The 144,179-nt window shown below is 40.7% G+C and overlaps 6 protein-coding genes across 7 annotated transcripts; all 6 read right to left on the bottom strand.

Moving 5' to 3' along the window:
• Nucleotides 1–7,250: 7,250 nt before the first annotated feature.
• Nucleotides 7,251–8,336, bottom strand: LOC311503549 (T-cell ecto-ADP-ribosyltransferase 1-like; the record flags this gene model as incomplete). The annotated part of the gene is made up of 1 exon (XM_084566338.1): nt 7,251–8,336. One exon carries the CDS (start codon nt 8,334–8,336, stop codon nt 7,608–7,610), a length of 729 nt encoding a protein of 242 aa, XP_084422464.1. The 3' UTR covers nt 7,251–7,607.
• A 46,738-nt stretch (nt 8,337–55,074) lies between these two features.
• On the bottom strand, nt 55,075–55,893 carry LOC311494957 (ecto-ADP-ribosyltransferase 4-like; the record flags this gene model as incomplete). Its single annotated transcript, XM_084554240.1, has 1 exon — nt 55,075–55,893. One exon carries the CDS (start codon nt 55,891–55,893, stop codon nt 55,075–55,077), a length of 819 nt encoding a protein of 272 aa, XP_084410366.1.
• A 30,827-nt stretch (nt 55,894–86,720) lies between these two features.
• On the bottom strand, nt 86,721–87,542 carry LOC311494947 (ecto-ADP-ribosyltransferase 4-like; the record flags this gene model as incomplete). Its single annotated transcript, XM_084554229.1, has 1 exon — nt 86,721–87,542. The coding sequence occupies one exon, from the start codon at nt 87,540–87,542 to the stop codon at nt 86,721–86,723; it is 822 nt and encodes a 273-aa protein (XP_084410355.1).
• A 17,393-nt stretch (nt 87,543–104,935) lies between these two features.
• LOC311502441 (erythroblast NAD(P)(+)--arginine ADP-ribosyltransferase-like) lies at nt 104,936–106,721 on the bottom strand. Of its 2 annotated transcripts, XM_084564666.1 has the most exons (3): nt 106,717–106,721; nt 106,423–106,520; nt 104,936–105,980 (listed from the first exon to the last, which is right to left on the bottom strand). In XM_084564666.1, the coding sequence occupies exons 2-3, from the start codon at nt 106,495–106,497 to the stop codon at nt 105,237–105,239; spliced, it is 819 nt and encodes a 272-aa protein (XP_084420792.1). In that variant the 5' UTR covers nt 106,498–106,520; nt 106,717–106,721; the 3' UTR covers nt 104,936–105,236. The 2 variants fall into 2 exon arrangements, with proteins under 2 accessions (XP_084420792.1, XP_084420791.1); XM_084564665.1 differs by lacking the exon at nt 106,717–106,721 and having other exon boundaries at nt 106,423–106,685.
• A 10,822-nt stretch (nt 106,722–117,543) lies between these two features.
• On the bottom strand, nt 117,544–118,496 carry LOC311494938 (T-cell ecto-ADP-ribosyltransferase 1-like; the record flags this gene model as incomplete). Its single annotated transcript, XM_084554218.1, has 1 exon — nt 117,544–118,496. The coding sequence occupies exon 1, from the start codon at nt 118,300–118,302 to the stop codon at nt 117,544–117,546; it is 759 nt and encodes a 252-aa protein (XP_084410344.1). The 5' UTR covers nt 118,303–118,496.
• Nucleotides 118,497–129,727: 11,231 nt separating this feature from the next.
• Nucleotides 129,728–132,449, bottom strand: LOC311503513 (ecto-ADP-ribosyltransferase 4-like). The gene is made up of 3 exons (XM_084566272.1): nt 132,279–132,449; nt 131,995–132,092; nt 129,728–131,267 (listed from the first exon to the last, which is right to left on the bottom strand). The coding sequence occupies exons 2-3, from the start codon at nt 132,067–132,069 to the stop codon at nt 130,428–130,430; spliced, it is 915 nt and encodes a 304-aa protein (XP_084422398.1). The 5' UTR covers nt 132,070–132,092; nt 132,279–132,449; the 3' UTR covers nt 129,728–130,427.
• Nucleotides 132,450–144,179: the final 11,730 nt, after the last annotated feature.

The following is a 144,179-nucleotide window of genomic DNA, read 5'->3' as shown; positions in this document are numbered from 1 at the left end:
CTTAAATGAAACTTTTCCGAGATCTCGCAAAGTTTTTGCGTTATCTCGCAAAATTACATCTTTTTTTTTTCTTAACTTCAATTTCAGTGCCAACATTAAAATATTTAGATGAGATTGGATCTGCAGCTGACTGTATACTTGTATCCTGTTACTGCTATGTATTGTTATAACGCCGGGCCGCACAGTGGTGAGGTGGCTAGCACTGATGCCTCACAGCGAGAAGGTCCTGGGTTTGAACCCAAGGGCTGACTGGTTCCGTTCTGTGTGGAGTTTGCATGTTCTCCCTGTGTCTGTGTGGGTTCTCTCCGGGTACTCCAGCTTCCCCCCACTGTCCAAAGACATGCTCATTAGGTTAACTGGGGATTCTAAAATTGTCTGTAGGTGTGCATGTGAGTGTGAATGGTTGTCTGTCTGTTTCTCTCTCTCTCTCTCTCTCTCTCTCTCTATCGCTCTCTCTCTATATATAGAGAGAGACAGATAGATCGATAGATCGATCGATAGATAGATATATTTTAATCTTTTTTTTAATGTCAGATTTGTACATTTTATGTTTAAGTTGTTGCACCGTAGGCCTTTGAGGAAAGACATAGAATTGACTTTGACTTGGAAGTGTGAGTCCGTTCTGAATAAAAACTGCTGATATACATAAGTTTGAAAATATTACATAGACAGATTCTCTTGGTTGGTATGGCCCACTCACCTTCTTGGAGCTGATTGGAAGCAGCCAGAAAGAGAGCAAACACAGTGGAGCACAAATCAGCATGACACCCTTCATCACTGCAGTTAGGCAGACAGACTCTGGATTTACACACACACGACAAATGTTGTTTAACATCAGAGACAATATACAGGTTCAAATATGTCATTTAAGATTCATCACAACCTTATCAAGTGATGTATTTTTAAATATACTGTGATGTCTCCAACTTCTAACTCAGCTGCATTAGTTTTTATGTTATCTTAGAATACCTTTTGAAAGATGAACTCACCAGTTTTTCAGAAGACAAAGTGTTGCAAACCACTCAGATCAAAAGTTTTGACTCAATAGGCAGTCAGCTTTCTGGGACTCTACATATATACTCATCACATGATCCCCCCCACCCCCACCACACACACGCACACTCTTTGTAAACGTTCACCCAGTCAGGTATGTGTGGTTTTGATGGAAGGCGCTGTTTCCTCTCAAAGGAAATTAGGTTCATCTTCACCAGAAAAATGACACATATGGTATGAAGTTAGGTTGTCTTAAGAAGAAACACCAGCATTTACAATGAAGAAAAGTTGACCATCTTGTGACAATTCAATATTCTGCTGGGAAACATGTGGACCTGGCATTCATGTGGATATTACTTGTATCACCCACCTATAGAGCAATGACACTCCTTGATGGCAGCAGCCATCCCCAGCAGGATGCAGCCTGACACAGACACACAAAAAATAACCTTCAGGAACAACCCCCCCCCCCCCCCCCCCACACACACACACACACACACCCTCAACCCGTAGGACCCAAAGGCCCCCACTAACAACATTCTGTTACCAGACACCACAGGACACCCTCAGAAGGCCCATGTCCATTCTCTGATGAGTTACAAATGGTGTGGAGACACAAGGGAGACCTACACAATACTAGGAAGAATCTGCAGTTTTTGTTGTCTTCATATATCAGTAAAAATAATTCTCAACTATTAACTTTGTCTGCTACTGTCTAAAAAAGCATACAACTGTGAGTTTCTCTAAGCATTCAAGCATCTTGGTCTAAAACAGGCAAACAACACTGTTCATTAACACTTTGACCAAAAGTATGAATAAGAAGCTTCACAAAGCTCATTCTGGATTCACAGTGCCAGTGTAAACTACAACAGGTTAAATCAAATTACAGGACAGTTGTTGAGTTAGGCTGACTGACATTAAAAAATACTGAGTTAACAGAAAACATTCAGGAGTTATTAGTGAACATGTTACTCAGACCACCATAAGTTGCTGAATGTCTGTAACCTACCTATGGGTGCACTCTGCAAATATGGGTTCATCATCTGTGGTTATGTTAAACCCACCCATGAGTGATGTTTGCAGACAGATGGAATCACTAGGTGTTACTTTTGGTGACAAACCCACAGAAAAGCATTACTCAGTTTCATTTGGTTGTTCAGCTGGTTGTGCTGCCTGCAACTTTTCTGCTTTAGCTCTTTCTTAGCACGTGTCAGTCAGCTGGTGAACAGAGTCAACAGAGAGCAAACCAGAGATAAGTGACTCTGGTGAATGTTAGACCTGCTGTACATTTATTAGATGGACACAAAAACTTCATCTATTCAAACCAGAACACCAGCATGTGCTATCCAATGCTTTAGAAAAATACCAGCTTGTACGTACTTCTGCTTGTGGCAAGAATAGTTGTTCTTAAACCACAATGTGAGCTGGAACAGGAAAAGAAATGAACAAGTATGAGGTTAATTCATTTCTCAAGCTTCCTGTGGCTTGAACCCTTACAGCTACCGAGCATAAGGGATCATGAGCACACACAAAAAAATAATGTCTATCAGTGGTTCTATGAAGCACACTTAGTAGGAATAATAAATTTGAACATGATGAATGTGAAAGCTGCTGAAATATTAAATACAGGGACATAGTGTATAGAGGAAGAGGAACGCTTGAGTATAGGGATTACTAAATGTGCTGCAGTTGTGGTTAGACAGAGGACCATGTCTACCAACAACACTTGAGAAGTCAGCTCAGTTGCACAGTGTGAGCTTGGTGATTGTTATAAAAATGTGTAGTAGCCCTCTCTACTGTATATATAGAGTATATATTGATATATTCTATTTGTTTCTTAATTTCTAATTCTAGCAGTCTTTGTGATTGTGAAATTCCTCAAAGAGCATAAATACCATGGGTAGAGCCGGGTGTTACCGTGTTTATAATCTTAAAAGACATTTTATACAGGAGATCTTTGGACTTCCTGTAGGAGGAAAATTGTTCTCTTCAAATATCATGGAAAGCAAAAACACAGGACTCTGGTACAAAAGCAACAGAAAGTGACTGAGTAACTTGATTGAACATTCCTCTCCTTTTCTTTCCACTGACTTGCCAAATCATCTTCTTACAGAAAGTCATACATACCAGGATTGGTGTTTCATCAACATTCCAGCAGATGGTGGCATTGTCTAGTGATTTGGCCAATCTTGAGTCATCTTCAGGTGTTTTCAACACTTTTCAACTTGGTTTCTGTGTGTAGATTCATATTTGTATATGTCTCAGCCCAACCAGCATTTTGATTTAATTTATTTTTTTTATTCTCAGAGGAAGCAACATGATGAGAGGGGTTTGCGTTGGGAGGCCAGCAGGGAGGAAGGGATGAAATGGAAAACAGAGGGAGAGGAGATGTGAGATGGTCTGAATGTTGACAAAAAGTGAAAAAGAGAAAGGCAGTTATCAATTCCTTGTTACACTGGAGTCTTTGCAGAGATGAGAGAAAGAGAGACAGAGCCTGGTATGGAGGTATTAGTATAGTATTGGTATAGAGTCAAGTATGAATGCAAGCGAATGCAAACTGCTGACCCAGCAGAGAATGAGTTTATATAAAACAAGGGAAGAGTGTGTGTACTATGTGTGTGGGTAGGGAGGGTATAGTGTTCAGTGAATCTACTTCAGCATACTCAGCTTTAAATTACAGAGAAAGGGGGGAGTGATTTAGGAGAAGGAATGACTCTGAGGGAAGTTTAAAAAAGGATGGAAGCAGCATGAAGGGAGGGTTAGAGAAATCCAGGAGGAAGCAAGAGCAGCAATGAGAACTGCTCGAAAGAAAAGAAGCAAGACTTTATGAAACAATACTGTATAGCAGGGAAAGGGAAAGTCAGAGGAATGAAATTATGGAGGGAACAAAGGAAGGAGGAAGATGTGGTGAAATGTATAAGGAATGAAGGATGAGAGGAGCAGCAGGAATGAAGGAGAGAATAGAGCAAAGGAGACCGTGATGAAACAAATGTGCCTTGGGAAGGAGATACAAGAAAGGAGATGTAGAAGGGAAAGAAATGGTGGAGCATGGACTCTACCAAAGAAAGAAAAGTTGGGAGAACTGGAAGGAGGGGTAGGAAGTGTGAATGAACAAAATGTGTGGATGATGAGGGGGAGCAAAGAAGCATCAGGGGAATCAACAGACGAGGAGAGGAAGTCAGGGAGGGAAGAGAGAAGAGAGACATGCCTTAAAGTGGAATATTTATCATACTGCTGAGGTTGGAAGGATATTTTACAGATGCAGGGAGGGTGGTGCCATGGTGTAACGCAAACTGTACTGAAGCAACAGAACATGACTGAGTAACTTGATTCCTCTACTTTTCTTTCCACTGACTTGCCAAATCATCTTCTTACAGAAAGTTATACTTGCCAGGATTGGTGTTTCATCAACATTCCAGCAGATGGTGGCATTGTCTAGTGATACTGCTGGCTGTTACTGCAAGGTTAGAAGGATATGTATAATATTATTTACATTGAATGAAAGAGTCTGTGCTTCTGAGCTGGGGGATCCCCTTTTGCTTGTATTTAACCTGAACCTTCATCTTAGGAAGGGTCCCCCTGGAGTGGAAGACATCTTGCATCATCCCTTTCCCTAAGAAGCTACAATCGAGGGAGATGAACAACTACAGACTGGTTGCCCTGGCATATAGCATCATGAAGACCATGGAGTGGCTGCTGCTCCATCACATCAGGGCGCAGGTCTGCCACACTCTAGTCTAGACCCACTGCAGTTTGTGTACCAAGAAAAGGTGGGGGTGGAGGACGCCATACTCTACCTGCTCCATCGGACTCTCACACACCTGGACAAAGGGAATGCTGCTGTGAGGATAATTTTTTGTTTTTTGTTTTTTAACTTTTCCAGTGCATTTAACACCTCCCAGCCCCTGTTACTGGGGGACAAGGTAACAGAGATGGGAGTGGACTCACAACTCACTTCCTGGATAACAGACACTGGGAGACCTCAGTATGTCAGGCTGGCTGGGGAAGTGCACGTCCAGGACTACCATCAGCAGCACTGGAGCACCACAGGGGACTGTCCTATTCACCCTGTACACCTTAGACTTAAAGTACAACACAGAGTCATGTCATATGCAGAAGTTCTCAGATGACACTGCAAATGTGGGGCGTATCAGGGATGGACAAGAGCAGGAGTACAAGAATCTGGTGAACAACTTTTTCTCATGGTGCAGAGCGAACCACCAGCAGCCTGTAACCATCAATGGGGAGTGTGTAGAGGTGGTTCAGACCTGTAAGTATCTGGGTCTACATCTGGATCACAAACTGGACTGGTCAGCTAACATAGACGCAGTATACAAAAAAGGTCCAAGCTGTCTCTATTTCCTCAGGAGGCTAAGGTCGTTTAATATCTGCTGGAAGCTGCTGGATGTGTTCTACCAGACTATTGTTGCCAGTGCCCTCTTCTACACTGTGGTGTGCAGGGGAGGCAGCACTAAGAAAAAGGGCACCTCGCTGCTGGACAAAGTGACACAGAAGGCAGACTCTGTGATAGGGGAGTCTGTTGCATGTTGTTCAAGGACCTTGAACAAACTCTGGTCCATCATGAACAATGTCCATCATTCTCTACATGACACCACAGCCAGGCAGAGAAGCTCGTTCGGTGACAGACTGCTGTCTCTGTCCTGCTCCACGTTGTAAACAAAACAACTTTCAGTCAGACTTAAATCCATAGCTACAATGAAATGTGCTGCAACGTACATCCCAAAATGACTCTACAGCCTTCTTGGAGACAAATATGTGTAATCTTAATCACAATAAATTACAATATACAATTATACATACACTCCCTGTGCCTGCGTGTGTTCTCTCTGGCTTCCTCCCACCGTCCAAAGACATGCTCATTAGGTTAACTGGATTCTAAATTGACCGTATGTGTGAGTGTAAATGGTTGTCTGTCTCTCTGTGTTAGCCCTGTGATAGACTGGTGACCTGTCCAGGGTGTACCCCCACCTCTCGCCCAATGACAGCTGGGATAGGCTCCAGCAGACCCAGTGACCCTTAACAGGAATAAGCGGGTACATAAGATGAATGAATGAATGAATGAATTACTTGAGATGTTTTTTAAGTCTTTTTCACCACATACTGTACACAAATAATGAATTGAATTACATTCCAATAATGTTTCAAAAAATTATTGAATTACTTCTGTAAAACTCAAATGTACCTGTTGCCGACAGACAGACTTCTTTTTCCACAATAATAAGCAATTAACCACATTCTCAACCTCAACACATACACATATCTGCCTCCAGTTGGTTTTAAACACTGCCACAGAAGTAGGGTTGCCAACTCCCTGAAAAACACCTCATTGGCAGGGCAGGCCAACACGATTGCCTTTACCCTTCCCGACGTGGTGAATTGAATTTCAGCCCTTTTTTGTGTGTGTGAAACGATTTTTAACTATTTGACTCAAACCTGAATTGAATTAGATGCATAATTTTGAATGATATGAACACACGGAACACAAATTATTGTTCAACAATTTATTTTTAATACCAACAACAAAATTAACAGAGCAAAATAAATATCTCTCTTAAACACAAACCTGTCCTGCTTAACTTAAAACTGTATAAATTAATAGAAAACAATAGAAAGCAGAACATTCCTCTTGTAACAGTGCAATAAGAAAAGTGCAAACAGAAAGTGTGAGGAAAAGTTGTTGCTTTGTTGTCTTCCGGTATCTTCTTCGCAAGCAACTTTACCTCGACCAATGAGATGAGCGGGATTCCCGCTGTCAGCTCATTGGTCACAGAGCGTCAAGTAATCACCCTCACACACACCAATGGCCTATTTAGTATGACCAGTTAACCTAACATGTCTGTTTTGTTATTGCTTTCTTGTTAATGAATGGAGGTTATCCCTGGAGCTCTACAGGCCCAGGCAGAACATGCAGTGAACTCATAATGTCCAGTTTTTAGTGGATCTGTTTTGGTGACGTGTCAGTAGAATTGTATGGTCATTTTGAATGCTGTAGTGTGTGCTACTGTTGAACTGCTCTGAGTGTACAGCACTGTTTTTCTTATTTAACTAATCCCCACTGATACATGTAGATATTATAGAAACACCCATTAGTGTGTTTTTGCTGTGCTCTTGCACACAGACTGGACATAGCAGACTTTACTTGCTATTAAAGGCTAATTCAGGCTATAAAGTCTTATTCAAAGAACACCCATCATTATAAGACAGCACAAAACATCCATGTCTATCTATGTACTTAATGGATCGTTGGAAAATGGTGTACTTACTACTCAACAAAGAAAACAAAACAGATTTAGCTGTTTAACAAATTTATTGTTTTCATTCAGATACTTTCTAAGCAAAGCATTAATTTCACATACAGTATGAAGGCTGATAAATGCAAGCAGCACATCACAAATAGCTTTTAGGAATTTGTTCAACATGTTGGGAAAGATGGAAAGGGAAGAAATAATCAAACAACACTCAGGGGTAAGTTTAGGGTTTGCAGAGAATGCATTGTAATATTATAATGAGCTCAGATATTAGAAGTATTTGTTGGTTTGCCGCGCACGTTTGTTTCCCAATTTCATTTTCATTTTGTTTCACATGTTAGAGAATCATGAGTAGAAGCCAGCTTTTGGTTTGTCCGTCAAAATAGAGGAATTTCTTGCAGCATAGCAGTTTAGATTGCTCTGCAGTCCTACACTCTCCAAGAAATAGACAACCTTACAGTCAGCTAGATCATCAGTAGGTTTAGTTTTTTTAGTTTTTTTTGTTATTTTGAACATCTCATAGGGAGGGATGAGCACCTCTTGTTCATCTTTGATGCGTGAATAATTTTTCAAGAAACCACCTAAGCAGGTCTTAATTTTAAAGCAGGTCTTGTCACCAAAATGTGTCAAGTTTGCTAATAATGAGGAGGAGGTAAAAGAACCAAAGCGGATTATTTGGTTGACAGAACCAGTAAACACTTTGGATCTGCGGTAAGTATCCTGACAGTCCTGATTGTTATTGAGGATCTGTACAGCAGATGTCAGCCAGAAATGCAAGGAATGGTATGGAAATATGTTATAGTTCTTTCTGCTTGTCCTGACTGCTTTATTGAATTCATCATAAATATTTGGATATTCAGCTGTATAAACAGAAATTGCCAGCATGTGATCCTTAGTTAATGCCTGATCTATTTCGTCTTTATTATTTAGGGAGTTGTTTGCACAATTTTCTGCTTCTTTCCAGGCTATTCCAAATTTGTCTTTGTGCTCTTTGTCAAAGTATTGGTCCTTGACCATTTTTTCCATCATTGCATTGCAGTTGAAGTACATGTCATCCACAGCATCTTCAGCCATGCCCAGTTTGATCTAGAAGAGGAGAAAGAAAAAGAATTAAAAAAAGATGGTGCAATTCATACCATTCTGTAGTGGTGGAAGATGTGAAGTAAAAAGAATAATAATAAAGTTTAACTTTATATTAACGGCAAAAATGTTTTTACTGTATTATGTTTACTCAACCCATGTTGCTCAATTTTATGTAATCAGGAGGTCACAAGAGATTAAAAATGCTGGTGACACCACACGTTCATACTCACTTCCCCTAACTCTCCCCTTAAAACCTTTGCTTTTGAGGGAATCTGAGGGAGGGAGCAACTGGACAGATTTGGACCTGAGTTGCAGAAAGGTTCAGTGATAACATTAAATTGTTTAAAGGAGAATGGATCAACCCACAAAGTGAGGTCATCCACAGTCTGCAATTAAACGATCAACGATGGTAGTATGCTAATTTATTAGCTTATTTAGACTGAAGGACGTGTATTTTGAATCAGTGTGTGACTGACACAAATTCAACAAGTCCTCCAACTTATACGACCACAGTGGTCGTTTGTACATGCTCTGTACATTTTGTACAATGGGTCGTTTTCCTTTCTTGCACTAGCGCTCCTACCGGTAACAGGAGAGTATTGCGGATTGCGGGGATTAATCAGCGACATCGGTATGTCATAGTTGGACGAATTCATAGATATATATACTGACTAGATGTCGCCTTGACTACTGCTTCTCATTGGAACGAATGCGTCAATAGAGACGCCATCTTGCCGCGGGGATCCAACCCCCTTTAATGCATTAGCGTCAATCTAGGCAGAAATTAAATCATCATAAATCGTCCAAATCTCAAATGATTTTTTTAGTTTTTTGGTTTGTTCCAACTGACAGACACGTATTTATGATCGAGTCCAGAGAAATTTGAAGCTTTTGATATTAATCTACTTCAAAAGGTGTAAGTTTATTATTCTTCCACTTCAGTGAACTTAAAATGAACTATCGTTACTTACCTTAGCCTAGCCTACTGCACACAAAATGGCTACAATGGTGTGATATCCATACTTAAAAATACATGTTAATTAAAACATTTGAAATTACTGGTTTATTTTGTACATCAGCAAGCCTGCAATACAATGACCCAGCGTAAAATGGTTACATAACATAAAACAAACATAACGTGCGTACGTAGTGTGAAAACATCTTCCAGTATTTACTACAGCTTATTAAATGATTGGGCTACAGTATATAACATATATAACATCCACATGGAGCACAAAAGTCCGGCATCTTTACAGTTGATCTGAATGCAGAAAACATGCAGATCCTCGCTTCAAGATGGCGGCGGTGTTGACATATGCTTCGATGCCCAAGGCGACATTTAGTCAATATATGGGACGAATTAAGGTAAGTACAGCAAATGTGTTTAATTAACATTTGAGAACAATATAACATGTTGTCAGCTCGTTTTAATGTTGATTCGCCTTCTAGTATACTATCTAGAATTACTACGGGGGATAATTAACGTTATGGATAGATAGATAGATAGATAGATAGTTTCTTTATTAATCCCAAACTGGGAAATTTCTCTGTTGCAGCAGTTATGTACAGGCATTCAACCATACATAAATATAACAAAAGCTAAAATCAACAATAAAAATAAAATAAGTATACACAATATTAACAAGATTATAAGATAAGTGAATAAGTGAATATTAAAGGTGAATATTAAAAAGAAATGTTAAATTAGATTGCAATGAGGTGTACTGAATATAGGTAAGATTAAAAATTTACAGCCATTTACCCAAAACAAACATGTGCAAATGTGCAAGAAAAAAAAAAAAAAAAAGTAAGAGCTAACGTTAAATTAAAACAACTAGCCAAAAGTTATTTTTTTGAAAAGTAAGCTAGCTAGCTAGCTAGCTAGCATGATAACAGCTATGTAAATATGACTTTTAGAAGACGTCAGGACATGCACAGGTGAATATCATGTTTGTAACCATGTTGCTAAAGCTAAATAAAGTTGTTTAAAAAGTGAAAACCTGGAATGGAAAAGGACAGACAGATAAGACAGGTGTCCATTGGTGTCTGTAAGCCGATTTTCATATGTATGCTTTACATCTGCCAAATATATTCAATGGGGGGGGTCCCACGGGGGGGTCCCACACGTCACTTTATGATGATGAAGCAGCAGAATCGGTAGAGTCTGCAGTTCGCCTCATAAGGATTGTTCAGCACACGTTTCAGCTAATCAACGAAATAATTTCGCTCAAACTGTAACAGTCAGAGTATTACATGGAGCAGTACCAGTTTACGCCACACGGCGGCGCCTCCTTTGTTTTCATCGCTTAGTTCAGCAGGTGTCACTCTTGTTGCATCCGTCTCTTTTTTTGACTTCCTCCATCTCCGTTATGTGGACGCTGGTAAAGGCTACAATCCACGAACGTTTTATTATCGGTTATAGTGTTCTGTAATATGCCGTGAGACCTGGCTTTATATGGTTCTGTTTAATAAATGTATTGTGCTGAATTCCCTCCACGTCATCTCCTGCCTTGTTACTTCATGTTGAAGCATACTAGTAGCAAACGTGGCTAAGCTTCTCTCCAACTTCACGTTACAAAGCCAGCAATTATTAAACTTACATCTCACCCATTTCCCAAGTTGAAAACAAGGTTCATGTGACAGAAAAAGTCTCGAACCCAAAAGGCATAAATACATGATATCGCTAACGTGACGATAAAATCTCCCCGCTTCGCCTGTGCAGTACGACCGTACCATACCCGTTGCAGCAACACATTACAAACCAGGCTGAACACTGGATACCACTTCCAGGTCTCATTTGTAGTTTAATTTCGGCGTACTGCACCTTGGATGACTTAGGTTGTACCAGAGCCCGTCTACGGAGAGCCGTGGCACTTCCCATTAGCCCCATTGTATCGATCTTGATTGCAGTTCCATTAGAATTCCACTGGAGGCGCTCGCGGGCGAGTGCAGACTGAATGGGAGTCTATGGAGCTAGACGGCTAAATGTATCTCTTTCTCCTGCTTGTCGTTCAATCAACGTAGATTTTATTGTTGATTCAGCAAGTTCAATATAGATTATAGTCCAAAAGTCGAATGAATGAGTACTTATGTCTTTTCAATTTCTTACAGGTTGGGCCGTTGTTGGCCGGAACACGCTAGCATTCTGCTAATGAATGCTGATTGGTTAGTGACGAACTTGCGACTGATTACGACCAGAGACCTCGTTTGATGGCACCTGAAGCTAAAGCAGAATCAGAAACATTTTCTTAAGGAGGACTTTCTGTCGAAGTTAATTTTTGTGTGCTGTATTTATGTTTTCCTGCGGGCACTTTTATTTTCATATCGTTATATATGTGTTGTAAAAAGTACACGGGTGAAATTGCCGTAAAGCAGCACCTCTGGCAGTATGAAAATATGTGATGTCATCACATTTTTTGAACGGATTTTTAGAACAGATAAATGAACTTAAAAATGCAATTTTCAGCTGAGTGTATTATCTTAGCCCCCCCTTTTGAATGCAACTTTCAAATTACTTGATAAAAAATTATATCCTGAGAAAAGTGGATTCTGGGGGTGAAACCCCATAGGCTCCAATTCATTGTGCACTCGCCTGCGAGCGCCCTCGCATGGACAGAGACGTGTTACTGCAGCCAGTCCAAAAACCGGAAGTAACCAGAGAGTGCCACTTCTCTTCCTATTTGACATTCTCTGGTTGTACTGATTTCTCCGCCTCTGCCATGTTTCAAAACAACGTTAGGGTCTCTCCGATGTTCTTTCCTACGTCCGCTCCACGCTCAACTCAACTTTTTTTTTTTTATACAATAAACATCTCCGTGGCATCATAATCGTGCGACACAACGAATTGATAATGAAATTCGTTGCCAACTCTTTTCATAATCAAATTTTGTTGTAGGACTATAATTATAATAATAATAATACATTTTATTTAAAAGCGCTTTTCAAGATACTCAAAGACACTTTATATAAAAAGGACATCAAAAACAATGTGAAATATAACATCAAAAACACAATAAACTGAGCTAAACATTAAAAGCAATTTTAAAAAGGTGTGTTTTTGTCTGAGATTTGAAGGTAGGAAGGTCGGTACAGTCGCGGATGTGTTTGGGGAGAGAGCTCCAGAGGGAGGGGGCAGCTGCAGAGAAGGCTCTGTCGCCCCAGGTTCGATGCTTGGTCTTGAGTGGTGGAGTAAGGAGGTTTGCGTCACATGAACGGAGGCTGCGGGATGGATTGTGGCGATGGAGCAGGTCAATGAGATAGGAGGGGGCCTGGTTATGGAGGGCTTTGTGTGTGAGGAGGAGGATTTTGAACTGAATACACTGTGGAACTGGGAGCCAGTGGAGTTTCTGGAGGACAGGAGTGATGTGATCACGGGAGCGGGTGTGGGTGAGCACACGTGCAGCAGAATTTTGGATGTACTGAAGTTTATTTAAAGTTTTGGATGGTGTGCCATAGAGGATGCTGTTGCAGTAGTCAATTCTGGAAGTGATGAAGGCGTGAATGAGGGTTTCAGCCGCAGAGAAGGAGAGTGATGGACGGAGTCGGGCAATGTTCTTGAGGTGGAAGAAGGCAGTTCTGGTGATTTGATTGATGTGACGATCAAAGGAGAGGTTACTGTCAAAGATGACTCCGAGGTTGCGGCTGTTGGGGGATGGAGACAGGGTGGAGTTGTCGATGGTGAGGCGGAAACTGTCTGTGGTGTTGTTGAGGGATTTGGGGCCGATAATGATTAGGTCTGATTTGTCACAATTTAGTTTGAGGAAGTTGATCTGCATCCAGGATTTGATGTCAGCGAGGCAATTGGAGAGAGTGGAAAGAGTGGCGGGAGTGATGGAGTTGGTGGAGATATAAAGCTGGACGTCATCAGCATAACAGTGGAAATGGAGACCGTGGTGGCGAATGATGTTGCCAAGGGGGAGCAGGTAAAGTATGAAGAGGAGAGGACCAAGCACCGAACCCTGGGGGACACCTTGGGACAGAGGAACAGTGGAGGAGGTGCAGTTGTTGATGTGGATGCATTGTTGTCGGTCTGAGAGGTATGATTTGAGCCAGGAGAGTGCAGTGCCAGTGATGCCAAGGGAGGACTCAAGGCGGGAGAGGAGAATGGTGTGATTTATGGTGTCGAAAGCTGCAGTGAGGTCCAGGAGGATGAGGATGGTGAGGTGGCCGGAGTCTGCGGAGAGGAGGATGTCATTGGTGACTTTCAGGAGGGCTGTTTCGGTGCTGTGTTGGGAACGGAACAGGTCATTTGAGCAGAGGTGGGCTTTGAGTTGTGTGGCGACAATACGCTCCAGTATTTTGGACAGAAAGGGGAGATTGGAGATGGGCCGGAAGTTCGACAAGATGTCAGGGTTGAGTCCAGGTTTTTTGAGGATGGGGGTGATAGCAGCCAGTTTGAGTGAACGGGGGACTGAGCCAGACCTGAGGGAGGAGTTGATGATTTCTGTGATGAGTGTGGAGATGGCTGGTAAAGAGTCCTTAATGAGGTGAGATGGGATGGGATCCAGAACACATGTAGAGGTTTTCATGCCTATCATAATTTTGGGCAGCTCCCCTGGTGACACGGGGGAGAACTGAGACAGAGGCTGAGAGGTGAGGAGGGGAGGAGCAGGTGAGGGAGTGGGAGTGCAGGCCGTGAGGGCAGGAGAGGAGGACAAGTTGTTGTAAATGGTGTCGATTTTTGTTTGGAGGAATGAGAGAAAGGAGTTGCATTTGTCAGTGGTGAATGAGTTGGAGGTACCCTGCAAACATTTCATCAACCTGGGGGTTGACGGCAGGTCTAAGGGGCGACCTCTACCGTGAAACGAGTTTAAAATAGGTCTAGGTTGCGCCTCGACCACAAACCAACTAGATGAAAAAAATAAATGTATGCAACCAATCGGGTGAGAGCCCTTCTAACCAATCAGAGGCGAAAAGGGCGGGACCTTCTACTTCAAACCTGGCAGCGGAACACGACTGCAGAGAAGGAAGCACGGCACGTACCGAACAGTTTTTTCGGTAAGTTCATTGACATAAAACATTAGAGACGGTTTATACGTGTTCATATCATAGACTGTAGGTTCATATGCAGCTTTCTGTGTTTTAAAAAATGGCACTGACCGACCGTGCGTTATGTGTTTAACTGTCGAGTGGATTTCAAGCTAGCTGCTCACTCGGCTAACATAAACAGGGCTCTGCAGTGTGCTTTCTGTCTAATATTCTGATATTTTTGGACTATTGGAGTTTAGAAATCCAGACATAAATCAGTGAAGCACTTATACGGACCAGCTGACACGGAGGTGTCCAGAAAATGCATTTTTTCCCCAAGATAATTTGAAAATGTTAATTTATCTTCATAAAAAAACAATGGTAGCCTAATCTATTGATTAGCTGTTAAAATGTTAACATTCAACGGATTGTGAATATAAAAATTTGACTCCCAATGCAATGCCTAATTGTCTGCTTTGTTAATCAACAATGCTTTTAATATTTAAAATCATGTAATGTTTTTATTTTATCAATTCAATTCAATTCAAATTCAAAATGGGCTTTATTGGCATGAAAGTTTCTTAAAAAAACAATATTGCCAAAGCAGAGCATTAAAGTACAATACAATAAATCAAAGATATATACATTATGAACATTCTATTAGTTATATACAGTGTGTGTGTGTGTGTGTGCCTCGATCACTCACTGTCCCTCAGGGTGTGGCATGTTAACACATACTGGGCAGCAAGGTGTGCCCGCTCTCCTTCTCCGAGGAGTATTTTTAATTTGGAGAGGTCGTCCAGCTCTTTGAAACCTGGAACCAAAGAGCTGAACTTGTTCCAATAAATTTTTCTAGTGTCATTTAATTTTGTACATTGTAGGAGAAAGTGCATCTCCGTCTCAACCTCACCTGTCGAACAGTGACCACATTTTCTGTTTTCTTTTGGTTGCCATGATTTTTTGTGTCTTCCTGTTTGGATTGCCAGTTTGTGGTCACTGAGCCTGTACTTGGTTAGGATCTGTCTCTGCTTTCTATCTCTGACAGTAGAGAGATATTCTGCTAATTCATAATCTCTTTTAAGGGCAAGATAACATTCCAATCTACTTTGGCTTTTAGTTGTTTCTTCCCAATGGTCCAGATAGCTTTCTTTACATTGTGCTATAATTTGATTTACCCTGATTACTTTTTGTAGAGCAGTGTTGTTGTGAGGCTGGTCAGACTGTGTCTGAGAGGGGGCAGTTAGCCTCAGTACCAACTGACATAGGGGACTCTTCTCTGGGCTCAGCTCTTGGGTTTGGAGGGCTTTGGAGTGGAGGGTGTCTCTGGGGCTGGATTTCAGGTGGTTAAAGAAGTTGAGCGTTCTCTTCTGAATGTTGATTATCAGTGGGTATCTGCCTAATTCTGCTCTACATGCATTTGTTGGTGTGTTTCTGTGTACGTGTAAAATGTATCTGCAGAATTCTGCATGTAGAGATTCTGTTGGATGTTTGTCCCAACGGATAAAGCTCTGATGACTGAGTGGACCCCATACTTCACTACCGTACAGCGCAATGGGCTGGATGACACTATCAAATATTTTAAGCCAGATTTTTATTGGAATATGGACATTATAAAATTTTCTCTTAATTGCATATAGAGCTCTTCGAGCTTTTTCTTTTAGTGCATTCACTGCCATGTTGAAACTCCCTGATGCTGTTATGGTTATACCAAGGTAGGTATAACTCATGCTGTGTTCAATGACATGATTATTGATGGTAAATTGGTGTTTGTTCTCATGACACCTGGGGCGTTTTTGAAAAATCATGACATTTGTTTTCTTCATGTTTACTGCCAGGGCCCAGTTCTGACAGTACTTTTCTACTACGTCCAGCTGTAGCTGTAGTCCTTGTTCAGTAGGAGACAGTAGAACAAGGTCATCAGCATAGAACAGAGACTTCACCTCTCTATCTAGGAGGGAGAGGCCCGGAGCAGCACATTTATCCAACTCAACAGCCAGTTCATTTATATACAGATTAAATAACGTCGGACTTAGGTTGCAACCCTGCCGAACACCTCTTCTCTGGAGGAAGAAATCAGTTAATTTGTCTCCAATTTTAACAGCACACATGTTTTCCGAATACATTGATTTAACCAGATCATACATTTTGCCACCTATGCCACATTTTAAAAGTCTGTAATAGAGCCCTTCATGCCAAATAGAGTCGAAAGCTTTCTTGAAATCAATGAAGCAGGCAAATATTTTTCCATTCTTAGTTTGTTGTACATGTTTGTTGATTAAAGTGTGAAGGGTATATACATGGTCGGTGGTGCGGTGTTTTGGGAGGAAGCCAATCTGACTTTTACTTAAGACTGACTGTTCCTCAAGGAAATCTAGTATTCTTGTATTAAGAATACTACAGAATAGTTTACCCAGACAGCTGCTGACACAGATGCCACGGTAGTTATTAGGGTCTGATTTGTCCCCACTCTTATGAATGGGGGAAATGAGCCCTTTGCACCAGATGTTGGGGAAACATCCTGCCTGTAGTATAAGGTTGAACAAATGTAACACTGCACCCTGCATTTCTGGGGTGCTGCTTTTGAGCATTTCGTTTCTAATGCTGTCTGGACCACAAGCTTTCCTTGGCTTCAGACATTTTATCTGTCTGGTTATTTCTTCCCAAGTCATTTCGAAATCAAGGGGGTTTTGGTTGTCTTTAATTGTTTCTTCTAATTTTTGGAGTTTTTCTTTCATAATACACTGATCTGAATTGATTTGATTGATTGGTATGTCTTTGTATAAATTTTCAAAATGCGATCTCCAGATGTCACCGTTTTGGATGGGTAATGTCTGCTGTTGCTTTGTGTTGAACTTGTTCCACATATCCCAGAATTGATTTTGGTTAATGGCATTCTCAATATCTTCAAGTTTCAATTGGGTATAATTTTGTTTTTTGATCCTAATTGTGTGTTTATATGTGTTTAAAATGTCATTGTATCGAATGCGCAGGGCTGGGTTGTTCGGTTGGCGATGTTTCTCATTTGCTATTTTTCTCAGCTCTTTTCTGATTTCTTTGCATTCCTGATCAAACCATTTGTCGGTATTTTGCCTTTTAACAGGTCTCCGTCTTTGCTTTATGAGGTCAGCCCTAATAGCTGCCTTATGAAATATCATATTGATATCATCAGTGGCCTTGTTTACCCCATCTCTGGTAGGGACATATTGATTTTGAGTATATGTTGATATGTAGTTCATCAGATCAGGGGAGTTTAGAGCCTTGGTGAATTTGTCTCCACTGTCTGGGGCCCATCTGTAAGAAGGATTTAATTTATACAGCTTACTGGGCTTCCTTTTTGTGTCACTAATTTGACCTGACAATTTAAAGAACACATTAATTTGGTTGTGGTCTGAAAGGGGGGATTGCTGTCTGACAGTGAATGCACTGATAGTTGAGGGGTCCATGTCAGTGATTGCGTAGTCTACAACACTAGACCCAAGAGCTGAGGAGTATGTGAACCTCCCCAAAGAGTCCCCTCTGAACCTACCGTTAATTATGTACAGGCCTAAGGCCCGACAGAGATGCACTATCTCCCTGCCACTTTGATTCAATATTGAGTCAAGGTTATTCCGACGGGTGATGTTTGGTGTGGTAAACAGGGGGGCCTGACCAAATACATGGTTGTTGCCCTGTGTGTCAATGATATCAGGTTCAATTCCTGTACGTCCATTCAGATCTCCAGTGAGAAGTACATTTCCCTGGGCCTGGAAATAGGAGATTTCTGAATTTAGGGTGTCAAAAATGTCCTCTTCAAAATAAGGAGAATCCACTGGGGGTATGTAAATTGCACAGAGGTATAGATCCCTATCGGTTATGCCTAGGGTTTGATCTAACCTCAACCAAATGTGCGATTTACCCTGTTTTACTGGTGAGATCTGATTGCAAAGATCTCCTTTATACCACACCAAAATCCCCCCCGATGTTCTGCCCTTGCGTATGTTTTTTAGTTTTATGGAGGGCACCATGACTTCATTATATCCTGGGGGACAGCGAGTGAGCAAATCATCTTGACACCATGTTTCCGTCAATACGATGATATCAACGTCTTTGATAGATTTCAGGAACTCAGGTTCTCCACTCTTCAGCTCAAAGGTCGAGGAGTGGAGACCCTGAATATTCCAACAGCTTATGTGAAAGGAACGCATCAAAAAAGAAAACAATCAAAATGAACCTGCACAGTGAGACAAAAACAAAACAAAACAAAACAAAAAAACCTATCTATATATGTATAATAATAATTTGGAGTAAAACTGTGACCAGGCAACGGGGACGCTGGCTGCTCAAGCCGCTCCGTCTGACCTGTTTTTGTTTGGATTTTTTATTTTTTACTATTTTATTCCCGATTATTTTTCTTAAATTCTTGTATATTCGTTACTTTAGCTGTACAGTTATAGATAGCCTTTTTTGTTTTGATTGTTTGTTTTGTTTTTCCACACTTTTGTTGCGTTTTGTGGGGTCTGTCTCCGGTTCGCGTTTTGGTCGTTTTGGTGATCAACTGTTTTATTTATTTTTTTTCTGCTGGTTGCCATCGGCGAGGCCTATTTCACTGCTGTTGGACTTGCTGTCTGCTTGTGTGGTGGGAGCTGTGTTGGACTCGAGCTTGCTGGTGTCTCTCCTTTTCCATCCTGACGCTGGGCCAAAATAACGTCAGTATCAGGTAGTTTTCGAGTCTAGCGGTTGCTGCTCGTACAACACCTGCTCGGAGACTCCCTGGAATTGGTCATCGCTGCTGCTACCTCAGCTGGCAAAGTGGACACAGGACAACCTGGGCTCAGGTTGTCCCTGCCATCGTGAAGTGCATCTGGGAAGTCTGAAACCACCCATCGCCCCTGCCGCAGAGTTGGAAGTCCTTGTAGCTAGCATCCTGGCTACGCGGCTAAAAACAACCTGCACTTCTTCCACGCTGTCGCCGGCACCACCACTATGTTGAGTTACACCCCCAACCAGCTGATGAATCTCAACAGTTTTTTCACTCCACCATGCACTGCAGTGATTAAGCAACTTGGACTTCTCCGCCGCCCACGCTACATCCATAGAAGTTCCCGCAGAAAGTTTGTCTGCTCACAGACAAGTCCTACCATCCCGGTCCATCCCGGTCCATGCATACGTCATCAGAGCGCTGTCTCCCACCGGATAAGTAGTTTGGGCGTCTCCATGGCAACACCTCTCAGTGAGCTAAATGGGAAACGCGGAGTGGATTTCAGTCTGCTACGGCCAGTGCAAAGACCTGTTGCATCATCAAGTAGCAAAATTGAACTCTTAAATGCACAGTCTATTACAAACAAATCCTGCCTTATTCATGACCATATCCTGGATAAACGTCTGGATTATATGTGCATTACAGAGACCTGGCACCCACCAAATACTTTTTCCTCTTTAAATGAGAGCTGTCCCCAGGGATATAGCTACCTCCAGAAAGCTCGCAGCACAGGACGCGGTGGCGGCCTGTCAGTTATCTATCGCAGCGATCTGGAGCTATCTCTGCAACCATTACCTGAACTGTCTTCATTTGAATGCCTTGCATTTAAATCTAAGTCCCCTTCCCCTGTGCTGTTCCTCCTCATTTACCGACCACCAAAACCAAACCCGTCATTTATCACTGAGATGTCAGATCTTTTCACAACTTTCTGCACATCCTCTGCCGATGTCATAATTTTAGGTGATCTGAACATCCACGTTGACACCCCCTCCTCCCCTTTTGCAGCTGAATTTCTTCAGATACTGGACTGTTTTAATTTAAAACAACTTGTTGATGTCCCCACGCACACCAGGGGACACACCTTGGACCTGGTCATTACAAATTCTGCCCCTCTCACCAACCTGCAGGTGTATGACCTAGGTGTGTCTGATCACAAGGCCATTTCTATGGATCTGCAATCCCCATCCAGCCTCTCCAAGCCTAAGCGGAATATCTGTTTCAGAAACCTAAAAAACATAAACCCAGAACTCTTGGCAGCAGACTTTCAACATCTTTCCACACACTTTTCATCAGCCGATGAAGCAGTGGACTACTACAACAGCCATCTGAGCAGCCTCCTGGACCTCCATGCCCCTGTTAAAACCAGAACAGTCACCTTCACCCGCTCAGCTCCCTGGTTCACAGATGGGCTTCGTAAGATGAAGGCAGCAGGGCGAGTCCTTGAGCGGCGCTTCAAAGCCTCTGGCCTCACTGTCCACAAACAAATGTACCGGGTGCAACAGCAAAAATATGCTCAGTCCCTCAAAGATGCAAGGTCACAGTTTTACTCCGATGCCATCAGAAACAGTCCAGGAAATTCCAAGCAGCTTTTTTCCACCGTAAATCACCTTCTCAAACCACAACCCCCTCCACTTACTGCCACTACAGAAGAGCAGTGCAATAAATTCATGGATTTTTTCACATCAAAAATTGCACATATTCGCTCTGCCCTTTTTGGTCCTCCCACCCAAACTGTTCCTACAGCGTATACTGTCTCACAACCCCTAATCTGCTTTCCTGTGGTTTCATCAGAAGAGGTGCAGAACATCATCAGGAAGATGAAATCCTCGACCTGTCCTCTGGACCCTCTCCCAACCTCCCTGGTGAAAACCCATATCACTGTCCTAACCCCCCTGATCACCGCTATTATAAATCATTCCCTCCAAACTGGTCACGTTCCCCCTGCCTTAAAAAATGCCATAATCAGACCATTACTCAAAAAACCCACTCTTGATCCGGACGTCCTATCCAACTATAGGCCCATTTCTAATCTCCCCTTCATATCGAAAGTACTTGAGAAAGCAGTTGCCACCCACCTTCTGGACCACCTCAAACATAATAACCTTTTTGAAAAATTCCAGTCCGGTTTCCGCTCCGCTCACAGCACAGAGACCGCCCTCGTCAGAGTCACAAACGACCTCCTCATGTCATCTGATGGTGGCTCTCCCTCCCTCCTCATCCTCCTGGATCTTTCTGCTGCTTTTGACACTGTCGACCATGGCATTCTTTTAAACCGGCTCCACCTCACCACTGGACTCAATGACACTGCTCTCAGTTGGTTCAAGTCATACCTCACAAACCGGACAGAATACATCTCCCTGGGTCACTCCAAATCACATCCACACACAGTCACCTGCGGTGTCCCCCAGGGATCAGTCCTTGGCCCCATCCTCTTCATCCTCTACCTCACCCCCCTTGGCCAAATCATCAGCCGTCACAAAATTTCATTCCACTGCTATGCTGATGACACGCAGCTTTATGTAAATGCCACAGCTGCAACCCCATCCTCACTGTCATCCCCATCAAAACTCACCTCCTGCCTGGAGGAGATAAAGTCATGGATGGAGCACAATTTCCTCCAACTAAACAGCTCCAAAACCGAAGCCATACTGATTGGCACCCCTCACCAGACCAAATCATCATCCATAACCAGCATCACCTTCTCTGGCGCCAACATCCCCCTTTCATCAACAGTCACTAATCTTGGTGTAAAAATGGACTCTCAACTCACGTTTGAAGCCCATATAAATCACCTCTGCAAGACCTCCTTCTACCACCTCCGTAACATTTCCAAACTCCGCCCCATTCTCTCCCTCTCAGATGCTGAAAAGCTGGTTCATGCTTTTGTCTCCTCCAGACTGGACTACTGTAACGCACTTCTCATCGGGATTCCTAGCAAGAGTCTGCAGAGGCTTCAGTACATCCAAAACTCTGCAGCTAGGATCCTGATGAGAGTGCGGAAACATGAGCACATTACCCCCATTCTCCACTCACTCCACTGGCTTCCCGTCTCCACCAGGATTGAGTACAAAGTTTCCCTCCTCACTCACCAATGCATCCATGGACACGCACCCCCCTATCTCAAAGAAATCATCAATCCACAAAACACAACACGCTCCCTCCGCTCCACTCAATCAAACCTCCTCCACATACCCAGAACCAGACGGAGGACCATGGGAGATAGGGCCTTCTGTGCTGCTGCCCCACGTCTGTGGAATGCCCTCCCTGACACCTTGAGGGCACCACAATCCACTGACTGTTTTAAAAAAGGTCTTAAGACATTTCTTTTTAGCAAAGCTTTTGGTCCCCTTTAGATGTTTTTTCTTTTTTAAAACCTTTTCTTCTTCTTTTTAACCTGTAGCACTTTGAGATATTTGATGTAAAGTGCTTTATAAATAAAATTTATTATTATTATTATTTATTATTAATTCCATGGAGATGTACTATTTTCAATAATATTGCCATTGTTCTGACTACTACTATTGCTATTACTATTACTAACTAACAAATATATGTCCATGTTGTTTTGTGACTCGTATGGGAATATATCTTAGCTGGACAGAAGCCGGCTGCACAGGGTGTGCAGCATCTCCCTGATGTCTCTCAGCTCATAGGTAGCAGGGGGAGGGGCTGTGACAGCAGGCCGGGCTACAACTGCAGCATAGCTCTGCTGCTGTGGGTGGGGAGGGGGACGTGCTGCTCCATGGCTCTGCTGCCGATGCTGTATAAGGGGTTGTTGGGCAGGGACTGAGGAGGGGGAAAGTGGCCTCAGCTGGTTCTGTTTCCCAGTGGTGAGGCGGTGGGCGTGTGGGTAGTGTGGGGTCTGGGCAGAACTGGTGTGTCTCCTCACCGCAGTGGGGATGATCCGGGGCTGGAGATAGGGGGGAGGAGGTCTTTGATGGTCTCTGAAGCTTCTGGTAGAAGAGAGGGTGGAAGGGCTGCGTCCTAGAGCCGTGTCTTTGAGGGTCTTTGCAAAGATATTCACCTTCTCTCTGTGTAGATGGAGTCCATCGTAGAGGTCCCAGGTGCCAATGGTTGGATGGAGGGCCAGGTGGACGTTGGGTAAGGTGGCACAACCTCTTCTGATCTCCATATTGATGTCATGGATGACGTGAGGAGGAGTGTCTGTCCTAGGCAGCAGGGTGGAGATCACGATGCGGGTGTCAGGGAATTCCTTGGTGGCCTGTTCCGCCATCTTCCTTACTGCCTCAGCAGTGTTCCTTCGGAGGTTGTGCAGGTCGTTTGTTCCTGTGTGGATCACCAGGCATTGAGGGCTCCCGAGGGTCTCCTTTCTCAACAGCTTCATTGCTTAGCCTGTGGTGCTGCAACGTTTAGACAGCACTTTCTTAGAAGGAAAAAGCTTGTTAGTGTCCAGGAATTTCCCGTTTGAGTCAGCCAGCAGGACCACTTGTGGGGCTTGTTCTTCAGGCTGAATGGAGGGCAGCTGGGATGGACAGGGTTGGCTGCTGGGAGCTGGCTGTGTGGGTGTTGGTAGGGTGCAGAGCAGAGATGGTGGGACTGAGACAAGGGAGGGGTTTGGAAGACTAGCAGGGAGAGTCTGTGTCTCTGTCTCTGTAGTTGTCTTTTTGGGGACTGATGAGAGTTGGTCTGTCAGGTGTCGGACTTGCCTGATGAAGTTCCTTTCTCTGTTCTCAGCATCCTCTTTCACTTTGGCTAACTGAGCCCGGAGCACACTGTTCTCCTGTTTTAGTGCCTCTACACTTCCTCTTAGCTCAGATGTCGAGGCCTGGTTTTCACTCTTAAGCTGCTGGAGCTCCTCTTGAAGCTGCTGCACAATGTTGTCTAGGGGGGCAGACAGCCTGGCCTGGGTCAGCTCTTTGAATTCAGCAAAGTCCAGCTCCAGCAGGGCCATACTCTCCTTCAGCTGGTTGGTGGAGCTGGCAGGTGTGGGAGGGGCAGAGATGGACATGGTGGTGGGGTTCTCTGTTGGGCTCTCATCATCTTCACTGTCACAGAGAACATTGTACCTCTTGGTCTCCACCTCAGCTTTGATCAGGGAGAATACTTCTTCAAAGGATTTCAAGTTTGCTTCGTCCCCCTGGACCATCACCTTTCCCTTTGTGTAGTAGGTGATGGTGAGCAGGGGGTCATCCTTGTTCATGTGTTTATCCTTACAAATCTTCAGTCGGCCTCCTGAGCCGATGCCCTCACTGGAGATGTAAGGATATTTCTTGCATAGGCTTTCCTTCCAGGTATATATGGAGTCTGTGAAGAATATGAGGTTGTTCTTCTTCCTCCCTTCTTTGTGTAGAGCATAGTCCGTGAACAAGACTTCTTTGTTCTCCTGAAGTGTCTTTTCCTTAAACTTCTCCCTGGCTGCTGCACTCTTACACAGAGCAGGGTATATAACCTCCCTGCTCTCTGTTCTCTGCTTGGCTGTTTCCATGGCGACCACTTTGTTTGTTTACTAGTGGGCTAACGCTTTACTGTTGCTAGCTTTTTTAGCCTTTAAAAACAGTTATTAATGTTATGGTTTTTGGTTTGTTCTTTTCTTCTCCTCCTTATCTTCATAGAACACCTCTTCTGTTATCTTATTTAGTCTGGTTCCTCCTTAGAAATGTTCTCCACTGTGGCAGGTGGTAGCCCACAGCAGTTGATACACAGTTGCCAGCTAGCTTTTGACAGTCAGCTGGTTGTTTTCATTTAAAAAATATATCCAAAAATGGTATTTTCTTTCTTCTGTTTTGCTGCTAAAGTGCTGCTAAAGTGTTTACCTTTTCTTTAGAGTCCTTTTTGAAGAAAATCTGATGGTCTTGTTTTGCAAAATGTCCAACTGCTCAGGTCCATACTTGAGATGAATTCAGGAGCACATTTTTCATGCAGCTCTCTCTCTCTCTGTCTCTCTGGGACTTTTTGGCCTATGTAAATATAACCAAAAAGCAATTTATGTCTGTTTCATGACTTAACATTCATGTGATGTATGTATAGTATGTACGTAGGTGAATTAGATGGTAAAACAGTGTACAATTTCCCAAGATGTGTTTAAGAATTGTTAAGTAATATACTTCAAATGTTTTTCCAGCTTCACATGACAGAGTGAGGATCTCCACTCCACTGCATTATACAACGTCTGAAAACACCAGAATTGTTTTGTCATTTTGACCTGTTGCCATTTTCTGCAAATACATGTTCTAAATGACAATATTTTTATTTCCAATTTGGGAGAAATTTTGTCAGTAGGTTATAGAATGAAACAAAAGTGTTCATTTTACTCAAACACATAGCTATGAATAGTAAAACCAGAGGAACTGATCATTTTGAAGTGGTCTCTTAACTTTTTCCAGAGCTGTATGTGTAAGAATCATGTTGGCCTCATTAGTTTTTTAGTTTTTCAAAAGTGTTCTGATTATGTTTGTGTAATAAAACTTTAAAGAAATTGCACTTTTGTGTTGTCAAACTTATAATTTCCCCCCAAAGGTAGGTTCTGTTAATACATTGTATTTATATAAATGTGTTAATTTATAGCAAAAACATTTTTTAATATAATTTATTATTCATTAAATGTATTATCTATATGTAAACACTGTAATTGTTTTTACAGTTAATCAGTCAGTTTGAACATTTCGACGTTGAACAAACGTTAAAACGACGTCGAGACCTAGACGCAGCCAGGGGCTTTAAAAGTAATGCTGAAATGAAGGTTGAAAAGACGTCAGATCGCAACGTCAACATCTTCTCTACCTGCATTTGTCAACCTCTTTTTAACTCCACTGCAGAAACAACATCTAAAACTCGACACATACAGCTGTAAAAAAAATATATATCAGAATATTTACACTGGATCGTTTTTAGAAGGTGAAAAATGCGCGTTTAGAAGACATCTGTGTTACAACGTGACGTTGTGGAGACGTTGTTTATGACCGTTAAAAAGACGTCGAGGTTGCAACGCGACGTCGTTTCAATTTGCATTTCAGCATTACTTTTAGACCTCCTGGCGACGTGTACGTTTAGACATCGTTTCAACGTTTATTAGACGTCGAAATGTTTGCAGGGTATTGTCGCTGGGCTTGAGGAGTTTATTTACTGTAGAAAACAGAGCCTTGGGGTTGGTGGAGCCAGAGTGAATGACGTGAGAGTAGTAGGTGGATCGGGCAGTACTGAGAGCATCCTTGTACTGCTGAAGGTAATCTGTATAGGCTTGTAGATGGACAGTTAAACCGGTTTTCTTGTGAAGTCTTTCAAGCTGTCGTTTTTGTGATTTAATTTTGTGTAGTTCAGGAGTGTACCAGGGGGCGGAGTGGGTGAAGGAGACAGTTTTAGTTTTGATGGGGGCTAGCTGGTTGAGACAGGAGGAGAGTGTTACGTTGTAGAATTTGGTGAGGTCGGAGGGATTAATCAAAATTTCGTCCGTAGATTAAACATTCATATGTGATGAATGTTTTAGTTGCTCCTTGTTGCCAAAGACCTTCACAGTTCCCTTAGTGTGCACTTTATTAAGATTAAATATTTGTTGCTCAGGATGTCTCTCCTGACTGAACTGCTTTGAATATATAGCACTGTTACTCTGGTTTAGTTCACTGTTACATGTTAATAGGGTGGTAATAAAACTATGGAAACATCTGTTGGTTAGTTCTCTCCGTTCTTTTCTCATTGGTTTGAAGTGAGCTGGAAAAACATGAAATCAATCAATCAATCATCAATCAAATTTATTTATATGGCACTTTTCATACTTAAAAGCTATACAAAGTGCCTCACAGAGGCTAAAAACAGCAAGGACAAAAACCCAACCCTCCCACCTCCGTAAAAACACAGAGAGACACAGAGACATACAGATACACACACACACACACACACACACACAGGCTCACACCCACTGTACATGCTAGAGAGAGACATGGCCGGGCACCGAGACCTGGAGCAAGGAGAAAGCCACCATTTTACACGACCACACTGAGAGGGCCTCCAGCCCACGACTACAGGGAGCGCCGCCATAGAGACAGCCCTGACCCGGGCAGACAGGAGGCCCCACACCAAGGTGCAGAGTCCTCCAGCCACCCGGGCCAGAGTGAGGTTCTCCGGCAGGCTGTTCCACAATCGGGGGCCATAAGAACTAAAAGCCGCCTCCCCGTGTGTTTTTGATCTGACTTTTGGTATGGTTAAAAGGCCAGTGCTGGAAGACCTCAGGGTCCGCGAGGGTTGATATGGTAAAAGTAAGTCAGATAAATAAGAAGGCCCAAGACTGTTAAGACACTTAAAAAACGAGTAAAAGAACCTTGAAATCAATCCTGAAACACACAGGAAGCCAATGCACTGATTTTAAAACTGGTGTAATGTGCTCCCGCCCTCTGGTCCTTGTCAGCACTCGTGTGGCTGAATTCTGTAGTAGCTGGAGATTATATAATAATAATCTAAAAGAGATAAAAGCATGCATCAGCACCTCCGTGCTGGCCTGAGAGAGAAATAGGCGGACTGTGGCTATATTCTTAAGATGGTAAAAACCAATCTTTGTTATGTTTTTGATATGTGGGATAAAACTAAGCTCGGAGTCAAAAATCACACCCAGGTTTTTTACAGTTTGTGATGGTTTAAAATCTTGTAATTTTGTTAAAAGTTTCTCTCTCTGGCCTTCAGGACCAATGACTAAAACCTCTGTTTTGTCCTGGTTGAGCAGCAGGAAATTCGCTGCCATCCATGACTTGATATCTCAAATGCAGTTAAAAAGGGCATCAATAGGCCCTGTGTCATCAGGAGACACAGCGATGTTCAGTTGTGTAGCATCAGCATAACTATGAAAGCTGATGCTGTGCCTCCTGATGACATCCTCGAGGGGAATCATATAAAGATTAAAAAGGACTGGACCTAAAATTGATCCCTGGGGAACCCCACACTTGATCTCATGGGTTCCTGAGGAACATGTATCCATGCTTACAAAGAAGTGTCAATCTGTGAGGTAAGGGACGAACCAGTTAAAAGCAGTACCAGAAAGGCCGACCAGGTTCTTCAATCTGTTTAATAAAATGTGATGGTCTACTGTATCAAAGGTGGCGGTTAGATCCAGTAGTTCCAAGACTGTGAGTTTATGTTCATCCAAGTTGAACCTGATATCATTCAAAATCTTTAAAAGGGCTGTCTCAGTACTGTGGTTCATTCTAAAACCAGACTGATGCCTCTCTAAAATGCTGTTCGTGTTTAAAAAATAATTTACTTGGTTAAAAACCAGTTTTTCTAAAATTTTACTTAAAAATGGTGAGTTGGATACAGGCCGGTAATTATTAAGAATGTTGGGGTCTAAATTACTGTTCTTCAGAAGGGGCTTCACCACCGCCATTTTAAAGGAGGTGGTGAAGACACGCGTCTGAAGAGAGAAATTCACAATGTTTAAAAGCTGTTCGTCAAGGAATCCAAAAATTTTTTTAAAAAACGGTGTGGGAATTGGATCTAAAAGGCAGGTTGTAGGGTTTACCTGGGAGAAAACTCGACCAAGTGTCCTTGCCAGGGCAAAACTCTCCAGTGTTTCCTCAGGTAAAATCAATGATCCAGGTGTGGCGACAGTTAAAATCTGTTGAGATAAAAGACTGGATCTGATGTCGTCAATTTTACGTCTGAAGTGGTCTGCAGTCCTCACAGAGGGTATCTGTTGCTATTTTACGGGACTTGTTAAAATTACTATTTGTTAAAAGATCAATGGTGGAGAAGAGGAATTTCGGATTGTTTTTATGGTCGGCAATACGTTTTTTACTTGCCTGTTTGATTGCATTATTGTAGGTTTTGAGTTGTGGACGTAACATTTCATAGTGGACTGTTAGTTTTGAGTTTCTCCATCTCCTTTCAGCACTCCTGCAGTCTCTTTTCAATTTCTTTATCTCCTAATTTCTCCACGGGGGTGTAGGTTTTCTCTTAATTGTCTTTGTTAAAAGAGGAGCCACTGAGTCCAGTGTTGACTTCAGATTGTTGTTAAAACTGATACTGATTGATAAAATCACAAGGTGCTAAAATCTGGATAAAATTTGCAGCCACTTCAGAAGTTAGGTAGCGTTTCCTCACCGTTCTCACCGGGGCCTCCTGCTGGTTAAAACTGGTGATGTTAAAAAACACACAGTGGTCAGACACAGCCAAGTCCACAACAGAGGAGACACCCACGGACAGGCCATAGGTTATGACCAGGTCCAGGGTGTGCCCCCTGCTGTGGGTTGGCTGTGTGACATGCTGTTTAAAATCCAAACAGTTTAAGAGGTTTAAAAATTCTCTGGATACTGGGTCCGAGGTGTTGTCTACATGTAGATTAAAATCACCAGTTATTAAAATCCTGTTATAGGTGGTGTGAATGATTGATAAGAATTCAGAGTACTGTAGACCGTTATGCAAAGAATAGGAGGGCTGCTAAAAACAAAGGCATGATGCTCAAATGATGAGTAGCTGTTAAAAGGAACTTCATTTGAGGACATTGTGGTTCTTGTTATGGATGCAGTTCCTCCCCCTTTTTTGCCCCCCCCCCAGTAGAAATAGAAAGTTAAAATTTGGTGGGGAAGCCTCAGTGAGAACAACGGGTGCATCGGTGCTAAGCCATGTCTCTGTAAGGAGAATACTTAAGTTTTTATCTAAAATTAAATAATTTATGATAAAAGATTTGTTTAAAAGAGAGCACATGTTCAGCACAGCCATTTTGATGTCTGTGCTGTACGTGCGCTCATCATGGCATTTTACAGGAATGTTAAAAACACCTTTGGGTCTAAAAACCTTGCTGGGTTTCAACTGTCTATGTGTAGGCCTAATGATGGTTTTGATGGTGTGAATGTCCTGAGATTCTGGTGGGAGAGGGGGCCTAGTGATGGAGAGGAGTATATGGTGTGGGTGTAACGTGTAGTGGGGAAGGGTGGGGGTGAGTGAGGGGCAGAGGGTCTGTGTGCACATGTTTTATCGGTGAGTCAGGAGGTGGCTGAGGGGCAGGACCGAACAGTCAGGTTAACTGATAAAAGCCGTGAACCCTCCTGATTTGGGTGGAGGCCGTCCTGTTTAAAAAGGTGAGGCCTGTTTAAAAAAGCTGCAATATTGTCAACAAACGGGATACTTTTGGTCAGGCAGTACCCCTTCAGCCACAGGTGCAGCTGACGAAGGCGTCTGGTGGTGACGTCACCATACCGAGATGAGGAAAGCGGGCCGGCGATAATTAGCTGCTTCCCCGTGTCCAGCAGGCGATCCACCAGGGAGACGAAATCCTGTTTGAGGCCCTCCGACTGGTGATTTTTGAGGTCGTTGATGCCGGCCTCCAGGACCAGTGTGGAGGCCGAGTTGTGCTGTGCACTCAGCTGGAGGGCAGAGGATGCGACCTGGTTTGGCCACTGTGCAGCGCCGAGTGCCTGACCATGGAGGTCCCGATAACCAGCACAGAGGGTGTGCACCACTCCGCTGGCTGCCTGGAGGTGCGGAGGAGGCGGGGCGGAGCCTGAGGTTGGGGTTTTTGCTCCTAGCCGAGATGGAGGGGAGGGGTCGGGCTGGACGAGTGGACCCCGGATCCTGGACTGGTGAGAGCCATGATCAGCTGGATGGACAGATCCCGGGGGAGAGCTGGACAAAGCACCCACGGGGGGGAAATCCTGCAGGCTTAGGATGTCAAACCTAGTATCCAGTGGCAGATCCCGAGGCGGAGGAGGAGGGGATGGACAAGCCCCAGCGCCCCTGTGCACCACTGACCAGGGTTCCCTCAGTTTGAGAGGAGTCGAGCTCACCGGGGCCTCCACTCCATCCTCCCGGATGAAGCACTGAGACTCCGCGGGACATAGGCAGGAGGTGGAGGGTGCCGATGTCTTGGGCTTGGCCCTCCGGTGGTGCCAGCAGGATTCAGCTAGTGCTGGTGCCGGAGTTCCGGTGGTGATAGAGCCGGTCCACGGCAGGGTGGTGTTGTCCGTGGCAGTCATGCTCCGATCCCTGGATGTTCTCAGGTGGCTGATAAGCTTCGCCTGGGTCGTGGCAACCATGGAGAAATCCATAAGGATTTTGTCCCTCTCCTTGAGGTCAGCCCTCAGACCAGAGACGCTGTCCCTCAGTTTTGTGAGGGTGGGGAGGCAGGACTCGCACACCGCCAGCATACCTGCAGCTGGCGAGGCGATTAGGCGTCTGGTGAGTAGGGCAGATAAGGTTAGCTTCAGGTGCTAAAAACACACAGCTAGCCAAACAGCCGGGGAGCAGGTCCATCAAATCCGGGAGAAAATTAAAATGATCGGTCTGTCCAATCGTTAAAAAAGTTTTAAACAGACTCACTCTGATTTCTAGGTCAGTCTGAACTGATCGGCCCGTAAAAAACAAGATTATTCCCACCGTCAAATGTTTAAGCACAACGAACAGGTGCCGTACGATCCGTCAACGATCCGTCGAGTCGAGTTCTCTTTCTTACATGGATTCGCCACAATGTAGACCCTGGAGACAGGCACATGTTGCACCTCTAAGATGAGTGCTATTACTGTCAGGCCATCCTGATGACAGGTAATAAGTGCTTTGTCACATCCTGAATAAACTGGACATAGCAGACTTGACTTGCTAGTAAAGGTTAATTCAGACCATAAAGGCTTATTCAGAGAACACCCATCATCAGCCATGCAAAGAACTCCTGCTAGACACTAAATAACTGAAATATTTGACCACCAAAGAATACAAAACTAGTTTTATTATTTAAAAAATGTATTAGTTTCACATCCACTATGAAAGTTATTAAATGTAAAAACACATCACAAATGGCCTTTGTCAGGCTTGACTGAGCACTAGAGGGAGCGGCCACCAAGTGGGAACGTTCCAGTTCTAAACTTGGGCCTGGGTCAGGCCAAGCGTCAACATGAACCAACAGACTCAGGGACAGCTTATTCCCCAGAGCTGTGAAAGCAATCGCCGCCCCCCCCCCCCCCCCCCGTAGCAAAACCATCCCCCTACAGAAACCTCACACATGCATCTTCAGATCTCAGCAGTAGGACAATCACACACTCACATCTCATAGACTGGACTTGCACTAAGCTGCACTTTATTTACATTTACCCGAGGCACATTTGCTGCCTGCTTATCCCGGGTTGGGACCGCCACAGTGTACTTGCTGAACACATCAGTCATTACCAAAATGTTGTCCAACCTGTTCCGTAAGGGTTCCAACTACGTAAAGTCGATTGTGACGATCTCGTTCTGCCAAGACGCCAGTACGTGACCCATAGAACTATGGGGCACCGACCCTTGGCAACCTGGCAACGTTTGCATTTCTGGACCCACTGCTTGATATCGGCGGACATCCCTGGCCAGTAACAGCGCTGCTGCATTAATTCAGTGTGTAAGCCTCCGTTAGCTGTGTAAACATAGATTGCCTGCATGTGATCTTTGGTCAGAGCCTCGTCCTCTCTCTCTCTTCACACTGTTTTTGGACACATATTTTTGCTTCTTTCCAGGCATCTGAAAATGTACGTACGTTCCCATGTATGTGGGGTGAAGCTGCTTTTGTCACCGTCTCAAAGTTGGCACATTCACACCTCCAGGACTTGGCTGAAACATGTTAAGTTGATAAAAACAAATTTAAAAAACAACATTAAGAGCTAAGCTAAAGCCTAAATTAAATGTGCATGTGGGAGAAGAAGTGAAATCAGTTGCAAACTGATAACATATAGCACACAAATTAATGATCTAAAGCAGGGATGGGCAACTGGCGGCCGGGGGCCGCACAAGGCCCGCAACCTCACTCGAAGTGGCCCTTAGATTAATTTTTGATAATTATAAAAATGTGTCCTCTGCGGCACCGAATCAATTGTAATGACACAGTTGGCCACTAGATGGCGCCTCTAATGCAGACGCCCCCTCGTACACTCTTCCACCGGTCTTCTCCACCAGTGAAGAGTATGGAAGCCCATTTCCGCCACTTGATGAAAAAAAATATGAGACACTAAGTCATAATTATGAGATAGCTAAGTCATAATTATGAGATACTAAGTCGAAATTATGAGATAGCTAAATCGAAATTATGAGATACTAAGTCATAATTATGAGATACTAAATCGAAATTATGAGATAGCTAAGTCGAAATTATGAGATACTAAGTCGAAATTATGAGATACTAAGTCATAATTATGAGATACTAAATCGAAATTATGAGATAGCTAAGTCATAATTATGAGATACTAAGTCGAAATTATGAGATACTAAGTCATAATTATGAGATACTAAGTCATAATTATGAGATACTAAGTCATAATTATGAGATAGCTAAGTCAAAATTATGAGATACTAAGTCAAAATTATGAGATACTAAGTCAAAATTATGAGATAGCTAAGTCATAATTATGAGATAGCTAAGTCAAAATTATGAGATACACTCTTGCTGTGTCTTAAAGTCATACCACATGTGATGGGGTTTGTGTGAATCGGTCCAGCTCCTGTCATAATAAGTAAGTGGCCTAAGTGATAAATCAGTGGATCACACAATGTTGTTCGGGATTTCTATTATATGTCCTGATGCTTTTTTTTCAGTAGTATAGTAGTATAGGTGGTAGCCGTTGCAGTGCTAACAGAAAGGCTAGCCTAAGTGCTAACCCAGCAGCCACTCGTAATGTCTCCATTCAGAATTTTGATCACAGACTAATTAGGCATAACTTTATTGATAGCTTGCGCTGTAATACTGCATTTTACCTGTGATCTGAGCAATATCTTTGTGACTTGGACCTTAAGACGCGGATTTTGATGCACAAATGAAGGTACTATCGACAGTCATTTAGTCCCTTAATGTCAACTGCTAAGATGCTAATATTTGGTTTCTGAGATGTCTCGCCTTCTTTTAATGTTTAGGTGACTGCTAACATTTTTTTAAGTGAATCCTCTAGTTTTGATTTTTAAAAGCTGACATGTACCAGTGTGAGTTACTAAATCAAATCATTAAGGTGACATCCAAGTCAGGCTAAATAAAGCTTCATGCTAAAGGGAAACTATGCAAGTCTGGTCGCTTTTCCTCTGTTTTGCTAACCCACCGCCTGGCCATGTGCATTTGTTTACAACGAAGCCGGCGAAAAAATCCATCCATGGAGCGGTGAATGACGTTATATAACACATACCATGTTACGACGTGTATATGTGTGTAGTGTTAACTGTCATAAACAAAAGATTGCGGGTTTTGTTAAATGACTACCGTCACCTTCCTTGTACTGTACAGGATGGATGACCTAAGTACATTCCTGAGGGAGAGAAATGTCTCTGAGGAAACAGTGGAAGCCCTGGAGAAACAGAAGGTGGGCTATTTAACTGTAAAGCACCGATTTCAGTCAAACAGCTTAATACTTTTCATGGACATTTCTTGACTAACAACTTTCTAGTAGTTGTTTCCTGAAACTCAACATAACTAGGCTAGATGTTATCAACAGTCACATGACAAGGTCATCTAATCAGGATCACTGTTTTTTAACCAAATGCATTTTCCATATTTAGATTGATGCCAGCACCATACTGCTGATGACTGATGAAGAACTGAAGCAGTATTTGCCATCCTATGGGGATCGCCTAGCAGTCTTTGCATTTTGCAGGCGCAGGGATAACAGCCCCTGCAACACTCGCAAAACAAAACTGTATGAAAGAAACTCTTGTGAAGGAGAAAGTAGCTCACAGGAAGGCCAACCAAGTCAGAGAAGGAATGCTATGAAGACAATAAGAAAAATTGAAATGGGATGGATGCATTATGATAATGAAAAAAAGGTTTTCAAGCAAGTGAGAGCCAAACGAGGAGGGGGAACAAGAAAACTCGACGTTTCAAAGGATGCTCAGAAAAAGGACTTGATACATGAAGCAGCTGGCCTCTTCTTTCCAAATGGGAGAAATAATCTGGGGTCCTTAACAGATTTTGAGTTAGATCTCACAAATTATCAAGAGATCCCACTTGATGAGGTGACCACAGTTGGGAAGTTGTACCAGGAGACAAAACTTCCTCTTCTTCGGTTTTATCTGACCACACAAACAAAAGAACACAATGACAGACCACACAGCCCAGATTTGGCTCCATCTGTGGAAAGACAGGAGATTGAGTCCTCTACTGCACTCGTTAATGTTGCAACATCCCAACCATTAGATACATTTGAAACAGTCAGCCCTGATGTGCTATTTGTTGGAAGTAATATAAGTGATGAAAGTTTGCAGTTTGCACTGTATGAAACAGATGGCAACAGTGAGGATGTTTTTGAGAGTAGCAACATTGTTTTTGTTGGAGACTTTTATGAAAATGAACCACAGAATTTGGATGATACATTGCCACAAGCCACGCCATCTAATGAGAGAGTGAAGAAAATATTGGTTGTTCACAGGGGGCAGGTATTGCGAGAGCTCATTGCTCATTTCAGTGATGATGGACTTACAGAGGCTGACATTAAAATCCAGCTTGTACTGCCAGATGGAAAATCTGAGAAGGCGTATGACGATGGTGGAGTTGTGAGAGACTGTCTCTCAGAATTCTGGACTGAATTTTACGAGCAGTGCACAGTGGGAAGTGCTTTGAAAGTACCTTTCCTGAGACATGATTTTGGACAGCAGCAGTGGGAGAGTGTAGGTCGAATAATTGCTTTTGGATGGGAGAGAGAGAAATATCTTCCTGTGAAGATTGCACCCGTCATATTAGAGCAAGCTGCTTTGGGTTATGTGAAGAGTGATTTGGTGGAGAATTTCCTTAAATACTTGCCTGAATCTGAGCGTACAGTATTTGAATCTTGCCAATCAGATTTTGACACTGTTGATCAGGAAGAATTAATTGAGATCCTTGATAACAACAGCTGCAGGAGGATACCAACAGCCAGCAATGTCACTGAAATTCTCCAAGAACTTGCCCACAAAACGCTTGTCCAAGAGCCTGCGTATGTGATCGAGCAATGGGCAACAGTACTCAGCATGGCTAAACACAGCCTTCAGGAAATCAGCACAGTGTATGAAACACTGAAACCAACTGTGAGAAAGGTTTTGAAGTCCCTCACCTTCCCAGAGGATATGAATGTCCACCAGAAGGACATTCAAAAGCACCTCACTACATACTTAAAGAACACTGATACGCAGCACCTGTGTTTGTTCCTCAGGTTCTGCACTGGTTCTGATCTGTTCTTAGGGAAGAACATCATAGTTGAGTTCACTCAGATTCAAGGTTTCCAAAGAAGACCCGTGGCCCATACATGTGGCTGTGTGCTGGAGCTGTCAGTCCATTATGATAACTACCCAGACTTCAGCTCTGAAATGAACAAGGTGTTGTCCTCCAATGTGTGGGTAATGGACATAATCTAACTCAGTCAAGACAGTATTTGTATATGATCCATATACAACATAAAATGTTTATTTCCTGTTATCAGTGACCATGTGTCCATCTGTAAAACATTACAGTGTTGAAATTGTTGAACAGGTAGCTTTACAGTAAAATGACAATATATTTCTTCTCAGCCGGTCATTTGCTAAGCATAATAACATATAACACAGTAGTGAAGATCAACAATGGCAAACATATTAATTTGACTTATGTTACTTTGCACTTTTGAGAATCTTAACTATCAAGGTCTGCGCAAAAATGTTTTTATCTTGTCTTTGTGGGGTTTTTTTGGAGCCACCTGACAATACTTTTTTTTGTTAAGTTACTTATGAACATTTGGCTGTCTTTAACGACAGTTAAGTTCTAGACCACATGTTTTTGTGCAAATACATGCCTCAAGGAAAGGTCTTCTTCATCTTTTTCTTTGATAATGCTCATATAAAACACATATTCTACTGTTGTCTTATTTTTGGCTGCCGTGGCCAAGTTTTCCCATCAGCAGCAAATGGTTAAAAATGTTTAACTGTCTTTCTTCAAATGTTCTTGTTGATGAATTTGTCACAATTACAATTGTTATCCTGCACTGTGTGGTGATGTTATTTTACTGACAACATTTAGAAAAATGTTATGCTATACTGTACAAAAGATGTAATACACTTTTAACAGATGCAGACAATGCTCTACTTAAAAACTGAACATAACCAAAGAAATAAACAAATGCATTTACGTATTAAAGTGACACATAAGGTGTTTGTGGCCCATAAGCCTACTTTACTCCCTCAGCCCATCATTAATCAGTTGGCGAAGTCTAAGATACAGGTCAGTAATTGCAAACACATCATCAGACATTTCCAGGTTGTGCTCAGCAATCAGTTCCGTACATAAGTGGAACATGTCCTCATCACAAGGATAGTCCTTGAATCTGCAGTCCTCTCGACAAATTTCAGCCTTCATTGGCTCAACTGGCCGCAGGAAATCCTGTGCCCCATAAAGACTGGGGACCACATGCATGATGGAAGGGCGACCATTGGGAGCCCGAGGGTTGTTTGATCTTCTTATCCGATGGTCATTCCAGGCAGTTACAACTGCATCAAGCTCCTCCTGCAAGAGATAGAATAAAAATATTTCTTAGAGAGTAATCAGTGTGTTTGGGCTGTTATCTCATTAGTGAATTAACTATTTACAGTGTTATTTTTTCATGTGACTTTTTTCACTTAATTAGGCTTAAATGTAGGCTAAATGACCTTTGTTTACACACATACACAAACACACACACACACACACTTATTTATTACAGTGACTTTACAACATGTTTGCAAGATTGGGACGCTTGTGTGCGAGTTGGCGAATTGGTTCTAATTTCCGCCAGTAGATGGCAGTAACAGCTTGTTGATGTGGGTGACTGTCGCTGTGATTCCTCCTCGTAGGAAGTATACTCACGACGCGCTCCTCCCCTGATCCTGCTCAAGTAAGTTAGCAATATTTTATAATTTTATTGATACTAAAGATAACTGTTATGTTTTGTGCTTAACAGAGTTTATTCAATTTTGATAATGTTTTATTTCAATTATTTAATTTAGTGGCACATTTTCGAGCATACAGTTAACGGTTCATTTTGGGGGAAAAACGTCTGCTTTATACGTGAGAGTAATGTACGTAAAGAGTCCAAAATAGCGCCGACCGAAGGCTGTTAAATTAGTCTTTGACGCCTACATTATTAAGGCCAAATGGCATTACTGAAATAAGATGCTGCTCTTATGTGTGTTAGGCGGTTTAGAAGTCATGGTAGAGTAGGCTATACTTAGTTCTATAGAGCAAGCTAACGTAAGAGATATGACAAGTACCGGTATCTCCGGTCTTACCCCGGGCTAATGTTAGGTTGAGAAGCGAAAATTCTTTAAATACCAAAAGTTTCAAAAAAATAAACTCTTGATTAAGCATGATTAAAATAATTGTGATCGCATATTTCTTTCCCGACTTTTTTCTCATAAACATATAATAGGAAATCGGATAAAAACTCGTTCTCCCGTTTTTCGATTTACAATTTCCAAACGAGAAACGGGAGACGACTGGCTTCCCGTTTTTGATTGCTTACATCAAACAAAAAACGAATAGCCGCGGCCCGCAAAGTACTCAGCCCTCCATCTCTGTTGCCTGGAAGTTTGTCCATTCTGTTATATTTTGAAATTTCCCGGATGCTCTGTGCGTTTGACTTCCTGTTTGGAGTGATCTTATCTACGTGTATTGATGCGTTGTGTAGGCAGACAGGCTCACATCAGCTGTAACATTACTGTAGGAGGACCGAGGGGAGAAGGAAGGTTATGATGCTGAACCATGTTCTTCAGTATTTATAACTTTCACTCAGTGTTTTGATGTCAATAGTATGATTTAATTTATGGAAGAAAATGAAAAAACAACAGATTTTTTAAAATTAATTAATTTTTTGCTTTGTTTTACAGGCAATGCATCAGTAAGGGCCTTAATTTGGGTCGAGGATTGGCCTGTGTCTTCTCAGGTAGCCCGTCAGATCGTCCAGCTCAGCGCAGGTGAATTTTTTTTGGGTCTACCACTTGACTTTTATGTCCCATAACCCTCAGGATCTTTTAAGAAATTTAAAATGACTGTCTTACTGCGTCCAACCTGCAGCGATGGCACGTTGACCTTTGACCTTGCTTGTGCACCTGAACAATCCTGCCTTGTTCAAAGACAGAAAGTTTTTTTGCATTTGGTATCAGGTCATGACAGTGTGAATGTCTGACAGAAAATGACATGAAAGCCAGATCTTAGCATGAATTTTGACTTTTTAAGGCTGTGGTCTTAAACTTTTGATCAGCTGACGAACAGCCTGTTTGAGTTTAATTGCAATTGTTTAATAAACTGCCTAATTTATGTTTTTGTTGCTTGCTCCTGTATGTTCTTTTTGTATTTTGAAGTTCTACTTATAATCTTATTATGATCCACTACTGTGAAATGCGAATACTTGTAATTTTTCCCACGACCAAGATTTTGGTCAGGAGCGTATACTGTCTTTCGCTTCCATAGAGTCATGCTTTATCCTCTTTGGATGTATATGGGTTTATTTCTATATTAACTGTTCTCCGTATTGGTTATTGAGCAGAGGTTTGTGGGATTGAGGTTTAGACTAACTAAAATTAAAGTAGAATATCTTATTTAAAATTCTGCTGATTAACAGGTGATTTCTGTAATTTTACTGGCTTTTGTATGCAGCTTTTTTGTTTGCTTTTATCTTCTTTTTTTACAGTTGTATTCATAATGAAATGAAATTAAAAAGAATAAACCTAAACCAGAGACGGTCTTGGCTTGTTTTGCGCCCTGGTCGAATTTAATACAAATAACTTGAAAAGAAAAATAGGTGGTACTGTGTCTGCTGATACTGCAAGGAGAAGGAGATGTAGGCCCAATGTAAGAGTAATGTAAATAAGTTTTTCTCATTTTTCATTTAATTTACATTGTTGGAATGACAGATCATTCAGACGTATCATCTGTCAGTCAGGTCATTTTGGAGCTGTTGGATGAACCAAACTGATTTGTAGCCACTCACATGAATCAGTTAGTTAGTAGGCTACCTGACATGGCAAAAGTTCTTTCATCTCTGTCATTCCAGTGAACTGTTGCAGTTTTTCAGGTGGCAAAAGTCCTTTAAGCGCCGTTATGCACACCGTGCGTTTCCTCCAGTGCGCCCCTCTCCTCCCTCTTTACCTTAGCTCCCGGACCTAAACTGTAAGACCTCACCACTGTCTTCGCCCCGTCTCTGATCACTCTTGCCAGGACTTTGATCCGACCGTGGCCCGAGTGTCCCACCTGAGCGCTGTGCCATTCTCACCCCCGGTCCAATTAAGCGGTTGGTGGTGCGATTGATTTTAATTGCATTAGTGGCCTAGGATCCAGACTTTCTCAGCAGCAAGCTGACGTGCTTGCACAAAATACGGTACACCCACTCCACTAAGACGTGGAAATGAGCGGTAGGTTGGCGCCAGTAGCGGTTTTAGGCACGGGCGAACCGGGCAGCCGCCCGGGGCGGCATTTTTTCATGACACAAGAGGGGCGGCACGAGCACTTGGAAAAAAATAAAATAAACAAATAAATCTACGCCGCTACATGGTTTTCTATTATCTGTCATATCTGTGTATAGGGAATTGGCAAATTGGCGCCCCCTGCAGCTACAGGCGCCCCTGCTGCTGAGATGGTGCCGTGCACAGAAGCTGTGCGTGAGAAATAGAAAGGGGAGGGGGGCGCGGGGGACAGTTCACCTCTGGGTCTATCCCAAATTGAACGGACGGGGTGGGGGGGGGGGGGGGGGGGTCCACTGTATAAAAGTTAGTAACACCTTCACTTTCTTCCATGTAACGCACATTTCATTCATAATAATAAATACAGGCCTATAATTCATGCACGTTTTGGTTTTTATGAATTGTGTGAAATGGCCAAATGAAAATAGGTAATTATGTGGTCACCAAGCTGAATTGGTTTAGTCTTGACTTCTGGTCGTGAGTGACAGCGTTGGAGGATGGAAATCTGTTGACTGTCGAGTGTCAAATAAACGCAGAGATGGACAGAGAAAGGAAAGATAAAGGTATGCTATGTTCTCTCTGTATGATTACAGTATCATATGTCATGAATGAAGGGCTAATGTTAACTGGTGCTATACGTTTGTTAGACTTTTTGCTATGATGCTTGCAATGCTTATACAACAGTAATTCGTCTTAACAAACACCAGATCTAATTTCACCATAAGATTGTGCTTTGCAACAAAACTGTTACAAGTTCAGTTATTATTTATTTCCATCACGTTGGGTCCTGTAATTAGTCAACGAAATTTTCATATCTGTAGGTAGTTACAAAGATGAACATTTACCATTTGCTACAACTCTATTTCGTGTCAAAACATAGTTTAACCAACCAAAAGTAAGCCAAGCATATAATTGGAGGCAGTAACCAAGGAGCTAATTGTTCCTCCCTGAAAGATAGATTAATATAGCGTCTAATGACAGACACTTTGAGTGTAAGGACATGGTTATTTAAATTAGCAATTCATGGATGCTCTTTTCTTTAAGTGCGCGGGTGCCGAGGGGGGGGGGGCGGGGGGGGGCGGTCGGAGGTGGTCTCGCCCGGGGCGCAATACAATGTAGAACCGCCACTGGTTGGCGCAAATAAAAGCGATAATATATTATAGAAACAGCTGTTTTTTTGTTTTTGCGCTCACGCGCCCTTACTCAGATGCGTCCCGGGCGCTCGCCAACGTCGCCCATATCAAAAACTGCCTCTGAAAAAGCTTGTTTTCTGTGACTTTATTTAAGTTACTCAAGATGTTCATGTCATGCGTTTTAATTTAATTTAATATAAATTTTCATTACTTTAAGCATGCAGAAGTAATTTTGGACTAAAATAACATTTTTATCTGCCTACAATTTACATGTAGACTTCCATTTAGGTAATGGTTGATTCTGTATTGATTCAGTTACATTGTTTCAATGTAAAATCAACTATATATATATATGTATATATGTATATAAATAAAGGATTCCTGAATCTTTCTGCTCTGCAGGTCAGGATTAATAATTCGTATTTATAGCTGCTTGTTAGTTAAACCAACCAACAGTGTAAAATTGGCAAGCAATAGGTTTTACTAGTATACTGTACCTGTATGGTATTTTGGAAGCAAAACTGGATCAGTGATTTGTCAATGAAGCTGCCAGCAAAATGTCCATCTGCTTTCAGCTGGTCAAAATGGTCCATCCAGAACTGGGTGCATTCGCTTCTCAAGGTGCACCACCAGCGTTCGATTCTCTGATTACCAGTACTTGGACCTAAAGTGACACACTCCGCTCCATTCTCATCTTCATCTTCTCTGTTGCAGAGAAACCTCTGCATCTCTGCAAGGTGCGTGTTTTCAGTACCGTGGTCTATCCTGACTCTTTGTGGGCATCCACTGTTGTCACTCACGGCATCAATAAAATACCCCGCAATAATTCGGGGATCGCTGTTGGTATTGAACGCCTCGAGCCATATCATCTTCCTAGAGAAGCCATCTATGCACCCACTAACACATATGCCGTAAGGCTTCAACTTGTCATATCCGTCCACATGCCAAACATAATTCGGACCACGGCTGACATAAATGCGCCGTCGCAAACGGTTGCGGGCACGGAGATCGACCCCATTTGGGTCCAGCAGTCTCATTATCTGGCGCACGGTTTCCCTGTCAGTTATCAGTCCTGCCATCCAACATTTCTGGTGCATCCAGCGGTACCCGTGCTGTTTGCCTGATGTTTGCAGCTGCTCAGATATAAAGGAGGCCACCTCTGCTTCATCTGCTTTGTGTTTTCTCCGCCATAGCTGGTTCCTCTGCAGCTTCCTCTCCAGCGTCCGAAGGCTTAACCTAATATTGTGTCTTTCTTCCAGTAAGGTTAAAATCTCCCTATTTGTGAATCCACGTCTGAAGTAGTCCTCAATAATGGCATCCATTTTCGTTTTAGCCTAAGTATGACTTTAAGACACAGCAAAAGTGTATCTCATAATTATGACTTAGCTATCTATCTCATAATTATGACTTAGCTATCTCATAATTTCGATTTAGCTATCTCATAATTTCGATTTAGCTATCTCATAATTTCGACTTAGTATCTCATAATTATGACTTAGTATCTCATAATTATGACTTAGTATCTCATAATTATGACTTAGCTATCTCATAATTTCGACTTAGCTATCTCATAATTTCGACTTAGTATCTCATAATTATGACTTAGTATCTCATAATTATGACTTAGCTATCTCATAATTTCGACTTAGTATCTCATAATTTCGATTTAGTATCTCATAATTATGACTTAGTATCTCATAATTTCGATTTAGCTATCTCATAATTTCGATTTAGCTATCTCATAATTTCGACTTAGTATCTCATAATTATGACTTAGTATCTCATAATTTCGACTTAGCTATCTCATAATTTCGATTTAGCTATCTCATAATTTCGACTTAGTATCTCATAATTTCGATTTAGCTATCTCATAATTTCGACTTAGTATCTCATAATTATGACTTAGTATCTCATAATTTCGACTTAGCTATCTCATAATTTTGACTTAGTATCTCATAATTATGACTTAGCTATCTCATAATTATGACTTAGTGTCTCATATTGTTTTTCATCAAGTGGCGGAAATGGGCTTCCATAGAAGAGAGACGTTGAGCCATGGCTAAGAGTGGAGGAGAGAGAAAACTTGATCGAGAAAATCGTGTGTGTGTTTCAGGTGAAATGGGAAGAAGATCATCTGTTCACAGAATTTAAAAGCAAACCTATGTACTAGTCTGCTTAGAGACGTTATCTGCCATGAAAGATTTCAGTTTAAGTTGCCGCTACAACACGTTGCACACAGCTAAATACGAGAAGTATACTGAAGCTGCAAGGGCTGCTATCGTAAATCAAAAGTACGCAAACAACAGTAACTTTTTACCAGTGCCCACTGCTGGTAGTGGTGAGGTAGAGTGGGTATACAGGGAAAATGTTAAACTCTTTCTTAGTGTAAGAATGCACAAATTAGTTCTTGCAATTAATGTTTGTCTGCTGTTCTGCAGCTTTCTGCCATCCTTGAGGTGGATGGTGATTTGTATGTTTTACTTTCATGAGCCCTTTGCACTGAAAAATAAATAACAGTAAGTGGTTATTTTTTGTTTGCTGGAATAAACACTGCATATATATATATTTAAAATGGTAGTTTTATCATATAGAGTTAAGTGTGCGGTCCTATGTGGCCCTCTTGTGGCCCCCTCCATCATTTAAGTTGCCCATCCCTGATCTAAAGGAACAGTCAGCAGTAAGCCAAAGTAATGTTTTAACCACATAGTTTCTTTCAAAGAAAGATGCAAATGTTTTTAAATCCTCTTCAAAATATTCTTAATTCTTAGAAACTGTCTGTAACGGCTTACTGTTTTCACAAAGTGCTGGTGCTGAAACAAAAGTTGCGATAGAGATACAGGCACAGGCAGAACATGCAAGCTCTACTGACTCAACCCCAGGTCCTTCATGCTAAGGCGACACCTCAGTGCTGCTCAGTCCATTCAAGTCAAAATGTCCAGTTTTTATTGGATCTGTTTTTTTGAGGTGTCAGTAGAAGTAATGCTGTAGTGTGTGCTACTGTTGAACTGCTCTGAGTGTATGCCACTGGTTTTTTTATTTAACTAATCCCCACTGATACACCCATGAGTGTGTTTTTGCTGTGCTTTTACACACTGAAAAAATGAAAGGAAAGTGTCATAAAGACACATTCACTGTTTTTTTCTGACTTTTTCTTTCTTTTGTTTTCTTTCGATATGTAATATGAATGAGATAATGACCATGATCCCATATAAATGACTAGGTGGGTATTTTAGTTAGCAATTTTAGTATAACATCAGTAACTTCAGTAACACTGTACAAAATGCCACTATTGCACTTTTCTTGCACTTTTCTTTTCCTTAGTGAGTTTTTACCCTATTAATAAACAAGGTGCATTGTTTGTCTTTTTTGGGAGGCATTGTCAGTATAGCGTGACTAACTAATGTTAAGTCAAACACTGTCGTCTACACTTCTGTTCTTGCTGATGCTCAAGTGGTTTGACCATGGTCGCATCATCGCCCCAAGGTTGTGAAAGTCATTTATCTGATGAAAGCATCTTATTGCCCTGTGAGAAAACACTTTTGTGAATGTTTTCTTAAGCTTATCTTTCTAGATGATCCATCTTCCGTCCTCTACTGTATTCACTCTTTCTTCACTGTTTCTTTGCCTTCCACAGAAGACAGAGAAAAGAGGAACAGAGAAACACCAGATCATCAGACTGGGCATTTTTCGTTCCGTCTCTCACAGTTCTTTCATGCATTGTTTGATCCAAATCTTAAACCAAATTATAGTTGTCACATGGACTGCATAATTTCATATGTTGCAGAATTTTGTGTTTTCACATACATCCACCAATCAGACATAACAATGTGACCTCCTGCCCAATATTGTTTAACTCCAAACAATATGCCAAATCAGCTCTGACCCTTCCAGGCAAGGACTCCACTTACACCCTGACAGTGTGCTGTTGTCCTGGCTGGCACCAAGACTCTAGCAGCAGATTGGTGGTTTATGATCCATGGATCATAAAAATAAGTTATAGGTTGCTCTGTGGGTCAATTTACACTCTCCCCACCTCACCTTAGCATACCCCTATATCTAATTCTAATCCCATGGCAACACAACTTATCTTGCAGAGTATTGATACATTTTGTATCATTTTTGGGGGCACAGACCGGGACCTTTGATCTTCAAATCAATTGAGGAAGATGTGTCTGAGGATGAGGATGATGTTGAGTATGATCCTGAACAAGAAGACACATCTGATAAAGGAGGTATGACACAGATGCTCAAAGAGAGGTCTTTAAATAAAAAAGGTGACATTTCATGGTCATTGATCCCTTATGATACGCAAGGAGCATCAACTAAGGACATCATCAGAATGACCCCGGGGCCTACCAGATGTGCTGTGTCACATGTTCAAGACATGACGACAGCAGTTGAGCTGTTTATACCACCGTAGGTTGAGAGGATCCTGCTTGGGATGACAAACATTGAAGGGAGAACGGTGTTTTGCAATAGCTGGATGGAGATGGAAAAAACACACCTTGATGCTTACACAACTCAACAATAAAGAAATAACGTGAATTCACACAAATTTTCACATCAATGTGCAATACATCTGTGCAATAATTTCTTGTGTACAAACATGTAATAACTTCATATGTGCAAACGTGCAATCTTTTCTCGTGCAATCATTTCATGTGATGTGCAATAACAGTTGACTTATTATTATTTGTGAATGGGATTGTTATATTTTGTAATTTTTTTTATTCTAGTTTTTACATTTCCCTTACCTTTTTATTTATTCCAGTACTTCTATGGCACCTAAGGGGGACCTTAGGTCACCTTAATTTCATTGTACTTGTACAATGACAGAACTTTCATGTGTTCATGTGTGTCAAGGGGGATGAAAGCTGCTTGTCATGTAAATGACAAACTTGCTTCCATTAGAGATGCTTGGGACAAATGGGTAGATGACTTCCCATACACGTACAATCCAGGGCCTCTCTTTACAAAAGCAATTTTGAGCAAAACAAAGTTTAGTTTTGTCAAAAAGAAAGGACTTTTTTAACCTCTGTCTGATCATAAATCTGTACGGGTCAGTTTTGACCTGCAATACAACCTGCAATACAACAGATTAAAAAAAAATAAAAGCAGTTTATATTTGGTGGTATGTTCTAATGTTAGTCTGTTGCAGTCAGAGAACACAATTACACATCGTCTTCTTTGCAACAAAGATAATGAGTGGATTTAAAAATTTGTTTTTAAGATGGAAACGAGTGGTGTATTGTAAGGTAAAAGGTCACAAAATAACTGCTATGCTGCATGGACAGTAACATGGTACGAAATGCCACCACATCACTTTTCTTTTGTTTAACCCTTGTAATGTGTTAGAAAGCTGCCCACGTCTTTTGTGTTAGCAGGTCAAAATTGACCCATGACTTACCCCAGCCCACAATTGTCAAAGCACAATGCTTGTCAACCAGTTATATTTTTTCACCTCGTATCTAACTTAGAACATACCACCAAAAATAAATTACTAGGGGTGGGACTGATTTTAAAAAAAAAATAAAAAATAATAATAATAATTAATTAGAGGCTTTGTGATTAATTAATCTCGATCAATCACATTTTAATCGCATAACAATATTTTCCCCATAAATCAACATTTGTTTTTCATTTAAATGGATTTTTGTGGATGACTGAATCAAATAATAGACACAGACATGAATATTGCAAACTCAGTAAAAAAAAAAAAAAGAAAATACAGTTGAAACCAGATGTTTACATACACTGTTAAAAGACACATAAACATTTTTTCCTCACTGTCTAAAATTAAATAAGACTAAACCTCTCCTGTTTTAGGTCAGTTAGGATTACCAAAATTATTTCTATTTGCTAAATGCCACAATAATTAGAGAGAGAGAATTCTTAGAGAATTTTTTACTACTTTCTTGAAAGTCAGAAGTTTACATACATTTTCTTAGTATTTGGTAGCATTGCCTTTAAACTGTATGACTTGGGTCAAACATTTTGGTTATTCTGGTCCATTCCTCCTGACAGAACTTGTGTAACCGAGTCAGGGTTGTAGGCCGCCTCGCTCGCACATGCCTTTTCGGATCTGCCCACAAATTTCCTATGGGATTGAGATCGGAGCTTTGTGATTCATGAGTTTCATGAGACCACAGGACATGTCTCCAAATATTAAGGTCTTCGTCCCTGTGTGCATTTGCAAACTGTAATCTGGCTTTTTTTATGTTACTTTTGGAGTAATGGCTTCTTCCTCGCTGAGTGGCCTTTCAGCCCGTGTCGGTATAGGACTCGTTTCACTGTGGAGAATGACACTCTCTTACCTGCTTCAGCCATCATCTTGACAAGGTCTTTAGCTTTTGTTTTGGGGTTGATTCGCATGTTTCGGACCAAAACACATTCATCTCTGGGACACAGAACCCGTCTCCTTCCTGAGCAGTATGATGGCTGGACATTCCCATGCTGTCTATACTTGCGTATAATTGTTTGAACAGATGAACGTGACACCTTCAAGCATCTGGAAATTGTACCCAAGGATGAACCAGACTTGTGGAGCTCCACAATTCTCTTCCTGATGGCTGATTTCTTTTGATTTTTTTCATGATGTCAAACAAGGAAGCAGCGTGTTTGAGGTGTAGCCTTAAAATACATCCACAGGTGTGCCTCCAATTAACTCAAATGTTGTCTGTTAACCTATCAGAAGCTTTCAAATCCATGACATCATCACCAGGGCTTTCCTTCATTGTTTAAAGACATAGTAATCTTTGTGTATGTAAACCTCTGACTTTGAAGAGAGTAATAAAAAATTCTCGAAGAAATTATCTCTCTCATTATTGTGGCATTTAGCAAATAGAAATAATTTTGGTAATCCTAACTGACCTAAAACAGGAGAGGTTTAATCTGATTTAACTTCAGACAGTGAGGAAAAAATGTTTATGTGTCTCTTAACCAGTGATGGGAATAACGGCGTTAAAATAAACGGTGTTACTAACGGCGTTATTTTTTTCAGTAACGAGTAATCTAACTAATTACTATTTCCGCCGCTACTGTTACCGTTACTGACACTGAAAGTAAAATGTGGTGCGTTACTTGCATTGTCAGCCAGCTACAAGAGCTGCAAAGGTGTTTTTTTGTTTTGTTATTTTCTCCACTCTGGGTGGGGTGGGGTAGGGTTGGTAGCCGCATAAGTGATGATGATTGGCTAAGGTAGGGTAAGATGGTAAGCCAGTCAGCGGCAGGGCAGTGTTCAGTTGGGGGGGTGTTGTTTACACACCAACGCGCGCAGTATCACACAAGTGATCAGAGATAGTCTGCAGCAATGGCGAGATCGGAGCATTCAGAGGTAAAGTTGCCATTTTCAAGGTGGCAGTATAGGCACTACTTTAACCTCACTGAGGTAAAAGGCAAGAAAGTACACATGAAGTGTACATTACGCTCAGAAAACGTGCCCAGCACTGCTCTTAACCCAGTGTATGTAAACTTCTGGTTTCAGCTGTATCCCTGGACAAAACTAAACAGACCTAAAGTTAAAGTGCCACTATAAGTACTTTTTCCAGAATAGTATTGTCTTTAAATGGTAAAAAATAAAATAAAAATGTTTGAGCTGCCAACACGTCTTGTCCGTACTTGAAACGAGACTGCTAGCGTTAACAGCTCCGGCAGTTTCTGTCCCTACTGCAACATGTTTTGCATTTAGATGACATCGTAGGGTTGAAGTAGCCTGGGTGCCAGCCGAACTTAGTCCCGCCCACAACATTTGAGGTCTGGAAGTTCGGTCTGGCATAGAGAGCCGAAGTCCCGCCCCTTCCGATTGCCTCGATGGGACCTATCTTTCGAAAAAATATGAACGGCAGTCTATGGCGAAAGATAAATTATTTTCTGGTCCCGATCGACTTGTGCCTTGGATTATACATATATTGTTTTTCAGAATAAAAAATGATTTTACATGTCAAGAATGTCACAGTTTGACGCAAGATAGTTAAGTAAAACGCTATGGAAAATACGTAATTAAACGAACTACAAGCTCTCGACATGACCCGATTTATAATGATTTTCACCTCGTTTGATGCTTCTGCCTTCGTCCTGGAAGAAGACGGTAAAGCTCAACAAGGAGACAGCCATAGTTCTCTAGTGACGTACATTGTTCGAGACGAGAGATGTAGTTCACTAAGGGATCTCATACAAAACCTAATGTTGTTCAGCTTATTTACGTCAAATAATTTATCTCTTGACGTGAAAAATTATCTTTTAAATTCACACACATCATATGTGAAATTCATGCCACAATTCCAACTGGACCAAAAAATAATTATGATCTCTCCATTAACTCCCGTTCATATTTTTTCGAAAGATAGGTCCCATGGACCGGAAGTAGAAGGGTGGTACTTCGGCTCGCTATTGCTCCGTTGAGGCGCAATTATGCTCGAACAGGAGCTGTTAGTACCAATCAGATTCTCAGGGCGGGCTTTATACGATGATGGACAGATGATCAACAGTAACGTAATCAACCACGTCACCAAAGAGCGCTTGGGTTGAATTTGTTTACAACAAAGATGGCTGCCGCTGGAGAACTGAGATGTGTAGATTCTGCCATCGAGTCTGTTCTAGAAGATATCGACAGCGCATTAATTTTAAAAGAGGAACAGATAAATGCGATCAAGGCATTTGTTAATCGGAAAGATGTTTTTGCCGTCCGTCCGATGGGATTCGGCAAAAGTTTAATTTATCAGCTGGCTCCGATGGTCGCTAAGAAGATGGGACACACTGCAAACCCAGTGGGGTATGCGTCGCTTAACATACGCCACACACTCTGTTGCTCTGATTGGTTATAGGTCTATCCAATTGAGTGCAGAGGCATTTTATTTCCTGGTTCGGTTGAAACACGCCCCATAATCACAGCCCAATGGAGCGGTATCAGACTCACATTCTGACTAGAATTGAGCATGGCTACGTCAGGCTAGGGTTGAAGTGCTTCTGTGGTATGCAAGCTCTTTTTTTGCACAGTTTTCACAAAACCCCGCTTTCATCAAGGCTTCCATAAGGTAGTTTTTGTTTTTGTTTTTGTTTTTTAAATAAAATTTGCCTTCCCTCAGTCCTAGCAACGTGCTTTCATCCGATTCCTCCATTTTGGAGGAATCGAGCTCTGACCTGTGCATCAGTGTAATCAGTGTACCAGGAAATCATGCACTGACAAAAGTTCCACGTTGTTTGGAATGCAAACTGCTATTAAATGCGTTAATTTTTTGTAATTAATTAACCCCTGTAAATTACATGTGAAGTTTTTTTACTTAATACTATTAACCATAGTGACATCTGTTGTGTTACAGATCAAAACTGACCCGCACATATTTATGTTAATATAGAGGTAAAAAAAAAAAAGAGAAAAAAAAGGATTTTTCACAAAACCAAATTTTATTTTGCTCAAAATTGCAAATGCAAAGATGGGCCCTGGTTTGTACATGTACATGGCAACATCTCTAATGGAAGCAAGTTTGTAATTTGCACTGGGACCAGCTGTCATCTCCCAATAATCAAAGTGGATAATTCTTGACAACACATGAAAGGTCTGAAGTGACATAATAGCACGGAAAATACTCCGGCCTGATACAGCATCCCATAAAATGGCTGAAGTCTGATTACAGGATCTATAACCCCCAGCAAGAAGGAACCGCCCCATGTAAGCATCCAAGTGTGTCTGCCGTTTCCAATCCAGCTGTTGCATGACACCCTTCTCTTTTCACTGTTCTATATCTCAAGCAAGATGTCAACATATGGTGGTATAAGCAGATTAAATGTTGTCTTGATGTCTTGAACACAGCATATCTGGTAGGCCCCGGGGTCATTCTGATGATGTTCTTAGTTGATGCTCTGCCTTGCGTATCATAAGGGATTGATGACCATGTAATGTCACCTTTTTTTGATTTGAAGATCTCTCTGTGCATCTGTGTCATCCCTCCTCTTCATCAAATGTGTCTTCTTCTTCATGATCATACCCATCATCCTCATCCTCAGACACATCTTCCTCAATGTCACTTTGGTTTCTTATTTGAAGACCTCTCGTTGAGCGTCTTGGTCCCCAAAGATGCTCAAATCACATGCGAGAAAACTTCTGTCGCAATTGGATAAGGTACACCAAAGTGGAATGGGGAGGGGATGGGATGAGATGAGGGAGTGTGGTAGGGTGGAGTATGGTGGGGATAGTTTAAATTGAGCCAAATTTGATCCACACAGCAAACTAAAACTTTTTTTATGATGCATGGATGCGTGCAACTACCAGTATTCTTGGTGGGTCACATTTCAATTCAATTCAATTCAATTCAATTTTATTTATATAGCGTCAATCAGGGGTGGAGCAGCAGTTTTAAAAGTGGGGGGTTCTAGGGGTAGCACATGAGGATATGCAAATAATGTTGCATTCAAAATGTACATTATAGCACAACGCTATATAACCCAAGATATTCACAAACAATCACATACCATGGCATTAAGCAATTAATTTATGTTTTATTAGGAACAAGTCTGAGTGACAAGAACACTGTGTTTCCTCCCTCTCCTCTCATGTTCTCCCTTTCTTACTTCCTAACTAATCTTTCATCCTAGCCTTTATCATACTCTATATTATTATTTTATTCCTCTTATTATTTAAGATTTTAATAGTTTTATTGCATTTCATTGTCTTCATTTCTATTATGTTCTAATTTCTGAGAGCAGTAAAAGGGAAGTGTTGGTGTAGGAGATTTTCTTCATTGAAAATAAGATTTTAAGCTCCAAGAAATAGCTTTAAGTTACGTAAATGAACACCTACATGGCATTAATGCAAGAATATGTACTACTATAAAGTTAGAATTAGTGCATTGACAGCTTTCTGTTTCCCTCCTGTCACCTAATTACATAATAATAATAATAATAATAATAATACATTTTATTTATAGGCGCCTTTCACGACACTCAAGGTCACCATACAAATTGTTTAAAATAAAACACAATTCAATACACGAAATAGTTAAAATAAAACACAATTAAAGTACACACAAGCATAATATAGAACATATAGTTACATACAAATGACAGATAGAATGGGAGATAGAAGTGAGACTATGGAATGGAGTAGGCCTGTCTGAATAAATAAGTTTTGAGCTGAGATTTGAAGGTAGTGACTGAGTCTGAATTTTTTAAGTGTTCCGGGAGGGCGTTCCACAGGCAGGGGGCTGAATGGGAGAAAGCTCTGAACCCCATGGTGGTCAAGCGAGCAGGTGGGATGGTGAGTTGTTGTGATGAGGATGACCTAAGAGTGCGGGCAGGAATGTTTATTTGGAGCAGGTTAGTGAGGTAGTGAGGGGCGAGGTTGTTTAATGCCTTGAAGGTGAGAAGTAGGATTTTGTAGATGATATGGAATTTGACAGGAAGCCAGTGGAGTTGCTGCAGGACCGGTGTTATGTGACTTATGGAGGGGGTTCTAGTGATGATTCGTGCGGCGTAGTTTTGAACCAGTTGTAGCTTATGGATGGATTTGTCAGGTAAACCAAATAAAAGGGAGTTACAATAGTCCAGACGGGACATGACCAGGCTATGGCATGACAGCTTGACTTGAAAAATAAGTCAATCTTCTGCTGATTTTTCCTTTTTGGCATTCCTAACAAAAAGAATAATGATAATGTTGAATAATATCAAAATCAGTGGATGGCTCTAGAAAACTGTCAGTTACCATTAACTTTACTGGGCTCGCATTAACTCTGTTTGTCACCTGGCTTGCTTAATATTAGCTGACATGCCACAAAGCAAGACATAGTTTAGTTATTTACAGAGAAAATTCTACATTATTAACTTGTTAAAATACTGTTTCATTCTTGTGCTCTGTTCGCTGTCTGCGGCAGTGACTGGCGTCAGCTTCGTGTTAGCATGTAACTTTTTACTTTCCCGGGCGGCCGGGACTAGTGGGTTTGGTCAAATGGCCGCGATTGGCTGGATGGCTGTCAATCAATCTAACTTGACCAATGAGTTTTCATGTCTGAGGTGCGCTCCATTTCAGTACGCTGGTTCACTGCCATTGCGGGCAAACGGTTTAATACTTTAGGAAAAAGTGAGGGGGATGAAATTACCTTGTTGAAAAAGTGGGTGTGACGCCCATGGCGTCAATAACAATACAAGTCGTCTCAAGACGCTTTACAAAAACCCGGCCTGAAACCCCCAGAGCAAGCCTGAAGGTGAAGGTAAAACTCCCTTTTAACAGGAAGAAACCTTGAGCAGAACCCAGCTCATATGGAGGGACCCATCTGCCTAAGGCCAGCCGGGTACAGACAGAAGAAAGAGAGAAGAGAACAGCAAGATAAACATACATCTGTCATAGATACACATATCTGACTAAAGCGTACATGTGGAATCTTATGATACAAACTGATGATGTTACATGACAGTTTGAAAATGTAAGAGGAATCATAGGCAGGTTGGAGAATTGTTCATTCAGGTAGGAGTGGATAACTGCAGGATTCCATGAAGACTGGGCAGGCTGATGAGACCACGACAGTATAGAGCTCCACAGGAAACACACAACTCCAGGCCAGAGATACTCACAAGAAGATGGAGGGGAGAGGAGGGGAGGGGAGGGGAGGAGAGGGACACACAGCAGTAAACATTCTATACAGTAATAGCACAGAATTGCATGACTAGTAGTAGATAGGAAATTAGAGGGCAAGAGCTCTGTGCCAGAGAAAAGAAAGTGAAGATTGACACGTAACACTTTTTTTAGAGGCTTTCAGAATTTACTAAAATGGTGAAAAATGATTTTGTTGTGTTAAAATAGGTCTTCCTGAGGATATCATGTCAAATTTGACCCTAACACAATATAAAGGTAGTTTTTTACCCTATTAACAAACAAGGTGCATGTTTGTCTTTTTTGGGAGGCATTGTCAGTATAGCGTGACTAACTAGTCAAGTCAAAAACTGTTGTCCACACTTCTGTTCTTGATGATCCGTGTTGGGCAAGTTACTCTTTTAAAAAGTAATTAGTTATAGTTATTAGTTACTTCTCCCAAAAAGTAACTGAGTTAGTAACTGAATTACTTCACTATAAAACTAACTAGTTACCAGGGAAAGTAACTATTGCGTTACTTAGAAAAAAAAAAAGAAAAAAAAAAGTTTAAATACGTCTAAGATTTAGTGTGTTTTTGCTGTGCTCTTGCACACAGACTGGACATAGCAGACCTTACTTGCTAGTAAAGGCTAATTCAGGCTGTAAAGTCTTATTCAAAGAACACCCATCATTATAAGACAGCACAAGACATCCACGTCTACCTATGTACTTCTTGGATCGTTGGAAAATGGTGTACTTACTACTCAACAAAGAAAACAAAACAGATTTAGCTGTTTAACAAATGTATTGTTTTCATTCAGATACTTTCTAAGCAAAGCATTCATTTCACATACAGTATGAAGGCTGATAAATGCAAGCAGCACATCACAAATAGCTTTTTGCTCATATTGATCAACATGTTGGGAAAGATGGAAAGGGAAGAAATAAACAACACTCAGGGGTAAGTTTAGGGTTTGCAGAGAATGCATGGAAATATTGTCATGAGCTCGGATATTAGAAATATTTGTTGGTTTGCTGTGCACGTTTTTTTCCCAATTTAATTTTCATTTTGTTCCACATGTTAGAGAACCATGGGTAGCTGCCAGCTTTCAATTTGTTCCACCAAACAGACAGCTTTGAGCGTTTGGAATTTCTTGCAGCATAGCAGTTTAGATTGCTCTGCAGTCCTACACTCTCCAAGAAATAGACAACCTCACAGTCAGCTAGCTTGCCGGTACCTTTAGTTTTATTAGTTATTTTGAACACCTCATAGGGAGGGATGAGCACCTCTTGTTCAACAGTTTTGAAGTATGAATAATGTTTCAAGTAACCACCTAAGCAGGTCTTAATTTTAAAGCAGGTCTTGCGACCAAAGTGTTTTAAGTTTGGTGATAATGAGGAGGAGGCAAATGTACCAAAGCGGATTATTTGGTTGACAGAGCCAGTAAACACAACACTGTTTCTGCGGTAAGTATTCTGACAGTTCTGATTGTTACTGAGGATCTGTACAGCAGATGTCAGCCAGAAATGTAAGGAGTGGTATCGAAAGGAGGTGCTATAGACCTTTCTGTTTGTCCTGACGGCTTCATTGAATTTCTTATAAAATTCTTGATTATTAGATGTATAAGCACAGATTGCTAACGTGTGATCCTTAGTCAATGCCTGATCTACTTTCTCTCTTGTATTTAGGGCGTTGTTTGCACAAGCGTCTGCTTCTTTCCAAAAATCTTGGAATTGTCCCTTGTTCTCTTTTTTAAAGTATTGGTCCTTGACAGTTTGTGCCATCATTGCGTTGCAGTTGAAGTACATGTCATCCACAGCGTCTTCAACCATTCCCAGTGGGATAGTTTCGCTGGGACTGATCTAGAAGAGGAGAAAGAAAAAGCACTGAAGAAACACCAGGTGCAATTCATACCATTTTGCAGTTTAACTTTAATATTAACGGCAACAATGTTCTCACTATATCAAACGTATACTGTATATGTAATTGGCTCAATATTATATTTATTTATAATTTTTATTGTTTACTCAACCCATATTGCTCTATTTTATGTAAGCAGGAGATTAAGAATGCTGGTGACACCACTACGTGTGCATACTCACTTCCCCTAACTCAAAAGCAGAAGTTTTGACAGAATTTGAGGGAGAGAGCAAAGATTTGAACCTGAGTTGCACAAAGGTTAAGTGCCAACATTAAATAATTTCGACGAGATTAGATCGACCCACTACTGCAGCTGACTGTATACTTGTATCCTGTTAATGCTATGTAGTGATATAACACCTAAGTTATGTTTCATTTGTTTCCTGTCTGCTTCTCTCAATTTAAAGAAACTCAAGCTTAAATAGAATTAACAAATAACACGACACAAAGTGAAGTCATCCACAATCTGCAATTAAATGATGAAGGATGGCAGAATGCTAATTTATTATCTTATTTAGACTGAAGGACCTGTGCCAGAGGAAAAGAAAACTCAAAAAGAGATCTCAAAAAAGTTTCATTTACTTCTCCTAGACAACTATGAGACCCATGTGACTCCAAACTGAGACCAAGACTTATTTCTCCTGTCTCTCACTTTTTTCTCCCGAGCAATAAGATGCACTTAATCTCAATTTAGTCTCCTTTTAAGTTTAAGAAGAGATCTCATCAAGGTGTAATATGATTCTCAAAGTTTCTCAACTTTTGTGTCTCTTTGTCATCTCGGACAGAGAAATCAGAGAGCTCTCTCTATGAACTCAGTCTACTCTCATCCCAGCTTCAGTTCATGCATCTCGTACTAAGCTCAGACAGAGCAAATTAAGAGCTCTCCACAAGCACTCAATAAATTCTCAGACTTTGATAAATGTTTTGGTTGTTTTTAATCCAATATCTTGTTGACCTTATTGTAATCCACACAATATATATTTTTAATTATGTATTACGGTACTCAGAATTAATTGATTGAAAATTCATGATGACAACAGCAATTTATTGGTAACTTTTTCAAAAATTTGAACAAGTGCAATATCAAAATAAAGCCCTGTTTATTTATTTCCTCACACTCCCCCACACTTATTTCACTTAAAAATACCACTACCATTCACATTTGTGAATATATCAGAACAGAAAAGAGAATTCTACACTTTTGACCTTTGTTCTGAAGAGCTTTGGTTTTCACAACTGATAAAAGGAAGGATAACAATATTTTTCAATGGACATCTCAACCTAACAATATTTTTTGGATGAAACATGCTCATAAAAAAATTGCACAAATAGTTAAGTATGAGTCAGTGATAACAGTCTTTCAAGTTTAGAAAATTAAATTTGGCGCAAAACAGTTGTGATCTGTGAACTGATGCAGCCACAACGTCAACATCTCCTTGGACAGTGGTTCCCAAAGTGGGGGGCGCGCTAGGGGGGTCGCAGAGCCATTACAGGGGGAGCGCAGGGCTCGGATCGAATTAGAGGGTGACAATTTTTCGGGACTCCCGCAAGTCACGGTATGCCCGGGGGAGTCCCGCGGTAAGGGAGTCAATTTAGGAGTCTTTCTTATAGGGCCATTAAAAAAAAAGTCTGTGGGTGTGTAACTAGATTTGCAAATGTGTAAAAAAAAAAAAAAAAAATGCGTGCGTGTGTAACCAGTTTTGCAAATGTGTAAAAAAAAATCTGTGTGTGTAACCAGATTTGCAAATGTGTAAAAAAAAATCTGTGTGTGTGTAACTAGTTTTGCAAATGTGTAAAAAATAAATCCGTGTGTGTAACCAGATTTGCAAATGTGTAAAAAAATCTGCAAATACGTACATTGATCTGTATGCGTAGACAGATCTGTAAATATGTAATCTGGTCTCTCCATTGGATGTCTTCTTACACGTGACTTTTGCTACACTTCTGCCGCGGCAGATCCTCAAATGCGTGTGGAGATTTGCAAATGCGTGTGGAGATTTGTCTGTGTGCCTCCGTAGCTATACAGCTACATACCACCAGTGGGCGCTAACATGGTAAATTTGCCATGGGTACTGCATGATGTCTTAGGAGTTGTGCTACTATTGCAGCTCCATGATTTGTCTTCTGATGACATCAATAGTCTCGTTTCTGGTGTTCAGCTGAAGCAGACTGTTTATCTTCATACATTTGAAACATATGTTCAGTGTTGTCAATTTATGGAACAATAAATATGAATGTGTTCTTAAGAAAAGTGTTCTGAGTAGTCATTGATCAAAATTTTTTAAAATTTGATTTACTATACATTTCAAATAATGACAACCATTACTTTTTTATTTGAGACAACCTAAAATAGTTATGCTCCAACCTAAAATAATTAGTTTGCTCCAACCTAAAAATAATTAGATTTCTCCAACCTTTAAATGGTGGTTGCATGGAGTTAGACTTTTCAGGTTAAACTAAATAAAATTATTTGCTTTGAGTTAATGTCAGATATTTTGTGTGATTGATTACCTCAATTTTTTTTTCGCTGATCCAAGGTTTTTATTTTTTCAGTGTAGACCAGCAACTCCTGTGTTCTGCGAGGTAAAATTGATGTTTTTATCAATGGAGTCTGGTGCTGGTGAGAGGATACAGCATACACTTGAAGTAATATTGATTTAATTTGGTGGGGCGCTTTTTAGGTGTCTAAAATAAGTTTTTCTGTGGGGCCATTCCACATCAGGATATAGCTTAGCTTCATGTCAGTCTTTTAGGCATCTCCAAAAAGGAGATGCCTAAAAGAGCGCGAAACCCACCGAGGAAGATGAGTGTCTATGAACCAGACACCGCTTCATCCAGAGATGATCCAGATGGTAATTGGGTTGTTATTTTACTACATGGCTGAGCTATTTTTAAAGTGATTGTTATATTATAATAACCAACATATTTGACAGTCTCTAGTCTCTTATCCCTGGGATTATTGCTATGATTATTAGCAATATATTGGGAGCTTCAGGCACAAACATTGATTGTCAGGAATTCAGAAAAGTGAGAGTAATCCTCACTTGAAACTTTGTACATTTTACTGACAGAATTTTGCTGCTCTATAGCTCAATTTATCACTACATTTGGGGTTGGAAGATTGATCTCAAGTTGTTGATACCTGCAGAGACTGTTGCCACTTGATTGCTGATTTTAGGATTAAATTGTTTCAAATGTATTGACAATTTACTGAACAATTTCAGCAGTCCAGCATAAAAAAGGCAATTTGAGATAAGGTAAGACCAGGTGACAAAAACAGAAGAACATAAAGAACAGAAATAGAGATTAGAAAGATTAATTTTTAGCTGTGCTAAGGTCTAAGAGACTTAGAATTGAGACCAATAAAATATAATAGCATGTTTAAGTAGGGTTATGATTTTTAGACTGTACTGGTTTACTCAAAATCTCCATTATTTGCTGTGTTCATTCTCAGGACTTTTTGTATTTTTGACATTTGAAGATGGATACACAGCAAAGATTTTTAATATCTGTGATATACTAAGCAAAGATGATAAATCCATCGCTTGCTTCAGAGATCTAAAGCCAGGAGAAGTAGTACCTGCAAGATGGTCTGACAACAAGTTCTACAATTCCACAGTGGACTACATTGGAACAGCTGACAAGACAGTGGATGCCAAGAAAGACACAAAGAAGGACATGAAAAAAAGAAATGCAGCTGCTCAGAGATTCTACAACCTCTCATCCCTGCCTCAAGCATTCCAGTCCACCTCTGTACAGCATCACCCAAATATTGTGGACCACAATGTTATCCAGCCTTCAACTGCCTGGCCACAACACTGGCCTCCACCTATCGAGTCATCTCCACCTACCCTGCCACAACACCGGCCTCCACCTATCGAGTCATCTCCACCTACCCAGCCACAACACCGGCCTCCACCTATCGAGTCATATCCACCTACCCAGCCACAACACCGGCCTCCACCTATCGAGTCATCTCCACCTACCCTGCCACAACACCGGCCTCCACCTATCGAGTCATCTCCACCTACCCTGCCACAACACCGGCCTCCACCTATCGAGTCATCTCCACCTACCCAGCCACAACACCGGCCTCCACCTATCGAGTCATCTCCACCTACCCAGCCACAACACTGGCCTCCACCTATCGAGTCATATCCACCTACCCAGCCACAACACCGGCCTCCACCTATCGAGTCATCTCCACCTACCCTGCCACAACACCGGCCTCCACCTATCGAGTCATCTCCACCTACCCTGCCACAACACCGGCCTCCACCTATCGAGTCATCTCCACCTACCCAGCCACAACACCGGCCTCCACCTATCGAGTCATCTCCACCTACCCAGCCACAACACTGGCCTCCACCTATCGAGTCATTTAATACACACAAAAACCCTGCTGTTCTTGGGGACCATAGCCAGGCTAGTACGTCTGAACATGAGAATTCTTCAAGCTCAACTGCATATACTATAATCGTCAAGCGTGATCCAATACCAGGATACGGAGAACCAATTTCCATACTGCCTGAATCAACAGAAGACAGATCAGGTGTTTTCCGCATTTATTTGTACATGTAACCGACCAAATAAGTTTGTATTTTTGTTATTTTTAATTCGCCTAAATAGGACCTATGTTACGTTAACATGCACCGCGGACGTATACTACTGTATATGCGCCTGGGGCATACTGATGTCGCGCTGCTCAAAACAAACGTGGCGGAGAAAATATACTCACCATCGAATTATAAATCTTAAGTATAAGAGGGTTATTTATTTTTTTTATCCTTTTTTTTTTCTCTAATACAAAAACTGGTTGTGTTACTCACTGGTGAGTTTGCTGATCTGCCGCATAAAGAGTGCTAAGCACATAGTTTTTCATATTGCATTCAATTGTTCTTGTAAATAATGAGCATCCTTAACTCTGTGAGCTAGGATGTATTAAAATATTTACACAGAACTTGTGAAAAAGTCCAATTCGTGAGAGGTCTTAATTTTATTTCATTAATAAATTATCAAAATCATTGAACTTCAGAGCATCATTCACTATTCACTAACATTCTAACACACGATTATTAAAATAATGGATAGCTGCATCCCAACTGCAGAGATGTCCTGACACATTTGTCGTGTTGCCTGTGGACGAGTACACTACATGCACATAATATAGCTTACAAACAGGTTTTATTGTCGTCAACACAAACAACAGCCTCTAACCCAAACCAGCGCTCGAGTTCTATATTGGGCCTTTAAGAAGCTGGAACCAGAGATTTTATTCTCACAAAATTTCCCTTGTTTAATTTTAATTGAGAACTAATCAGCTAATAGGTACAGCTGTAGAAAATTAGTTTCAACCTCAACAGTGTTTTTGTTTTTCAACAAAGCTTCAACTACCTACTGCTTAACACGTATCAAGCCATCAACTTTTCCAACTGTTGTGGTAACTGCTGTTAAATTATGCAGTTTGTAATTTGTGCTTTATTTTCTTTCTTTGCAGCGTATATCATGCGCTGTAGCACACTGGATGGATGGACACCAGTTGAAAAAAGTAAGCTCAAAAAAGCCTTCATAAACAAGTGCCGCATGAGGGCCAACAATGTCAATTCTTGAATGTGGCAACATTGATGGACATTTGTTGATGTCATTTGTTTGTTGATTCATGTTTAAGAAAGCCCTGTTTTTACAATGATGATAATGTTGGAGTTTTTGCTGCTGTTCTCAAATGTGATTGATAATTTAGTTCAAGTGCAATTTTTGATAATTTGAAAATGCTAGCACCTGCATACAAACGCTGCATGAGTGCCTGTAAGTTCACTGTAAGACTGTAAGTCAAATATTGCGTGTTGCTCAAAACATTTTCAGAGACACTGTTAAGCTGTTTTAAAAACATCCTCTACAAGAAATCTTAATAAAGAAATATTTGTTCCAGCATTTGTGTCATGTGAATGTGTGCGTGTGTGCATGTTTGTAGGAAAGACACTCACATATTGCTCGTTGTAGTTCCTGTATTGCTCAGTTTCTTCTCCAAAGGAGAAACAAAGGAGCCATTAAAAACACTGAATCGAGATTAGCAAGGTATTTCTCTTAAGTCTCAAGTATGACTCCCTCTAAATATTCTGTCTCACCTATTTCTCCTAGTGAATTTTAGGATATATGCGAGAAACATTTCAGACAAAATCAAAACTAAAATAAAGCTGAGATGAGAATCACAAATTTGTCTCCCGAGCTATAGAAGAGCAATCTTTGAGCAGTAAAATTTTCCTCTGGGGTATTTTGAATCAGTGTGTGACTGACACAAATCAGATTTCATGCAACTTAGAAATTAAATACTTTTTGATTAGATGAGTGCATTGAATAGATATTATCATATACTGTTTTCTGAATAAGAAGTTCATAGATTTCTCCACATCCTAGATTTCCTTAGCTGGAATGGCCCACTCACCGCATCGGAGCCTATGGAAAGAATCCAACAGAAGAGCAAACACAGTGGAGAAACAGCCAGCATGGTACCCTTCATTGCAGCACTTAGGCTTCTGATGGCTTCTGAATTTGTACACATACACACACAAGACAAACACAAAACTTGTTTGACATCAGAGAAAATACACTTACATAGACTGGTTTCTGTCCAACCAATTAAAAGATCAACTTACCAGGTTTTTTGGATTCCAAATCATTGAGCTCAGATAAGAAGTTTTGACCAGACAGACAGGCTTCCAGGATTTATATACTCCTCCACATAACAGTCGAGTCACTCAAATGACTGTGCTGCTAGACTCTTTGCATTTCTATCAGTTGGTCCTCATTGTCCGTAAATGACCTGTTGGTCTAACGGCCTTTTTTTTTTTCTTTCACTTCTTTCCATTCTGACTTTTTATCTTTGTCTCCTGACTGAACTGCTTTGAATATATAGCACTGATACTCTGGTTTAGTTCACTGTTACATGTAAATAGGGTTAGGGTTAAATTGTTCACTCCTGATTAAACAGTCAAATGTGATAAATGTTTTAGTTGCTCCTTGTTGCCAAAGACCTTCAGAGTTCCCTTAGTGTGCACATTATTAAGATTAAATATTTATTGCTCACTCAGAAGGATGTCTCTCCTGACTGAACTGCTTTTACAATATAGCACTGCTACTATGTTACATGTAAACAGGGTGGTAATAAAACTATGGAAACATCTGTTGGTTAGTTCTCTCCGTTCTTTTCTCATTGGTTTGAAGTGAGCTGGAAAAAAATGAAATCAATCAATCAATCATCAATCAAATTTTCTTTATATGGCACTTTTCATACTTAAAAGCAATACAAAGTGCCTCACAGAGGCTAAAATCAGCAAGGACAAAAACCCAACCCTCCCACCCCTGTAAAAACACAGAGAGACACAGAGAGATTCAAATACACACACACACCCACACACACCCACTCACGCATGCACACACCCACACACACACACAGGCTCACACCCACTATACATGCTAGAGAGAGACATGGCCGGGCACCAAGACCTGGATCAAGGAGAAAGCCACCTTTGGGGGCCGACCACACCGAGAGTAGCCTGGCTCCGCCTGCCTACGTACTTCCGCTCATTTACATTCCCTACAGTACTCCGTCTGGAATAGCTTGATCCGCGTACGTTTACTCCGGCCAACTGGTTGGCGAACCAATCAGCGAACAGAGGGCGGGTCTGAGAGCGATTACGTTTCAGTTGCGCGCCGAGTTTGAAATGTTTACACGAACAATGGCGACGGAGACGGATATACTCGAACCCATTCGCTCCGTTGTGGATATGCTTACTGGCATTACAGCACTTTTATTCCAATTTCGCGTCCTGAATTGCAATGGGGGATGGTAGAGTAGCGATTTGTTTACTTGTTGCATTCTTGAAAGTGGAAGTATGAGGCAGCAGAGCCTGAAGGCTCCGGCGCATAACATACGTCATTACCAAACGTTAGTGATTGGTTAAAGGAACTCCAATGATTTTAAACCTCAAACTGTGCCCTCCCACCGGGAAATAAACGTTTGCCAATGTATCTAGACCAGGAGGAGACACTGGGGCTAAAAACTGAGGGACTAAAACTGTAAAATAGGATAAAAATTAACAATATATAAAATGCTTTCAGCTCATAAAATTAAAGCATGTAGTTAAAGCATATAATTAAAATAGTATAGAACAGAGATTAAACATGATCAATAGTCTGATTAAAAGGAATAAAGGAAATCAATGAAATCAATTAAAAGCCTGATTGAAAAGGTGGGTCTTGAGCCTCTTTTTAAAAACATCAACAGTCTCTGCGGCCCTGAGGTTCTCCGGCAGGCTGTTCCACAATCGGGGGCCATAATAACTAAAAGCCGCCTCCCTGTGTGTTTTCGATCTAACTTTTGGTATGGTTAAAAGGCCAGTGCCGGAAGACCTCAGGGTCCGCGAGGGTTGATATGGTAAAAGTAAGTCAGATAAATAAGAAGGCCCAAGACTGTTAAGACACTTAAAAACAAGTAAAAGAACCTTGAAATCAATCCTGAAGCGCACGGGAAGCCAATGCAGCGATTTTAAAACTGCCGTAATGTGCTCCCGCCCTCTGGTCCTTGTCAGCACTCGTGCGGCTGAATTCTGTAGTAGCTGCAGATTAGAGATACTTTTTTTGGGAAGAATAGAGAGCAGGGCATTACAATAATCTGAACGACAAGAGATAAAAGCATGCATCAGCACCGTGCTGGCCTGAGAGAGAAATGGGTGGACTCTGGCTATATTCTTAAGGTGGTAAAAACCAATCTTTGTTATGTTTTTGATATGTGGGATAAAACTAAGCTCAGAGTCAAAAATCACACCCAGGTTTTGTACAGTTTCAGATGGTTTAAAATCTTGTAATTTTGTTAAAAGTTTCTCTGTCTGGCCTTCAGGACCAATGACTAAAACCTCTGTTTTGTCCTGATTGAGCTGCAGGAAATTCGCTGCCATCCATGACTTGATATCTAAAATGAAGTTAAAAAGGGCATCAATAGGCCCTGTGTCATCAGGAGACACAGTGATGTACAGTTGTGTATCGTCAGAATAACTATGAAAGCTGATGCTGTGCCTCCTGATGACATCCCCAAGGGGAATCATATAAAGATTAAAAAGGATTGGACCTAAAATTGACCCCTGGGGAACCCCACACTTGATCTCATGGGTTCCTGAGGAACATGTATCCATGCTTACAAAGAAGTGTCGATCTGTGAGGTAAGAGACGAACCAGTTGAAAGCAGTATCAGAGAGGCCGACCAGGTTCTTCAGTCTGTTTAACAAAATATGATGGTCTACTGTATCAAAGGCGGCGGTTAGATCCAGTAGTACCAAGACTGTGAGTTTATGTCCATCCAAGTTGAACCTGGTATCATTTAAAATCTTTAAAAGGGCTGTCTCAGTACTGTAGTTCGTCCTAAAACCAGACTGATGCCTCTCTAAAATGTTGTTTGTGTTTAAAAGATCATTTACTTGGTTAAAAAACAGTTTTTCTAAAATTGTACTTAAAAATGGTGAGTTGGATACAGGCCGGTAATTATTAAGAATTTTGGGGTCTAAATTGCTCTTCTTCAGAAGGGGCTTCACCTCCGCCATTTTACAGGAGGTGGTGAAGACACCCGTCTGAAGAGAGCAATTCACAATGTTTAAAAGCTGTCCCTCAAGGAGCCCATTAAATGTTTTAAAAAATGGTGTGGGAATTGGATCTAAAAGGCAGGTTGTAGGGTTTAATTGGGAGAAAACTCGACCAAGTGTCCTTGCCAGGGCAAAACTCTCCAGTGTTTCCTCAGGTAAAATCAATGATTCAGGTGTGGCGACAGCTAAAATCTGTTGAGATAAAAGACTGGATCTGATATCATCAGTTTTACCTCTGAAGTGGTCTGCAAAGTCCTCACAGACAGTATCTGTTGTTATATTGTGGGACCTGTTAAAATGACTATTTGTTAAAAGATCTATGGTGGAAAAGAGGAATTTCGGATTGTTTTTGTGGTCGGTGATAAGTTTTTTGAAATGAGAAATTCTTGCCTGTTTGATTGCGTTATTGTAGGTTTTGAGTGTTGACGTAAAGTTTCATAGTGGACTGTTAGTTTGGATTTTCTCCATCTCCTTTCAGCACTCCTGCAGACTCTTTTCAATTTCTTTATCTCCTCATTTTTCCACGGAGGTGTAAGTTTTGTCTTAATTGTCTTTGTTAAAAGAGGAGCCACTGAGTCCAGCGCTGACTTCAGATTGTTGTTAAAAATTGTTAAAACTGTCAACGATAAAATCACAAGGTGCTGGTAAAATCTCTGCAGGAGTGCTCTGTAAAATCTGGATAAAATTTGCAGCCACTTCAGAAGTTCGGTAGCGTTTCCTCACCGTTCTCACCGGGGCCTCCTGCTGGTTAAAACCGGTGATGTTAAAAAATACACAGTAGTGGTCGGACACAGCCAAGTCCACAACAGAGGACACACCCACAGACAGACCATAGGTTATGACCGGGTCCAGGGCTGTTTTAAAACAGTTTAAGATTAGATTAGATTAGATTATACTTTATTTATCCCACAACGGGGAAATTCACCCGTTACAGCAGCAGAAAGTGTAATATACACCACGGAATTTGAAAAATAGAAAGGCAGAAACACAATAACAAGGAAAAATTCAACAATCAACAAAGGAATAAGACACAAATATACAAACAGTACTGGTTATAAAAAGCAGCCTGATGTGGGGAAGTTATAGGAGAGTATTGCGAAGTATAGTAATTATGGTATAAATAAAAAAATATTGTAAGAAACAGTTACAGTGCAATGTAGCATGGTGAAAAACAATTGTAGTTTAAGTAATATAAAATAATATTGCAAAGTAAGTGGTAAAAAATAAATATAAATAACAGTGCAAGGTTTTATACAAGATAAGAAAACTAAATATTGCAGTGACCACAGTGACTATAACAACATGATTTCAGGTAATGCAGGTGTTGTAAAGCCTGATAGTGGTCAGGATGAAGGACTTACGGAACCTCTCCTTCTTACACCGAGGGTGTAACAGTCTGCTGCTGAAGGAGCTAGTCAGGGACCCCACAGTGTCGTGTAGGGGGTGAGAGGTGTTATTCATGATGGATGTCAGCTTAGCTAACATCCTTCTCTCCCCCACTTCCTCTACAGAGTCCAGAGGACAGTCCAGGACAGAGCTGGCTCTCCTGATCAGTCTGCTGAGCCTGCTCCTGTCCCTGTCCGTGCTGCCCCCTCTCCAGCAGACCACAGCGTAGAAGATAGCTGAGGCTACCACAGAGTCATAAAAGGTCTTTAAGAGAGTCCTGCAGACACCGAAGGACTTCAGTCTCCTCAGCAGGTGGAGGCGACTCTGGCCCTTCTTGTAGAGGGCCTGGGTTGTTAACAGACCAGTCCAGTTTATTGTTTAGATGGACACCCAGGAATCTGTAGCTGTCCACCACCTCTATGTCCGATCCTTGGATGTTCATCGGTGTGAAAGGAGATGCTTTCCTCTGGAAGTTAACAATCATCTCCTTAGTCTTGCTGGTGTTAAGCTGAAGCTGATTAAGCTCACTCCAGCTAACAAAGTCCCTGATGACCGTCCTGTTTTCCAGATCGTTCCCCTCTGAAACACAGCCAACGACGACTGTGTCATCGGAGAACTTCTGGATGTGGCAATGTGAGGTGTTGTGGGTGAAGTCCGATGTGTAGAGAGTGAAGAGGAAAGGGGAGAGCACCGTACCCTGAGGGGCACCTGTGCTGCAGAGCACCACGTCAGACACACAGTGCTGAAGCCTCACATACTGTGGTCTGTTGGTGAGGTAGGGTCTGTCTCAAATCGCGTACTTCTGCACTTACAATACCTAATTTGAGTACGTGAGGGCGTTCACACTGAAAATTCCAACGAGACGAAGTGCACTGCAAGTACCCGGATGGTGTACTCATAACGGTCAAAAAGCTGAGTGTGGAACGCTGCACACTTTCCACCCTAAACGGTAGCCATCTTGGCTACGAAGCGGAAGGGGAGGGACTATCAACCCAATTCAAACTTGCGATAGTGGCGGCTGATATCGGCGGCAGTGATTTGGAAGCGGTGGTGGAGCAGTTTTACAGGTCCATACAGATGTAAGTTATAATATGACATTTAATGAAAATGATCTATATTGCTGTTTTACACGTAGTACTATTAAATTGCTGCTCGATATACGCTCGCGGTCAAAATCAAAATACGGCGTTAGTCATTCGTCATTTCCGGTAAGTATAGGCGTAGCACCCGATTTGAGACGATACTACCTTTTTGAAAATTACGCTATACGGACGTAACTGCATAGTGCTCATAGTGCATGATATCGAAGTGTACTGACGAAAGTACGCCATTTGAGACACAGTCGTAGTCTGTAATCCATGCAGTCAGGTGTTGGTCTACTCCCATACTTTCCATCTTCACTCTGAGCAGAGACGGCTGGATGGTGTTAAAAGGTGTTAAGAGGTTTAAAAATTCTCTGGATACTGGGTCCGAGGTGTTGTCTGCGTGTAGATTAAAATCACCAGTTATTAAAATCCTGTTGTAGGTGGTGTGAATGACTAATAAGAATTAAGAGAATTCACTGATAAAAGAGGTGGAGTACTGGGGTGGTCTGTAGACCGTTATGCAGAGAGTAGGAGGGCTGCTAGCCCTGGATGTTTTCAGATGGCTGATAAGCTTCGCCTGGGTCATGGCAACCATGGAGAAATCTGTAAGGATTTTGTCCCTCTCCTTGAGGTCAGCCCAGACCAGAGATGCTCTCCCTCAGTTTTGAGAGGGTGGGGAGGCAGGACTCGCACACCGCCAGCATACCTGCAGCCGGCGAGGTGATTAGGCATCTGGTGAGCAGGGCAGGTGAGGTTAGCTTCAGGTGCTAAAAACACACAGCTAGCCAAACAGTAGGGGAGCAGGTCGGTCAAATCCGGGAGAAAATTAAAATGATCGGTCTGTCCAATAGATTTAATCAGACTCTCTCTGATTTCTCGGTCAGTCTGAACTGATCGGTCCGTAAAAAACAAGATTATTCCCACCGTCAAATGTTTAAGCACAACGAACAGGTGCCGTACAATCCGTCAACGAACCATCGAGTCGAGTTCTCTTTCTTACGTGGATTCGCCACAATGTAGACCCTGGAGACAGGCACATGTTGCACCTCTAAGATGAGTGCTACAACTGTCAGGCCATCCTGATGACGGGTAATAAGTGCTTTGTCACATCCTGAATAAACTGGACATAGCAGACTTGGCTGGCTAGTAAAGGTTAATTCAGACCATAAAGGCTTATTCAGAGAACACCCATCATCAGCCATGCAAAGAACTCCTGCTAAACACTGAATAACTGAAATAGTTGATGTGTTTACTGCTAGTCACCAAAGAAAACAAAACTAGTTTTATTATTTAAAAAATGTATTAGTTTCACATCCACTATGAAAGTTATTAAATGCAAAAACACATCACAAATGGCCTTTAGACATTGTTGTCTAACTAATGTTAAGTCAAACACTGTTGTCTACACTTCTGTTCTTGCTGATGCTCCAGTGGTTTGGCCATGGTCGCATCATCGCCCCAAGGTTGTGAAAGTTATTTATCTGATGAAAGCATCTTATTGCCCTGTGAGAAAACACTTTTGTGAATGTTTTCTTAAGCTTATCTTTCTGGATGATCCATCTTCCGTCCTCTACTGTATTCACTCTTTCTTCACTGTTTCTTTGCCGTCCACAGAAGACAGAGAAAAGAGGAAAAGAGAAACACCAGATCATCAGACTGGGCATTTTTCATTCCTTCTCTCACAGTTCTTTCATGCATTGTTTGATCCAAACCTTAAACCAAGTTAAAGTTTTAGGTTGCTTTGTGGGTCAATTTACACTCTCCCCACCACACCTCACCTTAGCATACTCCTATATCTAATTCTAATCCCATGGAAACACAACTTTTCTTGCATAATATTGATACATTTTGTATCATCTTTGGGGGCACAGACCAGTAGCCTGGATATCAGACTCTCTGACTTCGCAGAGAGTCTGGCCTAGATCCATTGGCAAACGTTTATTTCCTGGTGGGAGGGCACAGTTTGAGGTTTAAAATCATTGGAGTTCCTTTAACCAATCACTAACGTTTGGTAATGACGTATGTTATGCGCCGGAGCCTTCAGGCTCTGCTGCCTCATACTTCCACTTTCAAGAACGCAACAAGTAAACAAATCGCTACTCTACCATCCCCCATTGTAATTCAGGACGCGAAATTGGAATAAAAGTGCTGTAATGCCAGGAAGCATATCCACAACGGAGCGAATGGGTTCGAGTATATCCGTCTCCGTCGCCATTGTTCGTGTAAACATTTCAAACTCGGCGCGCAACTGAAACGTAATCGCTCTCAGACCCGCCCTCTGTTCGCTGATTGGTTCGCCAACCAGTTGGCCGGAGTAAACGTAAGCGGATCAAGCTATTGCGTTACTTTAAAAAAAAAGAAATGTTTAAATAGTCTAAGAATTAGATTTTTTTTCTGAGTGTAATGTACACTTCACGTGTACTTTCTTGCCTTTTACCTCAATGAGGTTAAAGTAGTGCCTATACTTCCACCTTGAAAACGGCAACTTTACCTCTGAATGCTCCGATCTTGCCACTGTTGCAGTCTATCTCTGATTGCTTGTGTGATACTGCTACACCCACGTTTGTGTGTAAACAACACCCGCCCAACAGAACATTGGCATTGTTCAGCAGACGCACCGCGGATGGGGAAAAACTGTTCGCCATGTGAGTGGTCCTATACTCGATGGATTGCAGCCATCTGCCAGAGGAGAGTCTGTTAAATCTGTGTCCAGGTTTAGAGGGATCAGCCACAATCTCAGCTGCACGCTTCAGAGTCCTGGAAGCGCACAGCTTGTCGAGAGTTCCTTAAACCAAGTTAAAGTTTTAGGTTGCTTTGTGGGTCAATTTACACTCTCCCCACCACACCTCACCTTAGCATACTCCTATATCTAATTCTAATCCCATGGAAACACAACTTTTCTTGCATAATATTGATACATTTTGTATCATCTTTGGGGGCACAGACCAGTAGCCAGAGGCTGCAGCATACCGTGTGGTGATGGAGTTGGAGATGATGGACTCAATGATGGCAGTGTAGAAGTGAACCATCATTGTCTTTGGCAGGTTGAATTTCTTCAGCTGCCGCAGGAAGTACATCCTCTGCTGTGCTTTTTTAATTAGGGCACTGATGTTCAGCTCCCATTTGATGTCCTGGGAGATGATGGTGCCCAGGAAACGGAAGGAGTCCACAGTGTTGACTGTAGAATCAGACAGGATAATGGGGTGGAGTGGGGCTGTGTTCTTCCTGTAGTCCATGATCATCTCCACTGTCTGGGAAGCGTCCAGCTCCAGGTTGTGGCGGCTGCACCAAGTCACCAGGCGGTCAATCTCTAGTCTGTAGGTGATCTCATCTCCACCTCAGATGAGCCTGATGAGGGTGGTGTCATCCGCAAATTTCAGGAGCTTGACAGACCCGTGACTGGAGGGGCAGCTGTTTGTGTACAGGGAGAAGAGCAGAGGTGAAAGGACACAGCCTTGAGGGGAACCCGTGCTGATGGTACAGGAGTCTGAGATGTGTGTTCCCAGCCTCATATGCTGCCTCCTGTCAAACAGGAAGTCCGTGATCCACCGATCCACAGCCTTCATTTAAATCACCAGTGTGGGAATACTTTGGTTTCCCGGTGCAACATAACGGTGAAGGCACGCAAGTGGTGGACCGGACAAAGACTGCCGACGATGTTTGGAATATTTTCAAGAGATTTTCATTTTTGTTACTATTTGAAATATTTGTTTGATTTGTTTGCTAATGTGAGAGTATGTTTACCTGGCTCGGAAGCCATGAGAAACGCGCTAAACGTGAAGGTTGGCCGAAGCCAACAGAACAAAAATGCGATGCCGGAGGGATCGAGGTCTAGAAGCAGAGAGAGAGAGTGAGGACCGCGACTGCAAGATCTTAAAGGATCAGCCAAATTGAGACCCGCCCACTAAGGCACCTGCAGAGACAGACAAACAAAACAAGGGGGAAAACACAGAACAGGCCCTATAGCAGCAGGTTGCCATCACAATACAAGATTGAAAATGTTAGTTACTTATAATGAAGTTACCAGTTGCTACCTGACTACCTCAGTTTATCTCTACAAGAAATTGTTCTTTTTCTTTTCCTCTGTATGAACAAAATGAATGAATGGTATGAGAACCCTCCTAATGCACTGGTTTTATGTTTTATTCTATTTTTTACCTTTGTTTTTTACTTTTATAACAGGAGGTGGTTTTCAGTTTTTTCAGTCATTTGGTGTCTGTTCAAAGTAAATGAAACAAGCTAGTCTTATACATGTGTGAGTTTTTGTTGCTTTTTTACCGTTGTACCGAACCGTGACCTCCACACAGAGGTATGTACCGAACTGTGACTTATATATTTATATTTTTAATATTTAGTATTAATAAATGTTTTTAGTATTAATGCATATTTTTTTTAATATTTAGTAGTTTTGATCATGACTGAGGATGATTAAGAGATTTAAGCAAAAAATGTTGAAAAAAAAATGTATCTGATTTTTACAGCAGTCAAAGTTAGTGGCTGTTTTCAGACACATATAATGTACAACTGTTTACCCTCACACACACGTCACGTGATCGGGATATGACAGGAGTATTTTTGTGGGCTCGGGATGGGATGGGAGCGTGTCACCCTCTAGAGTCTAGATGGAATGAATGGATCAATAAAGGACACTGCTAGCGATGAGATGGAGAAGTTTTTGACCGGCTCCTACGCAAACGCAAACCTGTTACACTGAACATAATTACACAGTAAAGTTTACTTTTATTTGTTCAAAAAAGGTTGAGGTTTGTATTAATTACAATGTATGAAATAAAAAACGCAATATTTATTTTTTTACTCACCCATTTGGACTCACAAGTGAAGAATGGGACACTTTTTCGCTGCCTCTGTTGATGGTAACTTTAGGTTAAAATGGTAAATGTTTAGTTCCATTATGTCTTATTCTCTAGTCTTTAAGGTCACACGTAGAATTACAATATGTAGAGTTAACAACTCTTCCTGCCACTGATAATTCTTGTGACACAAGTATTACTGAGTAATATTTGGTAATGCTTGAGTAAGTCACACAACTAGATAACAACTGTTCACCCTCACACACACACCAATGGCCTATTTACTATGACCAGTTAACCTAACAACATGTCTGTTTTGTTATTGCTTTCTTGTTAATGAATGGAGGTTATCCCTGGAGCTCTACAGGCCCAGGCAGAACATGCAGTGAACTCATAATGTCCAGTTTTTATAGGGTCTACTTTGGTGAGGTGTCAGTAGAATTGAGTGGTCATTTTGAATGCTGTAGTGTGTGCTACTCTTGAACTGCTCTGAGTGTACAGCACTGTTTTTCTTATTTAACTAATCCCCACCGATACATGTAGATATTATAGAAACACCCATTAGTGTGTTTTTGCTGTGCTCTTGCACACAGACTGGACATAGCAGACTTTACTTGCTAGTAAAGGCTTATTCAGGCTGTAAAGTCTTATTCAAAGAACACCCATCATTATAAGACAGCACAAGACATCCATGTCTACCTATGTACTTTTTGGATCGTTGGAAAATGGTGTACTTACTACTCAACAAAGAAAACAAAACAGATTTAGCTGTTTAACAAATGTATTGTTTTCATTCAGATACTTTCTAAGCAAAGCATTCATTTCACATACAGTATGAAGGCTGATAAATGCAAGCAGCACATCACAAATAGCTTTTAGGAATTTGTTGCTCAAATTGTTCAACATGTTGGGAAAAATGGAAAGGGAAGAAATAATCAAACAATACTCAGGGGGAATGTTGGGGTAATATTAAAAGTATTTGTTGGTTTCCTGTGCATTTTCATTTTGTTCCACGTATTAGAAGCTGGTAGCTGCCAGCTTTCAGTTTGTCCCACCAAACAGACAGCTTTGAGGGACTGGAATTTCTTGCAGCATAGCAGTTTAGATTGCTCTGCAGTCCTACACTCTCCAAGAAATAGACAACCTTACAGTCAGCTAGATTGCCAGTACCTTTAGTTTTTTTAGTTATTTTGAACATCTCATAGGGAGGGATGAGCACCTCTTGTTCAGTTTTGAAGGATGAATAATGTTTCAAGTAACCACCTAAGCAGGTCTTAATTTTAAAGCAGGTCTTGCGACCAAAGTTTTTTAAGTCTGCTAATAATGAGGAGGAGGTAAAAGTACCAAAGCGGATTATTTGGTTGACAGAGCCAGAAAATGCAGCTTTTGTTCTGCGGTAAGTATTGTGACATTTTTGATTGTTACTGAGGATCTTCACAGCAGATGTCAGCCAGAAATGTAAGGAGTGGTATGGAAAGGAGGTGTTATAGTTCGTTCTGTTTGTCCTGACAGCTTTATTGAAGTCATCATAAATATTTGGATATACAGCTGTATAAGCACAGATTGCTAGCATGTGATCCTTAGTCAATGCCTGATCTATTTTGTCTTTATTTTTTAGGGCGTTGTTTGCACAACCATTTGCTTCTTTCCAGGCTTTTCCAAATATATTGTTGGGTCTGTTCTCTTTGTCAAAGTATTGGTCCTTGACAGTTTGTGCCATCATTGCATTGCAGTTGAAGTACATGTCATCCACAGCGTCTTTAACCATGTCCAGTTTGATCTAGAAGAGGAGAAAGAAAAAGCATTAAAAAAAAAGGACATAACACCAGGTGGAATTCATACCATTCTGTAGTGGTGGAAGATGTGTTCACACTGTATCAAACATATACTCTATATGGAGCTCCTAAGGGTACATGGAAGAAAAAAATAAATAAATTGAAGTTAAAAAAAAAAAAGATACACTTTTGTATTTTGCGAGATCTTGCAAAAGTAGAGGAGATTGTTTATTGTCTGGTTGCTTGGCCATTTGGGAATCACCAAATGGAGGGAGTCATGGAGGAGGATTTGGAACAGTTCCTGCGAACTGTCAATGGAGGTCCCTCAAGCGGACATCATGCACATGAAAATAGACAAGGTGGGCATACAGTTCATTCAGTAATAAGTCAGTGTAACAACAGAGCTTGGAATAACGCTAGAAACTAACTTGGGGAAAAGTGGAGTTAGCATTAATAGTACGCTAGCTGTTGGCGCTCTAACATGAAGTTATGCCAGTCCAACCATAATTTAGGGTTACAGGTGTTGATGTTGATGTGTTATACACTTTGCCGTACATTGAGCTCTGAGTCTTTTTACACCACAAAAGTGGTTACCATGGTAACTGTGGACAGCATGGCTGGAGACCCACACTGTAGAGGTTGGTCTAGTTGAATACTTCTATCACGAAACTGTACTTTCGAAAGGTTTACAAATATTCCTCATCGAGGATTTATCAGTGACCACAAATACTAAAGAGGAAATAATAGGCATGGTGGGACACAGTTTGTGCCTCAAATGGCTTTAAGGGGTAGACTTTGATCCTGCTAGTCCCAGTGATGGCTAGACATAAAAGCTTTGCACAGAGTAGAGTTTAGTAAAGCAACTCTTGCCAGTGATTGCGCTTTAATGTGAGCACTGAGCAGAAACCTTGAAAACACATTTAGATGTCTGTTTGCAGTTAGCTTATTAACGCCCTAATGTTGGCCAGTCCTAAACAAATCCAAAACTACATAAAAATAACAGGGAGGCAGTTAACAGACTATTGTCTTTTGCCTCAACAGATAAATATGCTGCCACGTGCAGGGCTGTTCATTTACTACTGAGCTGAGCCATTTAATGACATTTAATGAGTCGCTGTCCTTTCCTTCTGTCAACAAACAATGTACAGCCTTGATAAAGAGACTCTTCTACAAAGATTAAAGATAAAATAGAAACTTGGAAAATGAGATCAAGGACAAAAGGTGTGCTGTGTGGTTCATCAGGTGTGCTCCAAAACCCAGGTGAGGGTTAGGGTTTTGCTGCAGGAAATGCTGCAGCAGAAAAGACTTCCAGGAAGATGAAAATTGAATGGCTACATTTTTACAATAATGCATACCATCAAGTGAGAACCAACAGTGGCGGAGGAACATGACATGCATCTGTGGAAAAAACAACTGTTGCTCAGATTTTGGAGCTAGGAAAGGAGCTGCTGTTCCCAAATGGGCACTCAATCAAAACAAGCTGATGACTTTACCTTTGAGGTCTGTGATTTTAAAAGAAAACAGATTCTTTTGGATGACACTGCTGGTAGACTGTATGAACAAACCAAACTGAAGCTGCTTAGATTTTACATTTGCACTAAAGAAGAAGGACCTTCAACAGATCAGTCTTAATTAACAAAACACTGATATGGCACATTTATTTATTTATTTTTATTTATTTTGTGTTTGTTTTTATTAATTGGTTGCAAGACAGGATTTCATATTGGGAAACAATACAGGATAATTAGAAAAATATTTCCACTGTTAAAAATATCACGTGCTTGTTCTGTTTTCTACCCCTCTGACATTTCACAACACAGGTTGCAGATATCTTGACTGTGCATTTATGTCAACTAGATGTCACCAGATGTTTGTATTACTTGGTTCTAGAAGTAATAAAAGTCCTGTTAATTATCACAGAGACAATTTTTGTGTCCCATTTCTAAACACACACCACCACATGCTGACAACTCTCTGGCTCCTACTGGACACAACTTAATACGTGTGACTTACAGAGATGCACTGATGGCCTCTCTTAGGTGCAGATACAAGTTCACAGCCTCATATGGATCTGTTGGTAGATTCAGATGGTACTTTGCCATCTGAATCTACCAAGATATTGCACAGATCATGTACATCCTGACCGCGTGGTATGGTCTGGCAAAAGACATGTTGGCTTTTGCACAGCTGAACATCTTCATTTTCAACTGTGGAAAGGAAGTCTCTTGTCTATATAGAGAGAGACAGATAGATCGATAGATCGATAGATAGATATATTTTAATCTTTTTTTTAATGTCAGATTTGTACATTTTATGTTTAAGTTGTTGCACCGTAGGCCTTTGAGGAAAGACATTTCAATCCTGTGTATTAATCCTGTTAGAACCGACTTTGACTTGGAAGTGTGAGTCCGTTCTGAATAAAAACTGCTGATATACATAAGTTTGAAAATATTACATAGACAGATTCTCTTGGTTGGTATGGCCCACTCACCTTCTTGGAGCTGATTGGAAGCAGCCAGAAAGAGAGCAAACACAGTGGAGCACAAATCAGCGTGATACCCTTCATCACTGCAGTTAGGCAGACAGACTCTGGATTTACACACACAAGACAAATGTTGTTTAACATCAGAGACAATATATAGGCTCAAATATGTCATTTAAGATTCATCACAACCTTATCAAGTGATGTATTTTTAAATATACTGTGATGTCTCCAACTTCTAACTCAGCTGCATTAGTTTTTATGTTATATTAGAATACCTTTTGAAAGATGAACTCACCAGTTTTTCAGAAGACAAAGTGTTGTGAACCACTCAGATCAAAAGTTTTGACTCAACAGGCAGTCAGCTTTCTGGGACTCTACATATATACTCATCACATGATCCCCCCCACCCCCACCACACACGCACACTCTTTGTAAACGTTCACCCAGTCAGGTATGTGTGGTTTTGATGGAAGGCGCTGTTTCCTCTCAAAGGAAATTAGGTTAATCTTCACCAGAAAAAATGAAACATATGGTATGTAGGTAGGTTGTCTTAAGAAGAAACACCAGCATTTACAATGAAGAAAAGTTGACCATCTTGTGACAATTCAATATTCTGCTGGGAAACATGTGGACCTGGCATTCATGTGGATGTTACTTGTATCACCCACCTATAGAGCAATGACACTCCTTGATGGCAGCAGCCATCCCCAGCAGGATGCAGCCTGACACAGACCCCCCCCCCCCCCCACACACACACACACACACCCTCAACCCATAGGACCCAAAGGCCCCCACTAACAACATTCTGTTACCAGACACCACAGGACACCCTCAGAAGGCCCATGTCCATTCTCTGATGAGTCACAAATGGTGTGGAGACACAAGGGAGACCTACACAATACTAGGAAGAATCTGCAGTTTTTGTTGTCTTCATATATCAGTAAAAATAATTCTCAACTATTAACTTTGTCTGCTACTGTCTAAAAAAGCATACAACTGTGAGTTTCTCTAAGCATTCAAGCACCTTGGTCTAAAACAGGCAAACAACACTGTTCATTAACACTTTGACCAAAAGTATGAATAAGAAGCTTCACAAAGCTCATTCTGGATTCACAGTGCCAGTGTAAACTACAACAGGTTAAATCAAATTACAGGACAGTTGTTGAGTTAGGCTGACTGACATTAAAAAATATTGAGTTAACAGAAAACATTCAGGAGTTATTAGTGAACATGTTACTCTGAAAGGCACCATAAGTTGCAAATATGGGTTCATCATCTGTGGTTATGTTAAACCCAGCCATGAGCGATGTTTGCAGACAGATGGAATCACTAGGTGTTTCTTTTGGTGACAAACCCACAGAAAAGCATTACTCAGTTTCATTTGGTTGTTCAACTGGTTGTGCTGACTGCAGCTTTTCTGCTTTAGCTCTTTCTTAGCACGTGTAAGTCAGCTGGTGATCATAGAGTCAACAGAGAGCAAACCAGAGATAAGTGACTCTGGTGAATGTTAGACCCGCTGTACATTTATTAGATGGACACAAAAACTTGTTCATCTATTCAAAGCAAAACACCAGGATGTGCTATCCAATGCTTTAGAAAAATACCAGCTTGTACGTACTTCTGCTTGTGGCAAGAATAGTTGTTCTTAAACCACAATGTGAGCTGGAACAGGAAAAGAAATGAACAAGTATGAGTTTAATTCATTTCTCAAGCTTCCTGTGGCTTGAACCCTTACAGCTACCGAGCATAAGGGATCATGAGCAAATACAAAAAATAATGTCTATCAGTGGTTCTATGAAGCACACTTAGTAGGAATAATAAATTTGAACACGATGAATGTGAAAGCTGCTGAAATATTAAATACAGGGACATAGTGTATAGAGGAAGAGGAACGCTTGAGTATAGGGGTTAATAAATGTGCTGCGGTTGTGGTTAGACAGAGGACCATGTCTACCAACAACACTTGAGAAGTCAGCTCAGTTGCACAGTGTGAGCTTGGTGATTGTTATAAAAAATGTGTAGTAGCCCTCTCTACTGTATATATAGAGTATATAGACGGGTTTCCTGTTTACAAACATTACTGGGTGCACGCGCATCCAGGGGGCAGAAAGCCAGACTGACTTATTGGTCCCCTATGACAACAGTCTTAAGTATTGAAGTATTGAAGCTTTTTTGTTTTGTTTGTATATAAATGCACAACTGCAGACTCAATAAAACGTGATTTTAGTTGGATCTGTTTGTCCATCTTTAATTTTGCAATGTTACTGTATATGTATGGCCATAATTATCAAGTTAGGCGGCTAATGTAAAACGTAGCCAATTTTAACAGCGGCATCAATCGGACAGCCCGATTTTACTTTTAAATTAAAGTTAAGAACCCTTCGTTTTTCTTTAGTCACAGAGCTTACCTGGCTTGCTCACATATCTTGAACATTTAGCTGAATTTACCTTTTTGTAGATTTCGAGCTCTTTGTCATTTGACGTGCAGGTTATGCTAAGATATGTTGACGTGCAGGCTACTTGCTAAGATATGTTGGCTAATGTTTACGTATTTCGTGTTTTAAGTATTAAAATACAACCTGTAGTTAAGTTGAAAGGGGATATCTCCGAAGTAATGATCCAACCGGCATGCTATAACAACATTAGCACTCGCAAACGTGATATCAGTTAGCTAGCGCTAGCTGCTAGCCTGCTACGAACAGATTTACTGAACGCAACGTCTTTTGTTTACAACTTTGTTAAACTTTAACATGAATGAACGTGAACATGGACGAGCATGCAGTGCTAACTTAAACTCATAGATAGAGAATTAAGATAGCTCTAAAACAAAACACCATCTGGCCCCCAATCTGCCCTTTTTATGGCCTGAAGCCATAACCTCCTCCGTTTTTTTGCAAAAGTATGATTCCCCCTAGGAATATTAAACATCTGGCACTCATCACTGGCTCTTTTAGCGCAGCCAACTACACTACTACTAAATGAAACACGCAAAGATTCAGTCCTCCTCCGTTATCAACATTCTCTGAAAAGACGTCTTTCTGCCCCGTCCGCGCGCGCAAACACTTGTGATATTGCCAAGAAATCCATGTATATTGATATATTCTATTTGTTTCTTCATTTCTAGCAGTCTATGTGATTGTGAAATTCCTCAAAGAGCATAAATACCATGGGTAGAGCCGGGTGTTACCGTGTTTATAATCTTAAAAGACATTTTATACAGGAGATCTTTGGACTTCCTGTAGGAGGAAAATTGTTCTCTTCAAATATCATGGAAAGTAAAAACACAGGACTCTGGTACAAAAGCAACAGAAAGTGACTGAGTAACTTGATTGTACATTCCTCTCCTTTTCTTTCCACTGACTTGCCAAATCATCTTCTTACAGAAAGTCATACATACCAGGATTGGTGTTTCATCAACATTCTAGCAGATGGTGGCATTGTCTAGTGATTTGGCCAATCTTGAGTCATCTTCAGGTGTTTTCAACACTTTTCAACTTGGTTTGTGTGTGTAGATTCATATTTGTATATGTCTCAGCCCAACCAGCATTTTGATTTCATTTATTTTTTTAATTCTCAGAGGAAGCAACATGATGAGAGGGGTTTGCGTTGGGAGACCAGCAGGGAGGAAGGGATGAAATGGAAAACAGAGGGAGAGGAGATGTGAGATGGTCTGAATGTTGACAAAAAGTGAAAAAGAGAAAGGCAGTTATCAATACCTTGTTACACTGGAGTCTTTGCAGAGATGAGAGAAAGAGAGACAGAGCCTGGTATGGAGGTATTAGTATAGTATTGGTATAGAGTCAAGTATGAATGCAAGCGAATGCAAACTACTGACCCAGCAGAGAATGAGTTTATATAAAACAAGGGAAGAGTGTGTGTACTATATACAGTATGTGTGTGTGGGTAGGGAGGGTATAGTGTTCAATGAATTTACTTCAGCATACTCAGCTTTAAATTACAGAGAAAGGGGGGAGTGATTTAGGAGAAGGAATGACTTTGAGGGAAGTTTAAAAAAGGATGGAAGCAGCATGAAGGGAGGGTTAGAGAAATCCAGGAGGAAGCAAGAGCAGCAATGAGAACAGCTCGAAAGAAAAGAAGCAAGACTTTATGAAACAATACTGTATAACAGGGAAAGGGAAAGTCAGAGGAAGGAAATGATGTAGGGAACAAAGGAAGGAGGAAGATGTGGTGAAATGTAAAAGAAATGAAGGATGAGAGGAGCAGCAGGAATGAAGGAGAGAATAGAGCAAAGAGGATCGTGATGTAACAAATGGCGCTTGGGAAGGAGATACAAGAAAGGAGATGTAGAAGGGAAAGAAGTGGCGGAGCATGGACTCTACCAACGAAAGAAGAGTTGGGAGAACAGGAAGGAGGGGGAGGAAGAGTCAAAATGTGTGAATGGTGAGGGGGAGCAGAGAAGCATCAGGGGACTCAACAGACGAGGAGAGGAAGTCAGGGAGGGAATAGAGAAGAGAAACATGCCTTAAAGTGGAATATTTATCATACTGCTGAGGTTGGAAGGATATTTTACAGATGCAGGGAGGGTGGTGCCATGGTGTACTGTAAAGTAAAAACACAGGACTCTGGTACTGAAGCAACAGAACATGACTGAGTAACTTGATTCCTCTACTTTTCTTTCCACTGACTTGCCAAATCATCTTCTTACAGAAAGTTACACTTGCCAGGACTGGTGTTTCATCAAAATTCCAGGAGATGGTGGCATTGTCTAGTGATACTGCTGGCTGTTACTGCGAGGTTGGAAGGATATGTATAATATTATTTACATTGAATGAAAGAGTCTGTGCGTCTGAGTTGGGGGATCCCCTTTTGCTTGTATTTAAACTGAACCTTCATCTTAGGAAGGGTCCCCCTGGAGTGGAAGACATCTTGCATCATCCCTTTCCCTAAGAAGCTACAATCGAGGGAGATGAATAACTACAGACTGGTTGCCCTGGCATATAGCATCATGAAGACCATGGAGTGGCTGCTGCTCCATCACATCAGGGCATAGGTCTGCCACACTCTAGTCTAGACCCACTGCAGTTTGTGTACCAAGAAAAGGTGGGGGTGGAGGACGCCATACTCTACCTGCTCCATCGGACTCTCACACACCTGGACAAAGGGAATGCTGCTGTGAGGATCATGTTATTTTTTTTTTTTTTTTTTACTTTTCCAGTGCATTTAACACCTCCCAGACCCTGTTACTGGGGGACAAGGTAACAGAGATGGGAGTAGACTCACAACTCACTTCCTGGATAACAGACACTGGGAGACCTCAGTATGTCAGGCTGGCTGAGGAACTGCACGTCCAGGACTATCATCAGCAGCACTGGAGCACCACAGGTGACTGTCCTATTCACCCTGTACACCTTAGACTTAAAGTACAACACACAGTCATGTCATATGCAGAAGTTCTCAGATGACACTGCAATTGTGGGGTGTATCAGGGATGGACAAGAGCAGAAGTACGAAGAATCTGGTGAACAACTTTGTCTCATGGTGCAGAGCGAACCACCTGCAGCCTGTAACCATCAACGGGGAGTGTGTAGAGGTGGTTCAGATCTGTAAGTATCTGGGTCTACATCTGGAGCACAAACTGGACTGGTCAGCTAACATAGATGTAGTATTTAAAAAAGTTCCAAGCTGTCTCTATTTCCTCAGGAGGCTAAAGTTGTTTAATATCTGCTGGAAGCTGCTGGACGTGTTCTACCAGACTATTGTTGCCAGTGCCCTCTTCTACACTGTGGTGTGCAGGGGAGGCAGCACTAAGAAATAGGGCACCTCGCTGCTGGACAAAGTGACACAGAAGGCAGACTCTGTGGTAGGGGCAGAGCTGGAGTCTGTTGCATTTGTCAGTTGCAAATGCAAGGACCTTGAACAAACTCCAGTCCATCATGAACTATGTCCACCACTCTCTACATGACACCATAGTCAGGCAGAGAAGCTTGTTCAGTGACAGGATGCTGTCTCTGTCCTGCTCCACGGACAGGTTGAGGAGGTTGTTTTTCCTTCAGTCATATGTCTCTCGGGTCATACGTCTCTCCCTCTGAGGAGGCTATATATGTATATATATGTAGCAGGATGAGATGCTCATCTCCGTTTTTAAGGTACGAGTGTGTTGCCTGGCTCAGTTCTGCTTTCTAACCAATCACCGCATGGGGGCACTCTATAAGAGGAGGCTGTGTCCATCTTGACTCCCTCTCGCTCTTTGGCTCCGAGACCGCCCACTTCCTGGTCGCCTCGCTTCCTGTCCACGCTGCTACCTGTGCAGCTTCCTGTATTGCCGTTTTGGGCTAATGTAATGCCTTGCGTGCCGTTCTCCCGAGCTGTTTGACTGTCCTCCTCCTGCTGCTGCACAGCGCGAGCTTGCACTGACTCTCGCTCAGGTGATTGAATAATACTAGAGTGGTACTCTATAACGGAGGCAGCTCTGAGGACCGCTGCTGCTTTGCTTTGTTTTGCTTCGCTGCTTTGTTCTGCTTCGTTCCACTCGTGCTTTGCTCTGCCCTACGTCAGCTGCTGCTTCGCGTCATCAGGCTGGGCTACACTCAAGAGGTTGCTGTGCCTGGCCCTAACGCTGACTGCGGACCTCTATTTTAGGCTGGCGTCATAGACAAACTGCCGTAGTCTTAAGTCTATGTGTGTGTGTGTATGTGACCTTTGGAGTTCGCCTTCTCTTTATTTTGCTTGATTCTGTTTTTGTTTTGTTCTTTTGTTTTGAGTATGTTAAGACAGTGATGCTTTGTTTTGGTTAAGTTTTGTTATGTTAAATTACTAACCACAGGAACTAATTTATTTGATTTCATTAATGATTCCTGTGAACTTTTGGCTCTTTTATATTAATTGATTTGTGCGATTTTGATTTATTTTGTTAACCTGTTTTTGGCAGTTTATATTTGTTTATTCGGATTCTTGGTTAATTTGTACCTTTTTAGCTGCCAACCTTAAAAGTTTTGTTTAGTTTGAGTTTGTTTTGTTTATTGGGTTGTTTGATTCTATTAATGATTATTTTTGAGTGCAATCCCATTAATTTTATTTCCCTTTTCCCCCTTCAGTTGCTGAGAGCCGACGGTGGCGGTCCTGGTGTCGCGGGTGGTGGCTTCCCTTTTTGGTGTGCTGTGCGTCCCCTGGTCCTGGTTTTTCCCTTCACCAAAGTGTGCGTGTGTGTGTGACTGTCACGTGTGACTGGGGTGACCTTATTTTTTCGTTGGATCCCTCACACCCTCGTCGACCAAATTCCCTGCCGGTAAGCCTCAGTACTGAAGGGGCCCTCCCCCTTTCCGTACACCCCTGTATGCCGGTGTTTTACTGTTTTTATAATGTAATAAAGTATAGATTTTTCATTATCTGGAAACACGTCTCCTGCCTCACTGTAGAGCGAACCTGAGTGCCTTTATTTAGGTTAGTTTGTAGATTTAACTATTTCCTTGGGCGAAACTCCCAAGGTGGCGTTGTCCAGCTTGTTCTGGTTGACTAAGATTGCTATTTACCAGCAACTTGGTAACGTATTCCTCCTCCCATCCCTCGTGTTGCCACATATATGACTCTCTCTCTATATATATATATATGTGTGTGTGTGTGTATATATATATATATATGTATATGTATGTATATATATCATACCTGCCAACATTGGGCTATGAAAAAAGAGGGAGATTCTACAGACTCTACAGCCTTCTTGGAGCCAAATATGTGTAATCTTAATCACAATAAATTACAATATACAACTATACATACACTCCCTGTGCCTGCGTGGGTTCTCTTCCCTCCAGCTTCCTCCCACCGTCCAAAGACATGCTCATTAGGTTAACTGGATTCTAAATTGACCGTAGGTGTGAGTGTGAATGGTTGTCTGTCTCTCTGTGTTAGCCCTGCGCCCACCCCACCTCTCGCCCAATGACAGCTGGGATAAGCTCCAGCAGACCGCGACCCTTAACAGGAACAAGGGGGTACAGAAGATGAATGAATGAATGAATTACTTGAGATGTTTTTTAAGTATTTTTCACCACATAGTGTACACAAATAATGAATTGAATTACATTCCAATAATGTTTCAAGAAAATTATTGAATTACTTCTGTAAAACTCAAATGTACCTGTTGCCGACAGACAGACTTCTTTTTCCACAATAATAAGCAATTAACCACATTCTCTCAACCTCAACACACTTATCTGCCTCCAGTTGGTTTTAAACACTGCCACAGAAGTAGGGTTGCCAACTCCCTGAAAAACACCTCATTGGCAGGGCAGGCCAACTCGATTGCCTTTACCCTTCCCGACGTGGTGAATTGAATTTTAGCCCTTTTTTGTGTATGTGAAACGATTTTTTAACTATTTGACTCAAACCTGAATTGAATTAGATGCATAATTTTGAGTGATATGAACACATGGAACACAAATTATTGTTCAACAATTTTTTAATACCAACAACAAAATTAACAGAGCAAAATAAATCTCTCTTAAACAGAAACCTGTCCTGCTTAACTTAAAACTGTATAAATTAATAAAAAACAATAGAAAGCTGAACATTCCTCTTGTAATAGTGCAATAAGAAAAGTGCAAACAGAAAGTGTGAGGAAAAGTTGTTTGCTTTGTTGTCTTCCGGTATCTTCTTCGCAAGCAACTTTACCTCGACCAATGAGATGAGCAGGATTCCCGCTGTCATCTCATTGGTCACAGAGCAGGAGACGGCCTGGGAATAAGTTTACAGTAAATTTTCACATAAAGCGCCCTGTAATTCATTAATTCCATTGACATTTTACTCACTATTTTTGATTCTCATGGTAATACGGGACAAAGTACATCCCGTTTCAGCTCAATACGGGACGTGTACTTTTGCTTCTAAATATGGGACAATTCCGTTTTTCAAGGAACAGTTGGCAACCCTATTGGTAATACTTGTCAAGTAGTCACACAACTTCTACAGAGAGATAACAACTGTTCACCCTCACACACACACCAATGGCCTATTTAGTATGACCAGTTAACATAACATGTCTGTTTTGTTACTGCTTTCTCGTTAATGATGGAGGTTATCCCTGGAGCTCTACAGGCTCATAATGTCCAGTTTTTATAGGGTCTGTTTTGGTGAGGTGTCAGTAGAATTGTATGGTCATTTTGAATGCTGTAGTGTGTGCTACCGTTGAACTGCAGTGTACAGCACTGTTTTCCTTATTTAACTAATCCTCACTGATACATGTAGATATTATAGAAACACCCATTAGTGTGTTTTTCCAGTGCTTTTGCACACAGACTGGACATAGCAGACTTTACTTGCTAGTAAAGGCTAATTCAGGCTGTAAAGTCTTATTCAAAGAACACCCATCATTATAAGACAGCACAAGACATCCACGTCTACCTATGTACTTTATGGATTGTTGGAAAATGGTGTACTTACTACTCAACAAAGAAAACAAAACAGATTTAGCTGTTTAACAAATTTATTGTTTTCATTCAGATCATTTCCAAGCAAAGCATTCATTTCAAACATCAATCATTTAATCAAAAGCATTAATTAAAAGATGGAAAGGGAAGCAATAATGGAAATATTGTAATGAGCTCAGATATTAGAAGCATTTGTTGGTTTGCTGTGCAGGTTTTTTTCCCAATTTCATTTTCATTTTGTTCCACATGTTAGAGAACAATGAGTAGCTGCCACCTTTCAGTTTGTTCCACAAAACAGACAGCTTTGAGCGTTTGGAATTTCTTGCAGCATAGCAGTTTAGATTGCTCTCCAGTCCTGCACTCTCTAAGAAATAGACAACCTCACAGTCCGCTAGATTGTCGGTACCTTTGGTTTCATTAGTTATTTTGAACACCTCATAGGGAGGGATGAGCACCTCTTGTTCAGCTTTGACGTCTGAATAATGTTTCAAGTAACCACCTAGGCAGGTCTTAATCTTAAAGCAGGTCTTGTTACCAAAATGTGTCAAGTTTGCTAATAATGAGGAGGAGGCAAAAGAACCAAAGCGGATTATTTGGTTGACGGAGCCAGTAAACACATCTTTGGTTCTGCGGTAAGTATTCTGACATTTTGTATTGTTATTGAGGATCTGTACAGCAGATGTCAGCCAGAAATGTAAGGAGTGGTATGGAAAGGAGGTGCCATATATAGTTCTGTTTGTCCTGACAGCTTTATTGAATTCACCATAAATATCTGGATATACAGCTGTATAAGCACAGATTGCTAGCATGTGATCCTTAGTTAATGCCTGATCTATTTCGTCTTTATTTTTTAGGGCGTTATTTGCACAGCGTTCTGCTTTTTTCCAGGCTTCTCCAAATATATTGTTGGGTCTGTTCTCTTTTTTAAAGTACTGGTCCTTGACAGTTTTTGCCATCATTGCATTGCAGTTGCAGTACATGTCATCCACAGCATCTTTAACCATGTCCAGTTTGATCTAGAAGAGGAGAAAGAAAAAGCTTTGAAAGAAGGACATAACACCAGGTGCAATTCATACCATTCTGTAGTGGTGGAAGATGTGAAGTAAAAAGAATAATGCTATAAAATCCAGTCAGACACTGGACAACCCTACATTGTTTAACTTCAATATTGTACATACAAATACATGTAATTGGCTCAATATTATATTTATTTATATTCATTCATTCAGTCATTCATCTTCTGTAACCGCTCGTTCCTTGGGGGGGGGGGGGGGGGGGGGGGGGGGGGGGGTCCAGTCGGCCTCCGGGACCTTTTTGCTGTGAGGCATCAGTGCTAACCACCTCGCCACTGTGCTGCCCTATATTTATTTGTAATTACTATTGTTTACTCAACCCATATTGCTCAGTTTTATGTAATCAGGAGATTTCAGGAGATTAAGAATGCTGGTGACACCACTACGTGTGCATACTCACTTCCCCTAACTCAAAAGCAGAAGTTCTGACAGAAATTTGAGGGAGGGAGCAACTGGACAGATTTGGGCCTGGGTTGCAGAAAGGTTCAGTGATAACATTAAATTGTTTCAAGGAGAATGGATCAACCCACAAAGTAGTATGCTGGTAGTATGCTAATTTATTAGCTTGAAGGACCTGTATTTTGAATCAGTGTGTGACTGACACAAATTAGATCTCATGAAACTTTTTGACATACTTTTTGAGAAGATGAGTGCATTGAATAGATATTAGCTGGTTTCTGAATAAGAAGTTCATAGATTTCCCCACAGCCTAGATTTCCTTAGCTGGAATGGCCCACTCACCGCATCGGAGCCTATGGGAAGAATCCAACAGAAGAGCAAACACAGTGGAGCAACAGCCAGCATGGTACCCTTCATCGCAGCACTTAGGCTTCAGATGGCTTCTGAATTTGTACACATACACACACATGACAAACACAAAAGTTGTTTGAGAGAGAAAATACACTTACATAGACTGGTTTCTGTTCAACCAATTAAAAGATCAACTTACCAGGTTTTTTGGATTCCAAATTGTTGAGCTCAGATAAGAGGTTTTGACCAGACAGACAGGCTTCCAGGACTTATATACTCCGCCACATAACAGTTGAGTCACTCACACACACACAAACACAAGCACAGAAACATAAACAAATTAGGATTGTGGTTATTGGTATGCTGTATCATTGCTAAGGAACTTCAGTTTATATTCAACAGAAATGACAGTTCTGATATGAATTCATCTGAAATAAAATGACACCTACAGTGAGTCGCCATCTGACCGCTCAATTAGACCATCTAAACAATGTTACCTGAATGTCCATCGATGATTGAATTTATTAATTATTCAAGCTAATTCTTCTCACCTAGCAGTGTATGCAGGTGGCTCAAACAAACAGGGCTACTCAAAGTAAGCAGTAGTCTCAGTTTTAAAGGCCATACAAGAGGGAAAAGAAAACAGTCTTGGTTTGTCGTAGTTAAGAAAAACTCTTTGTAATTATTTATTTTGGCTAAAATCAGAACTGAAGAAGCTACTCAGATGAGTAGTAAAACAGGGTTCCTACAGCTTAAGGCAAGTTAAATTCAAGACTTTTTAAGACTTTCTTAATGCCACTTGAAGTGAAATTTAAGACCAACTTCACAATAAATACAAATGGAAAAAAAAACAACGCTTTTAACCAAATGTTTATTTTAACATAAAACATGACTTTTTGGTCCAGTGAAAAACTTTCAAAGTTTGAAAAACATAACACTTTCCAGACGTGAAGACACGGAAAACAATACATATTAGGATATATAAATCATGACTCCTCAGTAAAAAGGCAGAACTGGCAGATAACATATATATATATGAGATATAAGATATACAAATAGCTATTCTACTGCATTCATGAAGCTTTTACTAGTCAAGCATCATAAAACAACATGCTTGCAAGAACCACAGTATAACCATTGTCTTAAACTCTTCTTCGCAGCTATGGCATGGAACTGCAGGCTTTCTTCAGTTCCTCCTCCACCTGTTGCATTTTTTCTTTGTATCGCTTCCTTAGCGTGTTTGATTTGGTGATAAGCTGTGCCATCAGGTTGCCAGCCTTTCCCTCAGCTTGTGTGGCGAGCTGATCGGCATCATCCAGCAGAACTTTTGCCACCTCAGACAGACATTTTTTCTTCTTCTTAAGTTCCTCAATGCACCCTGCAGCTGCCCTTTGGTTCTGTGTTGCAATTTCAGTCATTTTCTTTTGCTTTTCCTCATCTAGGTACATCCTGTACCTTGACCTAACTGATGCAACTGAGGACAGCAGCTCCTTAGTGATGGGGACCTTAAGGACACCCCCACAAACTGTGACAGATCTGTCACAGATCAGTCGCTGGGTGACCATTGTTTCTTCTTGCATGTTGCAAGTTTCAACCTCTTTGTTTATTGAGAAGCCTCTCTCCACTGTTGCCTGGCCGTGCGATAGGAGAAGCAGCTTCTTACAAAACTCCCATAGCTCAGAGTAGCATTTGCTCTGGAAAGCATGATGGAGGAAGACATCCACCCTTGTCTCAGAGGGTCGGTAGTAGTGGAAGGTGTCATTTCTAGCCTCAACGGATAAGAAATCACAAAACTGCTGTGTAATCACGTCACCTGCAAGAAACAATACAAATACACAGGCAAAAATCAATGAAAAAATGCAAACACTTTATTTTAGTCAAACTAAGTGCTAGATAAGAACCAGGCAAATCCATCGTAATAATATGCTCTTTCTGGATACCTACTTGTTAAAGTGCTATTTACATCACTCTTAGTTTCTTTTACATTTAGAGACAGATATTGTAATGAACGCAGAAAGAAAACTTAAACTGCTCTATTCTCTCATACCGGCTGAGACACCTCCTGACAACTGCTTATTGTGCAGAAACCTCTGGACGAGATTCCTCATCTTGCCCTGGCACCAGTCTGGATCAGAATACATCTTTCTAGGGTCCAAACAGCTCAGCTGCCTCACAGTGGGATATTTTAAGGGGCTCTTGTCCTGCACTTTCTGAAGGATAGTCGACATCACCTTGATGCAGTCCCTCTTAAACTCTAGGACTGTGAGTTCTCCTATCTTTTTCTGTCTTTGGAGTTCCTGACAGGGATAATGAGAGTGACTTATGTAACAACTAGTAAATCCATTTTCTGGATTTTGGTAATATTTAAAAAAATAGCTTGATACACTACCTTCAGGGTTGATTCTGCACCCAAGCCAATGTTCACTTCTTTAGGGTGGACTCAATTCTTTTTGTCACCAACATCCAGTCTGGCTAACTGGAGTGGACTGATGTCCTGAAGGACCTCCCTCTTCATGAAACTCAAAATGTAACCCAAATAATTACAACCATATTGACCTGGCAATGTCAAAACTGCTTTGCTTCTTTGCTTTCTTCTTTCAGATTTTTTCAGCATTATATAATATAACTGTCATATCATGTATATATGTATAAAATCAGAAATATAAACAATGCTATTACCATCATCAATTCTGCCAAATCGTTCACAAGGAATGGCATCATTGGCTCATCTGTCTGGTATGTGCTCAGGAAGGGGCTGAAGGTCCTGATGACAGACATGTAGAAGTACAGTTTTGCCATGATGAGAGGATCTTTCTGAGCTGCTTCAAGGGTGTCAAAAGATGAGGTTCCTGGATTTGGTAGCCTCTTTGTCCTGACTGCATCCACATACATGGTCACTGAAGGCCATACCTCTAAAGCCCTCTCCACAGCTGGTAGGTTCTCAAGCCACCGGTGGCCACAGAATGGCAGTGGAAATTGTGTGGTTTTGGTAAGAACCGTGAAGTCCTCTCTTCTTGCAGGTGTATTATGGAAGAGTGTGTGCATGGCCCTCAGAACCTTTTCCAGTTGCCACATGACGAAGCCGCCTTTGCAAGCGTTATGTAAGGTGTGGAGGCCACAGCTTCCAACCACAATCAGTTGAGCGCCCCCATACTGCTCTGCCTGTTCTTGTGTGTTGACGTCCAGGAACTTTTCAATTAACGTTTGGTCCGTCCATGGAGACAGACAACAGCTTACGCCTATCCAGGTCCTTGGCACCTTCCTGAGAATAAACAATGATGAAGCACATGAAGCATATAAAAAATATACATCATGCTGGATTAATCCAGTAAAGACTAAAAAACTGTCATATAGCATATTATCTTTATAATGGATGGAAGGCTGACACAGAAAATGTATCAATAATAATATAAATTGACACCTTAACAAGTCAAAGCTTAAAACCGTACAATATAAACTCGCTGGCCACTTCATTCAGAACACTTGTATAATATAATGTGATCTAATACAACAGCTCTGCCATAACTATTACCTTTATAAATATAATAATGTTCACTTTTGATTGACACTGTCATAAAGATTTTATTACTGATGTTATAATTTGCAGTGGTGTTGAACTGGACTGCATTATATTGAAAGTTTTGGTCGCCACATTTACATGCATGAGGTAGGCAGAATGATGTTTCTAATTTTCTACTCCCACAATAATCTATTTGTGCCGCCTACTTACTTTGAAATGGTGTAGTAAATCGTGGGCTGTTCCATGTCCCATGAACTGCGATCCCGAATATCTGGACTGGACATGACCTTCGCACCAATAGCGGACATGCAGATCCAGTTGTTTTGTTTTCGTGGTCCGGTTGAGGCTCTCATCAAACATTAAGACGAACGCATCTTTGTTAGCATCTGCAACAAGTTGCTCTGAAATGTACGGGGCTATTCCAAACTTGCTGATGTAGGCCGTCTTGTCGGAACCGCATGCAAACGAGTGGGCAATATCAGAGTCTGGAAACATTGCACGGAACAAGTCTCCGAGTCCATCATTTGACTTGTAGGATTGATGTTTCGTCACGGTGTTCAGACACCACAGTACCTCTGCTTTCTGTGTGGGCGTGCAGCCGAACATTGTCCGGAGATGTGGTGATCCTGTCCCTGTTGTTGGTACGGGAGATGGGGGTGGAGGCATGGTAGAGACGAGAGTTGTGCAAAACTGCGAAATACCTGCTGTTTGTTGGCAACTTGATTCTAAGGCTTTGTGTTGCACACTGTGCATATGCGACTCCACTGCCTTTATCCCCATCGTGCCGAGTTTGAAAACTTTTTTGCACAAAATACATCGTGCCTCGAACACATTGCCCGGTACCGGTTTCAGCCATGAAAAATCTTTGCTGGACAGCCAGTTTTCATTAAATTTATACTTGCCCATGCCCAGGGAACGATGTGCATCTTCTCTGATCCCGGCCGTAAACACATCGCTGCTCTTTAGTTCCGCTATCGTGATTCCGTGACGTTACGGCGAGAGGCATTCGGTAAATTATTAAAAAAAATAAATGTTACCAGTTATTTTGATTTATTTGAGACTAATTACAATCATAAAATCCTACTTACCATGTGTTAACATTTTTAAGACCTCTGAAAGATTGATTTAAGACATTTTAATACCAATTAAGGCCTTGTTTTTAGATTGATGAATTCAATGCCCTTTAAGACTTTTTAAGGATCCGCGGCATGTATCAGCAGAGATACCACACACACACACACAACTGGATGGTTTGAATTTAGTTGTACAAAAAATCATAAACATTAAATCACAGACCCTGCCTACCTAAGCCGGCTTTCTAGTGTGCACATCTGCACAATAAATGGGCCCAAACTAAAATAAAATAAACTTTAAATAATAGTGTCCTCTCTGGAGGTTTCTTCCGAAAATAAAGAGTAAAGTTCAATGTCCAACGTGCACTTCTCCTTTACGGAAAGAAGCAAAGGTCTCTTGTGTATGAGTGTGTGTGTTCTTGTAATGTCTGTGTTCGAACTACCCGGGTAGATTTTTTTTTGAGTGTCAATCTTATCTGTCTGTGAGTGAAGAGGGAAATCGACGATGCTGTGTTCTGCAGATGGGTCCTGCGGCTGGCCACACCGCATTGCTGGTTCCTCCACAGTCAAACTTTCACTGTAAACTGGCTCGCCACTGAACACCAAGTTCAGGTCCCGATCGACTCGGTCTGGGTAAAAAACCAATCTATGCACACAGCGGAGAGTGCATAAGTCACAGTCTTTTTCTCTCTATCGATCTCCTTAACTCATTACTATCATTCAAACTTTCTCTTCAAGTATATCAACTATCAAGGATATACAACAATCTAATCATTATAAAATGAATAGACACACATCACATCACACAAGATACTTTAGTGCCAGTGAGCAATAAATCATGTACTCTTATTTCACAACATTTAAATCATAGAATGTATCTAAAACTCACTATTTACATTTTTAACATCTTAAATCTATTTATGCTTTTTAACCACACTGTAAATATAACATATTTTTAATCAAACATATATCCTTTAATATATTCACCTTTTTTAAGATGAACTACACAGCACTTATGTATTCATTTCAAACATATTTTAAAAATAATAATAATAATAATACATTTTATTTATAGGCGCCTTTCAAAACACCCAAGGTCACCGTACAGGTAAAACAGGGTTTAAAATACATAACAGACATCAAAAGCATTTAACAAACTATAATACACTAAAAGATACGATAAAAATATAAAAGATTTGGTTTAAAAATTAAAAATCTGGAGAGAGTGACAGTCAAGGAGGGTATGATTGGAGAAAAAGGTGGGTTTTGAGATGGGATTTGAAAATTGCCAAAGTGTCAATGTTGCGGATGTTGGGTGGAAGGGAATTCCAGAGGCGGGGGGCGGAATGGCTGAAGGCTCTGGACCCCATGGTGGTCATGCGGGCAGGAGGGATGGTGAGGCTGATGGATGAAGATGATCTAAGAGTCTGGCTGGGTGTGTTGACGTGGAGAAGTTCTGTCAGATAAGGAGGGGCGAGGTTGTGGAGGGCTTTGAATGTTAAGAGCAGGATTTTATAGGTGATGCGGTGGGTGATGGGAAGCCAGTGAAGCTGCTGGAGAACAGGGGTGATGTGATGAGAAGAAGGGGTCCTGGTGATAATCCGGGCAGCAGCATTTTGCACAAGCTGTAGTTTATGGAGGGACTTGAGGGGGAGACCAGTGAGAAGTGAGTTGCAGTAATCCAGGCGGGAGGTGACGAGGGAATGGACCAGGATGGCGGTGTTGTCGGCGGTGAGGGACGGGCGGAGACGGTTGATATTGCGGAGATGGAAATATGCAGACCGGGTAATGTTATTAATGTGAGAGTAGAAAGACAGAGTGCCGTCCAGGACGACACCCAAACTTTTGACTTGAGGGGAGGCGGAGACAGAGGAGTTGTCAATGGTGATGGTGAAACTGTTAGCTCTGGAGAGGGTGGATTTAGAACCAGTGAGAAGAACCTCAGTTTTGTCACTGTTCAGTTTGAGAAAGTTGGAGGAGAACCAAGTCTTGATTTCATGGAGGCAGTCACAGAGGGAGGTGGGAGGGAAGATGGAGGTGGGGTTAGAGGAAAGGTAGAGCTGGGTGTCGTCCGCATAGCAGTGAAAGTGAATATTGTATTTATGGAATATGTGACCATGGGGGAGGAGGTAAATGATGAAGAGGACTGGACCGAGGACAGAACCTTGTGGTACACCAGAGGAGATGGGAGATGGCTGGGATGCAAAAGTTTTTAGTTGAATGAATTGAGTTCGGCCAGTGAGGTAAGAGTGAAACCAGTCCAGGGGTGTGCCAGATAGTCCAATGGATGCCAGTCTATGGAGAAGAATGGAGTGGGAGATAGTGTCGAAAGCTGCGGTAAGGTCAAGGAGGATGAGAATAGATAGGAGTCCAGAGTCTGCTGCCAGGAGGAGGTCGTTGGTTATTTTGAGTAGAGCTGTTTCAGTGCTGTGATGGGGACGAAAACCGGATTGGAACTGTTCATAAAGGTTATTGTCGGAGAGATGAGAGTGGAGTTGGTACATTAGCATGACAATGCAAAATTAGCTCGCGGCTAGCGCGATTAGCTCGATAGGCTTACTAACGTAATTAGCGATCTTTTTGCACTCATTTATCACAACTTAAAATGATCTGTGTCTGTGTAGTCTCTTTTACTTTTGGTAACAGTATAATAGCTCCGATTGGTTTTTATTGAATAAAGACCAATACGATCACTTCAAGGAGTCAATACAGCCAACATAGCGCCTGCATTAGCATTTCTTACCGGAGCTAAGGCCCGCTAACAGAGGCGTCTCATTCCACTCGAATCTTCACACAATGTTTCACCCTGACAACCGAACAACATGTTAACAGTCTGTTCCAGAGAAATTGTTGTGAATTTCTGGTTTGAAGAGTGCATATTCCCTACCCGATTGAAGAGTGCATATTCCCTTCACCCGAAAAGAGAGTGAACACAGGCTGAGGATTTTCCTCATAGCACACGCGCCACCCCCTGGTTGGGCAGGGAACTGCACTAAAACCCATGTGGGTTACACTCAGCTGCCTCTGAAACGTGTGTACCAGGAGGAGCAATGTGGGTTCCATTCAGGACATGGACCAACGGATCAGCTCTTCATCCTTGGAGAGTTTCTGCCACGACTGCCCCTTGTCTTTACTTCTGTTTATGACATTCATAGCCTGGAAATCAGTGCGAAGCTGGGGTGATGACTGTGTCTACTATGAAAACGTCACAGTCATTTGTCTGCTTTTAACAGATGACATGATCCTGTTGGCTTCAAGCGAATCCCTGCAATGCTACTACGTATAGGGAGGAAGACGGGTGAATGGATAGATGGATGCATGGAAATGACACATCACAGAAACCTGCACACAATCCAGTTTCTTTAATGTGCTCAAACTAAAACTGACTGCGTCTGGCAAAAATCACATTATATTATTAAATAACATTTCCTTGTTAATGATGTAGGGTATGAAATTATATACAAATGAACGTCCATATTGAATGTGGATGTTACCGTACAGTGGTACACCTATGACATGCTTTCAGCTTTCGTCATTTCTGTGTCAAAAAATGAAATAATAATCCAAGTCAAGTGCCTGGAGGTCCTTGGCACTACGCTAGACTCAACTGAAATGAAGGTGTCACTTCCAGTCCATCAGCACGGCATCAGCAGTAGAAAGGAGAAAGATGGTAGTGGAAGAGGTACAGAAACAAGAGGAAGCAGTAAGATGCACTAAGGCAGTGTCGCAGGCTAAGCAGGGTCAATGGGTGAACTGGGAGAGTGTGGAGAAAAGGAAGTTGAAGTGGAGAGAGCTTTGGAGCATGGAGGCTAGCAGGATTAGGTTTATGATAGGGGCTACTTATGATGTGCTGCCAACTCCCCAGAACCTAAACCAGTGGGTAGGTGAGGATGCTGCCTGCCCACTAGCCCACTTAGCAGCTGTAATTGAGGAAAAACAGATGAATGTAAATTCCATGGTCGTTAACAGAGAGAATAGATGTATTAAGTTTGTACGGGAGGGAGAAAAGGCTAGACCAGCAGGCATCAGGCATAACACGGGACAGCTAAGAGTAGGAGGAGCCTGGGAGAAGAGGACAACTGGTTATTCCAACTGAGATAGCTAGCACCCGACTACGGCCAGATCTGCTGTTGTGGTCTGAGCCAGAGAAAGTAGTCTATTTCATAGAGCTGACTGTCCCGTGGGAAGATAGAGTCGAGGAGGCTAACGAGCGTAAGAGAGCTAAGTATGCAGAGTTAGCAGCAGATGTAGAGCAGAATGGATGGAAGGTTTATCTCCGCCCGGTAGAAGTGGGATGTCGTGGATTTGTAGCAAAATTTGTAGCAAAATCGATTGCTCTTCTGAGCGAGCTGGGCATACGGGGAAAAAGCCAGAGGACTGCGGTATCTAACACGTCTCGGGCAGCAGAGAGAGCGAGCAAGTGGCTATGGGTTCGTAGGAAGCATGCTAAGGTAAGGATGGCTGCGTGACGTTAGTGTGCTTGCAAATCATTATAGATGTGGTCGATTGGTTCGTGTTTCATTTGTTTGTTTGTTTCGTGTTTCAGCCCGCATCAACGGGGCGATTCACGGTAGATTTGTTTGTTTGTTTCGTGTTTCAGCCCGCATCAACGGGGCGATTCACGGTAGATTTGTTTGTTTGTTTCGTGTTTCAGCCCGCATCAACGGGGCGATTCACGGTAGATTTGTGTGTTTGGTTCGTGGTTCAGTCCGCATCAACGGGGCAAACCATGGTTGATTTGTTTGTTTCGTGATTCAGGACGCTGGAATTCACTGTTAAGCCTTCTTGAGGTGTCGTGGGCCTAACTTAACGAAACATCAGTGAAGGGAGGTGCCCACTTGAAAACCCCAATGACATGCTGCATACTGCTGTTGACTAGGCCAGGTTCCTGATGTCTTCATATTGCTTGGTAGCTATGTTTAGCTGCTGAGCGGGCCATACAAGCCAGCAACGTTAGGTTAGCTTATGTTTCACAATGTTTGAATTGTCCTCTGCTGCTCTGTGGGCCTACAAGCCAGCAGCATTTACTTAGTTTATTTAGATTGTAGGTTAAGCGTCATGTCACATGACTGTAGGTTTGTTAGGATTTCTCAGCCGGACAGGGCCTCCAAATGTGTTTTGCCTGGGATTTTGGCACAAGGGATTGTTACATCTAATCCTGTGTATTAATGAATGTATTTTAACAGCATATCTGTGTTTGCAGCCTCTGTGACCCACTTCAAGAGGATACCTTCTACTGTGTCTACTGGAATTATCTCACCAACACATATGACACAGCCACGTCGTTTCCCTTTGTCCTCCATCTCTCTCCATCTTTTCGACTCATCCCTCTATTCTCAGTGCATCTGACGGTTCTGATTCATACTTCACAGTTTGCTTTTTATAGCCCCCTATCATCAGTTCTCTGAGCTTCGGTCCATTTTATGTCTCCACAATCTTTTTGTTTTTCTTTATGGCATTATTGCATTACTGCTCTGTTAACATGATATAATGTATTTTATCACCAAAGAAAACAAAACTTGATTTGTTATTTATACAAATGTATTAGTTTCACATCCACTATGAAAGATATTAAATGCAAAAAACACATCACAAATGGCTTTTAGGCATTGTTGCTTGAAATGTTGTGAAAGGAGGGAAACTGAAGCCTACTGAAGCTGAGCATGGTTTAATTCCTACTCTAGTATTGACTTTGCTTCACCGGTTGTACATTTTCTTTTACATGCATTTTATTTTAATTTTTTTGCAACATAGCAGTTTAGATTACTCTGCAGTCCTGCACTCTCCAAGGAATAGACAATGTCACAGCCTAGATCGTTTTTCTCTGATAAACTGACACACTGCTGCATTGGCATAACACTGGCAATGAACGAAATTATGTCATTTTAAAAAGTAGGATTTTCTTTCATTGTAGCATACATTGCCTTTAGCCAGCTAGGCTACATAAAAACTGCCCCAAACAATTTTTTTTTCCAGGCCTAAAAAGTAACTTAGCCTCGGCCAATTAGTTAAACAATTAATAGCCTAATAATGAAATCAGAATGCAGCCCTCTGACTTACTTTTCAAGTTGGTGAGTGGTGGCTTTACATTTACAAATACACCTAGAATTTTTTTGATTCTCTTGTAAAGAGGCACACAGCTGCATTGGCATAACAAAGGCAATAGACAAAAACATATCATTTTTAAATGTGTGATTTTCTTTTATTTCTGTACATTGTCCTTAACCACCAACATAAAAACTGCCTAACACATTTTTCCAGGGCCAAAAAGTAGCTTAGCCTTGGGCTAGCCTACTACTCACCCCACAAACAATAATAGTCTAAATAATGAAATCTGAATGCTGCTTTCTGACTTACTGTTATGGTTGGTGAATGGTGGTTTTAAAAAGTCCTCTCACATTCAAGACTGTTTAGTTCATAAAGTAAGACATAAAAGTGCTAACCTAGGCTTATATTCTCATTCAGTCAGTGTACACAATGACTAATAAATAGCCGCTAGTGGTAAGGACGTTAGCTAATTTCACCTGCATTTACAAAACAAATGAACTTGGCCATAGAACACTAGCCAAAATTATTTTATTGACGTTTTATCATTTTATCAGATTTAACAATGGGTTGGGCTGCTTTAGCCTACACATTACATAGCCTAAGTGTTCTGAAAGCAGTCCAGCTTACTGCACATTCTACTACATGTTCACTGTGAGTGCCACTGTCAGAACCACCACCATCGCTGTCATCAGCCACAGGAGCTGACAAAGGTGGTGCTGTGGCAAACATGTCTATACTTTTGGCACATTTGGCAGAGTTTAAAAGTATTAAAAGTAGCTGTATTGGGAGTGTCACCATTAACATACTCACATATCGTATAGAACTACTGTGTTGTTTACTTAACATGGACATTGTTTTGCAAAATGCTGAACTTCCTGTTTCTTTTTAATTTCATAGAAATATAAGAACAAACCAGGCATAATAATAAACCTGGAAACATGTGGTAGTTTCTGTGCAATAAGCATGAATCAGGCAAAATACTGAACTTTCAACTAAACACATTTGAATTTGTTGATGGCTAGTACATAGTTCATGTTTAGAAATTCAAGGGAATGCTATTTATTAAGGCCATGTTCAGACAACATGAATGAGTTTTGGATGCGAATTCAAAAATCTACACAATGTCAGTCACACAAAATAACTCAATATGTTTTTGAAAACAAGTTAATGATTTAAGTTCAACTTCCAGTAACAAATTAAGACAAATGTAAAATCCCATCTCCACCTACTTCTTTTTGACTATGTAAGAGAACTCCCTACACTCTTCTCTCTATGTACTGTCAAGGAAAATTTCATGTTTTTTCACTCAGCCCTTTGTTCTTTATAACTTTTCACGACACAGTTATTTTTTCTGGGAAGGTTCAAGGCTTGCAGTGTATTTTATATGTGATGGTGTGTGTTTTTCACCATAAAGACACGTTAGGAATGCGTGGTCTCTATCTACAGAGACCCTGCTCTGGTTTTCTCTGAAGCATTTTTTTCCTACTGGGGGGATGTTGGTGCCCTGTGTCTTCACTGTGTAGTTTGTGGTGCTAATTGGAATCATCATGGCCATTCTTTTCCTTTTCATTCGTCTATCATGCAAGCATATTGTTCTGCCTATACCTAACATGTCCACCTACTGTCTCTTATGGATCGGGCCAGTGATGGCAGATCACACCAGAATATGGTCAATGTCCAAGCATTAAAAACCTCACTTATCTAAGTACCAAAATGGCTTACCTTTAAAACTTTCTCTTTCTCATTTCTCCATAGTCAATATACAGTATTCTTTCCATCTTTGTTTCACTGTTGACTGCGTTTTATAGGAAAGGCCAGAGCTGACTCTACCTGGTAAGGACACTGAGGTCCTGAGCCATCTACTACGGGGTGGTCTGCTGGAGCAGCAGCATCTCAGCAGCAGACAAAAGAGACTGAACAGACTGGTGAAGAAGGCCAGCTCTGTTCTGGGCTTCCCTCTTGAGGCTGTGGAGGTGGTGGGTGATCAGAGGATGATAGAGAAGCTGTCAATCCCAATCCCACCCCCTCCATGGTGCTATAGCAGCACTGGGTATCCTCACCCTGGGCAACTGCTTCACCCTCACTTTGTGAAAGAGCGTTACCCCAGGTCCTTCCTTCCTGCTGCTGTGAAGCTGTACAACCAAGCCTGCACCCAGTAGACCGCACATTAGACAATCACAACACTAACTGTAACATCTTTAATATTTGTGAAATAATTATGTTGACATATCTTTATGCTCATGTGCAATATACAGATATACAATTTATTTATTTATTTATTTGATAGGGACAGTACACATTAATGAACATTTATTCAGACAGCAATAGACGTAAATATGCCGGATTATAGCAACAATGCTAATTTGCATCCGCAGTCCCTAGGTAGGTAACACACAAACATGATAAGACATAGGACAGCTCAATAGATCACAATAAGAGCACATTACAAGACAGTACATTACTAAGAAGTTTAAAGTCAGTGATTACAAGACTGATTTGCTTTCAACCTCTAATTAAGGTTAGTTTTGAAGGTTTGTAATGTGACACACTCCCTTATAGAGAGTGGAAGACTGTTCCAGATATTACTGGCCTGTGAGACTGTGAGGACTTTCTGCGTCGGACCTCACAGTCCCCTCTAAAGGAGGCCCTGGTCCTGAGACCACAGTGAGCCCTTTTTTTTTTTTTTTAAAGAAAGTCAGACATGGGAAGTGGGGCAAGTCCATGTAACACCTTGTACTTCAAACAAGCAAATTTAAGATTTTTAAAATTCTCAAAGCTTAATAAATTGTGCTTTTTTAAGATGTTACAAATGTGGAATGACATTGGTTTTCTATCAAAAACCTTTAATGATTTTGTATCGTAATTATTTTCTTTTTTTTTTTTTTTTTTTTTTTTTTTAAATCTCTTGTGTACACTGTCCTTAAACTATATGCTGCTGCAACACTGCACATTTCACCACTGTGGGATGAATAGAGGATTATCTTGTCTTATCTTGACATTGCCTCATATTTTTAGCTGTAGTCTATGTCAGTGCATTAATAAAAATCATTTATTATGAACATTCATTATTCAGTGTATAGGTACTTAAAAAGGCCAGTGTTTATTTAGCAAAAGCAAGAATTGTACAGTTTTCCAGTGACAAATTTATCGGTTTTATTTAAAGAAAAACAACACATCAAGGATGTCAATTAAAAAAGCCAATTCCATTGTGTTTAATGATGCTTCCCTCAAAAGTACTTGAGCAGGTCTTAATCTTAAAGCAGGTATTTCCACCAAAGAGCCTCAGGCCTATTTTGTAAGAGCTGGAAGAAAAGGAACCAAACCAAACTATCTGGCTGACTTTGCCAGTAAACATTTCTTTGGTTCACCAGTAGGTGGTGTGACACTAGTGACTGTTATTCAAGATTTGTATGGCTGATGTCAGCACGAAATGTAATGTGAGGAATTTAAATGACAACCTATAGGCACTTAATCCTGTCCTGACAGCAGCATTGAACATTGTATACACTCCGTTAGCTGTGTAAACATAGATTGCCTGCATGTGATCTTTGGTCAGAGCCTCGTCCTCTCTCTCTCTTCACACTTTTTTTGGACACATATTTCTGCTTCTTTCCAGGCATCTGAAAATGTTCCCATGTACATGGGGTGAAGCTGCTTTTGCCACCATCTCAAAGTCGTCACACCCGCACACTGACACCTCCAGAACTTGGTTGAAACATGTTAAGTTGATAAAAACAAATATCAAGCACAACAACATTAAGAGCTAAGCTAAAGCCTAAATTAAATGTGCATGTGGGAGAAGAAGTGAAATCAGTTGCAAACTGATAACATATAGCACACATATTAATGATCTAAAGAAACAGTCAGCAGTAAGCCAGAGTGAAGTTTTAACCACATAGCTTCTTTCAAAGAAAGATGCAAATGCTTTAAATCCTCTTCAAAATATTCTTAATTCTTAGAAACTGCCTGCAACGGCTTGCTGTTCTCATAAAGTGCTGGTGCTGAAACAAAAGTTGCGATAGAGATACTTAGAGTAATACCTGTAAGTCACACAGCTTCTACAGAGATACAGCAACTGTTCACCCTCTCTCACACACAATATCCTATTTAGTATGACCAGTTAACCTATCATGTCTGTTTTGTTATTGCTCTCTTGTTGATTAGTGGAGGTTATCCCTGGAGCTCTACAGGCACAGGCAGAACATGCAAGCTCTACTGATTCAAACCCAGGTCCTTCATGCTGAGGCGACACCTCAGTGCTGCTCAGTCCATTGAAGTCTCAGTGTCCAGTTTTTATAGGATCTGGTTTTTTGAGGTGTCAGTAGAACTGTGTGGTCATTTTGAATGCTGTAGTGTGTGCTACTGTTGAACTGCTCTGAGTGTACAGCACTGTTTTTCTTATTTAACTCATCTCCACTGCTACATGTAGATATTATACAAACACATGTTTTGAAACAAAATGCATCTATTTAAGGAAAGTGTCTTAAAGACACATTCATTGTTTGTTCTTTTTCTAACTCCACTGCCTGGCTTTTTTACAATTGCGCCTCCACTCATCATCAGAAATGGTGAAATTATGGAACATATGCATTTTCTTTCCATACGTATTATAAATGAGAAAATGACCATGGCCCCATATAAATGACTAAGGTAAAATAAAAAGTCTCTCCTAAAGTTACATGTGCTAATCCAACTGAATGGGCAGCAATGTGCTAAACACTCGTTTGTTGTCACTGATGTTTTACTGAGAAACATGACACAGATGCTGAATAAGAAAGTACTTCAGTGTTGTACTTTTATTGTAATCTTCACTTCTGTTTCTGCTGATGAATAAGTGGTCAAACTGTGGTGCAAATGTGTCAGTTCCATGAAATTCATAAGTTCATTTATCTGGTAAAAGCCCCCTGACTTCCTCCGAGAAGTCACACATTCTAAAATAAGAACCTGAAACGAACAACTGCATGTGTGTTATTCAGTTTGTGTCTTGAATTCTCACCAGACCCACCCATGACTTTTTGTGTTTTGACATAATAACCAGCCGGTTATAAACTGGTTCATACATATTATAAACAACATTTGTATGTCGCATTTGTGTAGGCATCTTTACATTTCACCCAGAATGAGCGAGGCATTTCACATTTTAAGCTCACATTGCTGCTGCAGCCGTTTATCTATGATCTATCAGCAAATGATTTATGAATCTGCATTTTATGAATTTAAATCTGCAGAGCACTCATTTGTTTAAGAGTCAGTCAAACAATTCCTTTCGCAGACAGCCTCGGCCGTCTTCATCCCCCAAAGCGCAGGACTTTGACCTCCCCAATCGACTCCACAAGATCCCGAAGGTGTGCTGTTGTACCTGGCACCAAGACTCTAGCAGCAGATTCTTTAAGTCTGGTTTAAGGATTTAAGTGGGTTTGAATCCACCGTGTGCCGTTTGCATGTCCTCCCTGTACGTCTGTGAAGGTTCTCAGTCATCAAGGTCATGGTATATCCAAAAAAACGTTTTAAAAAAGGCAAATGGACTTGCAGAGTTTTTTGAGAAGACGTTTCACCACTCATCCAAGTAGCTTCTGAGAAGTTTGAAACCGGTTTTGGGTTGTTGATACAACAAGCAAGTTTCAGTAGGAGTTTCCTATTTAAACCTCAGATTTCCCACATACATGTAGATATTATAGAAACACCCATTAGTGTGTTTTTACTGTGCTCTTGCACACAGACTGGACATAGCAGACTTTACTTGCTAGTAAAGGCTAATTCAGGCTGTAAAGTCTTATTCAAAGAACACCCATCATTATAAGACAGCACAAGATATCCACGTCTAGCTATGTACTTTTTGGATCGTTGTAAAATGGTGTACTTACTACTCAACAAAGGAAACAAAACAGATTTAGCTGTTTAACAAATGTATTATTTTCATTCAGAGACTTTCTAAGCAAAGCATTCATTTCACATACAGTATGAAGGCTGATAAATGCAAGCAGCACATCACAAATAGCTTTTAGGAATTTGTTGCTCATATTGTTCAACATGTTGGGAAAGATGGAAAGGGAAGAAATAATCAAACAACACTCGGGTAAGTTTAGGGTTTGCAGAGAATGCATGGAAATATTGTCATGAGCTCGGATATTAGAAGTATGTGATGGTTTGCCACGCACGTTTTTTTCCCATATTCATTTTCATTTTGTTCCATGTGTTAGAGAATCGTGAGTAGAAGCCAGCTTTCAGTTTGTCTCACCAAACAGACAGCTTTGAGGATTTGGAATTTCTTGCAACATAGCAGTTTAGATTGCTCTGTAGTCCTACACTCTCCAAGAAATAGACAACCTTACAGTCAGCTAGATTGCCGGTACCTTTAGTATTATTAGTTATTTTGAACACCTCATAGGGAGGGATGAGCACCTCTTGTTCAACAGTTTTGAAGTATGAATAATGTTTCAAGTAACCACCTAAGCAGGTCTTAATTTTAAAGCAGGTCTTGCGACCAAAGTTTTTTAAGTCTGGTAATAATGAGGAGGAGGCAAAAGAACCAAAGCGGATTATTTGGTTGACAGAGCCAGTAAACACCGCATTGGATCTGCGGAAAGTATTCTGACATTTTTGATTGTTACTGAGGATCTCTACAGCAGATGTCAGCCAGAAATGTAAGGAATGGTATGGAAAAGAGGTGCTGTAGTTCTTTCTGTTTGTCCTGACGGCTTCATTGAATCTCTTATAAAATTCTTGATAAGGAGACGTATAAACACAGATTGCTAGCATGTGATCCTTAGTCAATGCCTGATCTATTTTGTCTCTTGTATTTAGGGAGTTGTTTGCACAAGCATCTGCTTCTTTCCAGACATTTTGGAATTGTCCGCTGTTCTCTTTGTCAAAGTATTGGTCCTTGACAATTTTTGCCATCATTGTATTGCAGTTGAAGTACATGTCATCCACAGCATCTTTAACCATGCCCAGTGGGATAGTTGGGCTGTAATTGATCTAGAGGAGTAGAAGGAAAAAGCATTGAAAAAAGGACATAACATCAGGTGCAATTCATACCATTCTGTAGTGGTGGAAGGTGTGAAGTAAAAAAAGAATAATGCTATAAAATCCAGTCAGACACTGGACAACCCTACATTCAAGTTTAATATTAACGGCAACAATGTTCTCACCGTATCAAACGTATACGTATTGTATGTGTAATTGACTCAATATTATATTTATTTATAATTATTACTATTTACTCAACCCATATTGCTCAGTTTTATGTAATCAGGAGATTACAGGAGATTAAGAATGCTGGTGACAATCCTGGTCAATCCCGTGTATGTACTGCATATGTCAGATTTGACTTTGACTTTGACCTTGAAGTGTGAGCCCGTTCTGAATAAACACTGCTGATATGGCCCAGATACTCTTTTGGTTGGTATGGCCCACTCACCTTCTTGGAGCTGATTGGAAGCAGCCAGAAAGAGAACAAACACAGTGGAGCACAAATCAGCATGTTACCCTTCATCACTGCAGTTAGGCAGACAGACTCTGGATTTACACACACAAGACAAATGTTTAACATCAGCGAAAATATACAGGTACAAATATTTCATTTAAGTACAAGGGATTTATCACGACCTTATCTAGTGATGTATATTTAAATATACTGTGATGTCTCCAACTTCTAACTCAGCTGCATTAGTTTTTATGTTATATTAGAATACCTTTTGAAAGATGAACTCACCAGTTTTTCAGAGGACAAAGTGTTGTGAACCACTCAGATCAAAGGTTTTGACTCAACAGGCAGTCAGCTTTCTGGGACTCTACATATATACTCATCACATGCACACACACACATGCACAACGACCCACCCACCCACGCACCCAAGCACGCACGCAAACACACACACTCGCATACACACCCACACACACGCACACACACGCACACACACACACAATGCTTTCACCCTAACCATAGCCTTATTGTCACCTCTGATGAAGTGAGCAGTGAGATCAAAATGTCCTAATTTTCCACAAATGTCCTCACTCTGATGGTGTAAAACTCAAATTGGTCCTCAGGCAGATAGCTGTACGAGAGCACACACACTCTTTGTACACGGTCACACAGTCCTGTGTGGCTTTGATAGAAAGTGTAAAAATGCTGTATCGTCTCAAAGCAACTTAGGTATCTGCACCAGAAAAATGACACATATAGTATGTACTTGTTTCAGTAAAATGTCTAGGTAGTTAGGTTGTCTTACCACCAGCCAATGAAACTTAAAGATCTATTTATTATACATCGATGAGCCACAACATTAAAACCACTGACAGGTGAAGTAAATAACACTGACCATCTTGTAAAAAATCAGGGTTATGCTGGGAAACTGTTGGATCTGGCTTTCATGTGGATGTTAAGTAGACATATAGTACCCACCTAGACCAGACCCCCACCCCATACCAATGACACTCCTTGATGGCAGCAGCCATCCCCAGCAGGATGCAGCCTGACACAGACACACACACAAAAACGCTTTAGGAACAACAACAAAAAAAAACAAAAAAAAACAAACAAACATGAAGAACAGCACAAGGTGTTGACCTGGCCTCCAAATTCACTGGATCCCAAACTGATCAAGTATCTGTGGGATGATCCACAGAGGCCCCTCCCCTCAACCCATAGGACCCAAAGGCCCCCACGAACAACATTCTGTTACCAGACACCACAGGACACCCTCAGAAGGCCCATGTCCATTCTCTGATGAGTCACAACTGTTTTGGAGGTACAAGGGAGACCTACACAATATTAGGAAGGTGGTCATAATATTATGCTTGATCGGTGTAAGTTTGTGTCTACTATGGAAACATAAGGTTGAATCTGCAGGCTAATGTGCTTTCACATATCAGTAAAAATAATTCCTGATTATTAACTTTGTCTGCTACTGTCTAAAAAAGCATAAAACTGTAATTTTCTCTAAGCATTCAAGCATCTTGGTCTAAAACAGGCATACAACACTGTTCATTAACACTTGGACCAAAAGTATAAATAACAAAGCTCATTCTGGATTCACAGTGCCAGTGTAAACTACAACCGGTTAAATCAAATTACATGACAGTTGTTGAGTTAGGCTGACGGCGGTTCTGTTAAACCCACCCATGAGCGATATATTTACAGACAGATGGAATGACTAGGTGTTGCTTTTGGTGACAAACCCACAGAAAAGCATTACTCAGTTTCATTTGGTTGTTCAGCTGGTTGTGCTGCCTGCAACGTTTCTACTTTAGCTCTTTCTTAGCACGTGTCAGTCAGCTGGTGAACAGAGTCAACAGAGAGCAAACCAGAGATAAGTGACTCTGGTGAATGTTAGACCTGCTGTACATTTATTAGATGGACACAAAAACTTGTTCAAGTATTCAAAGTAGAACACCAGGGTGTGGGATCTAGGGCTTTAGAAAAATACCAGCTTGTATGTAGTACGTACTTCTGCTTGTGGCAAGAATAGTTGTTCTTAAACCACAATGTGAGCTGGAACAGGAAAAGAAATGAACAAGAATGAGTTTAATTCATTTCTCAAGCTTCCTGTGGCTTGAACCCTTACATCTACCGACCATAAGGGATCATGAGCTCACACAAAAAATAATGTCTATCAGTGGTTCTATGAAGCACACTTAGTAGGAATAATAAATTTGAACATGATGAATGTGAAAGCTGCTGAAATATTAAATACTGGGAAATAGTGCATAGAGGAAGAGGAACGCTTGAGTATAGGGGTTAATAAATGTGCTGCAGTTGTGGTTAGACAGAGGACCATGTCTACCAACAACACTTGAGAAGTCTGGTTGTGATTACTTCTCAGCTCAGTTGCACAGTGTGAGCTTGGTGATTGTTATAAACATGTGTAGTAGCCCTCTCTACTGTATATATAGAGTATATATTGATATATTCTATTTCTTTCTTCATTTCTAATTCTGGCAGTCTTTCACTATGTGACTGTGAAATTCCTCATAGAGCATAAGTAGCCTACCATGGGTAGAGCTGACGTGTATTTACAGATTCTGCTATTTTAAAAGGACTTCAGACTGGTTACCATGTTTATAATCTTAAAAGACATTTTATACAGGAGATCTTTGGACTTCTCATAGGAGGAAAATTGTTCTCTTCAAATATCATGGAAAATAAAAACACAGGACTCTGGTACTGAAGCAACAGAACATGACTGAGTAACTTGATTGTACATTCCTCTCCTTTTCTTTCCACTGACTTGCCAAATCATCTTCTTACAGAAAGTCATACATACCAGGATTGGTGTTTCATCAACATTCCAGCAGATGGTGGCATTGCCTAGTGATTTGGCCAATCTTGAGTTGTCTTGAGATGTTTTCAACACCTTTCAACTTGGTTTGTGTGTGTAGGTTTATGTTTGTATATGTCTCAGCCCAACGTGCATTTAGATTATTTTTGTCAAATTTTGTGAGTGTCATCAGGGAGGAAGGGACGAACTGGAAAACAGAGGGACTGAGAAGAGATGTGAGATGGTCCGAATGTCATCAAAAGGTGAGGAAGAGAAAGGCGGTTATCACCTTGTTACACTTGAGGCCCAGTAGAGATGAGAGAAAGAGAGACAGAGCCTGGTATGGAGGTATTAGTATAGTATTAGTATAGAGTCAAGTATGAATGCAAGCGAACGCAAACTACTGAAGAGTTGATGTTTGTTTAGCTGCTGCACACGCAGGAAAGAAGGAGAATGCAATAATACACCAAAGAGGGAAAAGTAGAATAGGGTCATGACTGTGTCTACTATGAAAACGTAATTTGTAATTTGTCATTTGTCTGCTTTTAACAGATGACATGATACTGTTGGCTTCAAAGCGAGCGAATCCCTGCAATGCTACTACGTATAGGGAGGAAGACGGATGAATGGATAGATGGATGCATGGAAATGACACATCACAGAAACCTGCACACAATCCAGTTTCTTTAATTTGTTTAAACTGAAACTGAGTGTGTCTGACAAAAATCACATTATATTATTAAATACCATTTCCTTGTTAATGATGTAGGGTATGAAATTATATACAAATGAACGTCCATATTGAATGTGGATGTTACTGTACAGTGGTACACGAATGACATGCTTTCAGCTTTCGTCATTTCTGTGTCAAAAACTGAAATAATAATCCAAGTCAAGTGCCTGGAGGTCCTTGGTACTACGCTAGACTCAACTGAAATGAAGGTGTCACTTCCAGTCCAGTCAGTGCTGCCTAAATCAACAGCTGCTCTCCCTTCTTGGTCAACTAGATTTTGCTGTGTGTGTCATCTCTCAGAGTGATTATAGTTGAAAACTAATTAGATATAACATGTAAATGACTGTGCTGCTAGACTCTTTGCATTTCTATCAGTTGGTCCTGACCTTAAATGACCTTTTGGTCTAACAGCCTTTTTATTCTTTCATTTCTGTCCATTCTGACTTTTTATCATTATGTACATGCTGTCCTTAAATTTGTTCTGGTATTCAGCTCATGTTCCTCTTCCTGTGTATTTCTCGTGCGTCACGTTATTTTATGTATTTTAGTGCAAATTAACTGCTGCCTAGTAAGGTAAGGTCTGATATATCAAACTGGATATTTTCTTATTTTCTGCACATTATTAAATCAAATCTAATCTATATTGTTCACTCCTGAAATGTGATGACATTTTAGTTGCTACTTAAGGTTTCTCGCCAAAAACCATTCCATTTGCTGCAATACAGTGAAAGTTATGGTCAGATTAAGAGAAAAAAGTGACTCCTAGTGGCTGTTTTCATCCCCAACGGTACACAAGGGTTAAATCTCTTGTGTGCACTGTCCTTAAACTATATGCTGCTGCAACACTGCACATTTCACCACTGTAGGATGAATAAAGGATTATCTTATCTTGTCTTATCTTGACATAGCCTTATATTTTTAGCTGTAGTCTATGTCAGTGCATTAATAACAATCATTTATTATGAGCATTCATTATTCAGTGTGTAGGTACTTAAAAAGTCCAGTGTTTATTTAGCAAAAGCAAGAATTGCACAGTTTTCCAGTGACAAATTTATTGGTTTTATTTAAAGAAAAACAACACATCAAGGATGTCACTCAGTAACTGCACAAAAAGCCAATTCGACTGGGTTTAATGTTGCTTCCCTCACCCCTAGCAGAGCTAGTCTCATGATGTGGAAGAAGAGTGAAAAAAAAAACACCCCAAAAAACATTGCACTGAATGTATGTATTTTACCAAACTGATGCAGTATACAACTTCAATGATTTTTCAGTCAGCTGTCACAAGAGATTTAGAAGGCTGAAATGACATAATGAGACCAACAAGTTCTTTCATCTTGTTGGAGAAGTCCCAAACATTTCTTTGGTTCACCAGTAGGTGGTGTGACAGTAGTGACTGTTATTCAAGATTTATATGGCTGATGTCAGCAGGAAATGTAATGTGTGAAATTTAAACGACAACCCATAGGCACTTCGTCCTGTCCTGACAGCAGCATAATATACACCACATTAGCTGAGTAAACATAGATTGCCCGCATGTGATCAACGGCTTGCTGTTTTCACAAAGTACTGGTGCTCAAACAAAAGTTGCAATAGTGATACTTAGAGTAATACTCGTAAATGTAAGTCACACAGCTTCTACAGAGAGACAACAACTGTTCACCCTGTCACACACACACACACACCCACACACACACACACACACACTGATGGCCTATTTAGTATGACCAGTTAACCTAACATGTCTGATTGGGTATTGCTGTCTTGTTGATTAATGGAGGTTATTCCCGGAGCTCTACAGGTACAGGCAGAACATGCAAGCTCTAGTGATTCAAATCCAGGTCCTTCATGCTGAGGCAACACCTCGTTGCTGCTCAGTCCATCGAATTGTATGGTCATTTTGAACAGTGCAGTGTGTGCTACTGTTAAACTGCTGTGAGTGTACGGCACTGTTTTTCTTATTTAACTCATCTCCACTGTTACATGTAGATATTATAGAAACACACGTTTTAAAACAAAATGCATCTATTAAATTAAAGTGTCTTAAAGACACATTTCAATTCAATTCAATTCAATTTTATTTATATAGCGTCAATAACAATACAAATCGTCTCAAGACGCTTTACAAAAACCCGGCCTGAAACCCCCAGAGCAAGCCTGAAGGCAACGGTGGCAAGGAAAAACTCCCTTTTAACAGGAAGAAACCTCGAGCAGAACCCAGCTCATATGGAGGGACCCATCTGCCTAAGGCCAGCCTCCACTCATCATCAGAAATGGTGTTATGGAACATATGCATTTTCTTTCCATATTATAAATGAGAAAATGACCATGGTTCCATATAAATGACTAAGGTACAATAAAAAGTCTCTCTTAAAGTTACATGTGCTCATCCAATTGAATGGGCAGCAATGTGCTGAACACTCGTTTGTTGTCACTGATGTTTTACTGAGAAACATGACACAGATGCTGAATAAGAAAGTACTTCAGTGTTGCACAGTGATCTTCACTTCTGTTTCTGCTGATGAATAAGTGGTCAAACTGTAGTGGAAATGTGTCAGTTCTGCGAAATTCTTAAGTTCATTTATCTGGTAAAAGCCACCTGACTTCCTCTGAGAAGTCACACATTCTGAAGTAAGAACATGAAACAAACATCTGCATGTGTTTTATTCAGTTTGTGTCTTACCAGACAGACATGACTTTTTGTGTTTTGAGATAATAACTAGCCTGGACATACATTTGTGCATAGCATTTGTGTAGGCATCTTGACATTCCACCCAGAATGAGCGAGGCATTTCACATTTTAAGATCACATTGCTGCAGCAACCCTTTAGGATCTATGAGCAAATGATTTATGAATCTGCATTTATGAATTTAAGTCTGCAGAGCCTCCATTTATGTAAGAGTCAGTCAAACAATTCCTTTCTCTCGACAATACACATGTAGTTAAAATTCTGCAAATCAAAATCAAGACCCTGTTGTTCCTGTTGTTTTAATGACAGTTAAAACAACTATAATATGAGTAAGAAAGTACTGTATGTACAGTAAAACTGTACAAAATGCCACTATTTCACACTTTTTCCGTAGTGAGTTTTCACCCTGTTAATGAACAAGGTGCATGTTTGTCTTTTTTGGGAGGCATTGTCAGTATAGCGTGACTGACGTTAAGTGATGTTAAGTCACAAACTGTTGTCTACACTTCTGTTCTTGCTGATGCACCAGTGGTTGTGAGGGTTATTTATCTGATGAAAGCATCTTACTGTCCTGTGAGAAAACAAACACTTTTGTGAATGTTTTCTTAAGCTTATCTTTCTAGATGAATCTTCTGTCCTCCACTGTGTTCACTGTTTCTTTGCCTTCCACAGAAGACAGAGAAAAGAGGAACAGAGAAACACCAGATCTGCACTGTTCATTTTTCATTCTTTCTCTAACAGTTCTTTCATTATTCCGGGCTATTCAATTGGCGGCCCCCGGGCCGGGTCCAGCCCCTGAGGAATTTTGTACCGGCCTTTACAGTGTCGTGTAGTTATTACATATGGGTAGTCTAATACAGCGCATGACTATGGCTCATTGTACATTCTCTTGTGCAATAGGAGATGGTATGCACACGTTTAAGACGGACCTATATTTTGAGGGACCACACATGACCATTCAAAGTCGCCGTTCGCCGTTCGCGGTCGAGTGCAACGCTCTGAGCGCTGACTGTACGCCTGGCTCTGACCGCTCTGACTTCTTTCTTTCAAGCACGGTTGACTAACAAGATAAAATATCTCTCTCTACTTTCAAAAAAATAAATAAAAATGAGTTCAGTAGTTGTCCGGATCAAGAGGGTTGCAAACCGTCCCTGAAAAAACAGAATTGTTCCGTATTTAAAAACAAAAGTACGCGTTCCGTATTGAGCTGAAACGGGACGCACTTTGTCCTGTATTACCGTGAGAATCCAAAATAGTGAGTAAAATGTCAATGGAATGAATGAAAAACAGGGCGCTTTATAGGAATATTTACGGTAAACTTATTCCCAGGCCGTCTCCTGCTCTGTGACCAATGAGCTGACAGCAGGAATCCTGCTCATCTCATTGGTCGTGGTACTGTTGTTTGCGAAGAAGATACCAGAAGACAATTCAATTCAATTCATAAATTTTATTTATATAGCGTCAATAACAATACAAATCGTCTCAAGACGCTTTACAAAAACCCGGCCTGAAACCCCCAGAGCAAGCCTGAAGGCAACGGTTGCAAGGAAAAACTCCCTTTTAACAGGAAGAAACCTCGAGCAGAACCCAGCTCATATGGAGGGACCCATCTGCCTAAGGCCAGCCGGGTAGAGACAGAAGAAAGAGAGAAGAGAACAGCAAGATAAACATACATCTGTCATAGATACACATATCTGACTAAAGCGTACATGTGGAATCTTATGATACAAACTGATGATGTTACATGACAGTTTGAAAATGTAAGAGGAATCATAGGCAGGTTGGAGAATTGTTCATTCAGGTAGGAGTGGATAACTGCAGGATTCCATGAAGACTGGGCAGGCTGATGAGACCACGACAACAGATGTAGTATGGAGCTCCACAGGAAACGCACAACTCCAGGCCAGAGATACTCACAAGAAGGGGGGGGGGGGGGGGGGGGGGACACAGCAGTAAATATTCTACATAGTAATAGCACAGAATTGCATGACTAGTAGTAGAGAGAGGAGAGGAGAGAGAAGAAAGAAGGAGGACATGTGTTTGGTGCATCGTCCCCCAGCAGCCTAGACCTATAGCAGCATTACTAAGGGATGGTTTAGTCCAGCCCTAACTATAAGCTTGATCAAAAAGAAAAGTCTTAAGCTTGACCTTAAAAACAACAAAGCAACAACTTTTACTCGCACTTTCTGTTTGAACTTTTCTTAATGCACTTTTACAAGAGGAATGCTCTGCTTTCTATTTTGTATTTATACAGTTTTAAGTTAAGCAGGACCAGTTTTGCACTTGAAAAAAAAAAAATGCATCTAATTAAATTCAGGTTCGAGTCAAATAGTTAAAAATCGTTCCACACACACAAAAAAGCTAAAAGAAATTCACCACACCGGGAAGAGTGAAGGCAATCGGATTGGCTGGGCCTGCCAATGAGGTGTCCCTTATTTATTTTTCAGGGAGTTGGCAACCCTTGCATATGTTGTTCTGCATTTACAAAATAGAATACAATGACTCCTTCAGTATGTTGTTGTTTATTTGTTACCGTGATTACTTTTATTCTCTGGCCCCTTAGTTTGCCTCAGTTTCATGAGCTGGCCCCTATTCCCAATTAACTGAATAGCCCTGCCTTAAACCAAATTATAGTTGTCACATGGACTGCATAATTTCATATGCTGCAGAATTTTGTTTTCACGTACATACACCAATCAGACATAACATTGTTACTACCTGCCTAATATTGTGTAGCCTCCACCCGCAAAAACAGCTCTGACCCATCCAAGCGAGGACTCCACTAGATCCCCAAACGTGTGCCGTTGTACCTGGCACCAAGATTCTAGCAACCGATCCTTTAAGTCTGGGTTAAGGATTTAAGGCGATGACAGCTGGGATAGACTCCAGGCCCCCCCATGACCCTTCACAGGACAAGCGGTTGCAGAAATTGTATGTATGAATTGAGGCTGGGATGTGGGGCCTCCATGGATCCACAGATGCTCGATTGGCCTAAGGTCTGTGGAATTTGGAGGCCAAGTCAAAAGTTTGAACTTGTTTGATGAGTTCCTCAAGTCATACCTGAATCATTTTTGCTTTGGGGCAGGGTTCTTTATTCTGCTGAAAGAGCCCACTGCCTTCAAATGGTGTGCATGGTCTGCAACAATGTTTATGAAGGTGATATGTGTCAAAGTAACATCCACAAGAGTAGAGTCTACCAACCGAACATTGCCCAAAGTCTCGCACTGTCTCCAATGGTTTACTTCTATACTTCTTCTCATACTGCTGGTGCTGAAAGAATAATAAAGAATAAAGAATGCTAATTTACCCGCCCACTATTTATGAGAATGTGGCTCAGCAGGTAGAGCAGGTTGTCCACGAACCAGAGGGTTAGCAGTTCGATCCCCGGAATGTGTCACATGCCGAAGTGTCCTTGAGCAAGACACTGAAACCCCAGTTGCTCCCAGTGCGTGGCACTGGTGTGTGAATGTGTGAGTGCTTGTGTGAGCGAATGGGTAGATGTGTCTGTGACTGTAAAGCGCTTTGAGTACCAATAGGTAGAAAAGCGTTATATAAAAGCAAGGCCATTTACCATTTAATGACCTGTGTCTAGAATAGCAATGTCTACAGATATAACTGAGAAAAAATTAACTTTGATCATTTGAAGGACATGTTGTTCTGAAACCACGACTCTGAAGAGTTGAGATATCTGAATGGGACAGGGGTCACTGTGTCTCAGTGTCCCCATGATAAGATCATGATTTACATCAATGTACTGCACGTCTAAAGGGCTATCAATATTCTGTGAAACTGTCTTGGGTTCTATTGTCATAAACACCATTTGGACTCACAAGTGAAGAGTGTGACACTTTTTCGCTGACTCTGTTGATGGTAACTTTAGGTTAAAATGTTAAATGTTTAGTTCCATTATCTCTAGTCTTTAAGGTCTCATGTAGAATTACAATATGTAGAGTTAACAACTCTTCCTGCCTATAATTCTTGTGATACTTACAGTAATATTCGGTAATACTTGTGTAAGTCACACAACTTCTACAGAGAGATAACAACTGTTCACCCTCACACACACACCAATGGCCTCTTTAGTATGACCAGTTAACCTAACATGTCTGTTTTGTTATTGTTTTCTTGTTAATGAATGGAGGTTATCCCTGGAGCTCTACAGGCCCAGGCAGAACATGCAGTGAACTCATAATGTCCAGTTTTTATAGGATCTGTTTTGGTGAGGTGTCAGTAGAATTGTGTGGTCATTTTGAATGCTGTAGTGTGTGCTACTGTTGAACTGCTCTGAGTGTATGGCACTGTTTTTCTTATTTAACTAATCCCCACTGATACATGTAGATATTATAGAAACACCCATTAGTGTGTTTTTGCTGTGCTCTTGCACACAGACTGGACATAGCAGACTTTACTTGCTAGTAAAGGCTAATTCAGGCTGTAAAGTCTTATTCAAAGAACACCCATCATTATAAGACAGCACAAGACATCCATGTCTACCTATGTACTTTATGGATCGTTGGAAAATGGTGTACTTACTACTCAACAAAGAAAACAAAACAGATTTAACTGTTTAACAAATTTATTGTTTTCATTCAGATACTTTCTAGGCAAAGGATTCATTTCACATACAGAATGAAGGCTGATAAATGCAAGCAGCACATCACAAATAGCTTTTAGGAATTTGTTGCTCATATTGTTCAACATGTTGGGAATCAAACAACACTCAGGGGTAAGTTAGTTTAGGGTTTGCAGACAATGCATGGAAATATTGTAATGAGATCAGATATTAGAAGTATGTGATGGTTTGCTGGGCATTTTTTTTTTTTTCCCAATTTCATTTTCATTTTGTTCCACATGTTAGAGAGTCATGAGTATAAGCAAGCTTTCAGTTTGTTCCACCAAACAGACAGCTTTGAGGGTTTGGAATTTCTTGCAACATAGCAGTTTAGATTGCTCCGCAGTCCTACACTCTCCAAGAAATAGACAACCTTACAGTCAGCTAGATCGTCAGTAGGTTTAGTTTTTTTAGTTTTTTTAGTTATTTTGAACAACTCATAGGGAGGGATGAGCACCTCTTGTTCATCTTTGATACGTGAATAATGTTTCAAGTAACCACCTAAGCAGGTCTTAATTTTAAAGCAGGTCTTGTCACCAAACTGTTTCAAGTTTGCTGATAATGAGGAGGAGGCAAAAGTACCAAAGCGGATTATATGGTTGACAGAGCCAGTAAACGCAGCTTTGGTTCTGCGGTAAGTATCCTGACATTTTTGATTGTTATTGAGGATCTGTACAGCAGATGTCAGCCAGAAATGTAAGTAGTGGTATTCAAAGAAGGTGCCATATTTCTTTCTGTTTGTCCTGACAGCTTCATTGAATTCAACATAAATATTTGGCTTTTCAGCTGTATAAGCACAGATTGCTAGCATGTGATCCTTAGTCAATGCTTGATCTATTTTTTCTTTTTTTTTTAGGTCCTCGCTTGAACAGTTATCTGCTTTCCTCCAGGCTATTCCAAATGATGTAGTTTTGGAACTGTTCTCTTTTTTAAAGTATTGGTCCTTGACCATTTTTTCCATCACTGCATTGCAGTTGAAGTACATGTCATCCACAGCATTTTCAACCATGCCCAGTTTGATCTAGGAGAGGAGAAAGAAAAAGCTTTGAAAGAAGGACATAACACCAGGTGGAATTCATACCATTCTGTAGTGGTGGAAAATGTGAAGTAAAAAGAATAATGCTATAAAATCCAGTCAGACACTGGACAACCCTACATTCAAGTTTAACTTTAATATTAACGGCAACAATGTTGTCACTGTATCAAATGTATACTGTACGTGTAATTGGCTCAATATTATATTTATTTATCATTATTATTGTTTACTCAACCCATATTGCTCAATTTATGTAATCAGGAGATTACAGGAGATTAATGCTGTTGACACCACTACGTGTGCATACTCACTTCCCCTAACTCTTCCCTTAAAACCTCTGCTTTTGAGGGAATCTGAGGGAGGGAGCAACTGGACAGATTTGGACCTGAGTTGCAGAAAGGTTCAGTGATAACATTAAATTGTTTCAAGGAGAATGGATCAAGCCACAAAGTGAAGTCATCCACACTTTGTAATTAAATGATCAATGATGGTAGTATGCTAATTTATTAGCTTATTTAGACTGAGGGACCTGTATTTTGAATCAGTGTGTGACTGACACAAGTTAGATCTCATGAAACGTAGAAATTTTATACGTTTTGAGAAATGACATACTTTTTGAGAAGATGAGCTCCTTGAATAGACAACAGCGTGGACTGCACCAAGCTCGGTTTCTAAATAAGACTCAAAAGCTGAAGTTTTGATGGAATTTGAGGGAGGGAGCAAAGATTTGAACCTGAGTTGCAGAAAGGTTCAGTGTCAACATTAAATTATTTTGACGAGAATGGATCGACCCACTACTGCAGCTGACTGTTTACTGTATTATATAGGTGTTATAACACTTACAGTATATCTATCTATCTATCTATCTATATATATATATATATGTATATATATATATATATATATATATATATATATAAATGTATATGTACATTTTTAATGTCTGATTTGTACATTTAATGTTTAAATTGTTGCTTCGTAGGCCTTTAGGAATCAATCCTGTGTATGTACTGCACATGTCAGAATTGTCACTTTGACTTTGAAGTGTGAGTCCGTTCTGAATAAAAACTGCTGATATGCATAAGTTTGAAAATATTACATTCTCTTAGATTCTCTTGGTTGGTATGGCCCACTCACCTTCTTGGAGCTGATTGGAAGCAGCCAGAAAGAGAGCAAACACAGTGGAGCACAAATCAGCATGATACCCTTCATCACTGCAGTTAGGCAGACAGACTCTGGATTTACACACACAAGACAAATGTTGTTTAACATCAGTGACATTATACAGGTACAAATATGAGAGGATGAACTCACCAGTGTTTCAGCGCTGTGAACCGCTCAGAACAAAAGTTTTGACTCAACAGGCAGTCAGTTTTCTGGGACTCTACATATGTAGTGGGTTTAACTGTGGTTCTGTTAAACCCACCCATGAGCGATATGTTTGCTGACAGATGGAAAGACTAGGTGTTACTGTTGGTGACAAACCCACAGAAAAGCATTACTCAGTTTCATTTGGTTGTTCAAATGGTTGTGCTGCCTGCAACTTTTCTGCTTTAGCTCTTTCTTAGCATGTGTCAGTCAGCTGGTGAACATAGAGTCAAAAGGGAGCAAACCAGAGATACAGTAAGTGAATGTTAGACCTGCTGTACATTTATTAGATGGACACAAAAACTTGTTTAAGTATTCAAAGCAGAACACCAGGATGTGGTACCTAGGGCTTTAGAAAAATACCAGCTTGTATGTAGTACGTACTTCTGCTTGTGGCAAGAATAGTTGTTCTTAAACCACAATGTGAGCTGGAACAGGAAAAGAAATGAACAAGAATGAGTTTAATTCATTTTTCAAGCTTCCTGTGGCTTGAACCCTTACAGCTACCAAGCACAAGGGATCATGAGCACACACAAAAAAATAATGTCTATCAGTGGGTTCTATGAAGCACACTTAGTAGGAATAATACATTTGTTGTGATGTCTTCTCAGCTCAGTTGCACAGTGTGAGCTTGGTGATTGTTATAAAAATGTGTAGTAGCCCTCTCTACTGTATATATAGAGTATATATTGATATATTCTATTTCTTTCTTCATTTCTTATTCTAGCTGTCTTTCACTCTGTGATTGTGAAATTCCACATGGAGGATAAGTACCATGGGTAGAGCCGGGTGTTACCGTGTTTATAATCGTAAAAGACATTTTATACAGAAGATCTTTGGACTTCTCATAGGAGGAAAATTGTTCTCTTCAAATATCATGGAAAGTAAAAACACAGGACTCTGGTACTGAAGCAACAGAACGTGACTGAGTAACTTGATTGTGCATTTCTCTCTTTTTCTTTCCACTGACTTGTCAAATCATCTTGTTACAGAAAGTCATACATACCAGGATTGGTGTTTCATCAACATTCCAGCAGATGGTGGCATTGTCTAGTGATTTGGCCAATCTGTCTTGAGATGTTTTCAACACTTTTCAACTTGGTATGTGTGTTTAGGTTTATGATTGTATATGTCTCAGCCCATGTCACGTCTGGTTCATATGTGCGACGGTGTCAATTATTAGTGTCTTATCATCCGATCAGGATCATTTATAATATATGGTGTGGTTAGAGATTCATACAGTAATTAAGGGGCCGTTGTTCATTTGTTAGACGCTTATCAGCGTACATTGTTCATCAGGAATGTGTATTCTTGATTGTGTCATTACACTGATATTTCTTTTATTGTGGAGACTGCAATCATAAAGAATCGGCATAGTCCTCCATTTTAATCAGAGGTCTCAATCCAGTACCTCCTTTATAGTAACGGTATATGTATTCATCCCACAGTGTCACGGTACGGGAGTCACGGTTCGGTGCACGCAGTCATATGTCTGAGTGAGTAGTCTATTAAAAAAAAAGTCGAGTCCTCACTTCACTTTTTAGGTAATTAGCCTAAAAGCTGCCAGCTAACTTGTTAGCCAACAGAAGAACAAAAACAGATGAAGAAGAAAAGTAATGGAGCATAGATGTAGTAAGAGAAGTGTGGAGTTGAAAGACCTGCCGGCTTCATTTAAATCACCAGTGTGGGAACACATTGGTTTCCCGGTGCAACATAATGGCGATGGCATGTGAGTGTTGGACAGGACAAAGAGTGTCTGCCAGAATATTATTTTTGAATATTTAATTATTTATTTAATTATTTTGTAATATCTTCAGTTTTTCAGTTTGGTACTATTTGAAATATTTGCTCGACTTGCGGGCGGCACAGTGGCGAGATGGTTAGCGCTGATGCCTTGCAGCGAGAAGATCCCGGGTTCGAAACATGGGCCGACCGTGTGGAGTTTGCATGTTCTCTCTGCGTCTGCGTGGGTTCCCTCTCGGTATTCTGGCTTCCTCCTGTAGATGTGAGTGTGAGTGTGAGTGTGGATAGTTGTCTGTCTCTCTGTGTTAGCCCTGTGATGGACTGGCGGCCCGATGACAGCTGGGCTCCAGCAGACCCTTGATAGGAGTAACAAGCAGTTACAGAAGATGAATGAATGTTTGACTTGTTTGGCAATATTGCTAAGAGTATGTACACATTTTACTGTTGTCATGACCTGGCTCGTAAGCCATGAAAAACAATGGAGAAACACAGGCTAAACATAAAGCTTAACCAATTTATTTAAATAAAACCAAAGCCCAACTCTGAACAATGTAATGAGGTGTGAGTGGGAGTATCAGTGTGTCTGTCGATGGGTGCATGATAGTGTGTGTGTATTGTTGGAAGGTGCTAAGATAAAGTGAACAGGCCGAAGCCAACAGAACAAAAACGTGATACCGGAGGAATGGAGGTCGAGAAGCAGAGAGAGAGATCTTAAAGGATCAGGGAAACTGGCCAGGTGCTCCCGATCACCCAAATTGAGACCCACCCACTAAGGTACCTGCAGAAACAGACAAGCAACAACACAAGGGGAAAAACACAGAACAGGCCCTATAGCAGCAGGTTGCCATCACAATACAACACTGAAAATGTTAGTTTCTTATAATGAAGTTACCAGTTGCTACCAGACTACCTCAGTTTATCTCTACATGAAATTGAGCTTTTTCTTTTCCTCTGTATGAACAAAATGAATGAATGGTATGAGAACCCTCCTAATGCATTGGTTTTATGTTTTATTCTATTTTTTTGCTTTTATAACAGGAGGTGGTTTTTAATTTTTTCAGTCATTTGGTGTCTGTTCAAAATAAGTGACAAAAGCTAGTCTTATACATGTGTGAGTTTTTGTTGCTTTTTTCCCATTGTATCGAACATGCACCAAACTGTGACCCCCACACGGAGGAACGTACCGAACCGTGACTTGTGTGTACCGTTACGCTCCTACTTTTTATACAACAAGCCTAAGTAATGGGTAAATGGCGTGATTTGATGGTCAACAGTAAAACTGACAAATTCGAGCTCTTTTGAACAGGGGAAAGCACCAGGATTGTAAAATGCATTGTTATTTTGTGTCATGTATGTGCATTCAAATAATGTGGTTATAATGGGAGTCAGTGGGGCAAAAACAGCCACTAACAGCACGTGACGGAGTTTTAATGAAAATCTGATGCTGCACAAAAATTAAATATGCATAAAAATCACTGATGTCACTAATCTTTGACATATCCAAGACTGTGATAACAGTTAAAAAAAATCTCCTGTTTCTGATCATGTTTTATATTTAAAATAGGTCATTTTGTGTGTATTTTTCCCATATCAGTAATTCTATTTTTTTAAATTGGCATTTAAAGGGTTAAAATTTGGAATATTTTTTAATATTTAGTAGTTTTACAGTTTTTTCCAGTTGCTAACACACTAAAATGACATGGATAGCACAAATATTTAAACTGACACATAAGGAGCAAAACCTCATCTCAAATCTCCAAAACTTTACAGTTTTTCTCGATTGTTTACACACAAAAACTGGTACTTGAGACACAATGACCACAACATGTAACTCGTGCACCAACCCCCTGAACCAATTCTGCTAAACTACAAGCACAATTCCTGCTTTACACTCAAATTGCAATTCTAAAACACACTTTTTTCACAACACTACACACAATTCTCTGCATTTGGCACAATTTTCATGACGAAAATCTCTTGTTTTCACAAGGAACACACTACCATTCAAATTCTAAAGTTAAGTTGTCCTACTATGCACACTGACTCATCACATGGGTAAACACCTGTCACACAGGTTTACAATTAGCAATCAGAGCTTTAGCATAAAAAGGGCAACAGGTGAGCTCTGTTTTGGAGCAATGGATGCCAACATTGGAAACAGAGGCAGAGCCAGAGCCAGAGGAGTGAAAGTAAGAGGAGGAGGACGGGGAGGACGAGAACGAGGACAAGGACAAGGGAGGCCAAGGACTGTAATCTCTGATGAGATCCGAGCCACTTTGGTTGACCATGTGATCAACCATGGTCTAACAATGAGGGAGGCTGGGCAAAGAGTACAGCCAAATTTGAGCAGGTACACTGTAGCATCCATTATCCGGACCTTCCGAAATGAGAATAGGTAAGAAATCTACTCTCAATAGAAAATTGCAGTACTGCATATCAATACAGTACTCAATGAGTACAGTAGTACAGAAATGCCTGTGGACTGTTCTATAAAAATAAAGTATGTTTCAAGTATTTGGGAAATGTATTCCTACTTTGCATTCCTACACAGTATTTACAGTATTTTACTATTTGTTTGGCAGAACTGAAAGATTACCAACACAAGGTGGTCGGGAACGTCTTCTATCTCCTGAACAGGAAACTGAAATAATCAACATGGTCCTAGAAAATAACGCCATAACATTACGGCAAATACAAAGAAAAATAATAGAAAACAATGACATATTTCAAAATATTGATAGGGTAAGCTTATCAACACTGGACCGTGTCTTGCGCAGAAATAATCTGAGGATGAAGCAGGTCTACAGGGTGCCATTTGAACGCAATTCAGAGAGAGTCAAAGAATTGCGATATAACTATGTGCAAGTGAGTCCTATACAATCCCACAATTGATGCATACTCGCAACACTGTATAAATTACTGTATACATATTTCAGTATTGTAATCACAATGATTGTGTTTTACAATAGTGACCACTCCCATGTCTATTTCTGATATTGTCATGTGTGTTTCAGAGAGTCCTAGAGCTAGAGGTGGCTGCAGTGGAGCACCAGTTCATCTTCAATGATGAGGTTGGATTCAACCTCACAAAAAGACAAAGGAGGGGAAGGAATATGATCGGGCAGTGTGCTATTGTTGAAGTCCCTGGCCAGCGCGGAGGGAACATGACAATGTGTGCAGCGATTACGCACCACGGTGTCATGCATCACCATGCTACCCTTGGCCCCTACAACACTGCCCATCTGATCACATTCCTGGACATGCTACACAACACACTCATTCCACCAGACCAGATAGATGGCCCAGAGCAGCTCAGGTACATTGTAATTTGGGACAACGTAAGTTTCCACCGGGCTGCTCTGGTTCGTAACTGGTTCATTGCCCACCCACGTTTTTTAGTTGTTTATCTCCCTCCATATTCCCCATTCCTAAATCCTATTGAGGAATTTTTTTCTGCCTGGAGATGGAAAGTGTATGACCGAAGTCCACAAACGCGTATACCCCTTCTCCAAGCTATGGAAGACGCATGTAGAGATATAGCAGTTGATGCTTTTCATGGCTGGATTCGCCATGCTAGGCGATATTTCCCCCGCTGCTTGGCCAGGGAAAACATTGCTTGTGATGTGGATGAGGTGCTGTGGCCAGACCGAAACAGAAGACAGGATGCAGCATAGTTTTTTTTTTTTTTTACAGTAACTGTATACAGTAAATTCTTCTGTTTTGTATGTAGACCACTGTACAGTATGTGGAACTTTGTGTTGGTTGGGATGTACACTGTGTACATTGTTTTTGTGGGAAAAATAAAATATATTTATTACCGTGTATTTGTGTGTTCTGAGTATAAAAACAATATTCTCAAATATTTTACATTACAACACACTTATGTATATACTGTCTGTAGTAAGTGTAACACTGAACAAAAAAGGCCTAAGTCATTACGATGAATGGAGAAGTGTGTTTTACATTGAGCACGTCAGTGTTCAACTGGTTCTTATAAATGTCTATTGATATGATGGTTTGTGTGTGTCATTTGAAAACAAAATACCATTTTGAGAAGAAATAACATTGTTTTGAATGTGAAGTTTAATTTTGCAGGAGAATTGAGAGGTTTTGCCCGTTGTGTGTGTGTTTTTGGATTTGTGTGTAGAGTTCTGAGAATATGAGGCATGCTTTCAGAAAATGTGTGTAAACAATCAAGAAAAACTGTAATAACAATCATTTATTGTGAGCATTCATTATTCAGTGTGTAGGTACTTAAAGAATTGCAGTTTTCCAGTGACAAATTTATTGGTTTTATTTAAAGAAAAACAACACATGTCACTCAGTAATTGCACAAAAAGCCAATTCCATCAGGTTTAAAGTCGCCCCCCCCCCCCCCCCCCCCCATAGAGCTGGGTTGTAACAGCCTAATTAAAATCATGTTGTAGAAGAAGACTGAAAAAAAAAACATTACACTGAATGTATGTATTTTACCAAACTGATGCAGTATACAACTTCAATGATTTTTCAGTCAGTTTTCACAAGAAATTTAGAAGGTTGAAAGATGACATAACGAGACCAACAAGTTCTTTCATCTTGTCGGAGAAGACCCTCCAAACTTTTATATGTCCAGAAGTTTGCAGTTCAGATTACTCTTACTCATAGCACTCTCCAAGACATAGTCAACTTTGCAATCCTACAGTCCTGGAATTTTATTTATTTATTCTTCATCACCCTTATATGGATAGGTTTTCAAAAAAGCACCTGAGCAGGTCTTAATTTTAAAGCAGGTATTTCTACCAAAGAGCCTCAGGCCTATTTTATAGGAGCTGGAAGAAAAGGAACCAAACCAAACCATCTGGCTGACTTTGCCAGTAAACATTTCTTTGGTTCACCAGTAGGTGGTGTGACAGTAGAGACTGTTATTCAAGATTTATATGGCTGATGTCAGCAGGACATGTAATGTGTGGAATTTAAACAACAACCTATAGGTGCTTCGTCCTGTCCTGACAGCAGCATTGAACATTGTATACACTCCGTTAGCTGTGTAAACATGGATTGCCTGCATGGGATCTTTGGTCAGAGCCTCGTCCTCTCTCTCTCTTCACACTTTTTTGGACTCATCGGGCGAGAGGCAGGGTACACCCTGGACAGGTCGCAGGGCTAACACAGAGAGACAGACAATACTCACATGCACACCTACGGCCAATTTAGAATCATCAATGAACCTAACCAGCATATCTTCGGATGGTGGGAGGAAGCTGGAGTACCCGGAGAGAACCCACGCAGACACAGTGAGAACACAGAAAGTCAGCCCATGGTTTCAAACCCAGGACCTGTGAGGCATCAGTGCTAACCACCTCGCCACTGTGCCGCCCCAAATTGATACATATAACACACACTCAAGGAACAGTCAGCAGTAAGCCAAAGTAGTAGTTTTAACCACATAGCTTCTTTCAAAGAAAGATGCAAATGTTTTAAATCCTCTTCAAAATATTCTTAATTAGAAACAGGCTGCTGTTTTCACAAAGTGCTGGTGCTCAAACAAAAGTTGCGAGTAATACTTGTAAATGTAAGTCACAAAGCTTCCACAGAGATACAACAACTGTTCACCCTCACACACACACACACACCCACACACACACCCACACACACACACACACACACCCACACACACACACACACACACCACTGGCCTATTTAGTATGACCAGTTAACCTAACATGTTTTGTTATTGCTCTCTTGTTGATTAATGGAGGTTATCCCTGGAGCTCTACAGGCACAGGCAGAACATGCAAGCTCTACTGATTCAAACCCAGGTCCTTCATGCTGAGGCGACACCTCTGTGCTGCTCAGTCCATTGAAGTCTCAATGTCCAGTTTTTATTGGATATGGTTTTTTGAGGTGTCGGTAGAACTCTGTGGTCATTTTTGAACGGTGCAGTGCGTGCTACTGTTGAACTGAGTGTACAGCATTGTTTTTCTTATTTAAGTCATCTCCACTGTTACATGTACATATTATAGAAACACACGTTTTGAAACAAAATGCATCTATTAAAGGAAAGTGTCTTAAAGACACATTCATTGTTTGTTCTTTTTCTAACTCCACTGACTGGCATTTTTACAATTGCGTCTCCACTCGTCATCAGAAATGGTGTTATGGAACATATGCGTTTTTTTTCCATACGTATTATAAATGAGAAAATGACCATGGCCCCATATAAATGACTAAGGTACAATAAAAAGTCTCTCTTTTTATGATTAACATTTTTTTATTTTCATTATTTCAACAGAAACACTTTAACAACAACACTGTTTGGACAAAACTTTTGATATGTTTATCCCTTCCTGTCAGGGCTGAATGATCACCCAAAACAAATAATGTAAAATTGAATGGGATCTGTATCTCTGTAATCACACACATTATCATAAACAATGGCCCAAAATTGCTGGACTTTGTCACAGGACCATAAAACATGAACTAAATTACCTTCCTCAGATTTGCATCGCCAACAATTTGGTGTGGGTAATAAACCTAATCTAAATAATCTGGAAGGGGTCCAATAAAACCGATGTATAATTTTGAATTGGATAAGGCGTACTCTTGCATCCCTTGATAAAAGGTCTCTCTTAAAGTTACATATGCTAATCCAATTGAATGGGCAGCAATGTGCTGAACACTCGTTTGTTGTCACTGATGTTTTACTGAGAAACATGACACAGATGCTGAATAAGAAAGTACTTCAGTGTTGTACTTTTATTGTGATCTTCACTTCTGTTTCTGCTGATGGATAAGTGGTCAAACTGTGGTGCAAATGTGTCAGTTCTATGAAATTCATAAGTTGATTTATCTGGTAAAAGCCCCCTGACTTCCTCCTAGAAGTCACACATTCTAAAGTAAGAACATGAAACAAACATCTGCATGTGTTTTATTCAGTTTGAATTCTCACCAGATCCACCCATGACTTGCGTTTTGAGATAATAACCATTTGTGTAGGCATCTTGACATTCCACCCAGAATGAGCGAGGCATTTCACATTTTAAGATCACATTGCTGAAGTAGCCGTTTAGGATCTATCAGCAAATGATTTATGAATCTGCATTTTATGAATTTAAGTCTGCAGAGCCCCCATTTATTTAAGAGTCAGTCAAACAATTCCTTTCTCTCGACATTACACATGTGGTTAAAATTCTGCAAATCAAAATTAAGACCCTGTTGTTCCTGTTGTTTTAATAACATGCATTGTTTGATCCAAACCTTAAACCAAATTATAGTTGTCACATGGACTGCATAATTTCATATGTTGTAGAATTTTGTTCTCTCACATGCATACATCAGTCAGACATAACATTGTTACTACCTGCTTAATATTGTGTAACCTCCACTCTTGCCACAAAAGGTCTGTGGAATTTAGAAGCCAAGTCAAAACTTTGTTAAGTTCCTCAAATCATACCTGAATCGTTTTTGATTTGGGGCAGAGTGCTTTACTCTGCTGAAAGAGCCCACTGCCTTCAAATGGTGTGTATGGTCTGCAACAATGTTTATGAAGGTGATATGTGTCAAAGTAACATCCACAAGAATAGCAGGACGAAAATGTCTACCCACAGAACATTGCCCAAAGTCTCACACTGTTACCAGTGGTTTACTTCTATACTTCTTCCCATACTGCTGGTGCTGAAAGAAGAGTTTATTTTGGTTATGGTAATTTACCCACCCACTATTTATGAGAATGTTCATTTTAATGACCTGTGTCTAGAATAGCAATGTCTACAGATATAACTGAGCTTCAACACTATTAGCTGACCTGTTTGTTGCTGTCAAAGTCACCCAGAGAGTCTGGTGTCTAGAAATTAACTTTGTTGTTCTGAAACCATGACTCTGAAGAGTTGAGATATCTGAATCGGACAGGGGTCACTGTGTCTCAGTGTCCCCTTGACAAGATCATGGTTTACATCAATGTACTGCACGTCTAAAGGGCTATCAATATTCTGTGACTGAAACTGTCTCATAAACACCATTTGCACTCACAAGTGAAGAGTGGGACACTTTTTCGTTGCCTCTGTTGATGGTAACTTAAGGTTAAAATGTTAAATGATTAGTTCCTTTCTGTCTTATTCTCTAGTCTTTAAGGTTTCACGTAGAATTACAATATGTAGAGTTAACAACTCTTCCTGGCTACTGATGATTCTAGTGATACTTACAGTAATATTCGATTATAGTTGTGTAAGTCACACAACTTCTACGGAGAGATAACAACTGTTCACCCTCACACACACCAATGGCCTCTTTAGTATGACCAGTTAACCTAACATGTCTGTTTTGTTATTGCTTTCTTGTTAATGAATGGAGGTTATCCCTGGAGCGCTACAGGCCCAGGCAGAACATGCAGTGAACTCATAATGTCCAGTTTTTATAGGGTCTGTTTTGGTGAGGTGTCAGTAGAATTGTGTGGTCATTTTGAATGTTGTAGTGTGTGCTACTGTTGAACTGCTCTGAGTGTACAGCACTGTTTTTCTTATTTAACTAATCCCCACTGATACATGTAGATATTATAGAAACACCCATTAGTGTGTTTTTGCTGTGCTCTTGCACACAGACTGGACATAGCAGACTTTACTTGCTAGTAAAGGCTAATTCAGGCTGTAAAGTCTTATTCAAAGAACACCCATCATTATAAGACAGCACAAGACATCCACGTCTACCTATGTACTTTATGGATCGTTGGAAAATGGTGTACTTACTACTCAACAAAGAAAACAAAACAGATTAAGCTGTTTAACAAATTTATTGTTTTCATTCAGATACTTTCTAAGCAAAGCATTCATTTCACATACAGTATGAAGGCTGATAAATGAAAGCAGCACATCACAAATAGCTTTTAGGAATTTGTTGCTCATATTGTTCAACATGTTGGGAAAGATGGAAAGGGAAGAAATAATCAAACAACACTCAGGGGTAAGTTTGGGGTTTACAAAGAATGCATGGAAATATTGTAATAAGCTCGGATATTAGAAGTATGTGATGGTTTGCCACGCACGTTTTTTTCCCAGTTTCATTTTCATTTTGTTCCACGTATTAGAGAACCATGAGTAGAAGCCACCTTTCAGTTTGTTCCACCAAACAGACAGCTTTGAGTGTTTGGAATTTCTTGCAGCATAGCAGTTTAGATTGCTCTGCAGTCCTACAGTCTCCAAGTAATAGACAACCTTACAGTCAATTAGATTGCCAGGACCTCTAGTTTTTTTAGTTATTTTGAACACCTCATAGGGAGGGATGAGCACCTCTTGTTCCTTAGTTTTGAAGTATGAATAATGTTTCAAGTAACCACCTAAGCAGGTCTTAATTTTAAAGCAGGTCTTGTTACCAAATTCTTTTAAGTTTGGTAATAATGAGGTGGAGGCAAAAGTACCAAAGCGGATTATTTGGTTGACAGAGCCAGTAAACACAGCATTGGTTCTGCGATAAGTATCCCAGCAGTCCTGATTGTTCCTGAGGATCTGTACAGCAGATGTCAGCCAGAAATGTAAGAAGTGGTATGGAAAGGAGGAGGAGTCATAGTTCTCTCTGTTTGTCCTGACAGCTTCATTAAATATGCCATAAATGTTTGGCTCTTCAGCTGTATAAGCACAGATTGCTAGCATGTGATCCTTAGTTAATGCCTGATCTTTTCTGTCTTTATTTTTTAGGGCGTTCCTTGCACAACATTCTGCTTCGTTCCAGGCTTTTCCAAATATACTTTTGGGTCTGTTCTCTTTTTTAAAGTACTGGTACTTGACAGTTTGTGCCATCATTGGATTGCAGTTGAAGTACATGTCATCCACAGCATCTTTAACCATGTCCAGTTTGATCTAGAAGAGGAGAAAGAAAAAGCTTTGAAAGAAGGACACAACACCAGGTGCAATTCATACCATTCTGTAGTGGTGGAAGATGTGAAGTAAAAAGAATAATGCTATAAAATCCAGTCAGGCACTGGACAACCCTACATTCAAGTTTAATAATAATGGCAAAAATGTTCTCACCGTATACTGTACGTGTAATTGGCTCATTATTATATTTATTTATAATTATTTTTATTTACACGACTGATATTGCTCAATTTTATGTAATCAGGAGATTTCAAGAGATTATGCTGGTGACACCACTACGTGTGCATACTCACGTCCCCTAACTCTTCACTTAAAACCTCTGCTTTTGAGGGAATTTGAGGGAGGGAGCAACTGGACAGATTTGGACCTGAGTTGCAGAAAGGTTCAGAGATAAGATTAAATTGTTTTGACGAGATTGGATCAACTCACTGCTGCAGCTGACTTTATACTTGTATCATGTTAATGCTATGTATTGTTATAACACCCACAGTATTTTTCTTCTTCTTCTTTTTTAATGTCAGATTTGTACATTTTATGCTTAAGTTGTTTAACCGTAGGCCTCTGAGGAAAGAAATTTCAATCCTGTGTATGTACTGCACATGTCAGAATTGACTTTGACTTTGACTCTTAAATGTGAGTCCGTTCTGAATAAACACTGCTGATATGCATAAGTTTGAAAATATTCTCTTGGTTGGTATGGCCAACTCACCTTCTTGGAGCTGATTGGAAGCAGCCAGAAAGAGAGCAAACACAGTGGAGCACAAATCAGCATGATACCCTTCATCACTGCAGTTAGGCAGACAGACTCTGGATTTACACACACAAGACAAATGTTGTTTAACATCAACGACAAATATGCCATTTAAGTATAAGTGATGTATCATGACCTTATCAAGTGATCTATTTTTAAATATACTGTGATGTCTCCAACTTCTAACTCAGCTGCATTAGTTTTTGTGTTATATAAGAATATGGTTTGAAAGATGAACTCACCAATTTTTCAGAAGACAAAGTGTTGTGAACCACTCAGATCAAAAGTTTTGACTCAACAGGCAGTCAGCTTTCTGGGACTCTACATATATACTCGTCACACACACGCGCACACACACACACCCGCACACCCACACACGTGTAAAAATGCTGTATCATCTCAAAGGAAATTAGGTTTATCTTCACCAGAAAAACAACACATATAGTATGTACTGTACTTGTTTTAACTACCTATAGGTAGTTAGGTTATCTTAAGAAGAAACACCAGCCAATGAAACTTAAAGATCTATTAACTATACATCATTGAGCCACAACATTAAAACCACTGACAGGTGAAGTAAATAACATTGACCATCTTGTGACAATTCAGGGTTCTGCTGGGAAACTTTTGGACCTGGCATTCATGTGAATGTTACTTAGACATATAGTACCCACCTAGACCATAGCAGACCCGGCTCTGCCACCTGATAGCAAAGACACTCCTTGATGGTGTTGGGCCTGTGTATTAAGGGCACTAAATATTGTTTGGCTATCATAAATAATTAATAATTATTTTTAAATTATTGGATCTAAATTACTAGATCACCCCGGGGAGAAAAAATAACCAATAGTGAGCAAAATGTTCCTTTTACAAGCAAAATTATCTGCCAGTGCAGCAAGATAATCACACTTGTTAAGATTTCTTGAAACAAGAAAAAGAAATCCAGAAAATAAGACTGCTCAAAATCTCAACATGAGCCTGGACTACTTGCTTTGAGCATTCTTGTCAAGATTTTTGGACTAATTATAAGATATTTATTATTAGGATTATTACAGTTTTTTCCAGTTGCTAACACATTAAAATGACATGGATAGCACAAATATTTACAGTTTTTTTCAATCGCTAACAAGCGCTTACCCATACTAAAGATATTTTTTCTAAACTCTTAACACAAATTCACGCCTACAAAACACAATTGGCCAAATGGATAATTTTCTTGTCAAAAACACATTTTGTTAAATATATACTAACTCTTCATTTCAAAATAGAACACATCTTTCTCTGCACACACCAACTTTATACCAAAACACTGGAAATATGACTCAAAATGAAATTATTCTGTCAAAGAATAACACTTGTTTTCACTTCACAAGGTACATGCAGTGAATCAAAGTACACCAGGTTTCAAAATACTGGCTATTGTTGACATTACAAAAACTGCATAGACTTTTATGCTTCAGTTTTACAGGTATTTGCATGCAAAACATGCAATCCACTGTTTTTTACACTTTCACAATTCAACAATTTCTTGGTTGGGAACTGTTTGTCCACATGTATTGTTCACATTCAAAAGCATTCCAGTAAAAAGCAAATCATTTTGTTTTTCCTTTACTGTTTACAACAGGAGGCACAGTAGAAATACTGTTTACAGTATGATAGAACATAAAAAGTTTTACAATATTGCTTACAGTACAGCAACAAAATATCCATAAAACACATAAGAGCATTCTGAACAAAAAATACAACAGATAAAAAGCCCAGATAAAAAAAAAAAGGGGGGGGGGGGGGGGGGACTAAAAAAAGCACAAAATGACTGTATCTAATCTTTGCGATCTTCACGGTTAGGCCACATGTTTTCATCAACATCGCATCTGATATTATCCAAGGTGATGCACCTGGGATAAAACCGCTTGGTATGTCGGATCCACCCTTGGCAATCATCAACTGTGATGTCCCTGCAGCCAGCATCCATGGCTTCAAGGAGGGACATCTGGTCATGTGGCTGACGGTCATAAACCTTCCACCTCCATGCAGAAAACAACTCCTCTATGGGGTTGAGGAACGGTGAATAGGGTGGAAGGAAGAGACGTACCAGTCTTGGGTGGTGAAGAAGTAAACTTTGAAGGGACATTGAAATTGACACGTCTGGGGCAATTCCAGCCATATGTTGATCTCTCCTGCCTCTGCTCCCCTGCTGATCAGAGTTTCCTGATCATACTATCTGAGTGTCACTCCTTTGTCCTTTTGTCCTTTTGTTCTGACCACGTCTGGGAGCCACCTCTGCCCCTCCGCTGAGTTTACCCTCCTGTGTAAAGTTGCCCTCGACTGACCAGTATGCAACCACACCTGGGGACAGGGTATATCTGTGCTCTGTCCCTACATTCAGGGTCAGTCTCCGGTCTCAGACCCACTCTGTGTCGGTAGGCTCACCATGACCTGGAACTCCAATAAACTTGCACCACTTCAGCAAACTTGGAACTAGACTTGGATTGTTTTTTTTCTTCAACAGTGGACTTCAAACCATGTTGTTAGCGATTGAAAAAAACTGTATTATCAGCTGAGATATGTTGTTTTTGAACTGATATCATTGCAGAAGAAGAGGTTTTTATACTGTATCTAAGGTTTGGAATATTGTTTTTGCTATTGTTGGATGTTGTGTGTTAACATTCGTAAATAATACAAAAACAATCCATAATTTTGTTGGGAGGTACAGCTGGTCTGTTGAGAAAATGTAAGCATTGTGAAAATGTGTTCATTGACTGCATATTGTGTGAAAACAACATGAAATGTGTGAATGGTATGGCCACAAAAGTCCGATGCTGTGCTAATTGTGTTTAGAGTTTTGAAAATGTGACCACTGATTGGACAAACGCTTGTTAGCGACTGAAAAAAACTGTAAACTGACACACAGGGAGCAAAACCTCATCTCAAATCTCCAAAACTTTAAACACATTTTCTGCTTTACACACATTTTGCAAATCGAAATGTCACTTTTTAAGTGTACTGAACGCGGTTCTCTGCATAAGACACAACAATCTGACATAAAGTCACATGTTTGCGATTTCAAAACACGGCCATTTAAAATGACGCACTACATGAACTCATTGGCCACTATATGTGCTACCTGGCCAAATAGGTGTTATATAATTGTTAACACTTCAATCAGGAAGTAAGCAATAAAAGACCACAGGTGAGCATCATTTTTTTCTTTTACAACAACAATGGAAGACATTGCTGAGAGAGGAAGAGGAAGAGGGAGGTTGAGAGTGCGATGTTGACGGGGCGTTGTGGCCAGACCTAACTGTCTAATTATTTTGCTTTCCTCTTTATTTTTTTTTTTTAGATAGATAGATAGATTAGATAGATAGGTTTTATTTGTCACATGCACAGTTATACATAGTACAATGCACAGTGAAATGTATTGTTGTACCTGCACATTTTTTCTGCAATTGTATTTTTTAGCTTACTGTTTTGTGAGCATATTTTAGTTCACTCCAATGTAAATATATCTGCTGTGCATATGTTGCACTGACTTGTTTGGTGAAAAATAAAAAAAAATCAATATTTCAATAGCATGTGTGTGTATCTGCAAATATTTCTGTGCATGTAAACAATCTGGAGAATTCTCTACAGTTTGAACTATGTTAGTATTATGGCAAAGCATACTAAAGATGAGAGTGCTTTTCATTATGCCCAACAGTGTGTAGTTGGTTAGACAAAAATGTGTCAAGACAAAAAAAGTGTGTGCCATCTGGTGCAAAAGTTTGATTTTGGTTGAAGTGCTTCATTTTGCGGGATATATGAGGTATTTTGCAGTTTGGGTGTGTGGTTTGGTGAATTGTGTTAGTATTTTGATAAAACCAGCCTAGTTTGCAAAATTGTGTTTAAGCAATTGGAAAAAACTGTAGTAGGAACTTTGAGGAAAGAAATTTCAATCCTGTTATGTGTTGCACATGTCAGAATTGACAATAAAGCTGACTTTGACTTTGACTTTGATTATAAGTACAAACCAGGTTAAGGTAAAATTGCTCACAGTAAGTCAGAGAGAGGATTAAAACAAGATTCTTGTTTTAAGTGCATTGAAAATCTCATAATAAGTAGATAATTCTTATATAAGGAAGACTTGTTTAGAGAAATTATCCTGTCCCTAGCATTCATTAAATCTAAAATTAGTCAAATGCACAGGATTAGAATGCAAAACTGAACTTTATTCTGATAAAACAGCAATTACAATCTTTACATAGTAGTAAGCCATCATGTACAGCATAACTTCGCCTAGGGAGCTTCTTTGGAACTGGACTGCAGTTATACCCACACACAGAAAGCATTCAGTTTCTTGTAGAGAAACCAAAATGAGGGGTGTGGACAGTGGTTTTCTGGTCAGGTATGGGTCCTCTGTGGGCTAAACAGAAACACAAAATGTCAGTGAATAAGTAACACTAACACTAAATTGCACCAAGTAAACCAAACCAAAAAATTTTACGGTGACAATACCATAGTAGCCCTGTGATAGACTGGCGACATGTCCAGGATGTACCCCGCCTCTCGCCCAAAGACAGCTGGGATAGGCTCCAGCAGACCCCGCGAACCTTAACAGGAACAAGTGGTTAGAGAAGATGAATGAATGAATGAATGAATGAATGAATGAATGAATGAATACCCCAATAACCCTAATAACAAGGTACTTGACTGTCTCTAACAGTGTGGTCACGAAAAAAAAACACAAGTGTCATTGCAATTCATAAATCAGTCTGAATAACTAAGTAAAGTAGGTCATACATGCGTGACATAGGGTGAATCATGTAGCATACATACTCAAATAGCTAAACAAAGAGGTGTTAAAGACATCGCTTGGCTGAATTTCGTAGCTGAAACTGGTGAATAGAGTAGGGGGTGATGCCAAGAATAGTCGATATTAACGTCAGCATAGCGCATCAAGTCGACTTTAATCTCTACATGTCCAGTTAAAAGTAACACATCATTGTTTTCCTATATTCAACTATGTTCTTCCCTCAACTTTGACGTGTTGATATGTGCCTCAGTGATGCACTCGATTGCTCTGGCGCGAGGCGCCACTATAGTAGCACTTAGCTTAGCACCGTTCATTCATTGGGATCCAAACAGGGATGAATTTAGAAGCGACCAAACACTTCCATGTTTTCCTCATTGAGTAGTTACACAATAAGTATGGTGACACAAAATAAAACGTGGCAATTTTCTAAGCAGAACAAAATGATAATGACCAGCAGAGGACTGCGAGGTACTTATCAACTCAAGTTGAGGGAAGAACATGGGAAAACTTCATAATATATTCTTAAAATATTTTTTTATTTTTTTATTATTTATTTATTTTTTTGGTGTGGAACAGTCTAATGCGCAAAACAGCACCTGCTGAAATGTCTCACAAAACCCATTGGTAAAGATTTGACATCGCGAAGGATGGCTGGGTGTCGCTGTGTCATCTGCTCTGTATTCATTGCATATACTCTGAAAGTACAGTACTAAATCATATTAACATGACACATGGACGTAAGGAGAATTTTCATGCAATTTGTGGAATTGAAAAAATTAAACTACAAGAATATTTGTAAATCACTTGTATACTATAGTAAAGTTATAGAAAGTACTCAAAATGAAACAAATGACATTTTTTACTCATGAGAAAGAATTGACTTCTGTATCGGAAGTATCAAATTTAGAATATGTAAGTTCAAAGCTTTCTTGAAAATCTCGAGATTTCTTAAATATTGACAATTTCAACCATATCATCACTACAAATTGGATTTCACTCAATGGTAATAAATACAGAAGTATGAAGATGTTCATGGTCACAGGCTCAAATGATGGGCTGCCAGTTTTTGGACTGGTAAAAATCATCTTTATTGTTGATTCATTAATATTTTGTTGTGACTATCAAGCCTACAGTACATTGGAATTTAACAGAGATTTACTGTCATACAAAATTTCTGTGTCAAATGCTGCACTGACAACAGAGTTAATAGATTTAGAGAAATTACCCCATTACACTGCGTATCACACTGTACTATTCAATGACAAGATGTATGTTTTGAGAAAATATGAACTCACTGATGTGTTACTTTGTACAAATGCTTGCGATTAAAACAGACCAAAACATTCAATTTATGTAATGAACTGGCTGGTTATTGATGGTATTGAGAATGCCCAAAGTGCAAGCAGGAGGATCAGACACGGAGAAGAGGTCAATCAGGATGCAGGTTTATGTGTACAGGAGAGTTTGCAAGGCTCTCATTCTCTGTGTGCCCTTAATTCTTACATTTTGTCTTAGTAAGTTGGCCTCAAAACTAGTGTGACAAGATAAATATACTGAATATAAAGCAATTAAACTAGAACAGATTTTAGTTTTTTCCAGTGCAGAGGCTTTATATGACCTGATGACCTCAGAGGTCACACGCCACAGTCAGCCAGTACTGGCTGCTGGATCAGGTTTCATACCTGGAGGACTGTGGGACTTTTAAGGTTCCGGTGCTTTCCTTTGTCTCCAAGACAAAGAAAGCCATGTGCTCAAAACTTGGTTATGCTTAGTGAGCCTTCATTGCTCACCACCAGGTTCGGTCCCAGCAAGATGCAGCCAGACACAGGCACACTCGCAAAAACGCTTTAGGAACAACTCAAAAAACATGAAGACCAGCACAGGGTGTTGACCTGGCCTCCAAATTCACTAGATCCCAAACTGATCAAGTATCTGTGAGATGATCCACAGAGGCCCCTCCCCTCAACCCGTAGGACCCAAAGGCCCCCACTAACAACATTCTGTTACCAGACACCACAGGACACCCTCAGAAGGCCCATGTCCATTCTCTGATGAGTCACAACTGTTTTGGAGGCACAAGGAGACCTACACAATATTAGGAAGAATCTGCAGGTTTATTTGCTTTCATATATCAGTAAAAATAATTCACGACTATTAACTTTGTCTGCTACTGTCTAAAAAAGCATAAAAATAATTTTCTCTAAGCATTCAAGCATCTTGGTCTAAAACAGGCATACAACACTGTTCATTAACACTTTGACCAAAATAAATCAGAACAGAAGTATTTCACAAAGCTCATTCTGGATTCCCGGTACCAGTGTAAACTACAATGGGTTAAATGAAATTACATGACAGTTGCTGAGTTAAGCTGACTGACATTAAAAAACACTGAGTTAAAAGAAAACAGTCAGGAGTTGGGTGCAATCTGCAAATATAGGTTCATCATCTGTGGTTATGTTAGACCCACCCATGAACGATATGTTTACTGACAGATGGAATGACTAGGTGTTACTTTTGGTGACAAACCCACAAGTGACTATGGTGAATGTTAGACCTGCTGTACATTTATTAGATGGACACAAAAACTTGTTCAAGTATTCAAAGCAGAACACCAGGGTGTGGTATCTAGGGTGTTAGAAAAGTACCAGCTTGTACGTAGTACGTAGTTCTGCTTGTGGCAAGAATAGTTGTTTTTAAACCACAATGTGAGCAGGAACAGGAAAAGAAATGAGTATGAGTTTAATTCATTTCTCAAGCTTCTTGTGGCATGAACCCTTACAGCTACCGAGCATAAGGGATCATGAGCACACACAAAAAAATAATGTCTATCAGTGGTTCTATCAAGCACACTTAGTAAGAATAATAAATTTGAACATGATTAATGTGAAAGCTGCTGAAATATTAAATACAGGGAAATAGTGCATAAAGGAAGAGGAACGCTTGAATATAGGAGTTAATAAATGTGCTGCAGTTGTGGTTAGACAGAGCACCATGTCTACCAACACTTGAGAAGTCTAGTTGTGATGTCTTCTCAGCTCAGTTGCACAGTGTGAGCTTGGTGATTGTTATAAACATGTGTAGTAGCCCTCTCTACTGTATATATAGAGTATATATTGATATATTCTATTTCTTTCTTCATTTCTAATTCAAGCAGTCTTTCACTATGTGATTGTGAAATCCCTGCTGAGGAAAATTGTTCTCTTCAAATATCATGGAAAGTAAAAACACAGGACTCTGGTACTGAAGCAACAGAACGTGACTGAGTAACTTGATTGTGCATTTCTCTCCTTTTCTTTCCACTGACTTGCCAAATCATCTTCTTACAGAAAGTCATACATACCAGGATTGGTGTTTCATCAACATTCCAGCAGATGGTGGCATTGTCTAGTGATTTGGCCAATCTTTTTTTCAACACTTTTCAACTTGGTTTGTGTGTGTAGATTTATGTTTGTATATGTCTCAGCCCAACCTGCATTTTGATTTTTTTTTTTTTTTTTTTCAAATTCTCAGAGGAAGCAACATGATGAGAGGGGTTTGTGTTGGAGAGGCCAGCAGGGAGGAAGGTGTGAAATGGAAAACAGAGAGATTGAGAAGAGATGTGAGGTGGTCTAAATGTTGACAAAAGATGAGGAAGAGAAAGGCGGTAATCACCTTGTTACACTGGACTTCCAGCTGATGAGAGAAAGAGAGACAGAGCCATGGAGGTATTAGTATAGTATTAGTATAGAGTCAAGTATAAATGCAAGCAAACGCTAACTGCTGAAGAGTTGATGTTTGTTTAGCTGCTGCACAGGAAAGAAGGAGAATGCAATAATACACCAAAGAGGGAAAAGTAGAATAGACCCAGCGGAGAATGAGTTTACACAACAAGAGAAGGAGTGTTTGTACTGTATATGTGTGTGGGTAGGGAGGGTATAGTGTTAAGTGAATTACTCCAGCATCCTCAGCAGGGGGAGAAAAAGTATTTCAGCTTTAAAATACAGAGAAAGTGGTTGGTAAGGACAGAGAGGAAGCATGTGGAGAATGAAAACATGAAGTACAGTAAATACTTTGAGCCAACACTAAGACAGTGAGAGAAAGGGGGCAAGGCCGGAAAGAGTTAGGGAAAGTGGAAAACTCAAAGGGGTAGGAATGAGAAGTTTAAATCTGTGAATGAATAAGCAATTGAGAAGAGCAGAGATAGCTAGCAGAGAAGAGGTAAGGAGAAATTCTGAAAAAAGTGAGGCAAGGGAGTGATTTAGGAGAAGGAATGACTTTGAGGGAAATCTAAAAGAGTTGGGAAGCCACATGTAAGGCGAGTTAGAGAAATTAAGGAGGAGGCAAGAGAAGGAATGAAAACTGCTTGAAAGAAAAGAAGCAATGCTCTATGAAACAATACAATAAGACAATAAAATACAATAAAAAAACAATACAGCAGGGAAAAGGAAAAGGAAAGTCAGAGGAAGGAAATTATGGTGGGAACAAAGGAAGGAGGAAGGTGTGGGGAAATGTATAAGGAATGAAGGATGAGAGGAGCAGCAGGAATGAAGGAGAGAATAGAGCAAAGAGGATCGTGATGAAACAACTGGGGCTTGGGAAGGAGATACAAGAAAGGAGATGTAGAAGATGTAGAAGTAGGGAAAGAAGTGAGGGAACATGAGCTCTGCCAGAGAATGAAGGAAATACATCAGTCTTAGAAAGTAGTACAGAAAATCTGAAGAGTCGGGAGAACAGAAAGGAGGGGGAGGAAGAGTCAAAAGGTGTGAATGGTGAGGGGGAGCAGAGAGGCGTCAGGGGAATCAACAGAAGAGAGGAGAGGACGTCGGGGAGGGAAGAGAGTAGAGAGACATGCCTTAAAGTGGAATATTTATCATACTGCTGGCTGTTACCGCGAGGTTGGAAGGATACGTTACAGACGCAGGGAGGGTGGTGCCATGAATGAATGAAACCTACACGATGATTGGAGGAAACTGAGAAGGTGGAAGCACATTCCCTCTATTATTATAAGCCTGTGTCATGTTCAGTGTGTACTCCATCTCTCATGCAGCAGCACTGACTCCATATTTGCGAGATATGGACGTATGGATGGAAAGTCTATATACATTAAACTTTTCACATTCTCAACCCTACCGCAGATGAAGGCCCTCGACAGTGGATGGTTCTCATTTCCTACATTACATGCACAATAGGACGGTGCTGTAAGGGAAGAGCATGTTTGTAGATGAATACGGTGCTATTAGTAATGTATGATTTATCATCTGAAACATTTGGCTTATGTAACAATCATTATTGCAGAGAATGAGCATTCAACTCCCATTAGTGATCGAGCAATTGGCGCTTTTGGACAAGAATGACATAATTCCTATATCTGAGGACGGAAGGAACTCCTTTGTTGTGACATCACTGCGAGATACAATTTCTTAGAACTTGGGTTTAGGTTTTTTTTAGCTCTGACTACAGGTCAGCTACTTTCTCAGTTGGTCCTGATGTTGATTTGTTGGACACGTGAGTGCAGCACCAGCAGTTGCCATTAACGATAAATATATACTTTAAACGTGTTAACATCTGTAGAACTTTAACATCTATTTATGCTTCTTTAAAATTGAACAAAAGAAAGAATGACACACTTAACATGTACTTGCAGGATGTTCCAACACCAACCACCAGCTGACTATTGCATCTCTCCCATGTTACTATTGGCAGTGCTAAGTAGAGAAATATCAAACCTTGGTGTTATGTAGTAATCCTCAGGGATTCCCTGGTGCAGTTTGTTCCAAGGGGGCCTTCTGTGAACTCAAGACATTCCAGACGACAGGAATAAAACTGATATCACTGCTGCACCAGCATCTGAGATGCATGGATATGGATATTTTTAATGCATTTTGTGTGGATTTGCTCCAGCTGACAGCACCAAGGATGAAAGGAAGGGCCTGGCATGCAGAAGCATTATGATTCAGTTTATATAGATATGCTGAATTGATTTTTCTATACAGGAAAATATGTTTTGCTGAATAGAGAGTGGATATTTTTGTATGAACCTTTCAGCACATTGAAACTTGCTTACACACATATGTATAAATAGATATAACTAGAAGATTTCAGCAGTTGCTTTTCCTCATGTTAACAGAGCAGTAATGCAATAATACCATTAAGAAAAAGAAAAATATTGTGGAGACATAAAATGAACTGACACTCAGAGAACTGATGATAGCGGAGCTGTGAAAAGCAAACTGCAAGGGATTGTGAATCAGAACTGGGAGATGCACTGAGAATAGAGGGATGAGTCGAAAAGAAGGAGAGAGGCTGAGGAGAAAGGGAAATGACGTGGCTGTGTCATATGTGTTGGTGAGGTAATTCCAGTAGACACAGTAGAAGGTATCCTCTTGAAGTGGGTCACAGAGGCTGCAAACACAGACATTTATCATACATGGCAGCCCACCATTGTGCGTGCGTGCATAAATCTTTGTCCATTGTTTCATACTGTTTCACGTGCAGATTTTTTTTTTTTAAAAAAGGTGTGTGTGTGCATACATTACCAAGTCAAGCAGCTCTGACAGGGCACAGATGCTGTGGCAGGTGAGCAGAGACACTTCCTTCTTCTCTCATGCTTCTCATGTCTCCATTTTCCTTTTATTCTTTCCATCATTTAAATTATCTCTTTCTCTTCCCTGTTTTCTTCCTCCTTCAAAATTTCTTTTCCCCCTCCATCACCCATTCTTATGAAGGGGAGCTATTATGCTCCTGTCCAGGTCTACATTTTCTACATTTTCTACTCTGGGACCCCACTAGGGCAGCTTTGCACAATTCACAGTTCAAAGGACTCCTTGTTTATCTTCTATTGCCTGTCATGCAGCCCCTCATATGAGCCTCTTCCTTGAAACGAATGACATTACCTCCTGTCACCTTAAGCACCCCCTCCCTGAAAGCCTACTTTCTTCTAATTGGCAGGTTTTGCTGTGTCCTATTCTTGAGAGCGTCGTCCTCTTGCTGTTACAAGAGCAACACACACTGCAAACCTACTGAACAACATCATTACTTGAGTAAACAGCACAAACAACATTTATAGCAGCGGGACGTCTGTTTGGCAAACATTACGCTCATTACCTGCTTATTGTGTGACATTAGTGTAGTTTGTGAGCAGCGGTACTTTAAATTACTCTGATACTACACCACTCGACTGCTCGACTGCCAGAAGACCAAAAAGACCGCAGTTTGACATTGTAGGGCTTCTGTGTTTGGAACAGATGACCATGTAAACAAATCTATGAAGACCTGGCGTCGGTCGATAGTAGAGAAAACCATGGTAAACCAGTGTTCAGAACCTGGGCTCGCATGGTTTCATTTCAACACTTTGAACCAGTGTTTATTTTTA

The sequence above is a fragment of the Chelon labrosus genome (genome assembly GCF_963514085.1).
Source record: "Chelon labrosus genome assembly, chromosome: 2".
NCBI lineage: Eukaryota > Metazoa > Chordata > Actinopteri > Mugiliformes > Mugilidae > Chelon > Chelon labrosus.
The sequence above is the reverse complement of the archived record's forward strand: the minus strand, read 5'-3'. Positions and strand labels throughout refer to the sequence as shown.

Bases quoted from the DNA above. Each gene is read 5' to 3' on its own strand.
- LOC311503513 (XM_084566272.1), bottom strand. From the start codon at position 132,069: ATGAAGGGTATCATGCTGATTTGTGCTCCACTGTGTTTGCTCTCTTTC. The intron at 131,268-131,994 runs GTGAGTTGGCCA...CTCCTCTTCTAG, and splicing joins TTCCAATCAGCTCCAAGAAG to ATCAAACTGGACATGGTTAA.
- LOC311502441 (XM_084564665.1), bottom strand. From the start codon at position 106,554: ATGTTAAACATTTGTCTTGTGTGTGTAAATCCAGAGTCTGTCTGCCTA. The intron at 105,981-106,422 runs GTGAGTGGGCCA...CTACTCCTCTAG, and splicing joins TTCCAATCAGCTCCAAGAAG to ATCAATTACAGCCCAACTAT.